The sequence below is a fragment of the Aquarana catesbeiana genome, linkage group LG05 (assembly GCF_042186555.1).
Source record: "Aquarana catesbeiana isolate 2022-GZ linkage group LG05, ASM4218655v1, whole genome shotgun sequence".
Lineage (NCBI taxonomy): Eukaryota > Metazoa > Chordata > Amphibia > Anura > Ranidae > Aquarana > Aquarana catesbeiana.
Window position 1 is genome coordinate 162,767,729 of NC_133328.1, and position 144,179 is coordinate 162,911,907.

The window sequence follows — 144,179 nt, forward strand, 5'->3', positions numbered from 1 at the left end:
ATCCCCGTTCTGGCTCTTGTGCCCACGATCGCAAGTGGCCAACAGACATCGGGTCCACCGGCCACGCACATCGGGACCCCCACTGTGCAGTGGGCGCGAGCGCCTGCTATGGCTCTCAAAGGAGCCGCCATACAGGCAATTCACGGGAAGAAGCCACGTTGCCGATGTAAATGTGTGTGAGCTGGTTGGCAAGTGATTAATGCTATATTGTAAACAAACAGAAAGAAAATAAACCCTGCGCTTACTCAACAATATAGCAACTCACCCAACAAATAGGATATTTGTTCAAAGTAACAGGTGCATATAAAGTGTAGCGCTTATTATATCAAATGAGCAAATAATTGTAATATTGTATACACAAGAAAAGAAGGTGGACAGATAACTCTAACATTTCATATAGTACATAGTATAGTCTCTGATGGTCTTCAAATATCACTTGAGTGCAAAGAACTGTTCATAGTCCAATATTTGAATACAGCAATTCTATTCACCACGTAGATAACTAGTACAAAAAACGTGAATGTGATGGGCCATCCACACAGAAGTAGTGCAGGCTTACCAAAGAAGTTGGACTCATAAGAACGTACGCTCAATGAGTCAAAAAGGCTTATATTACCACCGGTAATAGAGGAGGATCTTTTAACCAAATGGTGGTGAAATCCCAAGAGCATCCAGAACTTTAAAGGAAACCTCTTCTAGGTAGTAGCCTGTCTCAGGAGAAAGGCCCAAAAAGAATAAAAAAGGGGCCACATAGCATAATTCCATTTTATAAAGCAAATTTATTAAAAAAGGTAAAACACTTAAGCGCTTAATGTAAAATTATGGGAGGCATCGGAGTCATCCGACGCGTTTCATCTCAATAGACTTCATTTGGGGTGTTAATGTACAAAAAAGATGAAGAAAGTTCAACTTAGCCTTTAAATACAAGTACAGACTATTGGGATTTGAGCACAGGTATTCTCTTTTCTCTGTTGTAACACAGGTCAGTGACCAAACCTGAACCTAGTAGCCCTCCCAACCTTGTGTCTCTATGCCCCAGGTTGGCATGGTGTCCACCGTAGCATTTGCAGTGGCAAAGCAGTGTAGGACTGGCCATAAGAGGGATTACTTTGGCACAGTTGGCCGGCTTTAACATGTATTGCAATATACAGTATCTCACAAAAGTGGGTACACCCCTCACATTTTTGTAAATATTTTATTATATCTTTTCATGTGACAACACTGAAGAAATTATACTTTGCTACAATGTAAATTAGTGAGTGTACAGCTTGTATAACAGTGTAAATTTGCTGTCCCCTCAAAATAACTCAACACACAGCCATTAATGTCTAAACTGCTGGCAACAAAAGTGAGTACACCCCTAAGTGAAAATGTCCAAATTGGGTCCAATTAGCCATTTTCCCTCCCCATTGTCATTTGCCTCGTTAATGTTACAAGGTCTCAAGTGTGAATGGGGAGAAGGTGTGTTAAATTTGGTGTTATCGCTCTCACTCTCTCATACTGGTCATTGGAAGTTCAACTTGGCACCTCATGGCAAAGAACTCTCTGTGGATCTGAAAAAAAGAATTGTTGCTCTACATAAAGATTGCCTAGGCTATAAGAAGATTGTCAAGACCCTGAAACTGATGTGCAGTAATGTGATGCACTGTGATGCACTGATATGTATTGTCTTTTGCACGAACCTCCATATGTGAATTTCACATTGGAAAGCGTTTTTCATATTGTTGGGCTATTCCCATTATAAAGGTTGCCGTTTCAGATTTATAAATGCAAAACCATCACATAACAATTAGTAATGTTACTGACTAGCGCAATTTATACTGTACATATTTCTGAATGAACTCTCTGAATGGAATTATGTATTTTTCCATCTATCTTTATTTTCCACCACCAAATTTCATTTATCATGAAAAATGTAATACTTAAAATTCCAAACAAATCAAGCAGATCAATTATGTGTACGTTTCTTCATTTCTTCACTTTGTACCAGTAAAACATCTAATGAATATTCACTTCTAATTGCTGGACCTAATCAATAAGGAAGACAGCAGTAAATTCCAGGCTTTGTTATGTGGAAGCAGACCATCCAACCACATTTTTAATAAATACTGGGCTATATACTGTCATTATTGCATTAACTATCTTTCTCTAAATGTTTCCAATATATACTTAAAAATGTCAGGAATTGATCTTCTTCACATTAAAACTGTAAATGTGTTTTAGTATTTTGTTCACTAGAGTTATAAAGAGAAAGCATGAAACTAGATAAATGTAGTGGATCTTCAAAACAGTTTTGTAGACATTTTTCTTCTCCATGTCATAGAAATGTGTGCTAATTGTTTAGACAAAGCTTGTGGTGTACCAGTAAAGCTGGCCATACATAGATAAAAAATTGTTCGAAAAAGCGCTTGATAAGCCAGATTGTTCGACTTTAGAAACGTTAGTGGGTGCATTTTGATTCTCAAAATGCAACGTTTTAATGGCAAAAGAAAGATCTGTCATGTTAGAATTTTGTTGCATAATCAAACGATTTTCTAATGAAATTGATCGTAAATAGTTGAAAAAAAAAACCATACAGCGCATTGATCAACAAAAAATGTACCATTCATGTCATTAATGATCGATAATATGTCGACAATATGGAAAACAATTTGATACAATAATGGTGTTAACACACAGTCATTTAACAGATCTTTGTCAAAAAACGAAAGTTTTTTTGAACGATTTTCTATCTATTTGTAGCTTAAGTCTATGGGGGTTATTTATGAAAGGCAAATCCACTTTGCACTACAAGTGCATTTGAAAGTGCACTTGGAAGTGCAGTCGCTGTAAATCTGAGAGGTAGATCTGAAACGAGGGGAAGCTCTGCTGATTTTATCTCCATTCATGTGCAAGCTAAAATGCTGTTTTGTATTTTTTTCCTTGCATTTCCCCCTTGGATTTACAGCGACTGCACTGCAAGTGCAGTGCAAAGTGGATTTGCCTTTAGTAAATAACCCCCTATGTCTCTTTGTGACCATTATCTAGCTTGCCTCAAAAAAAGTGTGGTTCACTCCAAACAGTTTTCCGACCTGGGAGTGAGTGCTGTAGTAACAATGGATTGTGCTGTGGCATGTGTATCCAGCAGTCATAAAAATCACCAGCACATGAACTGCTCCTCTTAAAAACATTATTAATCACCAAACATAAGTACAAACTTGGTTTAGTAACTAATAAATCGTCCAGAGGAAACATTTGATGTGTTGGTGATTCCTTTGATTGCTGCATTAACTATATCTCACAACTTTTTGAGATGGGAAAGAGGAACACCTATTATCAATAGCATGTAGACATAGGAAACACCCCCTGCCATGCCCCCCTTAGAGGAAAATTATACAAAAAAAAAAGATTAGTTAAAATGGTGTTCCGCTTAAAAAAAAAATTAAAAGTCAGCAGCTACAAATACTGCAGCTGCTGACTTTTAATAATCGGACACTTACCTGTCTCAGGGTCCAGCGATGCGGGGGATCGAAGCCCTGCTCGGCTCCCCCTCCGATCGGCGGTGCCGGCATTTTAACTGTGGGCGCCCGGCTGTGGCTTCACAGCCGGGCACCCTCTGCGCATGCGCGAGCCACGTCTCCCACCGTGACTGGCCGCGCAATCATCTGGGACCTGTCACGTGTCCCAGATGATTGAAAAGAGGGAGGGGGAGAGGCGATCTCTCTTCCTGCGCCGAGGGAAGTGACGTCAGGAGCCCAGGCACCGAAGGAGGCAGACCACGAGGGACCCCCTAGCAACAGGCATTTAGAGGTGAGTAAAAAAAAAAAATTCTCCAAATGTTTTTTTTTCAATTTTTCTAAGCACATCAATATTTTTTTTTTTTTTTTTGGGGGGGGGTGGAACTCCACTTTAAACCCACACATGCTTTTTTTACCACTACTATTCTTTTATATAGTGGCTTTTGAAATTTACAAATGCAGCAATTTAGAAATTGGATGAAAGGTTTAGCACTGGGAAACACTTTTTGAAAGATAAATAGTGCATTTTTTTTTACAACTATATAGATCAGACCAAAATGAGGGACAAATGAGGAGGAAAGAGGGACAGAGGGACTTTGTTCAAAATCAGGGACAGTCCCTCAAAATCAGGGACAGTTGGGAGCTATGCATTAACTAAGCCTCATGACTGAACAGTTAAGGTAAGTGGCCATCAGTGGTGGCCCCTAATCTACATGCAGGGCGCCGGACGCATGGTTTTCAGTGGGGGATTTTTTATTTTTTGGAAGCACAGGATTAGAGCCTGAGGCTCTAATTGGCTTCAAAAAAGGGTGGGCTCCGGGCACAGAGCACTGCGCCCGGAGCCCACCCAGTTGTGTGACAATAGCAAATTGATATTCGCTATTGTCTTCCTGATTCTCCTCCCAGCCAATCAGGAAGTGAGTCTTAAGACCCGATCGAGAGGAGAAGCAATGGTATTAGTCGCTTATGGGGAGAAGCAGGGGAAGCTGCCGTGAATCTGCCGAGGAGGAGGAGACGCAGGAAGGAGCCAAAGCTAGGGTAAGTGCAGGGCTAGTGAGCGGACAAGCGAGCAATGGGGGGGGTAACAGGTGGTTTGTTTCCCCCACCACCCCCAAAAAATGGAGCACCGGCCTGCCACTGGTGGCCATGTCTAAAAATGGATTGAGGAACGTGAAAAGCTGGGAGTGCCTTAGCTAGACATCTGGTGTTTTTTTTTGGTGGACACTGTTTAGGTATGTTTCTGTATCTTATATGGATTCTTCCATTAATCCAAAGTAAAGCTGAATAAGTACAAAAAAGAGGCTGAGAATACAGTCGAGAGATTCTGTCCCAAGGCTGGCTTGATAATGAATGGAAATGGTCCAAGAAAAATTATGGCCAAGCACAAGAGAGTTTGAGCCATTCTGCTTCCCGTACAGGACTAAGTGGTGGATAAATGAATAAATAAATGCACAAATTGATTTTAAATCAATGAACGAGAGGACTTGCTTCTTCAAATTTAAGGGATTTTGTGTCTAAAAACAAATAATGAGAAATCTGGCCAATAGAAAGCCCCTTGCCCAACAATGTTTCAAAAGGCTGACTTATTTTGCCAAGAGATGTATTTAGATGTGCCCTATTTACTTTTTTTTGCCTCATATCAAATATAATGGTGAAAGAAAATTTGAACGTTCTGTTGTTTTTCTAGTCTCTTTAGTCAAATGGACGTAGATGACAAGGAAGATTTATCTTACCATTAATTGTGCTGCATAAGCTATTAACAAACAAGCATTATTTTATGAATGGAAAAAGGGAAATGAAAAATTAATGATAATGTCTCCCAGATGCTTTATTAAATAGGTTATGTACGTTAGAGGATCGAGAGGAGAGCAGGAAATCTCATCTAGGGTTTTTTTAAAACGGCAAATGTTTAGGGAAAGAACTAGAAACGATTCTGGAAAAGCTTTTGAACATTACTTTCATTTTGCTTGTTAATAGCGGATTACCGTTAGAGATGAGCAAAAATATACAAACTAATAAATATTCACCCAAGATCAAGGAGATCTCTTCAACCTGCAGATCCAGATACCTGTGATTTGAATCTCAACACCCCCAAACACCTGCTGTACCAGCCAATATGAAGAGGTCGTGATTTTATGTTTCCCTATAAGCATGTGAACGGTGATATCCTTTCGTACAAACTTTTCCTTCTTTGTCACCATGACACATAAATATAACTGCAAGATGTACCTTCCTTCTACTATACCATACTATATCATACAATAATGTTCACAAAACTGAGAGATTACACAGATAGAGGAGCTTTCTAAGTGCATGTCTGAGTAGAGGACACATTAAATTTACAGTGGGGACGGAAAGTATTCAGACCCCCTTAAATTTTTCACTCTGTTATATTAAATTGTTGACATTTTTACAGATTTATTAAAACATTTTTTTGGGGGGCGGAAACAAACTGAAACATTCTGAAAAAAAACACCAATTGTGCCCATCAAACGCAGCCACTGTGCCCATCAAATGCAGCCACTGTGCCCATCAAATGCAGCCACTGGGCCCATCAATTGCAGCCTCACTGTGCCCATCAAATGCAGCCACTGTGCCCATCAAATGCAGCCACTGTGCCATCAAATGTGGCCACTATGCCTATCAATTGCAGCTGCTGTGCCATCAAACGCAGCCACTGTGCCCATCAATTGCAGCCACTGTGCCATCAAATGCAGCCACTGTGCCATCAAATGTGGCCACTGTGCCTATCAATTGCAGCCACTGTGCCCATCAAACGCAGCCACTGTGCCCATCAATTGCGCCACTGTGCCATTAAATGCAGCCACTGTGCCATCAAATGCAGCCACTGTGCCATCAAACGCAGCCACTGTGCCCATCAAACGCAGCCATTGTGCCTATCAAATGCAGCCACTGTGCCATGGAACGCAGCCACTGTGCCATCAATGCTGCCACTGTGCCCATCAAACACTGCCACTGTGCCCCATTAAATCCTGCCACTGTGCCCCATCAAATGCTGCCACTGTGCCCATCAAAAAGTGCCACTGAGCCCCATCAAATGCTGCCACTGTGCCCATCAAATGCTGCCACTGTGCCCCATCAAATGCTGCCACTGTGCGCATCAAATAGTGCCACTGTGTCCCATCAAATGCTGTCATTGTAACCATCAAATGCTGCCACTGTGCCCCACCACTGTGACCCCCCCGCCTGCTTGTCGTCTGCCCAGCACTTACCCTGTTTCGGTGGTGAGTCAGGCATGCGGGTGACGGCAGCGAGCTGTGGGACCTTGCAGCAGGTCGGACAGTGACTCCTGTGTCCTCCATGCATCTCCTCCCCTCTTCCTGAAAGGCATCCAATCGCAGCGTCTGGCCTTTCGGCCAATTAGGTGATGGGTAACAGACCTCCTCTTCCTGATTGGCGGAGAAGTTGTTCAGTGTTAGGAAAGCAAATATTCATTTGCTGTTTTAACACACCTGGGTGAACTGCAAATGCAATGCTCTGTGCTCGCAATTCACCTTTTTTGAAGCCTATTAGAGCATATGGCTCTAATCAGGTGCTTCAAAAACACCCCCCGCCACTGTAATTCAGGCGTCTGGTGTCCGAAAAGGGGCTGGACACCTGAATAGAGGGTGGCGCCGATGGCCATGGATAGATTTATGCAATGCATGAATCTATCCATTAGTCATGGGGGGGTGGCTGGAGAGAGGGGGCGGTGCCTGTGCGCCCTTAATGGATGCACCGCCACTGCATACATTACACTGTTAATTACTGTGTTTTTTGTTTACTTTTTAGGACACGTTCACACTACCCACACCCTAAACAGGAGTGGTTTAGAGTGCAGGCAGCTGTGAGAATAGGGCACATAGAAAGCAATTGTTTTCTATGTGCCCTAGTACTGATTGGTGTTCTTCCAGTACAGAAAAACACCATTCACAACATATGTGTGAATGGGCCATAAATCAGTGTAGCGCCACCCCCGAAGGAGCCGCTTGGTAAATTTGGGTTCTCTGATCTCCGCCACAACCCCAAGAATGACCTCAGCCTCTCTGGCACACCTGGTTAAATTAAATTACTGCAACACATTTAAAGACACATGTGGAAAATGCTGCTATCCTGGCTGTGGATTATCACCAAAAACAGACACACACACCTGGTAGTGATAAACAAATTGAATATATTATCACGGTTTGAAGCATATGAAAGCTTACAACACTGTTAAACTTTTCTGTAAAGAACTATTACATTAGAAAAGACAACTTTTAATACTTAGCAACTGTAAATTTAGAAAAGGGCAGTAATCTATATGCCCATAAGACAGATGCTGAGAGGGAGGAGAGAAGATCTATCAACTTCTCAGCTCCTTCTGGGCCACAAACACCATTGAAAGTAACAATACAAAAATAAGAAATGGGTACAGTAAGCACAGTTCTGTAACGTTACAGGTCCTAAGTTGAAGGGTACTAGTGTCTTCTGCTAGCAAACATTAGGGCCCTTTGTAAAGAGAGTAGGTTTAATCAATCAAAAGTGAGAAAGTAATCCTCAAGGAAATCCCGTTAGATAGTGGTTTGTAAGATCAGAATGGCTAAAAGTAGCAGCTCCAAACAAGCATTCTCTGACAGTAGAAAGGGGAATAGGTGTCTGCATGCAGTGTCTGTACTGTGCTAAGAAAGACATTTGGTTTACACCCGCTCACTAATCCTCTAGGTAATGACACAACGGAAGTCCCAAATGGTGGTTCAGGTTTCTGGCAATGTTGTAAGGCACTGGATCACCTCCTGTCGGCCGATCAGGATGGCTGGTAGCTGAACTGGCAGGGTGATGGGACAATGGCCAACAGGACACCTGGATGGGTCTTGTGATCCCTGAAGCTGTGTGTGGATTGTCTCCACTGGGCTAGATGGAGCTGAGTTGCTGAGCAGGGTCCCTGGGCTGAAGGGTGGAGGACCGTGTGGGTGATACTGTTCCTGGCTCCTTTATCCTCAGCCTCTTGGCAGCAGTCATGGGAAAAGCGTGACTCTCTAGCTCTCAGATGCTGGTAGACAGTGTGGCTCTCTCTCTTAGGTGGAGTTCCTCCACACAGTCCCGTCACCTCACCGCTCCTGTCCTCTATCCCCTCTCCTCATGCTAACTCTCCCTGGTAGTCTTAAGAGAAACGTGGCTTTCTCTCCCTCTGTTGGGTCACACAGTCCCTGGTGTCAGCGTGTGTCTCCCCCCTCAATCAGATGCTGGTACCTCAGACCGCTCTCCTCACTCACCTCAGACAGCCCTCCTCAGAACTTCTGTCAGCACTCTCTCTATAGTGCTGTGTGGAAAACCTGTCTCTCTCTCTCTTTTCTCTCACCTCAGCACTCCTATCTCCTCATTTACCTCAGCACTTCCTGAAACTCCCCTTTTTCCCAGTGTGCTTTGTGTCTCTCAGTTTTCTGGAAGGACAAGTCAGCATCTCTCTGTCTCCACCTTGTGGCCAAAAGGAGAAATTGCATTACAACATGCCTGCTACATCAGTTTAATGTGGGACTTCACTCTTCCAATCCTTATTAATCTTCATGCTGCAAGCCTTAGTAAATATATAGGAAAGTAGATCATATCTACTTGTTTTAAACCTTTTTTCTACATTTCCGTATTTACTTCCTAGTTTCTTGCCAAGGCAAATTATGTCATAAAGTCTAGGAGTCTTTAGGAGGGGGGTGGGAGATTATGAGGGGTTTTCTCAGCTAAGCACACTGTCCTGCATGCATGCCTGAGCTAAGGGCAGATGGATCCCAGGAAGTAAATGCTACATATATCCTTTGCTCTTACTCAAGATGGCCATGGCTGGGGGGTGTTTCCCTACATAATAAAGCATGGAGACATGGATGGATGGATGGGTGTTTTGGTGTGTGGTGCTCACATGCAGTGAAGACCCGCTTTAAGTGTAGGTATGGCTAAGTGCATGTCTGAGTGGAGGACAGATTAAATATACATACATTACACTGTTAATTGCTGTGTTTTTTTAGAGCCCGTTCACACTACCTGCACCCTAAACAAGGAGTGGTTTAGAGTGCAGGCAGCTGTGAGGAATAAGGCACAAAGAAAGCAATTGTTTTCTATGTGCCCTGTTTCTGATTGGTGTTCTTCCAGTGCAGAAAAACACCATTCACAACATATGTGTGAATGGGCCCTAAATCAAAACTTCACTCTCCCAATCAACATTGATTATTTTTAAGGAAAAACATAAAAACACTGTGCTAAATTATTGAAATGAAGCAGCTACATATGGTGTGACAAACAACAATGAATAATGTGAATAAAAAATGTAGCGCATAAACGTGATGAAGGTTCTCCACAACACACCTTAATAATAAAAAATGTGTGTGATTTATCAAGACAAAAACATAAATGAAGGAAAGTCCATATAAATGTCCCTGCAAATGTGTATAAACAGACAAAAATGGCCGTGAAAAAGTTCGTGATGTGAATGGAAACTAGGTGGGTTCAACACATGGATGCAACTTCCGTCTAGAATTCCAACAGGGCAAAATAGAAGTAAGCTGGACTCTTACCAGATCTCGTGGACTCCCCTGTCGTATGACATGGAGTCATGGGAGCGTTACACCACACCAGGCCTGTAGATCGATATCCGGATCAACAACGGTCTTGAGTATCGATTCCCCAGGTTCTCAAGGGATCATCAAACGAATCCTTATGGTGACTTAAACGGAATTCTGGCGACTGAAGTGAATGGTGTATAGCCAAGATGGGCTATATTAGTCCTCTCCCAGTCATATGTGGAAAGAAAAAGAGAGCCAAAATTATGGCCCATTTAACTTCAGTGCCCTCTTGCTAGTCTGTTTCAGTCCTATTAGCGGTAACCCCGAGCCACACTCGGGATTACATTGCAGGATCCTGGTGCAGCTTTACTTACCTTGTCCCCAGGATCCTGCGATGTCCCCCGCGGTGTCTGCGGGCTCTGTCTCCTCCGAAGCCTTTCTGTGCCAGGCTCCATTCCCTGCAAGTGGCGCGACGCACGGGAGCGGAGCCTGGCGGCAAATTCAAAAAATGTAAAAATCATAACACATACAGTACTGTAATCTTACAGATTACAGTACTGTATGAAATTATTTCACATCCCTTTTGTCCCCAGTGCTTTGGCCCATGCCCTGCATGCAGTTTTATATGATATATACTGTTCTTTCTGCCTGGAAACTGGAGATTGCCCATAGCAACCAGAAAGTGTCCCTTTATGTCAAAAGTGGCTTTAGATCAGCTAGAAAACAGCAATAGTAAATTAGAGCACTTGCAGAATTGAGTGATAGTGAATCGTGGGGAAATTTATTTTATTATTATTATATTATTATTCTTTTTAATTATTTATATTTATTTATTATATTATAATTTATTTTTTTGTGTTTCAAACTTCATCATACCCGGGATATCTACTAGACTCTTGTTTGGAGATTTAAGTGTGTTATTGTTAAGAATCACAGGCCTACAATATAAAACGCCAAATTTCCATGCAAAATAATTGTACCGCTTTTAGCACCTAAAATCCGAAATAATTATACCGCCAGGGAGGTTAACTGGTCCGACTTTGGAAAAGGTTCCTGCTCTACTTTGGTCCGATTTCTGTTCTGATTTCAGCCCAAAGAATTGAATGGAAGTCACATCCAAGTCAGATCCTCATCTTAATTGATGTGATTTGGATCCAACATTACAGAAAGATTAAACAGGTTTTCCTAAAGTTGCTTCTAAGTCACGTCAAAGTTGTGTGAAGTTGTGCTAAAGTGGATTGGCAAAGATGTGCGACTTTCATGTCGGAGCAGTGTGAACCTGGCCTAAAATGCAGTGCACAGCCTTTGTCCTGGTAAAAGTGTGGATACACAGCAGCCATATTGTCACTGTGTGTTGTATAGGGAGAGATATACATATATATATTTAACTTTTGGCATTGGGACATGTGCCCCATGGCAGTGCCCAGTTTCCCTCTCCTTTTCTCAATTAGTCCTACAAATGTCCAGAATTGAGTAACACGATTCCCCCAATTGGGGTTCACTGCAAAATTGCAAACTTCACATTTTCAACAAGGTTTGCAAACCAAAACAAACAGATTTGCTCATGCCTAGTGTCAGGATTTTCACTGCTATCTAGGAAAACTTTCCTAACAGCAATACAGGAAAACATTTGTAGGGAAAAGGTAAAACCCCTAGATTAGAGCTGCAGGATTCTGGCCAAAACGAGAATCACAATTTTTTTTGCTTAGAATAAAAAGATCATGATTCTCACAACGTAAATTCTTTCACATTATACAAAAAAAAATTGGGCTAACTTTACTGGTTAGTTTATTTTTTAATTCATTAAAGTAATTTTTTCCAAAAAAACTGAATTTGAACGACTGCTGCGCAAATACAGTGTGACATAAAATATTGCAACAACCACTATTTTATTCTCTAGGGTCTCTACTAAAAAAATATATATAATGTTTGGGGGTTCTAAGTAATTTTCTAGCAAAAAAAAAAGATGATTTTAACTTGAAACCAACAAATGTCAGAAAAAGGTTTAGTGTTTAAATGGTTAAACTTTCCTCACTTACACACAAAGTCTATTTCTTTGACAAATTGTTACAATGTTTAGACTTAGTTCCACTGCTAAAGAATGTTGTGATTCTTGGCAGACTGACTGTTTTTTTTTCTTCCTTTCTTTTGATGGCTGTGGCTTCAGAACAGCAGAGAGAATTATTTGCATAGCAAGAATCGTGAAACACTTTTGTCAAGATCGCAACGGGGAAAAAATTGCGATAACGATTCTTGACGATTAATCGTGCAGCTCTACCCTAGATTCAAATTTCTGTATGTGCTGCTGTTATACAATTTCTCTCACTTACTATACGGTGAAACTATTGCCAGTGACATTAAATCTCCCTAATGGAGCTATAGATAGCCGTTACAACCAGGCAGATGTTCAAATCCTTACCCACTATATTCCAAACTAAGACAACGTTTTTAGCTTGACATTCAGTTTAACATGGGAAAAAACCCAAGACCATGTTCTAATGTCCATATATTGTTAGTATTTCTATTGTGTGCAATTGTCTGCTAAGCAATTCTTTTTGTTTTAGATATCATTTGTATGGTTAAGTAATACATGGTAAAAGTACCCCAAGATTTGTTATATGTTGGCTTAGTACCAATGTACAATGTATGAAGGTTTTGTAGACATCAGATGACATTGATGACAGTCAGCCATAGTACCAAAACAGACACCACTGGTGAAAACTTATGAGGTCAAAAAGTGATTTTAGGCAATTGTTATTGCCTCTATCAGATAAACTGACTTCATAATTGTCTTCCGCAACCTTCCCACTCTCTTCATAATGTCTAGGCACATACAATTGCTTGATGTTACTGTTCATGTATGACTGGATGGTACAAATGCCCCTTTGTGTCTTGGACGGGATTAAAGGTCCATTCAAACCAGGTGAAGTGGGACTGGTTTGGGCCACTATTCCAATGCAGGCCCACCGCAAAATGCCTTGTCTCATGTGTGCCCTGTTCACACCACTATATTGCGATGGTAATAAATGTGCCATCATGCATTTGACTACTTTACCAGCTGTGTCACATGCTTCAATTAAAGTCCCAAACCTCTTCTTTTAAAATTCAGTGATGGAGGTGTATGACTTATGCCATGGGCCTCATTTAAAGTCTCAAAACCCCTCACATACCTACTTTGCGGTGCTGTGCAGTGAAACAAAGTCCAGCAGGCCATGTTTTTTTACAGTGCAGCACAGTGTGGTCAACTGAAAGTAATGAAAAGTTTTTTTAACCACTTCAAAACAGGGCACTTCAGTCCCCCGCCCAACCCCCCCCCCCCCTTCCTGCCCAGGCCAATTTTCAGCTTTCAACGCTGTCGCACTTTGAATGACAATTGCGCGGTCATGCAACACTGTACCCATATGACATTTTTATCTTTTCCTACCACAAATAGAGCTTTGTTTTGGTGGTATTTGATCATCACTGGATTTTTATTTTTTGCACTACAAATAAAAAAAGACTGAAAATTAAAAAAAAAAAGTTTTCTTTGTTTCTGTTATAAAATGTTGTAAAAAAGTATGTTTTTTCCTTCACTGATGGGCACTGATGAGGTAGCACTGATGAGGAGGCACTAATATGCAGCACTGATGGGCAGTGATAGGCAGCACTGATATGCAGCACTGATGAGCACTGATATGTGGCACTGATAGGTGGCACTGATGGGTGGCAATGATGCGCACTGATGGGTGGCATAGATGGGCACTGATGGGTGGCACAGATAGATGGCACTGATAGGCAGCACTAATGAGCAGACACTGACAGGCATTATTGATGGACACTGACTGGCATTACTGATAGGCACTGATTGGAATCCCTGATGGCTACTGATTGGCACCACATGTGTGTACAGGTGGGCACTCTTGGCATTATTGGCAGGCACTAGTGGGCATCACTTGTGGGGCACTGATGGGCATCACTGGAGGGCACTGGTGGGCATCACTGATGGGTCTGCACTGATAGTCAATGCGCTGTTTATCAGCTCAGACCCTCCCTGTCAGGAGAGCCGCTGATCGGCTTTCCTCATCCCAGGCCTTGTTAGCACGAATGGAGGAAAGCTGATAAACGGCACTTCCTGGTTACCGTGTGATCAGCTGTGATTGGACACAGCTGATCAGGTGGTAAAGAGCCTACATCATAGGCTCTTTACCTAGATCGCAGATGCGATGTGCCAGACCGACACACCGCACCCCCGATCGCCACATTGCATGCCCCCGAGGGCATGCACGAGTGGCTTATCCTGCTGGATGTCATATGACACCCAGACAGGATGACTGATCCCCACTGCGGCCATCATTCTGATATAGGTCGGGTGGGATGTGGTTATAAAAAATGCAATGTGCTGATGTAGCGGTACCCTCGTAGGAGCTGCTGGTAGTTGTGGTCCATCTGTCACCCTGTCTAGCCAGGCACACAATTTTCAAGCATCCAGAGACATGAAACAGTCCTTGGACTTGTTTTTGTATTTTTATTGAGGGGATTCAACTTGGATGGGGATAGTCCTTCTCGACTGTGTGTCACTCATCAGCCCTCTTGGCTGCGTCCTGTTGTTCCTCCCTGGACACTTTGCCTGGCAGTGCTCTCCTGCTGTCCTCTCCTTGCTCCCATGCCACCTGTCGAGGGCACCTTCGTGTGTCATGAGAAGGGTCCCGTCCCCACCCAAGCCCCAGGCCCATGGTCACCCCCCCAGACTGGGGAGCTCCCTTCAAGGCCACGCCAGCCTAGCACTCCATCTCCTGCTTCCCCCCCGAACAACTCCTCCCCATATGGGCTGACCCAGGGTATTTAAGGGGCCTGCCCCCTGCCAATCCAAGTAAGGGATTGGTCAGGGCTCCTCAGAATACCCCAGGCAGCTCCAACTTTCCTCTACTCCTTCCTTTCCAGAAGGTGCTAGAATATTCTGGAAAGAAGTGGGAGGTCTTGTTGAGGCTGCCTGTGAGTCACCAGCTCTGCCTGTGTCATTCAACCCTGACCCAGAAGAAAAACGCACAGGCTTGGCTGCCAGCCAAACCTGACAATTTACCTACACTAGCAAAAATGCTATCTCCCTCTAGCACACTAACTAGAGGGCGCTACACTGAGATCAGTGCATTGGCACTGCCATGATCCCACACCTGCAACACTTCATGTCACCTGCTGTGTTGTAATTAGGGATGGGCCGAATGGACCCCTGTTCGGTTCGCACCAGAACTTTCGAACACCGCGAAAGTTCAGACCCGAATAACGAACCCCATTAAAGTCAATGGGACTCGAAAGTCAAAAATCAAAAGTGCCCATTTTGAAGCCTTATATGCAAGTAATCGGGTATATAGTGGTTATAGGGGTCTGGGTCATGCCCTGGGGAACATGTATCAATAAAAAAAAGTTTGTGAAAAACGTCATTTTTAAATGAGCAGTGATTTTTTTATTTTTAAAGTGAAAGTATAAAAATTAAAAATTCCTTCCAATATAGTGCCTGGGGGGTCCCCTTAGTCTACCTGTAAAGTGGCAGATCTGTACTATGTCTAGAATCTGCTGCAGCAATAATTGCATTTATAAAGCCAAAAAAATTACATTTTCCCTGCAAGCTGCCTTTATTCTTCTCAGCAACAGCTGGGGAGCCTGCGCGTATGATGAGGCCACAATGTAATGCACTAATAACAAGATTAGAGTTTTTTTAATACATTCTGGTGTCACTTTGAATTTGGATTGAAGTAACGGGTGCGTAAAAGTTGGTCTTTGAGTGTGAGTGGCGCCTTCCCACCGTAACCCTATTGAGGTAATCTTGATGAAAGCAAGAATTGGCCTTGCTGTAAAAAATTGGAATGGTATGCACCTGTCAAACAGGTGCAGAAAAATTACTCTTTGGGCATCGGGGGTGCCTTTCCACCTAACCCTATAGAGGTGCTCCTAATGAAGGCAAAAAAAATTGCAATGATATACGTTCTATGGTCAGTAACAAAACCTCCTGCAGCACTGAATGCCCTTTCAGAAAGCACGCTCAATAGCATACTGGGCAAGTTCTGGCCAGTGGTCTATTCTCATGACCCAGTAAGTCAGTGGATCATTAGCTGGAAAGCTCTCCATCTCTATTTTGGCCCTGAGGTAATCGTCCACCATGTGATGCAGATGCTGCTGATGGGATGTGGAAGCTGATAGCCCTGGGCGGCGAGGACTAAAAAAATTCTGAAATGCCTCACTTAGGAGGACGCCTTCTCCAACTCTCCTCTCTTGACTAACAGATGACTCGAAACTACGTTTTCCACGACACTGTAACCTACTGGAGTCAGGAAAAAACATTCAACAAAATCCTCTTTAATGTGTCCTCAAGAGATTTTATCTTCTGCACCCTCTGAGGGGACAGCATGAGTTCTGAGACCTTCACCTTATAACGGTGGTCAAGGAGGGTTGCCAACAGGTAAACCGTGCAGAGTCTGCTCCAGCAAGAACACAACAGGGTTTGTGTCACTGCTACATGCTCACCATCCTTGTGGCCTCCTCATATGGTGACAATACAGTGCATGCATCCTTAATGATCAGCCATTGGCGTGGGAAAAAAAAGCAGAGGCGGCCTGAGCCTGTTGTCATGCCGTACTCGCAGAGGTACTAGTTGACAGCCCTCTGCTGCATGTATAGCTGCTGCAGCATTGCCAAAGACGAGTTCCACCTGGTGGGCATGTCACAAATCAGGCGGTTTATGGGCAGGTGGAATTCCCGCTGAATTTCAGCCAACCGAGCATTGGCTGTGTATGACCGCCTGAAATGGCTACAGACTCTTCTGGCCAGCTTTAGCACATCTTGCAACCCATGGTATGTATTTAGGAAATGCTGCATCACCAAATTGAGGACATGTGCCAGGCATGGCACATGTGTCAACTTTCCCTGTCTAAGGGCAGACAGGAGGCCATTATCGGATACCACCATTCCTGGCTCCAGCTGGAGTGGTGCAAACCACCTCTGGGCCTATCCCTGCAGAGCTGCAAGAATCTCTGCTCCGGTGTGGTTCCTGTCCTTCAAGCACACCAGCTGAAGCACTGCATGGCACTTTTTAGTCTGACTCATGGAATAGCCCTTTGAACGCTTAGGGGGTACTTGATGTTCATAGGACAATTCTGAAGAGGAGGGCATGGAGGTGGCGGAGGAGGAGGAGGAGGAGGAGGAGGGGGTAGAGCTCACAGGTCTGGCATCATTACCACCAGCTGTATGGAGACGTAGGGGCACAACAAGCTGCAGCACCAAGCCCTGTCCTGCATCATTTCGAGTTGCAAGCAACGTTACCCAGTGTGCTGTGAACGAAATATATCGTCCCTGCCCATGCTTGCTGGACCACATGTCAGCAGTAAGGTGGATTTTACGGCTGACTGTCTTGCCCAATGATGCCAGAACATTCCTTTCCACGTGATGGTAGAGAGATGGAACGGCCTTACGTGAAAAGTAGTAGCGACTAGGAACCTGCCATTGTGGTACAGCACATTATGCGAATTCACGGAAGGGGGCAGAATCCACCAGGATGCAATTAGACTCTGGGCATGTGGGTGGCAGGGTCTGTATTTTTTTTCCGATGCAGCAGATGGGGCAGAGAAATTTGCCGGCTACATTCTACAGCTGGTGGTGTGCTGTTGGCAGATGTACTGCTAGGACCTGGGACACCTTGTGCTATACCATCATCCCTGTCAGTGGAGGCTGCTGAGAGGTAATAACTTGATATAGCATGGGGCAGACTGAAGTGAGTAAGGAGAAGGAGGAGGAGGGACAGATTTGTGTCCCTTTTGTGTGGCTTTTAGGTGCTCCTGCCAATAGGCTGAGTGGTTGGACGTTAAATGCCTTGTTAAGCATGTGGTACCGAAATGGCTGGTGTTTTTGCCACGTTTGATGTGCCTGAGACACAGTTTGCAGATAGCAACAGTGCGATCTGTGGCAGATGTGCTGAAAAAGGTCCAGACAGCTAAGCTTTGGGGAGTGGGCCAGAAGATAACAGCTGCAGAATGTGATGGAATAGGGTGGCTGCTCTCTACTCTTTCTTGATGTCAGCCTCCTTGGGGTTGTGCCGCCTCACCTTCAGTTTCCTCCTCTGCTCTATCTGGCACCCAAATCGCACCGATGCCCTCATTATCATCATCATCTCCATCTCCTCCATCTTCATCATTAACACTGGAGACAACTTGGCAATAGGCTGCGGCTTGGGGAACATGAATGCCAATTTGTCTACCAGCGTTCCTCCCTCACTCTAGGTTCATGTTTCTGTCATTCTCAACCTCAGAACCAACATCTGAATCCAGTAATGGCTGGGCATCATCAAGGAGCAAGTGGCTGATGCTATGGTCAAACAACTCAGCTGACACCTCAATAGCTGATGTTGGGGCTATGGCAGAAACAGGTGTGGACAAGGAGGCAGGTTTATCCACTCTGGCAACTGCAGGGGACTGCACACTTGTCTCTGCTTGCCTGACAGAGGATGAGAAGGATGAGGAAGGTTTAGTAAGCCAGTCCACCACCTCCTCTGCATGCTGTGTCTGGATAGCACGGGCAAACTCACTAAACAGAGGAAATGATGCCCTGCCTGAGGACTGACCACCACGTCCACCTTTGCCTGTGGACACATTTGATGCTGGCCCCCTTACAGTGCCAAGGGAATGTCTGCCTCTCCTTGTTGTCCTCCCAGACATTATTGGGAGGGAGCGTGTTTATAAGAAAATGTAAAGAAGAAGTGGAAATCTGTACATAGATGCACTTTAATCAATGTAAAGTGGTGCTTGGTGCACTTTAATTTTAGTACTCACACTACACAGACACACTCCACGGATACACTATAATATACTGCAATATAATGCTCCAAACATACAGTGATGCACAGAACTATATGGCATTAAACTGGCAGTAACGCACACAGAACTATATGGCGTTAAGCTGGCAGTACCGCACACAGAAGTAAATGGCGTTAAACTGACAGTAAGGCACACAGAAGTAAATGGTGTTAAACTGGCAGTAACGCACACAGAAGTAAATGGCGTTAAACTGGCAGTAACGTAATCAAATAGACAGTGTTCAACCGTCACTACACTCACGCTATCTGAGATGTCCCTACTCTAGCTATACACTAATGTAAAGATTACTGACACAGTCTCACTACACTACACTGAAACTATATGAGCTGTCCCTACTCTACACTAATGTATGTATAAATGGCACGGTCTCACTACACTACAGTGAAACTATCTGAGCTTTCCCTACTCTAGCTGCACACTGTGCAAAGCTGAATGATAGTCCTCCTCACTACACTCGCACTATCCCTAGACTGACACTAAACTAAAATTCTACACTGACATTTGAAGCAAAATAGCACAGTATAGCACACTAACTAACTAATAGCACTGAACAGAGCCCTGTTCTATCTCTCTCCACACCAAAATCACACTAAAAATGGCTGCCATTCAAAGAATACTATGACAGTGCTCTGTGCCCTGATTGGCTGAAGCTTTCACTGCTTCAACCAATCAGGGCTTGCAATGCACTGTTCAGCGCCACAATGCATTGTGGCCGGTTTGGGAGGCCGAACAAACGGTCAAACGACCGGTTTGTTCGGATGTTCACTGAACGCCCGAACAATGAAAGTTTGGCTCAAACTTATGCTCGGGCCAAACCGTTCGCCCATCCCTAGTTGTAATGCAGAGGCTGGTGTGAATATGCCTTAAAGTGGATGTAAACCCTCACATATAACTGAAGTGAATAGCCTCAGATGATTTACAGAGTTGGAACAAATCTCCCTACATACGTTTTACATTGATATCTGCTGTCTTTAGCTTTATATATCCTTTAGAAAGTGCACATTGTGTTACAGATTTTTTCTTCCTGTTTAGCACTGGGAGTGAATTGTTGGCATACAGCCAAGACAACTGATCGGAGGAAAGGCACATACCCCCACTCACATTGGCAAAGGAAGAAAGGAATGTGCAGAGCTCTGCTGTGAGAAGGCAAGCTGTCTGCTAATCTATTTATAGCAACCTCCCAGGACACAAACTTCAGGCTGCTTTTATCTCCCATCTCAGAGAACTTGTCAGAAGTTATCAGGTTGATAACAGAATTACTGGACAAAAGAAAAACATGGGACTTAGTGCTTTGGAGAGAGATAAGAAAACACTACAGATATATGTGCCCAGCTCAAATTTCATGAATCGGGTTTACATCCACTTTTAGACTGCATTTATAGATATAAACAGGTATTTAAATCCTATCTCCCTCTAAAGAACATCTCTACTTATGTGTGCTGTAACAAAAACTACATTCAAAGCCACCTTTTAAGACTCTAATAGGATTGGTAGGTTTACTACAAAATAGATAATCACTTTCATTTTAAAAGTAGAATGAAAATAAATCAGAAAAATAAGTGACCTTACTAAGGAAATGTGTTTATTCTTTTCTTTTTTAATAGACATATTAGAGAAACAAATTAGTGCTTTGTTTGTTGCTTTGTTGTTTCAATGACATCCAGATCATTGTCTACTGTGTCATGATCTTTTTTGTACAGATGTTAGGTTATGTTAATTGATTTACTGCTAATTGTTATTCTGTCATTGACATTGTTGCCTGGAATTCCTACAAAGCCTTTTCACTTTAATTCCTTGTGTCTCTGTGTGTTATGTGATTCTCTGCAGATCAGATATCTGCCTGTACATATTCCAAATTTACAACACTAGAAAGGATAGCATTTGCAGTATTTGCCTGGTTTGTTTATTGATTTGCTAATCTCAAGAAGTCATGGGCTGATAAAACACTGAGGAATATTTCGGCATGACATGTGAAAATCAGGTCAAGCTGTGAGAACTTTATTACACACAGCAATTTTCTAAGAAATGTAGAAATCTCTGCTTCAGAACACCACTAACTTCAATCCACAGAATAAAACATGTGAACCTCTGAACTGGAAAAAAAGATGTTAGTGGGTCTCACTAGTGTGTAGTTTGAGTGATAACTGACACATTTCTCACTGCTTGTTGTTCACATTAAAGCAATCCTGGGAGGATGGAAATGCAGGAGCACCCATTGCTGACTTGGCTTTTAAAGGTGCAGGTTCCAGTAATCCTGATCCTGTCTCAAGACCTTGTATACGACTGACCTTGAAGTAGCATACAGCCGGTAAAATGTGAAATTCTGTCCAGCTTCTCTGTTTCAAGTCTTTTTCCGGTGACCTCAACCAGGTGACCTCCCTGGACAGGCAGGCTTTCCATTGAAGGGGATGGAGGCTTTACTGTGTCTATGGGGAAAGAGTTCTGTAGAATTCTACTCATTCTGGAGTAGCATTGTTGTAGCAGTAGTAAAAGTTATAAACCTACCTAAGCTGTCCGCACATACAGTACCTTCTCTTGTGTTATATGAAAGTGTTGCACTGCCTGGGAGCCCCTCTGCATGGCCTCCATAATCATATAGTTATTGAAATAGCAACCATGATAAAGTCACTCTTAGCAAACTGACTTTGAGTGAGGCTATGAGAAGCTTAGCTATCAAATCTTGCAATAACAGGTATGTAATGACGTTTGCTATAAATAGGGATCTTCTTTTGAAACATGTTATCTTGTTTTAAAGACTGGATATATGAACCATATACTGGATAATTGAATCGTTTGTAGAATATTTGTGTGCTGACATTCCTTTTGCTATTTGGATTAGCACTTTAGATTTATAGATTTTATTGCTAACTGGGTCTCTACTGGGAAGATGCCCCCCCCCCCCATCCACTTACCTACTGATGATCACTGTTGTGCCGCGTACACACGAGCGGAATGTCCGACAGAAAAAGTCAGACGGAAGCTTTTCATCGTCTATTCCGATCGTTTGTATGCCTCATCAGACTTTTTTTAGAAAATTCTGACGGACCTAGAAATAGAACATGTTCTAAATATTTCCGACGGAACCAATTCCTATCGGGAAAACCTCTCGTCTGTATGCTGTTCCGATGGACCAAAAACGACGCATGCTTCTTTTGAAACATGTTATCTTGTTTTAAAGACTGGATATATGAACCATATACTGGATAATTGAATCGTTTGTAGAATATTTATTTTGTGTGCTGACATTCCTTTTGCTATTTGGATTAGCACTTTAGATTTATAGATTTTATTGCTAACTGGGTCTCTACTGGGAAGATGCCCCCCCCCCCATCCACTTACCTACTGATGATCACTGTTGTGCCGCGTACACACGAGCGGAATGTCCGACAGAAAAAGTCAGACGGAAGCTTTTCATCGTCTATTCCGATCGTTTGTATGCCTCATCAGACTCTTTTTAGAAAATTGAAATAGAACATGTTCTAAATATTTCCGACGGAACCAATTCCTATCGGGAAAACCTCTCGTCTGTATGCTGTTCCGACGGACCAAAAACGACGCATGCTCTGAAGCAAGTACGAGACAGAAGCTATTGGCTACTGGCTATTGCACTTCCTTTTTCTAGTCCCGTCGTACGTGTTGTACGTCACCGCGTTCTGGACGGTCGGACTTGGTGTGACTGTGTGTAGGCAAGACCGCTTGAGCGGAATTCCATCGGAGTTCCGTCGGAGAAACCTTTGGAGTTTATTCAGACGGCAAAACCAGTGGTGTGTGCAGGGCATTACAGGGACAGGAAGTGAAGATCTTTGATAAAGTCCCTCTATGATGAAACACGTCTGAATGCAGAGTTTGGCTTGCACATATGCTCTGTATTCCATCAGTGGTTTAATCTGGAGATTTTAATTGCTTCGGTGGCTTTGTTGTGCTGAAGTGGTGGATCTATTTCAGCAAGCAACTGGTACTAGTGCTAGTTGTAGCACTTGGGAATGTGAGTGGTAGTTATTTTGTTTTGAACATGATTTTAAATAAATATCAGTAATACACTATTATGAGACTAAGTTCTTTGGTTATATTGTTTCACGTGAGGTTTGATTGAGTTTGCTGCTGATATCCTAGAGTTGATGATAGATAGTGAAAGTTTGAGCACCCAGCATTTTGGAAACACTACAGCGTCTGTTTTTTTTTGTCTTTTCATGTAATTTCATAGCACCAGGGCAAGAGGAAAAATTGGGGCCATCATGCACTAATTATGGATGATGAATCATAGTGGACTATTCTTTGTTTTATACTCTTTAGTTGTAGTGTTTTTTTTACTGATGTTATATGCACTTTATTTTGGATCTTAAATGTACCTTACATTTAACTTTTTTAACATATTTTTTCTTTAACCTTTTTAACATATTTGTTCACTTATACCAAATTGAAACTAGATGATAAAATATATACAGTGTCAAGGGTGGATAGTGTGGATTCATTGTATCTATTTGCTTTACAAACATTCTAGCATTGACTGTCTGGGGAACAAACTGTAAACAGTTAAACATAACAAAATTGCGGCTAATTTATTCTTCTTTCTAGAAAGCTTGACCATAGGGCATCAAGGAAGGCCTACATATATATTATAATAATTTTCCCAATTTTGCTTTGCTTTTACTGTCTATTTACCCGTTGAAGAGATGCCTGGAGTTTGCATATAAACCCTGTGACTGCGTGGGTTTCCTCTGGGTACTCCAGTTTCCTCCCAGAATCCAAAGACATGCTGGTAGGTAATTGACTCCTGTCTAAATTGGCCCTAGCATGTGTATGTATGAATGTGAGTTATGCCGCGTACACACGACCGGACTTTACGGCATACTTGGTCCGGCGAACCTGAGTCCGTCGGACAATTCAGTCGTGTGTGGGCTCCAGCGGACTTTTTTTTCTCAAAAGTTTGACGGACCTAGAAATGAAACATGTTTCAAATCTGTCGGACGGACTCGAGTCCGGTTGAAAAATCCGCTCATCTGTATGCTAGTCTGACGGACAAAAACCGACGCTAGGGCAGCTATTGGCTACTGGCTATGAACTTCCTTGTTTTAGTCCGGTCGTACGTCATCACGTACGAATCCGTCGGACTTTGATTGATCGTGTGTAGGCAAGTCCGTTCATTCGGAAAGTCCGTCGTAAAGTACGTCGAAAAGTCCGCAGGACAAAGTCTGCCGTAAAGTCCGCCCGTGTGTACGCGGCATTAGGGATCTTAGATTGTAAGCTCCTTGAGCGTAGGGACAGATGTGAATATACAATATATATGTAAAATGCTGCATAAAATTGTCAGTGCTATATAATTACCTGTAATAAATAAAATAAAGGCATAAATCTCCTGTTCTGCTGATAACCATTACTGGGACAGACAGAGAGGCGAAATCTTGTCCAATGGGAACGCAGAAGACAACAAGAACCATACAGAGTTTAACCCTTCTTCTCTATATCCCAAACTAAAAAAAGTTCTTAGATGGAGATCTGCTTTTAGTGGTTAAGGCTTATATTCATAATAGTAGGGGAATGGTTAGGACATTATATGTTATATGTTATTACATCAGCTGTGTCTATAAAGAATGGCAATACAGTGGTACCTTGGATTACGAGCATAATTTGTTTCAGAAGAATGCTTGTGATCCAAAGCACTCGTATATCAAAGCTAGTTTCCCCATAGGAGTCGATGGAAACTCAGATAATTTGTACCACAGTGACTGCTATTGTATACAGTATTGCATGTGGCGGGGGGGGGGGGGGAATTTGCCGGAGACACTCGGAAACACTCGGAGACCGATCGGAGCAGCTCGGATGCACTCGGAGACACTCGGAGAGGCTCAGAGACACTTGGGAACGGAGAGTTTCTGAGTGTCTCCAAGTGGCCCCGAGTGTCACAGGCGCCCCGGCACCTCTGGCCAAATGCGGTACTGCACAACTCAGAGGCTTGAATCCTGCTCGTCTTGCAAGACAATGCTCGCAAACTGTCAGGCTTTTTAAAAGATAATAGCTCATATTGCGAAACGCTCGTAAACCACATTACTCGCAATCCAAGTTATTTCTGTATTGCAGAATAAATTATTATTTGAGCGGCTAGGGTGTGGAATCCTTTTCCACAAGCAGTGGCTTCAGCGGGAAGCATGGATAATCTCAAAAAAACTCTTAGATAGGCACCTCAACGACCACAACATACAGGGTTATACAATGTAATACTGACATAAAATCACACACATAGGTTGGACTTGATGGACTTTTGTCTTTTTTTTTTAGCCTTGACTACTATGTAACTATATGTAACCAGAGCCAATGCAGTAAAGGGTCTAGGGCAGTGACAAGCAACTTGTAGATGGGCGAATGCTGTAAAACACCAAGTGGTTGATTTACCAAAGATGGAGTAATACAAAATCTAGTGCAGTCAAAATCTGGTGCAGTTCTGCATGGAAACCGATCAGCTTCCAGGTTTTATTTTGGTAAAAGCTTAATTGAACAAGCTAAAGTTAGAAGCTGATTGGCTACTATGCAGCTGTATTAGATTTTGCATTCTCCAGTTTTAGTAAATCAACCTCCAAGTCACAATTTTCTCACCTGTCAAACTAATGCTAACTTAACTAACTTAACTTAAATAATGCTCGTTAACAGAGCTCCTTGAGCTTGTCGTTCTGCAATAGCTGGAGATCTTCTTTTGGCCAATCTCTAGCCAAATTTGTGGTAGCTAATCACACATGAATGTCAATCAATGGCTAATACATACAAATAAAGAGGCTCCTATAAGTCTGTTGAGAACATCAAGTATATACAGTCTAGAAAGAAAAATACTCTTTTAATAGATCAGTCCCATAGTCTGTTCTACTTTGACTGGTGACCGACTTTATAATTGAGATTTATTTTACTAGCTATAGCAGGTGTTCCCTTTCCCCCTTCACAAAGATAAAACAGGTACAGCTCTAATTTTCTCTCTCATTAAACATAGTTCTTAAGATGTTAAAGACATCTTCAAATAAACGAGTATAATTGACATATAAATGGACCACTATTTCTATTGCCAGTTAATGAATAGATCATGTTTCTAATTTATAATTTTTGCTGCGTCCTCAATCCATTAGCTGCAATTATACATTGATAACTGTCACCTAATTTCCCTCACTGGAATTTCTTTCATCCAGTACTTGAAAAAAAGTAGGGCATGTGCTTTTCAGGACATTCTTTTACCTGGTAGAAATAAACAACCCGTAAGAAAACATATATAATCGCAATTTATGCAACATAGGCTGTTAAATTTTTTTGTACATAGCAAATGTATTTATCTACAAACATTTCCTCCTTGTAATGTTCAGAGAAATAACCTTGATATAGACATAACCCAACCTACAAAGAATGCGATTATCTGCCTTTGATGGTATCCTATCCACTAACAGGCAACATGAGAGTCAGTGTGCATAATATTGACAAGATGAAATATATGGAGAATCTGATTTCAGCTCTTATGATTCCTTCCTGGCTTTAAAGGAACCTTGTACTGCCAAAATATGTAGGCTGCCATTGGTGACCCTTTATTTTGAAAGCGCTAATTGCTTGGCTGGTGTCATATTTTGTCACGTATTTGGGGTTGTATTTAATATGTGCAAAGAAAGATCACACAAATACTTAGAAGTATAACATTTATTAAAAGTAATGACAGATACAGATAAAGAAAATATGACAAGAATACTTAACTTAACCAGTTGCCGACCGCCGCATGATGATGTACGTCGGCAGAATGGCACGGGCAGGCATAAGGCCTTACCTGTACGTCCTTGCCTGCCCGCGGGCGGGGGGTCCGATTGGACTCCCCCCGGTGCCTGCGGTGGTTGGATTCAGGTCAAGGGCGATCAAAGGTGAGGGGGAGGCCACTCATTTGTGGCTCCCCCTCGCGATCGCTCCTGGAGAATGACAAGCTTCCTCGGCTTCTGTAATGTAAACAGAAGCGGAGGAAGTGATGTCATCTCTCCTTGAGCCGGTCTTTTCGTTCCGGTGCCGAGGAGAGAAGACATCAATGTGAGTTTGCACAACACTACACGTACATTAGAACACGCAGGCACACTTTTCACACCCAGTCACCCCCCGATCACCCCCCGATCCCCCCCCTGTACCCCCTGTCACAGTGACACCAATAGCAGTTTTTTTTTGCATTGGTGTCAGTTTGTGACAGTTATAAGAGTTAGGGCAGTTAGGGTTAGCCCCCTTTAGGTCTAGGGTACCCCCCTTTAGGTCTAGGGTACCCCCCTAACCCCCCTAATAAAGGTTAACCCCTTGATCACCCCCCCGTCGCCAGTGTCACTAAGCAATCGTTTTTCTGATCGCTGTACTAGTGTCACTGGTGACGCTATTTAAGTATATAGGTTCGCCGTCAGTGTTTTATAGCGACAGGAACCCCCATATACTACCTAATAAAGGTTTTAACCCCTTGATTGCCCCCTAGTTAACCCTTTCACCAGCGATCACCATATAAGTGTTACGAATTGGGAGCCCACCACTTCTGCAGCACCCGTACTTCCCCCATTCACTGGCCAACCCGGAATTCAGGTGGAAACAGTTGATTTTACGCCACTGGATTTTTATGCGCTGTTTTTCACCGAAGATCTCTATAGATCTATTGTGGACCAAAGCAATTTATATGCTGGTCAACACATCGCCACTATTCCCCAGTCCTCCCTTGCCAGAGATTGGAGACCAATTACGGTCTCCGAATTTAAGATCTTTCTGGGCCTTTCCCTCAACATGGGCATAACTAAAAAGAGTGAGTTGCAGTCATATTGGTCCACTGACCCAATTCACCATATGCCCTTGTTCTCTGCCTCCATGACCAGGACACGATACGAGCAGATCTTGCGGTTCATGCACTTCAATGGTTTACGAGGGCAAAGATAGTCACGTAGAGCCAACAAACTGCCCTGACTACATAGGAAGCGCTGGCAAGATTGTGTGGGACTTGGTGTCACCCTTATTCGGAAAGGGGTACCACTTGTACGTGGACAATTATTACACGAGCATGCCACTTTTTAGTCACCTTTTTGATCATCAAATTGGAGCATGTGGCACCGTGCGACCTAATCGCCGGGGCTTTCCCCAGCGGCTTGTAGATTCCCGTCTTAGGCTGGGGGAGAGAGCCTGCTTGCGGTGTAATAATTTGCTCGCTATGAAGTGGAGGGACAATAAAAATGTTTTCGTTTTTACCTCCCTTCATGCAGACACGACGGTCCAAATTTTTACGGTGACTGGTGTTGTGGAGAAACCCCTCTGTGTCCACGAATATAACCAAAATATGGGAGGGGTGGACCTCAACGACCAGTTGTTGGCGCCGTACCTAGTTGCCCGTAAGGCCAGACGCTGGTATAAAAAAGTGTCTGTATACTTATTTCAATTGGCTTTGCTGAACGCTCATGTGCTATACAGAGCTTCAGGACAGACTGGATCCTTCCCTAAATTCCAGGAAGAGATCGTCAGAGCCCTTCTGTATCCAGATGGTGCTCCACCTCACCTTCCCCAACCAAATGCAGTAAGCCGGCTGCATGAGAGGCATTTTCCTTATGTCCTCCCGAGTACCCCTACCCAACGAGCCCCCCAAAGAAAATGTCGTGTCTGCAGAAAGCGCGGATATAGGCGTGACACCCGGTATTATTGTCCCTCCTGTCCTGACAATCCTGGTCTATGCATTGGTGAATGTTTTGCGCGCTACCATACACTAGTTGAGTTTTCGCGTAGGGTACAGCATTGCACAGACTAGGACACACTTTCACAGGGTCTCCCAAGATGCCATCGCATTTTGAGAGACCCGAACCTGGTACCAGTTACAGTTAAAAAAGTTACAGTTATAAAAAAAATGTAAAAAAAAAAAAAAAATACACAAAAAAAAATAAAATAAAAAAAACAAAAGTAGTTGTCGTTTTATTGTTCTCTCTCTCTCTCTATTCTCTCTCTATTGTTCTGCTCTTTTTTACTGTATTCTGTTCTGCAATGTTTTATTGTTGTTATGTTTTATCATGTTTGCTTTTCAGGTATGTCATTTTTTTATAGTTTACTGTGTTTTATTGTTAACCATTTTTTTGTTTTCAGGCACGCCATTCAGCTGCAGCGCGGATTTATTTATCTTGACAGCAACAGCGTTTGCTCCCATGATACATAAAGCCGTGACTCCAGCGCTGTCGGAGGTGATTTCACCACCACAGTTACATACTTCAGCATATGTGTCGAAGCATGGGGGCAGCAGTGGGCGGAGGAGCGATTTGCTCCTACCTTTTGCGGGAGGATGCCCCCATGCTTCGGCATTTATATATTTTAGGCACAGGTTGCGTTAAATGTTTTATTTTTTACTTTTTTTTTGTATTTGCTTTGCAGGTATGGTAAGTCTTACTGTTATACTGTAATGTTATTTTGTTTTATTGTTAACCATCATTTGCTTAGCAGGTACGCCATTCAGTTGCAGCGCGGATTTATTTATCTTGACAGCAACAGCGTTTGCTCCCACGATACATAAAGCCATGACTCCAGCGCTGTCGGAGGTGATTTCACCACCACAGTTACATACTTCAGCATATATGCCGAAGCGTGGGGGCAGCAGTGGGTGGAGGAGCAATTTGTTCCTACCTTTTGTGGGAGGATGCCCCCATGCTTCGGCATATATATATTATAGGCACAGGTTGCGTTAAATGTTTTATTTTTTACTATGTTTTTTTTGTATTTGCTTTGCAGGTATGGTAAGTCTTACTGTTATACTGTAATATTACTTTGTTTTATTGTTAACCATCATTTGCTTAGCAGGTACGCCATTCAGTTGCAGCACGGATTTATTTATCTTGACAGCAACAGCGTTTGATCCCACGATACATAAAGCCATGACTCCAGCGCTGTCGGAGGTGATTTCACCACCACAGTTACATACTTCAGCATATATGCCGAAGCGTGGGGACAGCAGTGGGCGGAGGAGCGATTTGCTCCTACCTTTTGCGGGAGGTTGCCCGCCTGCTTCGGCATATATAAACGGTGCATATATGCCCATCATTAGAAGTGGGTGGATGAAGGGAGGTATTCTAATGGTGGGCATACCCTCCGATCAATCTCTTTTTTTCGTTCAGCCCACAGGCTGCATGAAAAAAAAGTTTACAATATATGCCCAACAAGGACCAGCAAAGTACTGGTATGTTGCTGGACTTTAAGTGGTTATACCAGAATGATGCCTGCAGGTTTAGGTATCATCTTGGTATCATTCTTTTCAGCCAGCGGTCGGCTACCATGTAAAAGCAATCCTAGCAGCTAATTAGCCTCTAGACTGCTTTTACAAGCAGTGGGAGGGCATGCCCCCCCACCTTCTTCCATATTTTTCTTTGGCTCTCCTGTCCCAACAGGGAACCTGAGAATGCGGCCAGCTGACCATAGAGCTGATCAGAGACCAGAATGGCTCCAATCATCTCTATGGCCTAAGAAACCTGAAGCTATGAGCATTTTATGACTTAGATTTTGCCAGATGTAAACAGCGCCATTGGGAAATTGGGAAAGCATTTTATCACACCGATCTTGGTGTGGTCAGATGCTTTGAGGGCAGAGGAGAGATCTAGGATCTAATAGACCCCAATTTTTTCAAAAAAGAGTACCTGTCACTAGCTATTGCTACCATAGGGAATATTTACATTCCCTGAGATAACAATAAAAATGCTAAAAAAAAGAAAATGAAAGGAACAGTTTAATGCTAAAAAAAAAAATGAAAGGAACAGTTTAAAAATAAGATAAAAAAGCAAAAAAAAAGCACCCCTGTTCCCCCCCGCTCTCGTGCAAAGGCGAACGCAAGCGTCGGCCAGGCGTCAAATGTAAACAGCAATTGCACCATGCATGTGAGGTATCACCATGAAGGTCAGATCGAGGGCAGTAATTTTAGCAGTAGACCTCCTCTGTAAATCTAAACTGGTAACCTGTAAAGGCTTTTAAAGGCTTTTAAAAATGTATTTAGTTTGTCGCTTGTGCGCAATTTTAAAGCATGTCGTCTTTGGTATCCATGTACTCAGCCTAAGATCATCTTTTTTATTTCATCAAACATTTGGGAAATATAGTGTGTTTTAGTGCATCAAAATTTTAAAAAGTGTGTTTTTTCCCCAAAAAATGCGTTTGAAAAATCGCTGCACAAATACTGTGTGAAAAAAAAAATGAAACACCCACCATTTTAATCTGTAGGGCCTTTGCTTTAAAAAATATATATAATGTTTGGGGGTTCAAAGTAATTTTCTTGCAAAAAAAAAATAATTTTTTCATGTAAATAAAAAGTGTCAGAAAGGGATTTGTCTTCAAGTGGTTAGAAGAGTGGGTGATGTGTGACATAAGCTTCTAAATGTTGTGCATAAAATGCCAAGACAGTTCAACCCCCCCCAAATGACCCCATTTTGGAAAGTAGACACCCCAAGCTATTTGCTGAGAGGTATGTTGAGTCCATGGAATATTTATATTGTGACACAAGTTGCGGGAAAAAGACATTTTTTTTTTTTTGGACAAAGTTGTCACTAAATGATATATTGCTCAAACATGCCATGGGAATATGTGAAATTACACCACAAAATACATTCTGTTGCTTCTCCTGAGTTCGGAGATACCACATGTGTGAGACTTTTTGGGAGCCTAGCTGCGTACGGGACCCCAAAAACCAAGAACCGCCTTCAGGCTTTCTAAGGGTGTAAATTTTTGATTTCACTCTTCACTGCCTATCACAGTTTCGGAGGCCATGGAATGCCCAGATGGCACAAAACCCCCCCAAATGACCCCATTTTGGAAAGTAGACACCCCAAACTATTTGCTGAGAGGTATGGCGAGTATTTTGCAGACCTCACAAAGTTTTGAAAATTGAAAAAAGAAAAAAAAAAAAATTTTTCTTGTCTTTCTTCATTTTCGAAAACAAATGAGAGCTGCAAAATACTCACCATGCCTCTCAGCAAATAGCTAAGGAGTGAAATAAAAAATGTACGCCCTTAGAAATCCTGAAGGCGGTGCTTGGTTTTCGGGGCCCCGTACGCGGCTAGGCTCCCAAAAAGTCCCACACATGTGGTATCCCCGTACTCACGAGAAGCAGCAGAATGTATTTTGGGGTGTAATTGCACATATGCCCATGGCATGTTTGAGCAATATATCATTTAGTGACAACTTTGTGCAAAAAAAAAAAAGTTTGTCATTTTCCTGCAACTTATGTCAAAATACAAAATATTCCATGGACTCAACATGCCTCTCAGGAAATAGCTTGGGGTGTCTACTTTCCAAAATGGGGTCATTTGGGGGGGGGGGGTTGTGCTATCTTGGTATTTTATGGCCTTCAAAACTGTGATAGGTAGTGAGGAGTGTAATCAAAAATTTACGCCCTTCGAAATCCTGAAGGCGGTGCTTGGTTTTCGGGGCCCCGTACGCGGCTAGGCTCCCAAAAAGTCCCACACATGTGGTATCCATGTACTCAGGAGAAGCAGCTAATGGTATTTTGGGGCACAATTCCACATATAACCATGGCATGTGTGAGCAATATATCATTTAGTGACAACTTTTTGTAAAAATGTTTTTAATTTAATTTTTTTATCATTATTCAATCACTTGGGACAAAAAAAATTCATATTCAATGGGCTTAACATGCCTCTCAGCAATTTCCTTGGGGTGTCTACTTTCCAAAATGGGGTCATTTGGGGGGGGGGGGGTTTGTACTGCCCTGCCATTTTAGCACCTCAAGAAATGAGATAGGCAGTCATAAACTAAAAGCTGTGTAAATTCCAGAAAATGTACCCTAGTTTGTAGACGCTATAACTTTTGCGCAAAACAATAAATATACACGTATTGACATTTTTTTTTACCAAGGACATGTGGGCGAATACATTTTGGCCTAAATGTATGACTAAAATTGAGTTTATTGGATTTTTTTTATAACAAAAAGTTGAAAATATCATTTTGTTTCAAAATTTTCGTTCTTTTTCCGTTTATAGCGCAAAAAATAAAAACCGCAGAGGTGATCAAATACCATCAAAAGAAAGCTCTATTTGTGGGAAGAAAAGGACACAAATTTTGTTTGGGTACGGCATTCCATGACCGCGCAATCAGCAGTTAAAGCGACGCAGTGCCAAATTGTAAAAAGTGCTCTGGTCTGGAAGGGGGTAAATCCTTCCGGGGCTGAAGTGGTTAAGATGCTGTTTCTGCCACGGGTTCCTCTGGAGATGGCGTGGCGCAGATGACCACAGACGCATGATTGCAAGCGCTGATTTGAGACACGCATTACAAGCTGTGTGTGTGTTATACAAAGGAATGGACAGCCACATCCTGATCGCTTAACAATACCATTTCTTTGGTGTGAGTCAACTAAGGTAAAACAACACTTACACTATATTGGCAAAAGTATTGGGACACCTGCCTTTACACGCTCATGAACTTTAATGGCATCCCAGTCTTAATCCGTAGGGTTCAATATTGAGTTGGCCCACCCTTTGCAGCTATAACCACTTCAACTCTTCTGGGAAGGCTGTCCTTAAGGTTTAGGAGTGTGTCTATGGGAATGGTTGACAATTCTTCCAGAAGCGCATTTGTGAGGTCAGGCACTGATGTTGGATGAGAAGGTCTGACTCGCAGTCCTGATTCTAATTCATCCCAAAGGTGTTCTATTGGGTTGAGGTCAAGGCTCTGTGCAGGCTAGTCAAGTTCCTCCACCCCAAACTCATTCATCCACACTATATTGCCAAAAGTATTAGGCCAACCCTCCAAATCATTTGGTGGAGGGGGGATTATGGTATGGGGTTGTTTTTCAGGGGTTAGGCTTGGCCCCTTATTTCCAGTGAAGGGAACACTTAAGGTGTCAGCATACCAAGACATTTTGGACAATTCCATGCTCCTAACTTTGTGGGAACAGTTTGGGGATGACCCCTTCCTGTTCCAATATGACTGCGCACCAGTGCACAAAGCAAGGTCCATAGAGACATGGATGAGCGAGTTTGGGGTAGAGGAATTTGACTGGCCTGCATAGAGTCCTGACCTCAACCGATAGAACACCTTTGGGATGAATTAGAGTGGAGACTGCGAGCCAGGCCTTCACATCCAACATTAGTGCCTGCCCTCTCAAATGCGCTTCTGGAAGTATGGTCAAACATTCCCATAGACACACTCTTAAACCTTTTGGACAGCCTTTCCAGAAGAGTTGAAGCTGTTATAGCTGCAAAGGGTGCGCCAACTCAATATTGAACACTGCCATTAAAGTTCTTGTGCATGTAAAGGCAATTGTTCCAATACCTTTGGCAATATAGTGAAAGTCCTTATATGGCTTATTTGTGAGACCACTAGAACACTTCAACTAAGGAAATATGTCATATGTAATATCCCTATCACATCATAGCTGGTAATATGTGCAGTACCATGGCAAGCACAGATCTAAATAGGGGCTAGGATAGCACCATCCCTAGTGGATAGGAGGGTTTAGCTCAACTTTAAGTACCACTCACAGGTATTGCCCCTTTCCCAGCCTGTGACCAAAAAGTGAAAGGGAAATCAGCATACTGAGAGCATACTGAGCTTCTCTCTCTGTCACTCTGATCTATCTTCCTATCCCTATTCCTACTCCATGTGCTGCATCTCTATTATTCAATCTGAGCTCAGCTGTATAGGTGATTGCAAGAGGCTGATACCAAGTTGAATTCAGGTGCTGACACTGCTTGCATTAAAAAAACATGCATTGAGTTATGTATTAGTGCATATAGAGGTATGTTAGTTTCTAACCACCTGGAGTTCAGCTTTAAATATTTTCTGAGCCAGTGACCCACAGTTGTACAGACCAGTTATTATTTTAATTTCAGTTGCTGCATGTTTGTTCAGTATTGAACTTGGAGACTATTAGACAAGGAGACAATTTGAAGGTATTGCAGCAAAAGCTGTGCTTTTTATTGTATCTTTTAATGGGTTGTCCATTATTTTATTGTTGACTGTAGTTGCGCTTTCGGACTGAAAATGCTTTTAATAAGGTACACCAATGTGCAATGCCTGTGGAAGTGGCAGAAACTCATTGCCACCTATCAGATTTCAGTATTCTGTAATTCTGCAGACTAGCTCCATTGGTTGCTGTGGTTTACTGCACTACAAACCCTTGAGTACAGTGTTAGTATTAAAAATACATCACATACTCAGTCAGATATCTTTTGTTCAGTTTAGTTACAGTAAATATTAACAAGTACAAATTACAAGACGGGTTTTTTTTTTGTTCGGAAGCATCTGAAAGGGCTTGTTCACACCAAATGCGATGGGATTGCATTGGACGGCTATTCCAGCGCAGTCCCACTGCAAGACACACCGCATTGTGGTGGTGTGCGGGTGGTGTTTGCTAAAAAAATAGTACGGTAAGCTGTACTTTTTTTTCCAGAAAAGCTTTATGTGTGAACAGAGCTGTGCATTGTGATCGCTATAACACAGTGGCTGGTGTGAACAAGCCCTAAGTGCTGAGACGCAGAAAAAACACAAAGAGGTAATTGTAGGGGTATATATAATTTATTGTTTAATTTGCTTTGTTACTTTTGAAATTGTTGTGTATCATTTTTATTGAGTGCTGAGCAACATTTACAGTCAGTTTAACACACATTTAGCCCGGGTTCACACCTATGCGAATTAGAGGTGCGTTTCCGCACCTCTAATTCGCATAGCAGGAGAATGTGACTGGCTCCCTATGGAGCCAGTTCACATATCTCCGGGGCGGCTGCGGTGCGCACTGCACAAAAACGCTGTGCGTCTTTGGCTGCGTTTCAGGGCCGAATTCAGGCATTGAATCGGCCCTGAAACGGTGAACAGGAACGCACAGCGCTCCTGTGCGATCCGCAGCCCGTTGTGGTGTGAACCCGGGCTTGAACTTTATAGTCCTAAGAATCATTCTGTTTTCTTTCACTTATGGATTTTGATTGATGGATATGCAAATTAATAGTGATTCAGGATGAATAATATCCATATTTTTTATAGATAGAAAGCAAAGCAAACGTGCTTCTGTAAAATTATATGTACATAATGTAATGTACAACAACCCATAGCAACTGATCTGACGTTAACTGTATATTTGAACATTTTAACCTCAGAACCTACTAACTAGGGATGAGCCGAACACCCCCCTGTTCAGTTCGCACCAGAACTTGCAAACAGGCAAAAAATTTGTTTGAACACGCATACACCATTAAAGTCTATGGGACATGAATAATCAAAAGTGCTAATTTTAAAGGCTTATATGCAAGTTATTGTCATAAAAAGTGTTTGGGGACCTGGGTCCTGCCCCAGGGGACATGGATCAATGCAAAAAAAAGTTTTAAAAGGACGTTTTTTCGGGAGCAGTGATTTTAATAATGCTTAAAGTGAAACAATAAAAGTGTAATATTCCTTTAAATTTCGTACCTGGGGGGTGTCTATAGTATGCCTGTAAAGGGGCGCATGTTTCCCGTGTTTAGAACAGTCTGACAGCAAAATGACATTTCAAAGGAAAAAAAGTCATTTAAAACTACTCGCAGCTATTAATGAATTGCCGGTCCAACAATACACATAAAAGTTCATTGATAAAAACGGCACGGGAATTCCCCACAGGGGAACCCCGAACCAAAATTTAAAAAAAAATGACGTGGGGGGGGTCCCCCTAAATTCCATACCAGGCCCTTCAGGTCTGGCATGGATATTAAGGGGAACCCCCGGCCAAAATTAAAAAAAAAAAATGTCGTGGGGTCCCCCTCAAAATCTATACCAGACCCTTCAGGTCTGGTATGGATTTTAAGGGGAACCCTGCACTAAAATTTTAAAAAAATGGCATGGGGTCACCCCAAAAATCCATACCAGACCCTTATATGAGCACGCAACCTGGCAGGCCGCAGGAAAAGAGGGGGGAACGAGAGAGTGCCCCCCCTCCTGAACCGTACCAGGCCACATGCCCTCAACATTGGGAGGGTGCTTTGGGGTAGCCTCCCAAAACACCTTGTCCCCATGTTGATGGAGACAAGGGCCTCATCCCCACAACCCTTGCCCGGTGGTTGTGGGGGTCTGCGGGCAGGGGGCTTATCGGAATCTGGAAGCCCCCTTTAACAAGGGTGGCCCCGCCCCCCGTTATTTAAGAACCGTCAGAAGAGGAGAAGCGTCACACAGCGGGAGCCTCCCTCCATGCCATCATGGATGTGGAGCAGCCCGAGGAGAAGAAGGGAAGAAGACGCCGCGGATGAAGATGCAGGACGAGAACACCAGAGGAAGAACCAGAAGAACCAGAAGAAGATGGAGGAAAAACAAAAGGAAGATAGAAGAAAGAAGAAAGAAGAAGCATTTAAATAAAGGAATTGTCAAAAACTGTCTCTTGTCATTTTTAACATTTTTGACAGTTTTTTTTGTGAAATGGTAGGGGTACTTTTGTACCCCCTTACCATTTCACACAGGGGGGAGGGCCGGGATCCGGGGGTCCCCTTGTTAAAGGGGGCTTCCAGATTCTGATAAGCCCCCTGCCCGCAGACCCCACAACCACCAGGCAAGGGTTGTGGGGATGAGGCCCTTGTCCCCATGTTGATTTTGGAGAGCTACCTCAAAGCACCCTCCCAATGTTGAGGGCATGTGGCCTGGTACGGTTAAGGAGGGGGGCACTCTCTCGTCCCCCCTCTTTTCCTGCGGCCTGCTAGGTTGTGTGCTCGGATAAGGGTCTGGTATGGATTATTGGGGGACCCCACGCCATTTTTTTAAATTTTGGCGCAGGGTTCACCTTAAAATCCATACCAGACCTGAAGGTTCTGGTATAGATTTTGAGGGGGACCCCACGACATTTTTTTTTTTTTTTTTGGCCGGGGTTCCCCTTAATATCCATACCAGACCTGAAGGGCCTGGTATGGAATTTAGGGGGACCCCCCACGTCATTTTTTTTTTAAATTTTGGTTCAGGGTTTCCCTGTGGGGAATTCCCATGCCGTTTCTATCAATTAACTTTTATGTGTATTGTCGGACCGGCAATTCATTAATAGCCCCGAGTAGTTTTAAATGACTTTTTTTCCTTTGAAATGTCATTTTTCTGTCAGACTGTTCTAAACATGGGAAACATGCACCCCTTTACAGGCATACTATAGACACCCCTCAAGTATGAAATTTAAAGGAATATTACACTTTTATTGTTTCACTTTAAGGATTATTAAAATCACTGCTCCCGAAAAAACGGCCGTTTTTAAAACTTTTTTTTGCATTGATCCTTGTCCCCTGGGGCAGGACTCAGGTCCCCAAACACTTTTTATGACAATAACTTGCATATAAGCCTTTAAAATTAGCACTTTTGATTTCTCCCATAGACTATTAAATGGTGTTCCGCGGCTTTCGAATTTGCCGCGAATACCCCAAATTGTTCGCTGTTCGGCGAACAGGCGAACAGCCGATGTTCGAGTCGAACATGAGTTCGACTCGAACTCAAAGCTCATCCTGACTAGTAACCTAGTACACTTGTTAACAATATATATATAGATGTATACATATATATAGATATATCTATGAATACAGCATCTCACAAAAGTGAGTAACCCCTCACATTTATGTAAATATTTTATTATATTTTTTCATGTAACAACACTGAAGAAATTACACTTTGCTACAATGTAAAGTAGTGAGTGTACAGCTTGTATAACAGTGTAAATTTGCTGTCCCATCAAAATAACTCACACACAGCCATTAATGTCTAAACCGCTGGCAACATAAGTGAGTACACCCCTAAGTGAAAATGTCCAAATTGGGCCCAATTATCCATTTTCCCTCCCCGGTGTCATGTGACTCACGGTGTCAGGTCTCAGGTGTAAATGGGGAGCAGGTGTGTTCAATTTGGTGTTATCGCTCTCACTTTATCATACTGGTCACTGGAAGTTCAACATGGCACCTCAGGGCAAAGAACTCTCTGAGGATCTGAAAAAAAGAATTGCTGCTCTACATAAAGATGGCCTAGGCTATAAGAATATTGCCAAGACCCTGAAACTGAACTGCAGCACAGTGGCCAAGACCATACAGCAGTTTAACAGGACAGGTTCCACTCAAAACAGGCCTCGCCATGGTCAACCAAAGAAGTTGAGTGCACATGCTCAGCGTCATATTCAGAGGTTGTCTTTGGGAAATAGACGTATGAGTGCTGCCAGCATTGCTGCAGAGTTTGAAGGGGTGGTAGGTCAGCCTGTCAGTGCTCAGACCATACGCTGCACACTATATCCAATTGGTCTGCAAAGCTGTCATTCCAGAAGGAAGCCTCTTCTACAGATGATGCACAAGAAAGCCTGCAAACAGTTTGCTGAAGACAAGAAGACTAAGAACTTGGATTACTGATACCATGTCCTGTGGTCTGATAAGACCAAGATAAACTTATTTAGTTCAGATGGTGTGGCGGCAACCAGGTGAGGAGTACAAAGACAAAAGTGTGTCTTGCCTACATTCAAGCATGGTGGTGGGAGTGTCATGGTCTGGGGCTGCATGAGTGCTTCCGGCACTGGGGAGCTACAGTTCATTGAGGGAACCATGAATGCCAACATGTACTGTGACATACTGAAGCAGAGCATGATCCCCTCCCTTTGGAGACTGGGCCACAGGGCAGTATTCCAACATGATAACGACCCCAAACACACCTCCAAGACGACCACTGCCTTGCTAAAGAAGCTGAGGGTAAAGGTTATGGACTGGCCAAGCATGTCTCCAGACATAAACCCTATTGAGCAACTGTGGAGCATCCTCAAATGGAAGGTGGAGGAGCGCAAGGTCTCTAACATCCACCAGCACCGTGATGTCGTCATAGAGGAGTGGAAGAGGACTCCAGTGGCAACCTTTGAAGCTCTGGTGAACTCCATGCTCAAGAGGGTTAAGGCAGTGCTGGAAAATAATGGTGGCCACACAAAATATTGACACTTTGGACCCAATTTGGACATTTTCACTTAGCACTCATTTGCACTCACTTTTGTTGCCAGCGGTTTAGACATTAATGTCTGTGTGTTGAGTTATTTTGAGGGGACAGCAAATTTACACTTTTATATAAGCTGTACACCCATTACTTTACATTGTAGCAAAGTGTCATTTCTTCAGTGTTGTCACATGAAAAGATAGAATAAAATATTTTCAAAAATGTGAGGGGTGTACTCACTTTTGTGAGATACTGTATATCTATATCTATACATAGATCTATCTATCTATCTATCTATCTATCTATCTATCTATCTATCTATCTATCTATCTATCTATCTATATATATATATATATATATATATATATATATATATATATATATATATATATATATATATATATACAGCTGTGCTCATAAGTTTACATACCCTGGCAGAATTTATGATTTCTTGGCCATTTTCAGAGAATATGAATGATAGCACACAAACTTTTCTTTCACTCATGGTTAGTGTTTGGCTGAAGCCATTTATTATCAATCAACTGTGTTTACTCTTTTTAAATTATAATGACAACAAAAACTACCCAAATGACCCTGATCAAAAGTTTACATACCCCAGTTCTTAATACCCTTTACCATCAATGACAGCTTGAAGTCTTTTGTGGTATTTGTGGATGAGGCTCTTTATCTTCTTAGATGGTAAAGCTACCCATTCCTCTCGGCAAAAAGCCTCCAGTTCCTGTAAATTCTTGAGCCATCTTGCATGAACTTCACGTTTGAGATCTCCCCAGAGTGGCTCAATGATATTGATGTCAGGAGACTGAGACGGCCACTCCAGAACCTTCACTTTATTCTGCTGTAGCCAATGACATGTCGACCTGGCCTTGTGTTTTGGATCATTGTCATGTTGGAATGTCCAAGTACGTCCCATGCGCAGCTTCCTGGCTGATGAATTCAAATGTTTCTACAATATTTTTAGATAACATACTGCATTCATCTTGCCATTAATTTTGACCAAATGTCCTGTGCCTTTGTAGCTCACACATCCCCAAAACATCAGCGATCCACCTCCGTGTTTCAAGTAGGAATGGTGTACCTTTCCAAATGTAGCGTTTATGGTTGTGGCCAAAAAGATAAATTTTGGTCTCATCACTCTAAATGACTTTGTGCCAGAAGCTTTCAGACTTGTCTCTGTGCTGTTTGGCGTATTGTAAGCGGGATACTTTGTGGCATTTGCGTAGTAATGGCTTTCTTCTGGCGACTCGACCATGCAGCCCATCTTTCTTCAAGTGCCTCCTTATTGTGCATCTTGAAACAGCTACACCACTTGTTTTCAGAGAGTCCTGAAGTTATTTGTGGGTTTTTCTTTGCATCCTAAACTATTTTCCTGGCAGTTGTAGCTGAAATTTTAGTTGGTCTACCTGACTGTGGTTTGGTTTCAACAGAACCCCCCCCCCCCCCCATTTTCCACTTCTTGATTAGAAGATTGCTAATTGGAATTCTCAATTCCTTGGATATCTTTTCATATCCCTTTCCTGTTTTATACAGTTTAACTATCTTTTCTAGCAGATCCTTTGACAGTTCTTTTGCTTTTCCCATGACTCAGAATCCAGAAACGTCCATGCAGCACTGGATGAAAGATGCAAGGGTCTGTCAGGTGTCCAGAAACTTATTGATCTTTTATACACATACACAGTAATTACAAGCAAACAGATCACAGGTGAGGTTGTTTACCTTTAATAGCCATTTAAACCCCTTTGTGTCAACTTGTGTCCATGTTATCAGGTCAAAATCACCAGGGTATGTAAACTTTTGATCAGGGTCATTTGGGTAGTTTCTGTTGCCATTATGATTTAAAAAGAGCAAACACAGTTGATTGATAATAAATGGCTTCAGCCAAACACTAACCATGAGTGAAAGAATCGTTCATTCATATTCTCTGAAAAATGGCCAAGAAATCATAAATTCTGCCAGGGTATGTAAACTTATGAGCACAACTGTATATGTATGTGTATATATATATATATATATATATATATATATATATATATATATATATATATATAGATATATATCTATATAGATATATATAGTGATATATATCTATATAGATATATATCTATATATATACTGTAAATCAATTGATCTAAAATTATATTCATTATGAAATATGCTTCTCCTTATCAGTTTGTGTGTATCTAAAACCAAAATGTATTTTTTAAGTATAAAGTCTGTTTTGGATAGAGTAAAGAAGGTTAGAACCACAATCAGGTCTTTATTGCTGTCTGTGCCTCGAATGGAGAGATTTACCCTATATTTTTCCTGATGACTATTGTCACCGGGATTGAAATTGAGGGAAGAGCAAACATCTTCAGTTTTCACTGGAACAGAAATAGAGAGGATTTTCCCATTGGAACACTTGATCCACTGACAACTGTCTAAGAGAAAAAGATTTTCCTTTTTTGGGAGAGATCTTTTTAAATTTTCCATAGAGTCTTGGGATAGGAAGTGAAGAAAAATTTCTGCAATGGAACACAGACAGAAAAGAAAAAAACGTGATAATCCATTACTACATTAACCACTTCAATACAGGGCACTTTCCCCCTTCCTGCCCAGACCAATTTTCAGCCATCAGCGCTGTCGCACTTTGAATGACAATTGCACAGTCATGCAACACTGTACCCAAACAACATTTTTATCATTTTGTTCCCACAAGTAGATCTTTCTTTTGGTGGTATTTGATCACCACTGGGTTTTTTTTGCTAAACAAATAAAAAAAGACCGAATATGTTGAAAAAAAATGTTGTAAATAAGTAATTTTTCTCCTTCACTGATGGGCGCTGATGAGGCTGCACTGATGGGCACTGATAAGGCGGCACTGATGGGCACTGATGATGAGGAGGCACTAATATGCGACACTGATGGGCACTGATAGGCGGCACTGATGGGCACTGATATGCAGCACTGATGGGCACTCATAGGTGGCACTGATGGGCACTGATAGGCGGCACTGATGGACACTGATAGGTGGCACTGATGGCTGGAACTGATGGGCACTGATAGATGGCTCTGATAGGCAGCACTGATGAGGAGGCACTGGCAGGCATTATTGCTGGGCAGTGATTGGCATCTACAATGGGCACTGATTGGCAACCCTGGTGTCATGGGTGGGAATACCTGGTGGTCCTGGGTGGCATCCCTGGTGGTCCTGAGTATGCATTCCTTGTGGGCATCCCTGGTGGTCCTGGGTGGCATCCCTGGAGGTCCTGGGTGGGCATCCTGGGGGGGCTGCACTGATAATCAATCAGCGTAGACCCCACCTGCCAGGAGAGCAGCCATCCTGCTCTCCTCTACTCGCGTCTGTCAAACGCGATAGAGAAAAAGCTAATACACGCAGGGGCGGAACTACCACCATAGCGACCCACGTGGGCGCTATGGGGCCCGCAGATGAGTGGGGCCCAGTGAGGATGAGCAGGGGCGGGCTGGGCTGATTGACCGTAAAAAGACTGATGTGCTGCAAGCTGCAAACTGCGCATGTGCAGTTCTGCAGTTGGCCGAGTGATACTGCTCGGCCAAATCCAAAAGGAGGCTGACAGGGCTGGATAACGGCCCAGAAGCGTGCAGGAACTTTTGTGCTGTGAGCGGACATCTGTCCTGTCACAGTGCTGTTCCCTGCTTCTGAGCTGACACTCTGTATCCATTCACAGCAAAGCCGAAGAGGGTGGATCCGCTCTGCCTCCTCCAGCCCCCTCTCTCACTGTGCCTGCCACACTCTGAGCAGCCCATGTACTGCGTCTGTGAATAGGTTGTGTGGGCGGGAACATTTAAACTGAGAGCAGACGGTGTTCTGTATGGGATGCTCTGGAAGCTGATGACTGAGCCTCCTGCTGGGTCCTTCCTTCCAAGTGAGTGAGCTGTGACCAGCCTCTCCCCCCTCTCTCCCTTCCTGCTCGCTCCCAAATTCCTCTCCCCCCTCCCTCTCTGCCAATAAGGAGGTTTCTTTCAGCAGGCTGTGCAGTATCTGGTCATGTGTACTATGATTTGGGCTCACACTGGTGTGCTGCAGTGTTGGTGATCTCACTGTCTTCTTGCATGTTACCCCCCCCCCACCAGTCAAATGCAGCCTTACTGTGCCCATGAAAAGCAGCCTCACTGTACCCATGAATAGCAGCCTCACTATGCCCATGAATATCAGCCTCATTGTGCCCATGAATAGCAGCCTCACTGTGCCCATGAATAGCAACTGCCCTCTGTCCATGAATAGCAGCATACAATATACTGCTTTGAATTTTGCATTTTATTTATGATATGGTTATTTAAATCTTTGTTTTGTTGTTCAAAATTAATATAAGCTGTTGCCTGGGTACTGTGCCACATGAGGGTGGTAATCTGTTGTTTAATGGCATTAGTTATTTTTTGTGTGGGGGGGGCTGTTTGCAGGGGGGGGGCATACAACATTTTGCTATGGGGCCCTGTGATTTCTAGTTACGCCCCTGAATACACGGCTTTTCCTGTTTACACCGTGATCAGCTGTGATTGGACACAGCTGATCACATGGTAAAGAGCCTCCGTCAGAGCCTCTTTACACAGATTGGAGATACGGTGTGTCAGGCTGACACACCAACGATCGCTGCGCTCCCCCGCGGGCACACAATCGTGGGTTATCCTGCTTCACGTCATATGATGTTCAGTCAGGATAACTGAACCACTTTGCGCAAGTCATATTGCTATATGGCGGGCAGGAAGTGGTTAATAAACTAAAAAATTGGATTTAGATATACTTTTAAGACCTTAAAGTGTTACTAAACCTAAACCCACAACAGTAAAATCAGTCTGTAAATGCAGCAAAGCATGCTTTTTATACTCACTGTGGAACCTAAGGGGTTAATCCTGTGCATTGTGTAAAAAGGCTATAAGGTCCTATCTTCTTTGATCCTTCCCTTCTTCCACTGTCCCCAATCCATCTCCTGATAAGACAGAGCCTTAGGAGTCACTCTGCACATGTTCAGTTTGGCATGTATTGCTGGAGAGTTTTTTTGGGAGGGTGCATGTGATCGGCACAGGGCCAATTAGCACTGTCCAGACAGAGGGTCAGGGGTCCTGCAGCCTCATAGGACAATCAGAGTAGAAGGAGTACTCCTCCTACAACTTTAACTAGACACTGATAGAAGTCACAAGACTGCTATATACTGCTGATGAGAAAAGGTATAAAATAATTGCATTTCCATTTCCAGTTCTGTGAACTGTTGGAGAATAGATATAGTGAATGCAGGGTCCTGAGTTTAGTAACAATAAAGTGATTGTAAACCTGCACGGTTTAGGAGATATCGCCTGTATCTGCATGTGTCCACATCATCGGGACATGCACACTGAAGCAACAGCATGTTCGTGCCATTGCTTCAGTTAGTGTGCCGTTACCGGTGGCTCCCGCGTGCATTCGCGGGGGTGACGTCATTGCGGCTCCGGCCAATCACAGAGCCAGAGGCCGCAATACCTGGAAGTAACCCTGTGAGCGATGTCGCTGGCCGGAGCAGTGCACGGGGCCGCTACGGGGGTTTCGATCTAAGGTGAGTAATTCATAATGAGCTAGTATGCTATGCTTTGTCTTGCAGAGTTTTTTTTGTGGGTTTACAACCACTTTAACAAGTTATTCATGAAAGACAGAGAAACACATCTTGTTATTTTGTTTGTGAATAGGTAAAACATGAAAATTAGGCTTTAAAGTGAACCTTTGCTTTTTCCATGTAGGTTAATAGGTATGCTTTGTTGTCCAATACTCATCTTCCGCTCAGTTATGTTCTGTTTAGCTCAGTAACAGCCCGTCCATACGGGGCGCATGGATTTCAATGGGGGTTTTTTTTTAAGTGGCCCTGGCTCTCCCATGGAGCAAGGAACAGCTTTGGCCTCCTAAGATAAGGCCACTGATTCCCACCATCTGTCTCCCATGGGAGGAGGGGGACTAATCGCCACTGTCCGTCTGCTGGGGGGGGGACTGATCACCGCCGTCCGTTTCCCAGTGGGAGGGGGCGACTGATTGTCTCTGTCCATCTGTCTGGGGGCAGGTTTGTTTGTTGTTTGCCGCCCCCCCCCCCAAAATAGTTTAGCTGGTTTAGCTGCTGGAAGAAAAGCATTTGACTTTCTCTCCTCCTTCCCACCAGTGTTTACAATTAATGCCAGCTCAGACATGCAGTGTGCCACATGGGGAAGGGCAGCATGTTCACAGGCCTGTGCAAAATCTATGATGTGGTTTGGAACATGCTCACTTTGCAAAATAAATTTTAATTTACCCTAATGAATAAAGTGACTATAATGCAAACATGAGCTAGCAAAAATCCATTTTATTTTAAACTTTTCTTGAACATCAATGGGCATTGTTAGCAAAGAGAATTTCACAGTATTGCAAAGTGCACATGCTGTACTCCTTTAGTAAATTAACCTCCAAGACACAAAGGTCAATCTGTCACTCCCTTATAAACGTTCCACATCAGGTTTGGGCCTATTTGACCTGCTAATTCAGTTCTTCATCCTCACACAGGAAATTGTATTAGTATGCTAAGCCTGTAGACACAGCATTGCGTTGGCCCCAAACTTGTCTTGCATACAAACGGCACACAATTGTCGGCCAGCAAGCACAAACGTAGTGGCGTACTACGTGGTTCTTCAGCTCATTATCGCCACCGTTCTTTTCTGAACGGCCGTTCGTCAACCAGCCAAGTTGCGGAATCTGAGGAGATAACGTGTTATTTATTATTGGCTTTATTAATCGTGACCAATTATGTCATATGCCTTTTGCTGTGTGAGCTCCAGGAGAATAATCCAGATGGTTTTCGGAATTATTTCCGGATGACGGACCCCTGTTTTCACCAACTTTTAGAATTGTTGACCCCCTATATTAAGAAGCAGGACATTGCATTGAGGCTTTTATTTTATTTTTTGGTTGAATAATGATTTGATTTAATATATTTTCTATATTTTTGGATGCATAGAATGCACTTGGTTAAGTTCTATTGGCAGATAGCATGTCTAATTTTATTTGTTTTCTTTTTTTAATGCACAATAAAAAATTGTGGAGAATAATACTTGGCTATGTGTTTTACTTCAAATGACAGTTTGGGAGTAGGCAGTTACATTTTAAAAAATACAATGTAGAATTAACAAGGGACACCAACATAGTTGTATCTTTGATCTTAAAAACTACAGGATAATGGTGTTGTGGCAACTTGCACCAGAAAAAAATAACAAGCATAATAATATTATTCTTGATATCACTAGAAAAAAAAGCCCTTGAAAATTAGTTCATTGTTATCCCATTAACCACTTAAGCCCCTGACCATTTGGCTGGCCAAAGACCAGAGCACTTTTTGCGATTCGGCACTGCGTCACTTTAACTGACAATTGCGCGGTCGTGCGACGTGGCTCCCAAACAAAATTGATGTCCTTTTTTTCCCACAAATAGAGCTTTCTTTTGGTGGTATTTGATCATCTCTGCGGTTTTTATTTTTTGCGCTATAAACAAGAAAAGAGCGACAATTTTGAAAAAAAAAGCAATATTTTTTACTTTTTGCTAAGATAAATATCCCCAAAAAATATATAAAAAAAACATTTTTTTTCCCTCAGTTTAGGCTGATACGTATTCTTCTACATATTTTTGGTACAAAAAATCGCAATAAGCGTTTATTAGTTGGATTGCGCAAAAGTTATAGCATCTACAAAATAGGGGATAGTTTTATGGCATTTTTATTCATAATTTTTTTTTTTACTAGTAATGGCAGCGATCAGCAATTTTTATCATGATTGCAACATTATGGCGGACAGATCGGACACTTTTGGTGCTATTTTGGGACCATTCTCATTAATACAGCGATCAGTGCGATTAAAAATGCATTGATTACTGTGTAAATGTCACTGGCAGTGAAGGCGTTAAACAGGAGGGGGCGCTGCAGGGGTTAAGTGTGTCCTAGGGATGTCTTCTAACTGTGGGGGCCAACGCCACGCCAACATTCTTTTTAAAAACACTGTGGGGTCCCCCCAAAATCCATGGCAGGCTCTTTGGGTCTGGCATAGGTTTTAAGGGGAACTCCACAGCAATAAAAAAAAAAAAATTGGCGTGGGGTCCCCCCCAAAATCCATACCAGACCCTTATCCGAGCAAGCAGCATGGCAGGCCAGGATAGGGGGGATGAGCAAGCGCCCCCCCTCCTGAACCATACCAGGCCACTTGCCTTCAACATGGGGAGTGTGCTTTGGGGACCCCCCCAAGGCACCTTGTCCCCATGTTGATGGGGCAAGGGCCTCATCCCCACAACCCTTGCGGGGCTTATCGGAATCTGGAAGCCCCCTTTAACAAGGGGGCCCCCACATCCCACCCCCCCATGTGAATGGGTATATTGTCAAAAAGTAAAAACCACAATACACAGTTTTTGACAATTCCTTTATTAAAAAAGTTAGTGTCCCGCAATGTCCATCCATCATCAATCATGGCGCCGATGGATTCGAAAAATAGAAAAAAAAAAGATAATACGCCGACTCCATGGGAGGCGTCCCACCGACCGCTGTCTTTTCGTTGTGACAGCTGTTATATAGGCAAGGGCGGGGCCACCCAGTTATGTAACCGAGTGACCCCGCCCCTTCTGACATCATGTGCCATCAGATAAGGCAGGGTCATCCGGTCACGTCAACGGGTGGCCCCGTCCTTGCCTATATAACAGCTGTCACCGTGAAATGACAGCAGTCGGCGGGACTCCTCCAAAGGAGGCGGAGGTTGTTTTTTTTTTTGGGGTGCCGTGATTGAAGGAGGATGGACATTGCAGGACACTTTTTTCTTTTCTAATAAAGGAATTGTCAGAAACTGTGTATTGTGTACTTTTTGACACTTGTATGTGACACTTGTATTGATGTACCCCATACCCATTCACATGGGGGGGCAGTATCTGGGGGCTTCCAGATTACGATAAGTCCCCCATTTGCAGACCCCCACAACCAATGGCTAGGGTTGTTGGGATGAGGCCCTTGTCCCCATCAACATTGGGACAAGGTGCTTTGGGGGGGATCCCAATGCACCCTCCCCATGTTGAGAGCAAGCAGCCTGGTATGGTTCAGGAGGGGGGCGCTCGCTCATCCTCCCTTTCCTGGCCTGCCAGGCTGCTTGCTTGGATAAGGGTCTTGTATAGATTTTGGGGGGGACCCCATGCCATTTTTTTTTTTCATTTTGGCATCGAGTTCCCCTTAATATCCATACCAGACCCGAAAAGCCTGGTATGGACTGGGGGAGGGGGGCCCACACCGATTTTTTCCTCAATTTTTTATCTATATTGCCGGGATCCGGCAATACATTACAGCCGCGAGCAATTTCAAATGACATTTTTTCCTTTAGAAATGTCATTTTGTTGCGGCACAGTAAAATACATGAGACAGATGCGCTACTTTACAGGCAGACTAAGGGGACCCCCCAGACATGGTATTTAAAGGAATATTTCACTTTTATTGTTTCACTTTAAGCATTATTAAAATTACTGCTCCTGAAAAAACTGGCGTTTTAAAAACTTTTTTTGCATTGATACATGTCCCCTGGGGCAGTACCTGGGTCCCCAAACACTTTTCATGGCAATGACCTGCATATAAGCCTTTAAAATGAACACTTTTGATTTTTGTGTCCCATAGACTTTAACGGTGTTTGCATGTTCGCACAAATTTTTTGTCTGTTCGCATGTTCGGGTGTGAACCGAACCGGGGGATGTTCAGCTCATCCCTAGTCGTCAGCCAGCATAGAGGTGGTGAGACTGTAGGGGATCGCTTGATTATGTCATGAGCTATACAAGATGCTTTACATGTGAGTGGACTGGGTATTGTTTTTATATTAAAGATTGAGCTTTACAATATTACACTAGTGGAGCCTTTCTTTTTCATGTGCCCATGGATATGCACCCTTTCTACAAAAAAACTGTGGTGAAGTGGATTGGTCTATAAGGGAATCTTTGAACAACTGATTCTTATGGCTTACTAGCCTAACCATGAGAGTGGTAGGCAAATAAACTTGGTGAGTTTCCACCTGATGGGAGCGAGTCTGATGCAACCCATACAGTACTTACAGTGTTTTTTCTTAATTAGGACATCACTGGGAATATCATCACATTTTTTTTGTTGTTTAAAGAGGACTGCTATTGGACTCTTGTTTTGTTTTTCTTCTTATGACATTTTAATTGTATTATCTTTTATATATTTATTTATATTTTCTTTGCACACGGAATCTTATATATATTCAATCATTACATTTTCATATTGAACACTGAATTAATTAGGTGTTATTGTTGCGCTACTGTGAATTTTGCTATATATGTACGTTGGTATATAAACTTAATTTTCACTGGTTTTGATTCCATACTTATAGTCTTGTTATATATGGAAGAGGGCTGCCTGTGATCAGATGTGAATTTGTATGACTTTTATTTTTTATCTCCATGGCTCTTACAACATTTAGCATTTCCTAGACGAATATAGTGACTCAGCTTGATATTACACATCATTATCTGTATCTTCTTGGAAGTCAGGCATCCAAGACAAATGGCCTTGAAGCTGACATATTTTCCAGATACCTCCTACTTGTATTTAACTTAGAAATCAACATACTGTATATTGGATACACTATGCTAAAAAGAAAATACTTTGTGAAAATTTTGCTTGTGTAGAATACAGTAAAATATATTCAAGTTACCATATACATTTATCTCTCCTGGAATTTACATATTATTGCCCTAATGTTTATCAAGTTGCCTAGTTCCCAGGTTTTAATGGACCTTTTTCTCATTAAAATGTACAGTATACATATGAAAAAAGATATATTTATTATACTATGTGCAGGCTTTTTAATGCAGTTTTTCAGACATTAGCCTTAGTGAGTACATTTTAGAGCATTTGTATTCAAAATTATCTAAATAACAATTTTCTATCAGAACCTTATACAAATATATTTCAGTTTTCTCTGAAATATGGTGGATTGACTCATCAACCGTTTTCTTATTTCTTTTAGTTAATCCTGTGAAAAGATTTATCAGTCAGACTTAGGGCACCTGTCAGCAGTCATTATTGTTAAACACTACATTTTCTATTCAAATGCAATGTACTGTATGCATTGGAATGGCAAACACAGCATTCGATAAGAAAAAAGTTGCACTTAGCCTGCTTTGCCTGCAATTCAAATGCACCTCAATAAAACATGCTGCTTCCAAAGAAAAATGCTCAAAGGAGGCCAAATGCAACCTTAGAACAGCCATTTGTACTGCTCAAATAAAGGCAATGGGATTTTGCTGAGCTGCATTTGATGTACATTCTAAACTTCCATTGGGCCCTTGCTATTCCCACTGTGGCTAGGGTCAATACAAAGGCAAAAAAAGGGGTTTTGCTATTCCTTCCGTGTTCTCAAATTAATGTCCATAGTTAAGGTACAACTATGGCTTCCATAAAAAAAATGTGCTACATATGTTAGGCTCCCTGCAAGTCCCACAAATACATATGGACCTTGCCGGTAAGCCAACCTAATGCAGCTTCCCATGAAGATGTGACAACAATGCTGCACTGCTTCTGAATTCAGAGCCGAGTTGCCACTCTCATGTAGGCTGTGCCTGTGTGCACTACTGTGGAATGAAAAAATATTCCAGGGGGTGTGACTATCAGCATTGTCGCTGCGGCTTTACAAGCCTGTAGCTTGTCAATTAAAGTGATACTAAAGTCTTGTTTTTTTTCTTTTGTTAAAAATAACAAACATGTTATACTTACAGTATCTCACAAAAGTGAGTACACCCCTCACATATCATTTCATGTGACAACACTGAAGAAATTATACTTTGCTACAATGTAAAGTAGTGAGTGTACAGCTTGTATAACAGTGTACATTTGCTGTCCCCTCAAAATAACTCAACACACAGCCATTAATGTCTAAACCGCTGGCAACAAAAGTGAGTACACCCTTACGTGAAAATGTCCAAATTGGGCCCAAAGTGTCAATATTTTGTGTGGCCACCATTATTTTTCAGCACTGCCTTAACCCTCTTGGGCATGGAGTTCACCAGAGCTTCACAGGTTGCCCCTGGAGTCCTCTTCCACTCCTTCATGATGACATCATGGAGCTGGTGGATGTGAGAGATTTTGCGCTCCTCCACCTTCCATTTGAGGATGCCCCCACAGATGCTCAATAGGGTTTAGGTCTGGAGACATGCTTGCCCAGTCCATCACCTTTACCCTCAGCTTCTTTAGCAAGGCAGTGGTTGTCTTGGAGGTGTGTTTGGGGCCATTATCATGTTGAAATACTGCCCAGTCTCCGAAGGGAGGGGATCATGCTCTACTTCAGTATGTCACAGTGCATGTTGGCATTCATGGCTCCCTCAATGAACTGTAGCTCCTCAGTGCCGGCAGCACTCATGCAGCCCCAGACCATGACACACCCACCACCATGCTTGACTGTAGGCACTTGTCTTTGTACTCCTCACCTGGTTGCCGCCACACAGGCTTGACACCATCTGAACCAAATAAGTTTATCTTGGGATCAGACCATAGGACATGGTTCCAGTAATCCATGTCCTTAGTCTGCTTGTCTTCAGCAAACTCTTTGCGTCTTTCTTGTGCATCATCTTTAGAAGAGGCTTCCTTCTGGGATGACAGCCATGCAGACCAATTTGATGCAGTGTGCGTCGTATGGTCTGAGCACTGACAGGCTGACCCCCCACCCCTTCAACCTCTGCAGCAATGCTGGCAGCACTCAAGACAACCTCTGGATATGATGCTGAGCACGTGCACTTAACTACTTTGGTCAATCATGGCGAGGCCTGTCTTGAGTGGAACCTGTCCTGTTAAACCGCTGTATGGTCTTGGCCACGATGCTGCAGCTCAGTTTCAGGGTCTTTGCAATCTTCTTATAGCCTAGGCCATCTTTATGTAGAGCAACAATTCTTTTTTTTAGATCCTCAGAGAGTTCTTTGCCCTGAGATGCCACGTTGAACTTCCAATGACCAGTTTGAGAAAGTGAGATTGATAACACCAAATTGAACACACCTGCTCCCCATTCACACTTGAGACCTGACACCGTGAGTCACATGACACCGGGGAGGGAAAATGGATAATTGGGCCTAATTTGGACATTTTCACTTAGGGGTGTACTCACTTTTGTTGCCAGCGGTTTAGACATTAATGGCTGTGTGTTGAGTTATTTTGAGGGGACAGCAAATTTAAACTGTTATACAAGCTGTACACTCACTACTTTACATTGTAGCAAAGTGTCATTTCTTCAGTGTTGTCACATGAAAAGATATAAGAAAATATTTACAAAAATGTAGGGGTGTACTTACTTTTGTGAGATACTGTACCTGCTCTGTGCAGTGGCTTTGCACAGAGCAGCCAGGTCCTCCTCTTGTCGGGTCCCTCATTGGTGCTCCTGGCCCCTCCCTCTTGTTAATTGCCCCCACAGCAAGCAGCTTGCTATGGAGGCACCTGCATCAAACCGCAGCTTTATGTGTCCATTTAGACATGGAGCCACTACCTGGCCCCGCCACCTCTCTCTCCTTATTGGCTCACTGACTTTGATTGACAGCAGCAGGAGTCAATGGCGCTTCGCTGCTGTCTCAACCAATGAGGAAGGAGAGTCCTGGGCAGCCGAGTCTCTCATGCAACATTGCTGAATCGAGATGGGGTTCACGTAAATATTATGGGGGCTGCTGCACACAGAAGGTTTTTTATCTTAATGCATAGGATGCATTAAGATAGAACATCTTCTGCCTTCTTTACAACCACTTTAACTCTGGGCCACACTTAGTCAAGCCCACTTCCTTCTGGATTAACAGCACTACCTCTGTTGCTTTGGGGTGGAGAATTCCACTGAGGTTCTCTGATACTGCTGTGACTTTGCTATTGGTCATGAAAGCCAGATGGACTAACCAATCGACAAGAACATGTCAGTGAAGTGTTACGATTGCTTACTCGCTACCTCCGTGATTGAGACTGGTGGACACAGGTCACAGGAAGTGACCTTCCGCTGCTCTTACTACATATAAGGGATGAAAAGGAACAAACAGGTTCATGAGCAAAAAAGTGTTTTCTGCAGATCTGCTACAGTTAGTTTTATTCTTGTTCTGTATAGAGCATTGCTGCTGCCAGGGAAACAGCAAGTATGTCATTTATACAAACCTGTGTTCATGCACTTTATATCTGTTGGAACAATTAAGCAATGCACTGACATTTTATAACTGTAATAATTGAACTAATACTATGCTGGACAGATTTAGTTGTTAGGTATTTTAATATTTTCTCACTACCTAATTTCCATATATAATATTCCCATATATTCTCATATTGCACTTATAAAAGCTTCTTATTCTTTTTCTTCTTATTATTTATTATTATTATTTTAATATTGAAATACAAATAGCCACTTGGCCCCTCCTTGGCATATTTATCTATTTCTGCATCTTTATTAAGTACCCCTTTAAACAAAGGTCACAAAACATGCACAGGAAGAAATGGGGAATTGAAAGTCCACTCATGAAAAAAAAAAGATTTATTATTAGTTATAAAGTGAATGATTCAATATCAATAATATATAACATTAATTCCATAAGTAAACTATTACATTACTGTTATACCTATCTAGGTGCCAGCCCTGTCTGAATCCCAAGGCCCACTACCTATAAACTGGCTAAACACCCCTATGCTTCTGTGTAGAAAAGAGTCTATAAGAGTCCATAAAAGAAAACGAATGATATTTGTGTTATTTTTTATTAAATTTGCTAATGCACTTTATGGCAGCTAATAAAATATTCTCAATCATGAGTGCAATTTAAGTATCTCTTTTCCCCTTGTACATATTTTCTATGTATTATACATTATGTGAAATATTGTTTATTATTCTGCATGTTTTGAACAAAAATGAACAGTAGAAAAAAAACATCAAATTATCTAAACATGAAAATAGTCAAATCGAATTCAGTCTTCAGGTTATCTTTATTAAAAATTATGGATTAAGGGAACATATATACAGCCAGGACCAAAAGTTGAATTTATTGTGGCTTACATTTACTTAGATGTGGTGGATGAATGTGTTTTTTTTTCCCACAGATGTATTTTGTTCTCTTTATTTTCACCTGGTAATCCTGTTGGGAACACACTTCCTGTCCATAATGTAGTGTGTGTTGTTTTGTAGTCAACAGAGATAGCTGGGAAAAAGCTATTATGTATATAATATAAATTAAGGGACAAATAAGAAAAATGTATTGTTACAATTTGCATAATCTTTAATGACAGTAAAGATATAAACTAAAAACAAAACTTTTTTTTAATATTTGAATAGAGTAGTCAGGTCAGGCTTTTATTGCTGTCTGTATCCCATTAGGGAGATTTGCTTTTGCTTGTCCTGATCGTCAATGCCACCAGGAAAGAAAGTAAGGGTAAATATTTGATTTGGCACCAGGGCAGAAATAGAGGGGGAATTTTCCCTTGAGGACACTTGTGTTTTTATGGCATCTAAGAGGGGATTTCCCTCTGGAAAGATGTTTTCTTATTTCCTGTTATGCCTACAGTGCAGGAAGTAAAGGGACAGTAGATTATTAGTATTATGCAGGATTTATATAGCGCCAACAGTTTGCGCAGCACTTTACAACATGGGGGTAGACAGTTACAATACAATTCAATACAGGTAGGATCAGAGGGCCCTGCTCGTTAGAACTTACAATCTAGAAGGATGGACAGTAGATTTAGATGTACTTTGATGTGTATCTATAAACAAGAAAAAAATTGCAATAGAATGCAGGTTACACACTCCCAGTCCTAGAGTGAAAACCCTCATTCACTGTACTGTATGCAGCTGCTTGCCCCTGATTTGGACTACAGTTCACCCCCACCTCACCTCCTTTGCATGCCATGGAGGTGGGGAGAAGTACAGGTAGTTAGAGCATTTTAGGAGATAATAGTCTGTACTTTTTTACCTTCTATTTTTAAAGTTGATGTAAACCCGATTCATGAAATTTGAGCTGGGCACAAATATCTGTAGTGTTTTCTTATCTCTCTTTAAAGCACTAAGTCCCATGGCTTTCTCCCTCTCTGTTCTTCTGTTATCAGCATGATATCTTCTGACAAGTTTTTCTGAGTTTTCTGTGATAAAAGCAGCCTGAAATTTATGTCAGGGCGGGTGCATAAATTTGGCCTTAATAAAGACCCAAAAGGACTGATTGTAATTTTCAAATCTATCCTTATCCTATAATGTATAGTTTTTAATAATGGTTTCATAGCAGACTGCGTGTTGATCTCACCTGTGTGCAATATTGTGGTTGTTTGATGACAGATATTCCAAGCAATGGCTTAAACCACTGAGCACATATTTAGTCAGCTGGACAAGATCAAGGTAAATGTCCACTTAATTTTTAACCAATCAAAAAACAAAAAAACAAAACAAAAAAAAAAACACCTTACATCCTCAGAACCCCTCAGTTCATGCAGAAGATAAAAACCTTCCCATATGCTTTAACAGGGAAACACAATTCCTTCTTGATGCCCAAAAGTGCTGGGTCATTCAGTAGTGTTATTTCTTATAAATATTAGTAGCCATCTACATTTTGTGCATTTAAAAACACATTAAGCTCTTTTACAAAACAATCACCTGAACCTTGCTGAACTGACCTTGATGTGAATGCATTTAGTTCAGTTAATCTTTCTTCAAAACTAGTAGCTTTTTAAGCACACAAAATAAACTGACAATATTTTTGGTTAGTTTCCTGATTCCTGATTTGCTGATCCTGCAGAAATTAACACCAGCCTCTGGGGAGATTGCCCAATATATACTGATCTGTGGGTATACATGTCATAGGAATAATCATTTCTTCTGAGGGACTAATCTTTTAAAAACAGATGCTTTTTGTATGGTCAATTTAAACCCTGCCTGTCATCAAATATATAATGGTGAATGATGTAAATATCAAAGTACTAGCTTATAATGTGCATTAAAATGTACAAACATTACAAATATATTCCCTTAATGCAGAAAAACGCCTTATGCAAGGTGGCCAATTGACATATAGGGGTCATATAGGTTCTTCAAACATAATTTGCTTCATCAGATGAATATGTAAGCATACAGATAAAGTACAGCTTAAGTGCAGTCTGTCTGCCTCTGCCAAGACCAGTTAATTTACAGTGAATATAAGCCAAGAGTGCAGCAGAGGCGTAGGTGGGGAGAGTAGCAAGCAGAGTATTCCTTAGACTGCATTGTGGCACCAACCCAAATTTGCTGTTTTCTGGAGACAGAGAGCCATGCCAGAACTTCATCATGGACCACTTTACAACTAAAATAACAAAGTGTAATATGTATTTGTCACCATAACATAAGGAGAGGAACAATCTTTCATGCTTTCCTATAGCTCTATTCCGGTCATATGTAGTACACCGTAAAACTATGAGTAATGGTCAATTTAAAGTTGTTGTAAACCCTTTTGTATGACATTTACCTATAGGTAAGCCTAGAATAAGGCTTACCTATAGGTAGTGGAAATATCTCCTAAACGTGCGCCGTTTAGGAGATATTTCACTTGTAGTGCGGAGATGTCGTCATTGGCGCATGTGCTGTGAAGAAACGGACCACTGTGCCGTTTCTTCCCCCAGCGTGTCCTGTGACTGATGGCTCCCGCGCGCATGCGGCTCTGGCCAGTCACAGAGCCGGAGTCCACGGCCTTGGAAGGCAGAGGGGCAAAGATGGACACAGTGATGCATACAAGCCCATTATGCTTTTAATTTGCAGGCCTTGCGGGGAGCAAAAGAGTAAAGTAAAGTAAAAGTAAAACCCTTGGGGGTTCATTTCCTCTTTAACCGCTTGGCTCTTGTTCTGGATGGGCGTCATATGACGTCCGTCCATTTAAACAGTGCATGCATGCAATCGTGTGTGCACAGCCCTGTACCTTCAGTGGCGGCGTGTCATGGAGACACCGCTCACCATCGAGGGGGGTGAACAGCCGTTGGGCATGGCGGTTTACCAAGTGATCGGCCGTGATGAAGTCACGGACAATCACAGATGGTACTGCCCCACCCTGCATGGCGCATGCGCGCGATCGCAATCGCGATGCGCGTGCCAGTCGGTGGCGGCGTGTTCCCAGGAACACTGCTCATCACCGATGCTGATAAACAGCCATTGGCCGGCGGCTGTTTACCACGTGATCAGCTCTAATCCTTTCACAACCGATCACTAAATGTAAACATAGAGCGGTAATGAGATGTTACCGGGTTCTCCTCCTCACACACCGATTGTGTGTGAGAAGGAGATTGCGGTAACATTTTGTTACCACTTACAGTGTACATCAACACACACTAATTGCCCCCCCAATAAAGAGGACCTGTCACCAGCCATCAAAGTACCTGTCACCAACCATAAAGTACCTGTCACAGTTCTTCTGAGTACCCAAGTAACTGTCACAGTTCATCTGAGTACCTGTCACAGTCCATATGAGTACCTGAGTACCTGTCACAGTCCATCTGAGTACCCGAGTACCTGTCACAGTTCATCTGAGTACCCGAGTACCTGAGTAACTGTCACAGTTAATCTGAGTACCTGTCACAGTTCATCTGAGTACCCGAGTACCTGTCACAGTCCATCTGAGTACCCGAGTACCTGAGTACCTGTCACAGTCCATATAAGTACCTGTCACAGTCCATATAAGTACCAGAGTACCTGAGTACCTGTCACAGTCCATCTGAGTACCTGAATACCTGTCACAGTCCATCTGAGTACCCTTGCACCTGTCACAGTTCATCTGAGTACCTGAGTACCTGTCACAGTTCATCTGAGTACCCGAGTACCTGTCACAGTCCATCTTAGAACCTGAGCACCTGTCACAGTTCATATGAGTACCTAAGTACCTGTCACCGCCCTTCAGAGTACCCGAATACCAGTCACCAGCCCATCAGAGTACCCAAGTGCCTCTCTGTAGCCCATCAGAGTAGCCGAGTACCTGTCACCAGCCCATCAGAGTACCCGAGTACCTTTCACCAACCCATCAGAGTAACCAATTACCTGTCACCAGCCCATCAGAGTACCCGAGTACCTGTCTGCAGCTCATCAAGTTACCTGAGTACCTGTCTCCAGCCCATCAGAGTACCCGAGTATCTATCTGCAGCCCATGCCTCATAGAATATATGTTGGGGTGTTTGCTTTCCAAAATGGGGTCATTCTGTGGTTAATTCCACTGTCCTGGTGCTCAAGGACCTTCAAAAGTGTGATAGGTAGGAATGAAATGAGATATGTAATTTATGCTCCTAGAACACCTGAAGGTACTACTTCAATGTTGGGCCTCTGTATGTGGCCAGGCTGTGTAAAAGTCACACACGTATGGTATTGCCATACTCAGGAAGAGTAGCAGAATGTATTTTGGGGTGTAATTTTTGCTATATACATGCTCTGTGTTAGAAATATATTATAAATTGACAACTTTGTGTAAAAAAAAATGCGTTTTCATTTTTTTTACACATTTTCCAAAAACTTCTGGAAAAAAATGAACCGATCAAAAGACTCATTATGCCTCATAGATTATATGTTGGGGTGTTTGCTTTCCAAAATGGGGTCATTTTGTGGGCGTTTCCATTGTCCTGGTGCTCCAGAGCCTTCAAAATTGTAATAGGTGGTTGAGAAATGAGATGTGTCATTTATGCTCGTAGAACGTCTGAAGGTGCTACTTCAATGTTGAGCCTTTGTATGTGGCCAGACTGTGTAAAAGTCCCACACATGTGGTATCGCCATACTCAGGAAGAGTAGCAGAATGTATTTTGTGGTGTAATTTGTTGTATGCATATGCTGTGTGTGAGAACTAACCTGATAATATGACAATTTTGTAAAAAAAAAAAAAAAAAAAAATCTTCATTTTGCAAAGAATTGTGGTAAAAAAATGACAACTTAAAAAAACTCACCATGCTACTTACTTAATACCTTGGAATGTCTACTTTCTAAAAAGGGGTCATTTGGGGGGTATTTGTACTTTCCTGACTTGTTAGTGTCTCAAGAAATGAGATACACCTAATGTATTGAAGGCCTGATCAGATGTGATCAATTTTCAGTGATTGGCACTATAGTTTGTAGACGCAATAACTTTCACAAAGACCAAATAATATACACTAATTTGGGTTATTTTTACCAAAGCTATGTAGCAGTATAAATTTTGGCCAAAATTTATGAAGAAAAATTACTAATTTGCTAAATTTTATGACAGAAACAAAAAAAAAGCATTTTTTCACAAAATGTACGGTCTTTTTTTATTTATAGCACAAAAAATAAAAAAACCACTAGTGATTAAATACCGCCAAAAGAAAGCTCTATTTGTGTGAAAAAAGGATGCAAATTTCATATGGGTACAGTGTTGCATAACTGAGTAATTGTAATTCAAAGTATGAGAGCGCTGAAAGCTGGAAATTGGTCTGGGCAGTAAGGGGGTGCAAGTGCCCTGTATTGAGGTAGTTAAAGTGACTTTGTAACAAACCTGGTAATTGAAACAATGCACATGATGTAAAAATGCACAACCTTAATGGATATATCAGGGACAATATAAAAATATGCAGTAACCTCTGCAGTACATTCATATTTCCCCATGTTTTTCCTTTTAAAGACCCTGCAAGTAGTAAAAAAAAATACCTGCCCAGTTGTCTATTGCTAAACTATTTAATAGGGATGAACTTGATGTTCAAGTCAAATATAAGTTCGACTCGAACAATGGGTGTTCGCTCGTTCGCGGAACAGCGAACATTATGGGGTGTTCGTGGAAAAGTCGAGCGCCGCGGAGCGCCCCATAATGCACTGCGAGATCGCAGTGCATTGCTGTATGATGATTGGCCAAAGCATTCACCCGACCTGCATGCTTTGGCCAATCACAGCGCGCTCTGCTGAGAGAGCCTCGGGGGAACTAAGTCCACACCCCACACTATAGAAGGCTGCTTATAGAGGGACCGTGTGTAGTGTTGTTGGCGTGGACAGAGAGATAGCTTAGGTTAGATTAAGCAAGCAGATTATTCAGTTATTGGCAGTGTATTTAAGATATATATATATATATATATATATATATATATATATAATCTGAATTTAGCATAGACTATATATTCAGTGTTTACTCTATATTCAGTCAGTACAGGCAGTGTATTAATGTATACATATACAGTCTAATATATATATATATATATATACATATTCTGCATTCAGTGTAGCCATCTACAGTGCATTCGGCGGTGTAGTGTTTCTAATACACGTCGGGCAGTGTATATATATATAGATATATATATATATATATCTATATATATATATATATATATATATGAAGGAAAGTATTCAGATTAAATTTTTCACTCTTTATTATATTGCAGCCATTTAAAATAATTTCATTTCATTTTTTTTCCTCAATAATGTACACGCAGCACCCTATATTGACAGAAAAACACAGAATTGTTGACATTTTTGCAAATTTATTAAAAAAGAAAAACTGAAATATCACATGGTCCTAAGTATTCAGACTCTTTGCTCGGTATTTAGTAGAAGCACCCTTTTGATCTAATACAGCCATGAGTCTTTTTGGGAAAGATGCAACAAGTTTTTCACACCTGGATTTGGGGATCCTCTGCCATTCCTCCTTGCAGATCCTCTCCAGTTCTGTCAGGTTGGATGGTAAACATTGGTGGACAGCCATTTTTAGGTCTCTCCAGAGATGCTCAATTGGGTTTAAGTCAGGGCTCTGGCTGGGCCATTCAAGAACAGTCACGGAGTTGTTGTGAAGCCACTCCTTCGTTATTTTAGCTGTGTGCTTAGGGTCATTGTCTTGTTGGAAGGTAAACCTTTGGCCCAGTCTGAGGTCTTGAGCACTCTGGAGAAGGTTTTCGTCCAGGATATCCCTGTACTTGGCCGCATTCATCTTTCCCTCGATTGCAACCAGTCGTCCTGTCCCTGCAGCTGAAAAACACCCCCACAGCTGCCACCACCATGCTTCACTGTTGGGACTGTATTGGACAGGTGATGAGCAGTGCCTGGTTTTCTCTACACATACCGCTTAGAATTAAGGCCAAAAAGTTATATCTTGGTCTCATCAGACCAAAGAATCTTATTTATCACCATCTTGGAGTCCTTCAGGTGTTTTTTTAGCAAACTCCATACGGGCTTTCATGTGTCTTGCACTGAGGAGAGGCTTCCGTCGGGCCACTCTGCCATAAAGCCCCGACTGGTGGAGGGCTGCAGTGATGGTTGACTCTCTACAACTTTTTCCCATCTCCCGACTGCATCTCAGGAGCTCAGCCACAGTGATCTTTGGGTTCTTTTTTTACTTCTCTCACCAAGGCTCTTCTCCCCCGATAGCTCAGTTTGGCCAGCTCTAGGAAGGGTTCTGGTCATCCCAAACATCTTCCATTTAAGGATTATGGAGGCCACTGTGCTCTTAGGAACCTTAAGTGCAGCAGACATTTTTGTAACCTTGGCCAGATCTGTGCCTTGCCACAATTCTGTCTCTGAGCTATTCAGGCAGTTCCTTTAACCTCATGATTCTCATTTGCTCTGACATGCACTGTGAGCTGTAAGGTCTTATATAGACAGGTGTGTGGCTTTCCTAATCAAGTCCAATCAGTATAATCAAACACAGCTGGACTCTAATGAAGGTGTAGAATCATCTCAAGGATGATCAGAAGAAATGGACAGCACCTGAGTTAAATATATGAGTGTCACAGCAAAGGGTCTGAATACTTAGGACCATGTGATATTTCAGTTTTTATTTTTTAATAAATCTGAAAAAATGTCAACAATTCTGTGTTTTTCTGTCAATATGGGGTGCTGTGTGTACATTAATGAGGAAAAAAATTAACTTAAATGATTTTAGCAAATGGCTGCAATATAACAAAGAGTGAAAAATTTAAGGGGGTCTGAATACTTTCCGTCCCCACTGTATATACTCTGCATTCCATGTAGCCTATATCTACAGTGCATTCGGTGGTATACTGTTTCTAATACACTTCAGGCGGTGTACACAGTATCTAATACAGTGTGTACAGTTTCTACTACACTTCTGGTGGTGTACACAGTATAAAATACAGTGCAGCCGTTTTACAGTTTCTAATACAGTGCAGGTGGTGTACACAGTATCTAATACATTGTGTACAGTTTCTAATACACTTCTGGTGGTGTACACGGTATATAATACAGTGCAGCTGTTGTACAGTGGCTTATACAGTGCAGGCAGAGTACACAATATCTAATACAGTGTGTACAGTTTCTACTACACTTCTGGTAGTGTACACAGTATACAATACAGTGCAGCCGTTGTACACTTTCTAATACACTTCAGGCGGAGAGGAGAGGCAGATACTCACAGGCCACTAAAAGAGGACAAGCAGTCTCTGTGTCTACAGTCAACAGTGGTGGTCATGGACATGGTGCATCTTCTGCAGGTGGCCGTGGGGCACGCTGGTCCTTTCTTGCTGCTGCTGGCCGTGTTATTGAGCCACAACATGCAGAAGAGTTGGTGGAGTGGATAACAAAGCTGTCCTCATCCTCCTCAACCTCATGCACGGAGGAGTCCCCAGAATTATTCAACCACAGTGTCAGTTATATGCCGCAGGAGGATGCACAGTGATTTGAAGGCTCCAATATAGGTTCCCAGGTTGTGGAAGGGATTAACGTAAGACTAGAAAGAGGGGGTGCCACAGAAGGTCAAGAAACTGGCAGTCATGTTCCCCCAGCTGCAGCATACTGCCAAGTTTGCTCCAGTGACGGGGACGGAGGGGATGATGAGGTCACTGACTGTACTTGGGTGCCTGAGAGAAAAGAGAAGGAAAGTGAGGAGGAGGAGGAAGCACAACTCCAGTGAGGCAGGATATCCTCTAGGGAGCAGCTTAAGGGCAGCCACCCTATTGCATCACAACGCAGAGTTCCGCAGGTGCAGGGCGCTGCTGACTCCCTGCTGACTTTTGAAAGTTCCTTGGTGTGGGCCTTTTTTGACACATGTGTAGCAGATCGCACCATTGTTGTTTGCAACCTATGTCTGAAGCAGATCAAGCGTGGCCAGAACAGCTCCCGCTTGGGCACCACATGCCTGACCAGACATATGACGACCTGCCATGCAGTCTGTTGACAACAGCACTTGAAAGACCCACATCAAAGAAAAAGGCAGACTTCTTCCTGCTCCTCATCTGGGATTTCCAACCCTACTATACCTTCAGTCCTCTCAAAAACCTGCACTAAGAGGAATGAAGGTGTAGCAATAGGTGTCCCAAGTACTTGCACCCAATCTGCTAGCAGTACACCACCAATTGATTTTAGCAGGCAAATTTCCCTACTCCAGTTGCTGAACTGTAAAAAGAAATTTGGTCCCAGCCATACACATGCTCAGCGTCTAAATGCTAGCTTGGCCAAATTGCTAGCACTGCAACTGCTGCCTTTTCAGCTGGTAGACTCTGCCCCCTTTCGTGAATTTGTGGAATGTGCTGTACCTCAGTGGCAGGTTCCAAAATGTTATTTCTTTTTCACGAAAGGCCATTACGGCTCTCTACCGGCATGTGGAAGGCAATGTTTTGGCCTCGTTGGACAGGGCGGTCAGCAGTAAGGTTCGTATTACCGCTGACTCATGGTCCAGCAAGTATGGGCAGGAATGTTACCTTTCCTTCACGGCGCACTGGGTAACTCTGCTGGCAGCTGGGAAGGATGCCACCACGCCTCCAAAATGCTAGTGGTGATTCTGCCACAGCTCTCTCCTCCACCCCCTCCTCTTCTTCTTCCTCTATGGCCTCTTCTGCAGATTTGTCCTCTGAACCAGCGGTGCTCTGTAAGCGTTCAAGGGGCTATGCAAGCAGTCAGGCTAAAAGATGCCATGCAGTGCTTAAGTTGGTCTGCCTAGGGGACAGGAACCACACTGGGGCAGAGATTCTGTCAGCTTTGCAGGGGCAGGCACAGAGGTGGTTGACGCCATGCCAGCTTCAGCCAGGAATGGTTGAATGTGACAATGGCACCAACCTTCTCTCCAACAGGGACACTTGACCCATGTTCCATGTTTGGCACACGTCCTGAATTTGGTGGTGCAGTGGTTCTTGTGTAGGTACCCAGGCTTACTGTCAGAAACCATGAAATCAGATCGAGACAGAAGTACAGTTAAATCACACTTGTTTAATAATAAAAGTGAATAGAACAAATGTAGTCATAACATAGCCAGAGTTCAGGAACCGGAACGGATAGTCAGACAAGCCAAACGAGATGAGCGTAGTAAAACAGCAAGCAGGATATCGAGCTAGAAGGGATGTCATCCAAGCAAGTCTTTTAACAGGAATGCAGGAGAGCGTCTCTGTGATGTTGACTAAGGTGAAGGCAGAGATCCTCTGGGCTGGACGGCTTAAGTAGGCAGGACTGACGAGAAGGATAGCATCAACAGCTGAGTACCTGTGGAGAGATAGGAGCTGGCAATTAGCCGACAGCTGAGCTCAAAGAAGGAAGGGCTGAGCCCAGCCCTGACACTTACAAGATCTCCTGAGGCAGGCCAGAAAAGTCTGTGGTCATTTCTGCCAGCCATACAATGACAGCACTCAGCTGGCTGACATTCAAAAGCCCACCAACCGCCTCATTTGTGACATGCCCACCAGGTGGAACTCAACGTTGGCAATGCTGCAGCAGCTGCACACACAGCAGAGGGCCATCAATGAGTACCTGTTCGAGTATGGCACCAGGACAGGGTCAGGGGAGCTTGGCTTATTTTTGCCACGCCAAATACTGATCAAGGATGCATGCACTGTCCTGTCACCATTTGAGGAGGTCAAAGGGAGGGTGAGCAGCGACAATGCATGCATCAGTGACACTGTCCCTCTAGTCTTCCTGCTGGAGCACACGCTTCTTGAAATCATGGACAGAGCACTTGAGGCAGAACAGCGGGAGGAAAAGGAGGACTTCCTTTCCTCTCAAGGCCCCCTTTATCCAGATAGCATTCCTGCGGGCCCGCCAAACACACAGGAAGAAGAGGAGGAGGAGGATGATTGTTTCAGTATGGATGTAGAGGATAACACTTAGCGGCAGTCTTCAAGGGATGGTTTTCAGTCCCCAGAAACCCAAGGAGTTTACGTGGCTGGGAGGAGGTAGTTATGGATAATGTGATCTTTAGTGACCCAGAGGACTCAGAATCGAATGCCTCTGCAAACTTATGCTGCATGGTCTCCCTGATTCTGCAAAGCCTGCGAAAGGACCCTAGGATTCGTGGTATCAAGGAGAGGGATCATTACTGGCTGGCAACCCTTCTTGATCCACATTACAAGGGTAAAGTTTCAGAACTCATCCTGCCTTCGCAGAGGTAGCAGAGGATGAAACATCTTCAGGAGGTCTTGAAGAAAGGTTTGTGCAATGCATTTCCAGACCCTGGAAGGTTACCATTTCCTGAGGCTTCATTCAGTCAGAGGAAGAGTGGTGGATAAGGTGGCTGGCTGACCGATGCCTTTAAACAATTTTTCAGTCCTCCGCGCCAAAGTCTGATCAGTTCAAGCAACCATCGCCAGCGTCTGCATTATATGGTGCAGGGATATCTAGGGGCAAGAGCAGACTTGGACACCTTTCCAACAGAGCATCAACTGGGTTACTGGGTCTTGAGCATGGACCACTGGCCAGAACTTGCTCAGTATGCAATTGAGCTACTGGCCTGTCCTGCATCCAGCATGCCTTCTGAATGCATATTCAGTGCTGCTGGAGGGTTTGTAATGGATCAGGCTCTGTTGATTGTCTCACATTCATAAAAATGAATCAGTCTTGGATCAGCAGCTATCAAGCACCTGATGCTGATGTAACTGATTTAATTTGCTATGGATCTGGAATCCCTTGATGACTGCCTATGCTGACTATCCTATTCCTCCTTAATCTTGATGATGCTAGCACCCAAGGCCCTATGTTTAACAGGGGCATGTAATTACAGTTTTTGATATAATATTTCACACCAGGGCTCGTTCCTGTGCCCAACAAGAGTATCTGTGAGGGGTTACAGTGTTGTAGCACCACAACCACCATTCAAGGCCCAATTTTTCTGCCCCTGTTTAACAGGGCCATGTAATTACAATTTTTTATATAATATTTCACAGCAAGACCCGTTCCTGCCCCCAACAAGAGTAACTGTGAGGGCTTACAGTGTTCTGGTACCACCAACACCCAAGGCTCAGTTTTTCTGCAGAGTATATGGGGCAGGCCGTATAGTATATATACTGCTTTTCAGAGTATATAGTGCCTGGGGGCCTGGGGGACCCCCACAGCATTTTTAAAAAAATGTTGGTGCGGGGCTCCCCTTAAAATCCATATCAGACCTGAAGGGCCTGGTATGAATTTTGGGGAGGACATCCACGCCATTTTTTTTTGGTATTCTTGGTATTTTTATCTATATTGCCGGGATCCGACAATACATTACAGCCACAAGCAGTTTTAAATGACATTTTTTCCTTTAGAAATTTCATTTTGCTGTGGTACTGTTATAAACACGAGAAAGATGTGCCACTTTACAGGCAGACTAAGGAGACACCCCCCCCCCCCCCCCCCCAGGCACGATATTTAAAATTAAAATCACTGCTCTCAAAAAACCTGCAGTTTTTTAAACTTTTTTTTCATCGATACATGTTCCAAGGGGCAGGACCCGGATCCCCAAACACTTTTAATGTCAATAACTTGCATATAAGTCTTTAAAATGAGCACTTTTGATTTTTCACATATGCGTCCCATAGACTTTAACGGTGTTCGGGGGGGGGGAATGTTAGGCTCATCCCTACTATTTAAACCCACCCAATCTGTTATCTCTACAACATAGACACTAAGGCCCCTATCACATGGGCTTTCCGATCAGCGATGAAACCTGCTGCTATCTTGGATTGGACGGGATCGTATGAAAACTGACAGGCGGTCTGTTTTCATCCGATCTCCCCATAGAGGAGAGCAGGGCTCTGACAGGTTCGTCACAGCACAGTGAGCAGAGACGGACCTGTCATCTGCTTGCTCAGCGGGGATCAACGGAGCGATCCCCTGCTGAGCAAAGTGGAGTCCGCCAGGTGAATCGCCTGTGTGAAAGGACCCTAATTATTCTCTAGTCCTGGATAAGAACTAGGAGGGCTTATTAGAGAAGTGAGAAGAGGGTACAGGGCAACTGTGAGTTTCTAACATGATCAACAGGTATTTTTTGCACTTTTAAAAGAGATACAACAAATCACTTTCAGTGTTATATTTAACAGATAAAAAGGTAGCAAAGAATAGAAGTCCATTGTTAGGGTTTATATACACTATAAGTGAAATCTAAATCCTAGTACACCCAATGAGATTATCGGAGGAATGATTGTCTGTTTTTTTTTTTTTTTTTTTTGCATGCTAGTCAAAAACGAAGAGGTTACTAAAGTATGAAAATTGTCATATGACAGAATAAAATTCTGGAAGTGATGAAATGTATTGTATTGTATTGTATTGTATTGTATTTGTATTGTCTTTTCGGACAAAAACGGTACTGATTCATTAAAAATCATACCATCTGTTATAGTACGAGAAATATTTTTGTGTTTGTCCCTTCGGATAATTTCGAATGAAAGCTGTGTACTAACAATCAGATTATCGTACGATCACTTCGAAAGCGGTATTTTTTGTATGATTTTATGATTGTGTGAATGGGCCATAAATGTCAAAATACTTAACAATTAATAGACCCAGAGATTACCAAATCAAACTGTATGCAAATCATGACTTGAGAAAGAGCCGTATGTGGCTTGAAATGTCTGTTTTCCATTTGGCTATTTTGCACTCTTTGCTGCCATTTGATGGATTCCAAAGGATTTGCTCTTGAAACTAGTTAATAGAAGTTCTTGGTGCACATTATCTTGCTAAAATATAGTTATCTAAAATTGAAAAACTGTTTTGTTGGCAGTTATGATTTAAACGACTAACAATTCTTTACTTGTTCATAATATACATTAAGGTTTTTAAAGGTCTTTTTAATAAGGTAATATTGCATACAATAAGTAAAATCTTTGAAAATGCACTGCAGATCTCCTTTAAGACATGAATTCATAGCACCATTTTATTTTGCTCATCCAGCTCACAGATATGTCAGCTTCTACATACATGTTGACCTTCAAGAGTATCTTCAATCTAAATGTCTATCACAACTAAAAACAAGACCTTTTGGCAAAAACATCAAGCTCATTATCAGTTAAAGTCCTCTGGGACAGATTAATGACATTATTTACAGAGGTTTTACTTGTTTCCGATCCCGAATTGGATACCATATTGATCTGTCACTATCCCCTTCCTGCTCTTCGCTGCCTGTAGTCTCTTTGGATGTGATCATATGTTTCTGCCTTGGCATTTTTCTAAAACAGCTAGAAAATCTATGAAGTTATATTTACAGCTTGTGCACTACTTTCTTTATACATTATTTAGGTAGTACACATATATAATCATGATCCATATAGTTCTGTCCTTTAAAATATATTTCAACCCGAATTATTAAATCAATGTTAGGTGAACGGTGGTTAGGGAGTTTGATATACAACCATACTGTATATCATACGTTATAGGCACACATTAGTTCATACATTTTTCTCCTGTAACATTTCTTGATTGATCTTCTCTTTTTGTTGCTACAGCTGTCACCAAATTTTAATTATGTATAAATGAAAAAAAAAGGAGGGAAAGCACAGCTAACTAAGTGTAGTACTTAATAAAACATTTTAAAATACCAAAACAATAATTATGCACTTACATGTACAAGGTATTAATAAGCATAGAAATAATTCTCCAGCAGGTGGCAATCTTTCAGGTAGTCAATGGTGAGCAAGCCCCTCTGGATGGATGTGATGTAATGTGCTTGGAACCAGGAAGTTAAACATGGGAACACCAGGAAGAGCCAACAGAAGCAGCAGACTGTATGTGTAAAGCACATGGATGAGAACCACTGTGGTTGGCAAGGAAGTGCTGCAGGCCAACCAGATGGCCGTGATTATGTCATATGTGACATTAATGAGCGTGGATACATGTTTTGGGGTGTGGCTCCCTTTGACATCAAGGCTGTCTGACTAAGGGCAGCAGAACTATCCTGAAAAAAAGGCAAAGTTTCATGCTGGATTTGGTTGAAATATACAAAGCACACTAAGATTCAAGTAAGAATAGACATTCTTATACACAATTGTGTAGCCAGGTGCTGGACTACAGAAACATAGAGGAGACATTGCACTCTTTACAGTCAGTTTTCTTTCACTTTTCACTTTTTACTGTTATGTTGGACATTGTGTTGCACTATCCCCTCCAGCCAGCATGTGGAAAGCTATACCTGGGGAAGCCCATGGACTTCTATACAGAATTGAAGTTCAGGGTAGCAGTCATAGAGTGGGACTCATGGACCCTTTACACTACAGTTCCCATAGGCAGTGGTGATATCATTTTTACTGGACTTATCTAAGAACTTCTTCTTGGTGCACTGGGGAATCCATGAGGGCAAATTTTCCTGTATGCCCACATACAGCGGGAGGCCAAACCAGTGGGGACTGGATCCAGAAGGCAGTGACACCAGGGAAAGAGCAGCGGGGACTGCAGAAATCACATCAGTACTGCTTTTGCTGTAGGGAGATTGGAGAATGCTCTCACCACCCTCTTTCACACTCCTGACTATCAGAAACATCTGTATAACAAGGGGCTCTTTTCTACAGCGGGAAATTTTCAGTCGCACCCCAAGAACCAGTGAAAGGGTGAACTGCCCATCATTTGCATAATGACTGCATCATTTGCACCCATACCGCACCTGGACTGCACCTTTGCTGCATCTATACTGCACTTAGACTGCACCTGTACCACACCTATACTCCACCTATACTGCATACTGGTTTATCAAGACTGTCATTAAGTGCAACAACACCTCTTAAAAGCGCCCCAACTATAGCTGGCAGAAGAACTTCATAAAGAACTGCCCCTATGAAGCCATTCTACTAGCCCCTACTTATTATTCATTTAACGGGTACCTCTGCCCAATGAGCCTAGGCCTAGCATAGCCACCAGTAAGACACCTTGGCAGGGAACACAGTTAATTAAGCTTCATTACTAACCATTGCTGCACTTCAGTGGCCTTGTTACTGTTTACACTGGTTTAGCACTTGCTACTGAGTGCTTGCTAGAGATCAAACTGTATGCCAAATTGTGTTATTATTACTGCCAACTTATCTTTATGCTTTCTTTTGTTACTGTCACATACCTGGTGGTGGAGCCTGATGTGAAGAGGACAGCCTCCCTTACAGCTCCAGTTCAAAGACCCCTGGTAGTGACAGAAGGAACAAGAGCATGGAGAGGTATGAGTGCCTGTAGATTGTCTAGCAGTCTGTGCACTCAGGTAGCTGGTGCTTCTCCAGAGATGAGTCAGAAGGTGGAAACAGTAGGTAGCAGCAGGGGCTTGACAGGCTGACGGATGGATGGCAGAGAAGGAAGGACCACTGACTAGTGGCAGGTAGGTATCAGCAGACCCTGGACTGGAAGGCAGCGGACTAGTAGACATCTGGTAGGCAGATGACAGGTTGTCAGTGCTGAGCAGGCTGGCAAGAACCAGGTAAGTAGAGAACTAGTCAGCAGGCACTTAGCTGGCAGGATAAAGCAGGACGCGGAGTCGTAATGCATTGCACGAATGCAAATACAAAGTGTAGCACAGCACCACCGTGCCTCTTAGTGTGTCTTACTATGTGATCATAATTTCACTACACAATTAAATAAAAATATGATCAATAAAGATCCTTATATAGTATTGCCACAAATTATATAAAAAAAATAAAAACATATCACACTATTGCACATAGTAGAAGTACTATTATTGTACCCTCTCATATAATCATAAACCACAAAGAAAACTTGTTAATGACACCGCATCAAAGAGTGTAAATCATGCAAAAATATCCGCTGGTTGAATCTCTTCAATAGTGCCTTATCCAAACAATGGGAATATGCTGTCTTTCTTAGTCCTTTGCATACACCAGTTCTCAAGTTCCATCACCATTAATAATGTGCTCTCACCTGAACATATGGACCTATTGTTGCAATCAATAGGTCAACTGCGCCTTCCCCTGTAAGGGGTCTATGTCTAGTGCTCCTCCAATCTCTCCCTTCTGGATATCTTACCACTGGTTTCCGGTATGAATCACCACCAATATCAATCTTTATTGGCTCCTCCACTCAAAGAGAAGAACTGGCATAGAGCTTTACAATGCAACACAAATCCCTTTATTCAAAGTAATAAAGATGTACACTCACATGGTAGCAGATGGTCACGGTAGCATTAGGCATAAGTGGCAGGATGAAAAGTAGTCAGAGTGCTGGCCAAGGTCGGCAATGGTGGAGCAGATCAGGTTAAGCAGAAGACAGAGGCGGATTCCAGAGACAAGTCGGGTCAGGTCAGGAGGCATTTAAGCGTAGTTAGAGGCAAGCCTGGTCAGCAACAATGGATCAAGAACAGGAATGGATAACAGGTTACACGGAAACATTGTAGATCAGACAGCAATGGGCCAGTGCAGCAGACCAGTTTAAATAGACCATTTGGCACCGGTGTAAGTAAGGGATGTGTGCACCCAGGCATGCATGTGTGCATATGCGCAAACCTGAGCATACCTACACAGCTACCCACTGGCCTGTGCCTGCGCCTCTGTATGGGTACTGGAGCACCATAGTAACTTTAGGCAAGCCTTACTTGACAGTTACTATCCACAGTTTCTTGATAGAGTACCATTACTGGGTGTCAGCTATTGCCATCATTGATGTTCTGTGATATTGCATGCTTTGTTTATTTAACCTAGTGTGTCAGAGGGGCTTAAGTTCTTGGGGAGGTCAAAGCAAGGAACAGAGGATCCATTCTAGTCAGTGGACCCTGCGGGGGTAGAGCTACACTTGTAGTTAAACAATGTTAATTTATCCTGGAGTTCATCTTTAAAAAAGTAAAAGAAAGAATCATATCAATCAATTACAGCCCCTCACATCTCCTGTAGCTTTGGTCCAGAGGAAGTAAAAATAAACGACCTTGACAGCTTTTGCTGATTTTTCCACTCTAGAAGAAAAAAAATGTCTTCATAACATCCAATGGGAAGTCAGATTACTTCCCAGAATTAAAAAATTGCCCTCTTCGCCTCTAGTAATAGAGAACTATGAGTATTATGTATTGCAAGAACAGTATACATTTGTTTTTAAAATCCAACTCTGGACAGAACTTCTTTTGGTTTTAAATAGAGTAGAGAGGGGTTAGAACCTCTGTAAGGTTTAATTGGCCTCAGTGACTCCATTGGGGTAATTTCCCCTTATTGTGTGTTTCAGTTAAACCCTTGTGATACCAGGACTGGGAATCTGGAAGAATGATGGCCACCAGGACAGGAAGGTATAGACAGCATAAAAACCTCACGAGGTCCAACCTTTCCTCACTGTACTAAAAATGTGTTTTTGTTGCTGCTTATGTTTCCCTTGTAAATTTTTTTCGTCCTGTCCCTCCGATTCCCTCTCACTGGGACAGTGGTAATCTTACCTCATGGGGTCACAGACTTCAAGACAAATCTGAAAGCGGTTCTAACCCTAAACCATTCCTTTGCTCATTCGCTTTACTTACTGTAGAACTCACACTGATGAGAAATATTCTTCCTTTTGTATGCAAGTGATGTGTCTTTGTCCTTTGCACAGTCCTTGGGATTAAAAGCTTGTTTGCCAAATTTTTGTATGCCTTGGATATATTAAAATATGCTAATTACACTATTAGCAATATATATATATATATTTTTCATACTTGCCATTAACAAGGTTTGTAGGACAGCCGTCTATGCACTCTTCAACCTTCAGCATTTATGACATGAGGCTGTGTTGGAATTTGTAAAACCGTCTGAGCACAGGACACATTTCAAAGGAAGCATCTTGTGGTGTTCTAATCTTCATTTGGGCTATATAAATAATTAAACAAATTATTGTATGAGTTGTGCAGACAGCAGCTAACCCAGACTTCAATTCTTTAGGTTAAAGCCGACTTCTAGACAAAAATAACAATATAAAACAAATAATAGATTACCAGCTTTTGCTGCAATATTCGCCTTCAGTCCAGAGGTTTTCCCACAGTCTTTTCTTTCACTAGATCTCCTCATTCTAATGAAGAGCATCCTGCAAACTACTTTCTTTGAGCCCAGGTTGCCCTGGACCCATCCCAGCCTGTCACTGGACAGTCAAAGGATAAACTGCACAGCAATGATTTCATCCTTCATTTTCATTATCCTTTTTGTTCCAATCAGCATGCTTGTTGCCTGCACATGATTTACTTGTCTCCTTGTACTGCTTCTTCCTCTCACACTCCAGCCCTGCTGTACAGATGAGGATACAGGATCAAATGCAGGTGCTTAGACTGATTGCATTTTAAAACTACATTTAATAATTAAGTACTATTGATCAGTATTAAAGATTACCAGGTTGTAATAATTTATGTCTTTCAATGCATAGGTTTCAGTTCAGCTTTAATTTAGTTGATGAGATGAACAGATTATACAATACATGATTATCATGCTAGAGAAAGAAAAGGTTTCATATATGCCAGAATATTTTCCTGTACCATGAGGTCTGAGCAGCTTTTGTGCCATTGAAGATTCTCATTAGGCTAGCAGTTGTTCAGGAGAAGTCATACCTTATTTCAGATTCTTATCTATTGTGGCTGCCTGAGAATCACATGGAGAAACAGTGCGAAACAGAATGACTTGACAGAATAGTGATCTTTCTTTTTATACACAATTTCTCCTCTGACCCATTTTAGTTTAGTCATTTGAAGTATTTGTTTCAAGAACAACCATATCATATTTGCCTACACATCCATGATATTATATGTTAATACCTTTTAATGCTTCATCATCTCCTCCTAATGCTTTATCAGATTTTTTCTGGTTTATTTTAAGCATTTTAACCATAACGTAGTCTGCACTTAATAATACGTATTACTCTGAAGACAGCCTAGGTGGGCACCAATTGGAATTTTACACCTCTTACAGATAACTATATCAAAAGATAAGGTAGTAGTAAGGAGTTTTTTGTGCAGAGGGTGGATTTACTTTGCAAGTGAAGTTGCACTCTTTTTCCCAAGAGCTTCTGAACCTTCACCACATTCACTAAACCACCATAGACGATTCTAATCTCAGGCGGTTCAAAAGGGACTGGCTGATATCCGATGCATGTATGGGCAGGCTGATTGTATCCAAGTCGATCAACTTGTGTACAACCAGCATGTTGGATTTTCAGTATGCGATTATTGCCAACACCAAACCCCTCCACGCCGGGAGAATACAATTGAGTGATTTTCTATTCTGCAACTCGCGGTTGCAGGAAAGAAAATCGTATAATCTATGGCCTGCCTACGCTCCAGGGAAAATTAGTGGAACTGCACTTGCAAAGTACACAGTCTATTTGCCTTTAGTAAATCTTCAGTACTTGTTTATAATTTACATTAAAGTTGAACTCTAACCTTACCTTCAACCTTTCCCAGTTGTACAGGTTTCTATTCTGTAGAGAAATGCCTTCATCTTTCTACTGTGATCTCAACCCAGTTTACATTAGAAGCTGAAACAAGCCAGATAGAGCCCCCCCCCCCCCCCGCATGTCCTGGCTGCAGGAACCCCAGTATTGTCTAGTCATTTATTTCTTATCATTACTGCCCCTGGCCCGCCCCCATTCATTTATCAGATTTCATTTTTTTCAGTCATGGAGACTCATCATCACATAGACCTAGGTCTGCATGCAAATACAGCCTGCCTCAGAGTACTCTCAAACTGCGGCCTGGGGGCCGGATGTGAACCTTTGCTTGCCTCTATCCGGCACTCGGGGCACTATTCCTCCCACTGACACCATTAAAAGGGCACAATTCCTCCCACTGACACCAACAATAGGGCACTATTTCTTCAACTGATGCCAAAGATAGGGCATTGTTTACTCCCACTGGACGCAAGGACATTTTCTACTTCCCCTGGTCACAGTCTGGCCCCCCTAAAGTCTGAAGGACAGTAAACTGGCTCTTTGTTGTCCCTGCTCTAGACTGATATCCAATCATCAAGGCATTTTGATTTTTGCAAAACTCTTCCCAAAAGCCAGACCACTACTTGCAGCAGACGTTAAGGCCCCTTTCACACGAGGCGGGCTCCGTTTCTACGGAGCCCGCCTCGGTCCGCCGGCTCAGCGGGAGATCAGTCCGTTGATCTCCGCTGAGCCAGTGGATGACAGGTCCCTCTCTGCTCACTGAGCGGGGAGGGGCTTGTCAGGCGCCGCTGCCGCCTATGGAGGGATCGGACGAAAACGGACAGCGTGTCCGTTTTCGTCAGATCTCACCCGATCCGATCCGCCAGCGACGGATCTGGACGTAGAGCCATACGTCTGCTTTTAGCGGATCGGACGGGGTCGGATGTCAGCGGACATGTCTCCACTGACATCCGACGCTCCATAGGCTAACATGGATCGCCCGTTCAGGTCCGCCGTCAAAACTGACAGGCGGACCTGAACGGTCCGATCGTGTGAAAGGGGCCTAAGTTTTGCAAAAATTAAATTCAGGACAGTGAATAAAAGTTAATACAACTTTTAAACATGTACATTTGAAAGGGTTTCTGTAAATGTAATTGCACAATACAATTTTTGATGAATTAAACAGTCTGTAAAAAGTAAAACATAACATATGTTACATTCAATTGTTTGGACAAACTGTTGATCAGTACTTAGTATCAACTCCTTTGGCAAAGATTGCAGCCTCCAAATATCTCTTGTAGCTGGCCAGCTAACATTTTTCCTATTTTTGCTTTACACATTTTTCTGCTCTTTTTGTTGTCAACTTTTAGTTAAAATATTATCTGTTATTTTGCATGGTTTAGATCGACCTACAGATATTTTATTAGATTTAAGTACTTAATATTTTGTTCTTAAAGTAGTTCAGGGTTGATTTCATCTCTTTTGGATTATAGTGTTTTAACCACTTCAGCCCCGTAAGATTTTACCCCCTTAATGACCAGAGCATTTTTTGCAATACGGCACTGCGTAGCTTTAACTGACCCTTGCGCAGCCGTGCGATGCTGTACCCAAACAAAATTGGGTCCTTTTTTGTCCCCCACAAATAGAACTTTCTTTTGGTGGTATTTGATCACCTCTGCAGTTTTTATTTTTTGTGCTATAAACTATAAAAGACTGACAAGTTTGGAAAGAATGCAATATTTTTAACTTTTTGCTATAATAAATATCCCCAAAAATATATCTCCTGAATGTCTAATCTTTGAGCTCTGTGAACTTAGCAAAGTAGATGAGGTCCCTCCTTCGCCCCCCCCCCCCCCCGCTTTATCAGAGCTGGTAGTTATCATTATTATTAGATCCCACTTACTTTCTCTGAGAGACCTGTGGCATCACCTTGAGCTTGATATATTTTATCAGGCTCCAGAGTTGTCCTTACCTGACTTAGACTTAGTAATTTTTTTAGAACTTACAATAGAAAACACCACTGGATGATCTTGAACGGTGCCCAAGTGTTTTAGTCCATTAAATCCAGAAAATAAGCAATAATTGTGCATTAACGCTTGCAGAAATATGCTTTGCTTCAGTTTGTTCCCTGTAGAGGTTGTGATAACTTCATTTCATGGAGAAAATCAACAAAACATAGATTTTGACCAGAGGTGCATAAACTCTTTCATCTGCACTTCTAAAACCTCGAAAAACCAATAGAACTACTAGTAATAAAGTGTTCTAAAAATCTAAAGTGTCCTAAATACAGTGAGGGAAAAAAATATTAGATCCCCTGCTGATTTTGTACGTTTGCGCACTGACAAAGAAATGATCAGTCTATAATTTTTAGTGGTAGGTTTATTTTAACAGTGAGAGCCAGAATAACAACAAAAATATCCACAAAAACGCATTTCAAAAAAGTTATAAATTGATTTGCATTTTAAAGAGTGAAATAAGTATTTGATCCCCTATCAAACAGCAAGGTTTCTGGCTCCCAGGTGTCTTCTATACAGGTATCGAGCTGAGGTTAGGAGCACTATCTTAAAGGGATTGCTCTTAATCTCAGCTTGTTACCTATATAAAAGACATCTGTCCACAGAAGCAATCAATCAAATAATCAATCAGATTCCAATCTATTCACCATGGCCAAAACCAAAGAGCTGTCCAAGGATGTCAGGGACAAGATTGTAGACCTACTCAAGGCTGGAATAGGCTACAAGACCATCGCCAAGCAGCTTGGTGAAAGGGTGACAACAGTTGGTGCGATTATTCGCAAATGGAAGAAACACAAAATAACTGTCAATCTCCCTCAGTCTGGGGATCCATGCAAGATCTCACCTTGTGGAGTTTCGATGATCATGAGCACAGTGAGGAATCAGCCCAGAACTACACGGGAGAATCTTGTCAATAGGGATGAGACGAACACCCCCCGGTTCGGTTCGCACCAGAACCTGTGAACGGACCGAAAATTTGCACGAACGTTAGAACCCCATTGACGTCTATGGGACTCAAACGTTCTAAATCAAAAGTGCTCATTTTAAAGGCTAATTTGCTTGGTATTGTCCTAAAAAGGGTTTGGGGACCTGCCCCAGGGGACATGTATCAATGCAAAAAAAACCTTTTAAAAACAGCCGTTTTTTCGGGAGCAGTGATTTTAATGATGCTTAACCACTTGCCGACCGCCTAACGTAGATATACGTCGGCAGAGTGGCACGGGCAGGCAGAATCACGTATATATACGTGATCTGCCTCCCGCGGGCGGGGGGTCCGATCGGACCCCCCCCCGGTGCCAGCGGCGGTCGGCATCTGACTGGGAGCGTCGGGAGGCGAGGGGGAGACCATCCGATCGTGGCCCCCCCCTCGCGATCGCTCCCAGCCAATGGGAATCCTCCTCTGCCTGTGTGTAGTTTCACACAGGCAGAGGATGTGATGTCATCTCTCCTCGGTCTGGCAGTTTCCGTCCAGCGCCGAGGAGAGAAGACATGTAAGTGCACACAACACAAACACACACAGTAGAACATGCCAGGCATACCTTACACCCCCGATCCCCCCCCGATCGCCCCCCGATCCCCCCCCAATCACCCCCCCCCCCTGTCACAAACTGACATTAGCAGTATTTTTTTTTTTTTTTTTTTTTTTTTTTTCTGATTACTGCATAGTGTCAGTTTGTGACAGTTACAGTGTTAGGGCAGTGAGTGTTAGGCCCCCTTTAGGTCTAGGATACCCCCCTAACCCCCCCTAATAAAGTTTTAACCCCTTGATCACCCCCTGTCACCAGTGTCACTAAGCGATCATTTTTCTGATCGCTGTATTAGTGTCGCTGGTGACGCTAGTTAGTGAGGTAAATATTTAGGTTCGCCGTCAGCGTTTTATAGCGACAGGGACCCCCATATACTACCTAATAAATGTTTTAACCCCTTGATTGCCCCCTAGTTAACCCTTTCACCACTGATCACCGTATAACTGTTACAGGTGACGCAGGTTAGTTCGTTTATTTTTTATAGTGTCAGGGCACCCGCCGTTTATTACCGAATAAAAGTTTAGCCCCCTGATCGCCCGGCGGTGATATGCGTCGCCCCAGGCAGCGTCAGATTAGCGCCAGTACCGCTAACACCCACGCACGCAGCATACGCCTCCCTTAGTGGTATAGTATCTGTACAGATCAATATCTGATCCGATCAGATCTATACTAGTGTCCCCAGCAGTTTAGGGTTCCCAAAAACGCAGTGTTAGCGGGATCAGCCCAGATACCCGCTAGCACCTGCGTTTTGCCCCTCTGCCCGGCCCACCCAAGTGCAGTATCGATCGATCACTGTCACTTACAAAACACTAAACGCATAACTGCAGCGTTCGCAGAGTCAGGCCTGATCCCTGCGATCGCTAACAGTTTTTTTGGTAGCGTTTTGGTGAACTGGCAAGCACCAGCCCCAAGCAGTGTCAGGTTAGCGCCAGTACCGCTAACACCCACGCACGCAGCATACGCCTCCCTTAGTGGTATAGTATCTGATCGGATCAATATCTGATCCGATCAGATCTATACTAGCGTCCCCAGCAGTTTAGGGTTCCCACAAACGCAGTGTTAGCGGGATCAGCCCAGATACCTGCTAGCACCTGCGTTTTGCCCCTCCGCCCGGCCCAGCCCAGCCCACCCAAGTGCAGTATCGATCGATCACTGACACTTACAAAACACTAAACGCATAACTGCAGCGTTCGCAGAGTCAGGCCTGATCCTTGCGATCGCTAACAGTTTTTTTGGTAGCGTTTTGGTGAACTGGCAAGCACCAGCGGCCTAGTACACCCCGGTCGTAGTCAAACCAGCACTGCAGTAACACTTGGTGACGTGGCGAGTCCCATAAGTGCAGTTCAAGCTGGTGAGGTGGCAAGCACAAGTAGTGTCCCGCTGCCACCAAGAAGACAAACACAGGCCCGTCATGCCCATAGTGCCCTTCCTGCTGCATTCGCCAATCCTAATTGGGAACCCACCGCTTCTGCAGCGCCCGTACTTCCCCCATTCACATCCCCAACCAAATGCAGTCGGCTGCATGAGAGGCATTTTCTTTATGTCCTCCCGAGTACCCCTACCCAACGAACCCCCAAAAAAGATGTCGTGTCTGCAGCAAGCGCGGATATAGGCGTGACACCCGCTATTATTGTCCCTCCTGTCCTGACAATCCTGGTCTTTGCATTGGTGAATGTTTTGAACGCTACCATTCACTAGTTGAGTATTAGCGTAGGGTACAGCATTGCACAGACTAGGCACACTTTCACAGGGTCTCCCAAGATGCCATCGCATTTTGAGAGACCCGAACCTGGAACCGGTTACAGTTATAAAAGTTAGTTACAAAAAAAAGTGTAAAAAAAAAAAAAAAAAAAAAAAAAACACATACAAAAATATAAAATAAAAAAAAATAGTTGTCGTTTTATTGTTCTCTCTCTCTCTATTCTCTCTCTATTGTTCTGCTCTTTTTTACTGTATTCTATTCTGCAATGTTTTATTGTTATTATGTTTTATCATGTTTGCTTTTCAGGTATGCAATTTTTTATACCTTACCGTTTACTGTGCTTTATTGTTAACCATTTTTTTGTCTTCAGGTACGCCATTCACGACTTTGAGTGGTTATACCAGAATGATGCCTGCAGGTTTAGGTATCATCTTGGTATCATTCTTTTCAGCCAGCGGTCGGCTTTCATGTAAAAGCAATCCTAGCGGCTAATTAGCCTCTAGACTGCTTTTACAAGCAGTGGGAGGGAATGCCCCTCCCCCCCAACGTCTTCCGTGTTTTTCTCTGGCTCTCCTGTCTCAACAGGGAACCTGAAAATGCAGCCGGTGATTCAGCCAGCTGACCATAGAGCTGATCAGAGACCAGAGTGGCTCCAAACATCTCTATGGCCTAAGAAACCGGAAGCTACGAGCATTTTATGACTTAGATTTCGCCGGATGTAAACAGCGCCATTGGGAAATTGGGAAAGCATTTTATCACACCGATCTTGGTGTGGTCAGATGCTTTGAGGGCAGAGGAGAAATCTAGGGTCTAATAGACCCCGATTTTTGCAAAAAAGAGTACCTGTCACTACCTATTGCTATGATAGGGGATATTTACATTCCCTGAGATAACAATAAAAATGATTAAAAAAAAAAAAATGAAAGGAACAGTTTAAAAATAAGATAAAAAAATAATAATAATAAAGAAAAAAAAAAAAAAAAAAAAAAAAAGCACCCCTGTCCCCCCTGCTCTCGCGCTAAGGCGAACGCAAGCATCGGTCTGGCGTCAAATGTAAACAGCAATTGCACCATGCATGTGAGGTATCGCCGCGAAGGTCAGATCGAGGGCAGTAAGTTTAGCAGTAGACCTCCTCTGTAAATCTAAAGTGGTAACCTGTAAAGGCTTTTAAAGGCTTTTAAAAATGTATTTAGTTTGTCGCCACTGCACGTTTGTGCGCAATTTTAAAGCATGTCATGTTTGGTATCCATGTACTCGGCCCAAGATCATCTTTTTTATTTCATCAAACATTTGGGCAATATAGTGTGTTTTAGTGCATTAAAATGTAAAAAAGTGTGTTTTTTCCCCAAAAAATGCGTTTGAAAAATCGCTGCGCAAATACTGTGTGAAAAAAAAAAATGAAACACCCACCATTTTAATCTGTAGGGCATTTGCTTTAAAAAATATATATAATGTTTGGGGGTTCAAAGTAATTTTCTTGCAAAAAAAAATTATTTTTTTATGTAAACAATAAGTGTCAGAAAGGGCTTTGTCTTCAAGTGGTTAGAAGTGTGGGTGATGTGTGACATAAGCTTCTAGATGTTGTGCATAAAATGCCAGGACAGTTCAAAACCCCCCCAAATGACCCCATTTTGGAAAGTAGACACCCCAAGCTATTTGCTGAGAGTCATGTTGAGTCCATGGAATAATTTATATTGTGACACAAGTTGCGGGAAAGAGACAATTTTTTATTTTTTTTATTTTTTTTTGCGCAAAGTTGTCACTAAATGATATATTGCTCAAACATGCCATGGGAATATGTGAAATTACACCCCAAAATACATTCTGCTGCTTCTCCTGAGTATGGGGATACCACATGTGTGAGACTTTTTGGGAGCCTAGCCGCGTACGGGACCCCGAAAACCAAGCACCGCCTTCAGGCTTTCTAAGGCCGTAAATTTTTGATTTCACTCTTCACTGCCTATCACAGTTTCAGAGGCCATGGAATGCCCAGGTGGCAAAAAAACCCCCCAAATGACCCCATTTTGGAAAGTAGACACCCCAAGCTATTTGATGAGAGGTATAGTGAGTATTTTGCAGACCTCACTTTTTGTCACAAAGTTTTGAAAATTGAAAAAAGAAAAAAAAAAAATTTTTTTTCTCGTCTTTCTTTATTTTCAAAAACAAATGAGAGCTGCAAAATACTCACCATGCCTCTCAGCAAATAGCTTGGGGTGTCTACTTTCCAAAATGGGGTCATTTGGGGGGGGTTTGTGCCACCTGGGCATTCCATGGCCTCCGAAACTGTGATAGGCAGTGAGGAGTAAAATCAAAAATGTACGCCCTTAGAAATCCTGAAGGCAGTGCTTGGTTTTCGGGGCCCCGTACGCGGCTAGGCTCCCAAAAAGTCCCACACATGTGGTATCCCCATACTCAGGAGAAGCAGCTAAATGTATTTTGGGGTGCAATTCCACATATGCCCATGGCCTGTGTGAGCAATATATCATTTAGTGACAACTTTGTGCAAAAAAAAAAAAAAAAAATTTGTCACTTTCCCGCAACTTGTGTCAAAATATAAAACATTCCATGGACTCAACATGCCTCAAAGCAAATAGCTTGGGGTGTCTACTTTCCAAAATGGGGTCATTTGGGGGGGTTTTATGTCATCTGGGCATTTTATGGCCTTCAAAACTGTGATAGGTAGTGAGGAGTAAAATCAAAAATGTACGCCCTTAGAAATCCTGAAGGCAGTGATTGGTTTTCGGGGCCCCGTACGCGGCTAGGCTCCCAAAAAGTCCCACACATGTGGTATCCCCATACTCAGGAGAAGCAGCTAAATGTATTTTGGGGTGCAATTCCACATATGCCCATGGCCTGTGTGAGCAATATATCATTTAGTGACAACTTTTTGTAATTTTTTTTTTTTTTTTTTGTCATTGTTCAATCACTTGGGACAAAAAAAATGAATATTCAATGGGCTCAACATGCCTCTCAGCAAATTCCTTGGGGTGTCTACTTTCCAAAATGGGGTCATTTGTGGGGGTTTTGTACTGCCCTGCCATTTTAGCACCTCAAGAAACGACATAGGCAGTCATAAATTAAAGGCTGTGTAAATTCCAGAAAATGTACCCTAGTTTGTAGACGCTATAACTTTTGCGCAAACCAATAAATATACACTTATTGACATTTTTTTTACCAAAGACATGTGGCCGAATACATTTTGGCCTAAATGTATGACTAAAATTGAGTTTATTGGATTTTTTTTAGAACAAAAAGTAGAAAATATCATTTTTTTTCAAAATTTTCGGTCTTTTTCCGTGTATAGCGCAAAAAATAAAAACGGCAGAGGTGATCAAATACTATCAAAAGAAAGCTCTATTTGTGGGAAGAAAAGGACGCAAATTTCGTTTGGGTACAGCATTGCATGACCGCGCAATTAGCAGTTAAAGCGACGCAGTGCCGAATTGTAAAAAGTGCTCTGGTCAGGAAGGGGGTAAAACCTTCCGGGGCTGAAGTGGTTAAAGTAAAAAAAAAAAAAAAAAGTGAAATATTTCTTTAAATATCGTACCTGGGGGGTGTCTATAGTATGCCTGTAAAGTGGCGCGTGTTTCCCGTGCTTAGAACAGTCCCTGCACAAAATGTCATTTTTAAAGGAAAAAAAGTCATTTAAAACTGCTTGCGGCTTTAATGTAATGTCGGGTCCTGGCAATGTGGATGGAAATCAGTGAGACAAACGGCATGGGTACCCCCCCAGTCCATTACCAGGCCCTTTGGGTCTTGTATGGATATTAAGGGGAACCCCGCACCCAAATTAAAAAAGGAAACAGCAGTATACAGGCTCTGTACTCTGAACAGCAGTATACAGGCGTTGCAAACAAGACAGGGACTGTAGGTTTGTTGTTAAGTAGAATCTGTTTGTAATTTTGAACTGGTACATTTTTAACATGTTTAGCTCCAGGCAAAAAATCTATTTTAAGCTTTTTGGAAAACATGGGGAAGGGTTATCGCCCCTGTGACATTTGTTTTGCTGTCTGTGCTCCTCTTCAGAAGATTTCACCTCACTTTTTGTCCCAATGACAAATGTTTTTTGAAAATTTTGGTTTTTTTGTGAAACAAGGATTGGTGATAAAGCATCAGTGGAAAGGAGAAATGTTTTTCCCATATTAACTCTTACAGGAGAGAATTTCCCTTCCTAGGGGTAGATTTCATCTCACTTCCTGTTGTCTCCTTCCATTTGCAAGTAGGAATCGTTTGTAAGTTGGATGTTTGAAAGTAGGGGCCTGCCCTATATACTCAGCAGAAATTTTGGCCTGAGGTGTTGTTGTGGCCACAACACTGTAAGCCCTCACAGGGCCCTGCTGTGAAATATTAGATCAAAAATTGTAATTACATGCCCCTGTTGAACAGGGGCAGAAAAATTGAGCCTTTGGTGGTGGTGGTGGTGCTGGTGCCACAACACTGTAAGTCCTCACTCGCTCTTGGTGGGCGCAGAAACGGGCCCTGCTGTGAAATATTAGATCAAGAATTGTAATTACATGCCCCTGGTGAACAGGGGCTGAAAAATTGGGCCTTAGGCACTGGTGCTGGTGCCACAACACTGCAACCCCTCACAGATACTCTAGTTGGAATGCAGGAACGAGCTCTGCTGCAAAGTATTGCCTCAAAAATTGTAATTACACGCCCCTGTTAAACAGGGGCTGAAAAATTGGGCCTTAGGCACTGGTGCCACAACACTGCAACCCCTCACAGATACTCTAGTTGGAACGCAGGAACGAGCCCTGCTGCAAAATATTGCATCAAAAATTGTAATTACATGCCCCTGTTAAACAGGGGCTGAAAAATTGAGCCTTAGGCACTGGTGGCGGCGCCCAGAACCAAAAATGTTCTTACAAGCTATCAGCGTGATCATTGAGGAGGAAGAGGATAATTACTCAGGATAGTCACTCAGCATCAGCATGGGCAGTCTTTGAAGGGATCTGACATTTCAAAAAGAATTATTCGGTTACATCAGCATCAGGTGCTTGGTAGCTGGTGGTGATCCAAGACTGATTCATTTTTATGAAGGTCAGTCAATCGACGGAGTCTGTGGACAGACGCACCCTGTGATCGGTTACAAAGCCTCCAGCAGCACTGAATGTGCGTTCCGAAAGAATGCTGGATGCAGGACAGGCCAGTAGCTCAGTTGCATACTGTGCAAGCTCTGGTCAGTGATCCATCCTCAAGACCCAGTAACCCAGAGGATTTTCGGTGGGAAAGGTGTCCAAATCAGATCTTGCCCCTAGGTATTCCTGCACCATGTAAAACAGACGCTGGCGATGGTTGCTGGAACCGATCATAAATTGGGGCTGCGGACTAAAAAATTGTCTGAACGCATCAGTCAGGTGGCCACCTTCTCCACCGCTCCTTCTTTGACTGACTAAAGCCTCAGCAACACGTTGTCCAGAAACAGGAGTTTGTAACCTCCCAGTCTCTGGGAACGCGCTGCACAGACCTTTCTGCAAGGCCTCCCGAAGATGTTTCATCCTCTGCTCCCTCTGCAATGGCAAGATAAAGTCCGCAACCTTACCCTTGTAGCGTGGATCAAGGAGGGTTCCCAGCCAGTATTGGTCCTTCTCCTTGATACCACGAATACGAGGATCCTTACGCAGGCTTTGCAGGATCAGGGAGGCCATGCAGCGTAGGTTTGCTGAGGCATTCGGTCCGGAGTCCTCTGGGTCACTAAGGACGACATGGTCCGCAGCCACCTCCTCCCAGCCACGCACAAGTCCATGTGTTTCTTGGGACTGATCCCTTAGAGACTGCTGCTGATGCTGAGTGCCAGGCTCCACCTCCATACTGACACAATCCTCCTCCTCCTCGTCCTCTGCCTGTGTGATCGGTGGGCACGCAGGAACACTGTCTGGATAAAGGGGGCCTTGAGAGCTAAGGAAGTCCTCCTCTTCCTGCTTCTGTTCTGCCTCAAGTGCCCTGTCTATTATTCCATGCAGCGTGTGCTCCAACAGGTGGACAAGGGGGACAGTGTCACTGATGCATGCACTGTCACTGCTCACCATCCTCGTGGCCTCCTCAAATGGTGACAGGACAGTGCATGCATCCCTGATCATGGCCCACTGGCGTGGGGAAAAAAAACAAGCTCCCCTGACCCTGTCCTGGTGCCATAGTTGCACAGGTACTCATTGATGGCCCTCTGCTGCGTGTGCAGCTGCTGCAGCATGGCCAACGTTGAGTTCCACCTGGTGGGCATGTCACAGATTAGGCGGTTCTTGGGCAGGTTAAACTCCTTTTGGAGGTCTGCCAGCCGACCACTGGCATTATATGACCGGCGGAAATGCACACAGACTTTCCTGGCCTGCCTCAGGACATCCTGTAAGCCCAGGTACCTGCCCAAGAACTCCTGAACCAGCAAGTTAAGGACGTGAGCCAAACAGGGCACATGGGTCATTTGTCCCTGTCAGAGGGCAGAGAGGAGGTTGGTGCCATTGTCGCAAACCACCATTCCTGCCTTAAGTTGGCATGGCGTCAACCACCTCTGAACCTGCCCCTGCAGAGCTGACAGAACCTCTGCCCCAGTGTGGCTCCTGTCCCCCAAGCACACCAGCTCAAGCACCGCATGGCATCTTTTGGCCTGCATACTTGCATAGCCCCTTGAACGGCTACGGAGCACCGCTGGTTCCGAGGACAAAGCACAGGAAGCGGCCATGGAGGAAGAAGAAGAGGAGGGGGTGGAGGAGAGAGGTGTGTCACAATCATTAGTAGTGGCATTTTGGAGGCGTGGTGGCAGACCAACCTCCAACACTACTGCACCTTGTCCTGCATCCTTCCCAGCTGCCAGCAGAGTCACCCAATGCGCGGTGAAACTTAGGTAACGTCCCTGTCCATGCCTGCTGGACCATGAGTCAGTGATAATATGCACCTTACCGCTGACCGCCCTGTCCAGCGAGGCCAAGACATTGCCTTCCACATGCCGGTAGAGAGCCGGAATTGCCTTCCGTGAGAAAAAGTGGCGTTTGGGTACCTGCCACTGAGGAACCGCACATTCCACAAACTCACGGAAGGGGGCAAAGTCTACCAACTGAAAAGGCAGCAGTTGAACTGCTAGCAATTTTGTCAAGCTAGCATTCAACCACTGGGCATGTTGATGGCTGGGAGCGAACTTCTTTTGGCGGTGCAGCAGCTGGGACAGGGAAATTTGCCTGGTACAATCTGACGTCGGTGTACCGAAAGCAGATTGCCCACAAGTACTTGGCTGTGACACACCTAATTTTACACCTTCATTCTTCTCAGTGCAGGTCTCAGAGAGGACTGAAGGTATAGTGGGGTTGGAGATCTCAGCTGATGAGGAGCAAGGAGAGGTCCTCTTTGTTCTTTGGTGTGGGTCTTTTAGATACGCTTGCCAACAAACTGCATGGCAGGTCAACATATGTCTGGTCAAGCATGTGGTGCCCATGCAGGAGATGTTTTGGCCACGCGAGATATGCTTGAGGCATATGTTTCAAATAGCAGCGGTGCGATCTGATGCACTCATTTCAAAAAAGGCCCACACCAAAGAACTTTTGGAATAATGTGCAGAGACAGCAGCGCCCTGCACATGCGGAGCTTTGGGGTGTGATGCAGTCAGTGTGCTGCCCTTAGGCTGGCCCCTGGAGGGCATCCTGCCTCATTGGTGATGTGCTTCCTCCTCCTCCTCTCTCCTATCAGGCACCCACGTTGAGTCAGTGACCTCATCATCCCCTCCCTCCTCATCACTGGAGCAAACCTGGCAGTATGCTGCAGCAGGGGGAGCATGACTGCCAGATTGCTGTCCTTCTTGGGCACCCCCTCTGTCCGTGCTCACAATACTGCCTTCATCTATCTCAGTATCATCATCAGAGCCTTCTAAACGCTGGGCATCCTCCTGGAGCATGTACCCAACACTGTGGTCAAACAGTTTTAGGGACTCCTCAGGAGGACATGGTGGGGCTAGGGAAGGTGTCACTGATGCCATTGAGCCGAGGGAAGAGGCCATGTTGGCAGCTGCTTTGCCAGACAAAGCATGGGTGAGAGAGGATGAGGGGGATGAGGACGGCTTGGTCATCCACTCCACCAAGTCTTCCGCATGTTGCGGCTCAAACCGGCCAGCTGCCGAAAAAAAGGCCAAGCGTGTCCCATGGCCACGTGCTGATGAGGATGCACCGTCTCCACGACCAGCACTGTTGCCTCTAGACACAGAGCCTGCTTGCCCTCTTTTATTGGCTTGTGACTGTCTGCCTCTCTTTGTTGGCCTTCCAGACATACTAATGGCCTGTAGCTGCACTAAGCTGGGATATATATATATATATATATATACTGATACTGCAGCTAGCAAAATCAACTGTCTGCCTGCAGTATGAGAACACCACCAATCTTCTACAGGTTAGCTTTAGCTGAACACTGTGCAGAGCTCGCAAAAAACTAACTTGTAGTTTTAGCTGAACACTGTGCAGAGCTCACAAAAAACTAACTTGTAGCTTATTTAGCTGCCTGCGGTAGTGATAGGACCAGGAAAACACCACCAACCTTCTACAGGTAGCTTTAGCTGAACACTGTGAAGAGCTCGCACTACACTAACTTGTAGTTTTAGCTGAACACTGTGCAGAGCTTGCAAAAAACGAACTTGTAGCTTATTTAGCTGCCTGCGGTAGTGATAGGATCAGGAAAACACCACCAACCTTCTACAGGTAGCGTTAGGTGAACACTGTGCAGAGCTCCCAAAAAACTAACTTGTAGCTTATTTAGCTGCCTGCGGTAGTGATAAGATCAGGAAAACACCACCAACCTTCTACAGGTAGCTTTAGGTGAACACTGTGCAGAGCTCGCAAAAAACTAACTTGTAGCTTATTTAGCTGCCTGCGGTAGTGATAGGATCAGGAAAACACCAACCTTCTACAGGTAGCTTTAGGTGAACACTGTGCAGAGCTCGCAAAAAACTAACTTGTAGCTTATTTAGCTGCCTGCGGTAGTGATAGGATCAGGAAAACACCACCAACCTTCTACAGGTAGCTTTAGGTGAACACTGCAGAGCTCGCAAAAAACTAACTTGTAGTTTATTTAGCTGCCTGCGGTAGTGATAGGATAAGGAAAACACCACCAACCTTCTACAGGTAGCTTTAGGTGAACACTGCAGAGCTCGCAAAAAACTAACTTGTAGCTTATTTAGCTGCCTGCGGTAGTGATATGATCAGGAAAACACCACCAACCTTCTACAGGTAGCTTTAGCTGAACACTGTGCAGAGCTCGCACTACACTAACTTGTAGTTTTAGCTGAACACTGTGCAGAGCTTGCAAAAAACGAACTTGTAGCCTATTTAGCTGCCTGCGGTAGTGATAGGATCAGGAAAACACCACCAACCTCCTACAGGTAGCTTTAGCTGAACACTGCGCAGAGCTCGCAAAAAAACTAACTTGTAGCTTATTTAGCTGTCTGCGGTAGTGATAGGATCAGGAAAACACCACCAACCTTCTACAGGTAGCTTTAGGTGAACACTGCAGAGCTCGCAAAAAACTAACTTGTAGCTTATTTAGCTGCCTGCGGTAGTGATAGGATAAGGAAAACACCACCAACCTTCTACAGGTAGCTTTAGGTGAACACTGCAGAGCTCGTAAAAAACTAACTTGTAGCTTATTTAGCTGCCTGCGGTAGTGATAGGATCAGGAAAACACCACCAACCTTCTACAGGTAGCTTTAGGTGAACACTGCAGAGCTCGCAAAAAACTAACTTGTAGTTTATTTAGCTGCCTGCGGTAGTGATAGGATAAGGAAAACACCACCAACCTTCTACAGGTAGCTTTAGGTGAACACTGCAGAGCTCGCAAAAAACTAACTTGTAGCTTATTTAGCTGCCTGCGGTAGTGATATGATCAGGAAAACACCACCAACCTTCTACAGGTAGCTTTAGCTGAACACTGTGCAGAGCTCGCACTACACTAACTTGTAGTTTTAGCTGAACACTGTGCAGAGCTTGCAAAAAACGAACTTGTAGCCTATTTAGCTGCCTGCGGTAGTGATAGGATCAGGAAAACACCACCAACCTCCTACAGGTAGCTTTAGCTGAACACTGCGCAGAGCTCGCAAAAAAACTAACTTGTAGCTTATTTAGCTGTCTGCGGTAGTGATAGGATCAGGAAAACACCACCAACCTTCTACAGGTAGCTTTAGGTGAACACTGCAGAGCTCGCAAAAAACGAACTTGTAGCTTATTTAGCTGCCTGCGGTAGTGATAGGATAAGGAAAACACCACCAACCTTCTACAGGTAGCTTTAGGTGAACACTGCAGAGCTCGTAAAAAACTAACTTGTAGCTTATTTAGCTGCCTGCGGTAGTGATAGGATCAGGAAAACACCACTAACCTTCTACAGGTAGCTTTAGCTGAACACTGTGCAGAGCTCGCACTACACTGACTTGTAGTTTTAGCTGAACACTGTGCAGAGCTCGCAAAAAACGAACTTGTAGCTTATTTAGCTGCCTGCGGTAGTGATAGGATCAGGAAAACACCACCAACCTTCTACAGGTAGCTTTAGCTGAACACTGTGCAGAGCTTGCAAAAAAACTAACTTGTAGCTTATTTAGCTGCCTGCGGTAGTGATAGGATCAGGAAAACACCACCAACCTTCTACAGGTTGCTTTAGGTGAACACTGTGCAGAGCTCGCAAAAAAAATAACTTGTAGCTTATTCAGCTGCCTGCGGTAGTGATAGGATCAGGAAAACACCACCAACCTTCTACAGGTAGCTTTAGGTGAACACTGTGCAGAGCTCGCAAAAAACTAACTTGTAGCTTATTTAGCTGTCCTGTTCAGAAGACGCACTACACTAACTTGTAGCTTTAGCTGAACACTGTGCAGAGGTCGCACTACACTAACTTGTAGTTTTAGCTGAACACTGTTCAGGGGACGCACTACACTAACTTGTAGCTTTAGCTGAACACTGTGAGGAGGACACACTACACTAACTTGTAGTTTTAGCTGAACACTGTGCAGAGGTCACACTAAACTAACTTGTAGCTTTAACTGAACACTGTAAGGAGGACGCACTACACTAACTGTAAATAGTCTAGCTGCCTGACTGTGGTACTAATAGGATCAAAAGAACACCAGCAATTTTCTTCAGGTAGCTGTAAATACTGTAACAAGGCAAGCCTGCCTGTCAGTAGGAAGATAACAGGAATGGATCTAGCTAAACTGAATACAGTGTGTATATATATATATATATATATATATATATATATATATATATAGATACAACACCTGGGATGCATATATATACACAATACACTGTAAGTGCAGCTAACTCACTGACTGTCCTGCCTAATCTAGCTAACTCAAATGAAATGACACTGTCTCTCTCTCTCTCTCTCTAAGCACGCTGGAACACACTACACAGGGCCGCCGTGCAGGGGCCTTATATAGTGTGGGGCGTGTTCTAAACCACCTGAGCCATAATTGGCCAAAGCCACCCTTGCTTTGGCCAATGACAGCTCTCTCTACTGACGGCGCTGTGATTGGCCAAGCATGCGGGTCATAGTGCATGCTTGGCCAATCATCAGCCAGCAATGCACTGCGATGCCACAGTGAATTATGGGCTGTGACGCGCCACACGAATTTGGCGCGAACGGCCCATATCATTCGCAATTCGGTGAACGATCGAACAGCCGATGTCAAACATGGGTTTGACTCGAACACGAAGCTCATCCCTACTTGTCAATGATCTCAAGGCAGCTGGGACCATAGTCACCAAGAAAACAATTGCTAACACTCTACGCCGTGAAGGGCTGAAATCCTACAGCACCCGCAAGGTGCCCCTGCTTTAAGAAAGCACATGTACAGGCCCGTCTGAAGTTTGCTAATGAACATCTGAATGATTCGGAGGAGAACTGCGTGAAAGTGTTGTGGTCAGATGAGACCAAAATCAAGCTCTTTGGCATCAACTCAACTCGCCGTGTTTGGAGGAGGAATGCTGCCTATGACCGCAAGAACTCCATCCCCACTGTCAAACATGGAGCTGGAAACATGCTTTTTTTTTTTTGCTAAGGGGACAGGACAACTTCACTGCATCAAAGGGACAATGGACAGGGCCATGTACCATAAAAGTTTGGGTGAGAACCTCCTTCCCTCAGCCAGGGCATTGAAAATGGGTTGTGGATGGGTATTCCAGGATGACGATGACCCAAAACACACGGTCAAGACAACAAAGGTGTGGCTCAAGAGGAAGCTCATTAAGGTCCTGGAGTGGCCTAGCCAGTCTCCAGACCTTAAACCCATAGAAAATATGTGGAGGGAGCTGAAGGTTCGAGTTACCAAACGTCAGCCTCGAAACCTTAATGACTTGGAGAGGATCTGCAAAGAGGAGTGGGACAAAATCCCTCCTGAGATGTGTGCAAACCTGGTGGCCAACTACAAGAAACGTCTGACCTCTGTGATTGCCAACAAGGGTTTTGCCACCTAGTACTAAGTCATGTTTTGCGAAGGGGTCAAACACTTATTTCACTCATTAAAATGCAAATCAATTGATAACTTTTTTGAAATACGTTTTTCTGGATATTTTTGTTTTTATTCTGTCTCACTGTTAAAATAAACAAACCATTAAAATTATAGACTGATCATTTCTTTGTCAGTGGGCAAACCTACAAAATCAGCAGGGGGTCAAATACTTTTTTTCCCTCACTGTCTATATATATATATATATATATATATATATATATATATATATATATATAAATATCTCATCGTGCCTTGAAAAAGTATTCATATCCTTTGCAATTTTCCACATTTTGTCATGTTACAACCAAAAACCTAAATGTATTTTATTGGGATTTTATGTGATAGACCAACACAAGGTGGCACATAATTGTGAAGAGGAAGGAAAATGATAAATGTTTTTTATTTTTTTTTAGAAATAAATATGTGAAAAGTGTGGCATGCATTTGTATTCAGCCCCCCTGAGTCAAAACATTGTAGAACCCCCTTTCACTGCAATTACAGCTGCAAGTCTTTTTGGGTATGTCTCTACCAGCTTTGCACAATTAGAGAATGACATTTTTGCCCATTCTTTTTTGCAAAATAGCTCAAGCTCTTTCAGGTTGATGGAGAGCATCTGTGATTAGCAATTTTCAAGTTTTGCCACAGATGTTCAATTGGATTTAGGTCTGGACTTTGACTAGGCCATTCTAACACATGAATTTGCTTTGATTTAAACCATTCCATTGTAGCTCTGGCTGTATGTTTAGAGTCATTGTCCTGCTCGAAGATAAACCTCTGCCTCAATCCCAAGTCTTTTGCAGACTCTAATTCAGCGTACACACGGGCGGATTTTCCGACCGGACTGGTCTGACGGACCGAATTCGGCAGACAATCCGACCGTGTGTGGGCTGCATCGGACTTCCGACGGACCGCTTCGGTCGGAAATCTGACGGATTTTAGATTTGAAACCTGCTTCAAATCTTTACGTCTTAACTCCGCCGGACTCAGTTCCTAACGGAAAGCCAGTTCGTCTGTATGCTGGTCCGGGTGATGTTGACCACACCCCCTTATAACGTCACAGTCCCTGGGCATGCTGGGACTGTGGCATTATAAGGGGGCGTGGTCAACATCACCCGGACCAGCATACAGACGAACAGGCTTTCCGTTTTAAGGGGGCGGCTTCATCACCTATATAAGTCATTGCGGAGCGCTCACACACCATTACAGCGGGAGAGAGCGTCGTGTCAACATCGAAAGAAGAGAAGAGGGAAGAAGACAACGCAGAAGTCCGGGCCACCGCTACCAAAAGAGCGGCAGAAGATAGCGGAAGAGCCGGCAGAAGAACCGGACACCGGGAGAAGAGGCCGAACATCGGGAGAAGAGGCTGGAGAATGGGAGAAGAACCGGACACGGAAGAAGAGGCCGGAGACAGCGGCGACGTCTGAAGAAGACCCCCGAAGTCGGAAGAAGACCCCCGGAGCTGTCTTATAAATTACTTTAAAAACCTACGTAGTGTGTTTTTTTTATTGACACTTTTTTCCTTAGGGGAATGGGTAGGGGTACGATGTACCCCATACTCATTCACATAGGGTGGGGGGCCGGGATCTGGGGGCCCCCTTATTAAAGGGGGCTCCCGGATTCTGATAAGCCTTCCGCCCGCAGACCCTGACAACCAACGGCCAGGGTTGTCGGGAAGAGACCCTTGTCCTCATCAACATGGGGACAAGGTGCTTTGGGGTGGGGGGGCACAGGGTGCCCCCTCCCCTAAAGCACCCACCCCCCATGTTGAGGGCATGCGGCCTGCTACGGTTCAGAAGGGGGGGCGCTCGCTCATCTCCACCCCCTTTCCTGACCTGCCAGGCTGCGTGCTCGGATAAGAGGCTGGTATGGATTTTGGGGGGAACCCCACGCCGTGTTTTTGGCGTAGGAGGTTCCCCTTAAAATCCATACCAGCCCTAAGGGCTTGGTATGCCCCACAACGGGGCTCACAAGGCGTCAATCTCACCGATAAAAGCGGCGAAATTGACTCCCTTTTCTAGTCCCGTCGTGCCCGAGTCACATTCAAAATGAACGGACTTGTTCATGTGTGGGCAAGTCCGTTCATTTGGAAAGTCCGCCATAACTCTGTCGGGAACTAGGTCCGCTGGAAAGTCCGGTAGTGTGTAGGCAAGTCCGGTCATGTGTAGACAAGTTCATTTGTAAAAAAAGTCTGTCGTAAGTCTGTCAAAAGTCAGTCGGAAAGTCCGTCAGACCAGTCCAGTCGGAAAGTCCACCCGTGTGTACGCTGCATTACAGGTTTTCTTCTAAGATTGCCTTGTATTTGGCTCCATCCATCTTCCCATCAATTCGGACCAGCTTCCCTGTCCCTGCTGAAGAAAAGCATCCCCACAACATGAGCTGTGGATCTCTGCAGCTCCTCCAGAGTTACCATGGACCTCTTGGCTGCTTCTTTAATTAATACTCTCCTTGCCCGGCTTGTCAGTTTAGGTGGACGGCCATGTCTTGGTAGGTTTGCAGTTATGCCATACTTTTTCTGTTTTCAGATGATGGATTAAACAGTGCTCCCTAAGATGTTCAAAGCTTGGGATATTTTTTTTATAACCTAACCCTGCTTTAAAACTTCTCCACAACTTTGTCCCTGACCTGTCTGGTGTGTTCCTTGGCCTTCATGATGCTGTTTGTTCACTAAAGGTCTCTAACAAACCTCTGAGGGCTTCACAGAACAGCTGTATTTATACTGAGATTAAATGACACACAGGTGGACTCTGTTTACTAATTAGGTGACTTCTGAAGGCAATTGGTTCTACTAGATTTTAGTTAAGGCTATCAGAGTAAAGGGGGATGAATACAAATGCACAGCACACTTTGTCATATATTTATTTGTAAACAAAATTGAAAACCATTTATCATTTTCCTTCCATGTCACAACTGCCACGTTGTGTTGGTTTAGCACATAAAATCAACAAAAAAATGCATTTACGTTTTTGATTGTAACATGATAACATGTGGAATATTTCAAGGGGTATGAAAACTTTTTCAAAGCACAATATATATATATATATATATATATATATATATATATATATATATATATATATATATATATATACAGTGGGGACGGAAAGTATTCAGACCCCCTTAAATGTTTCACTCTTTGTTATATTGCAGCCATTTGCTAAAATCATTTAAGTTCATTTTTTTCCTCATTAATGTACACACAGCACCCCATATTGACAGAAAAACACAGAATTGTTGACATTTTTTCAGATTTAGTAAAAAAGAAAAACTGAAATATCACATGGTCCTAAGTATTCAGACCCTTTGCTGTGACACTCATATATTTAACTCAGGTGCTGTCCATTTCTTCTGATCATCCTTGAGATGGTTCTACACCTTCATTTGCGTCCAGCTGTGTTTTGATTATACTGTTTGGACTTAATTAGGAAAGCCACACACCTGTCTATATAACACCTTACAGCTCACAGGGCATGTCAGAGAAAATGAGAATCATGAGGTCAGAGGAACTGCCTGAAGAGCTCAGAGACAGAATTGTGGCAAGGCACAGATCTGGCCAAGGTTACAAAAAAATTTCTGCTGCACTTAAGGTTCCTAAGAGCACAGTGGCCTCCATAATCCTTAAATGGAAGACGTTTGGGACGACCAGAACCCTTCCTAGAGCTGGCCGTCTGGCCAAACTGAGCTATCGGGGGAGAAGAGCCTTGGTGAGAGAGGTAAAGAAGAACCCAAAGATCACTGTGGCTGAGCTCCAGAGATGCAGTCGGGAGATTTGAGAAAGTTGTAGAAAGTCAACCATCACTGCAGCACTCCACCAGTCGGGGCTTTATGGAAGAGTGGCCCGACGGAAGCTTCTCCTTAGTGCAAGACACATGAAAGCCTGCATGGAGTTTGCTAAAAAAACACCTGAAGGACTCCAAGATGGTGAGAAAAAAGATTCTCTGGTCTGATGAGACCAAGATAGAACTTTTTGGCCTTAATTCTAAGCGGTATGTGTGGAGAAAACCAGGTACTGCTCATCACCTGTCCAATACAGTCCCAACAGTGAAGCATGGTGGTGGCAGCATCATGCTGTGGGGGTGTTTTTCAGCTGCAGGGACAGGACGACTGGTTGCAATCAAGGGAAAGATGAATGCTGCCAAGTACAGGTATATCCTGGACGAAAACCTTCTCCAGAGTGCTCAGGACCTCAGACTGGGCCGAAGGTTTACCTTCCAACAAGACAATGACCCTAAGCACACAGCTAAAATAACGAAGGAGAGGCTTCACAACAACTCTGTGACTGTTCTTGAATGGCCCAGCCAGAGCCCTGACTTAAACCCAATTGAGCATCTCTGCAGAGACCTTAAAATGGCTGTCCACCAACGTTTACCATCCAACCTGACAGAACTGGAGAGGATCTGCAAGGAGGAATGGCAGAGGATCCCCAATCCAGGTGTGAAAAACTTGTTGCATCTTTCCCAAAAAGACTCATGGTTGTATTAGATCAAAAGGGTGCTTCTACTAAACACTGAGCAAAGGGTCTGAATACTTGTGATATTTAAGTTTTTCTTTTTTAACAAATCTGCAAAAATGTCAACAATTCTGTGTTTTTCTGTCAATATGGGGTGCTGTGTGTACATTAATGAGGAAAAAAATTAACTTAAATGATTTTAGCAAATGGCTACAATATAACAAAGAGTGAAACATTTAAGGGGGTCTGAATACTTTCCGTCCCCACTGTATATATATATATATATATATATATATATATATATATATTTGTCACACAAATTATTTTTCAGATGGGATGAACGCTGAGCAGGTGGATGACAGATCTGTGTCCGCTCTGCTATACAGAGTGGGCATGGACACAGCCCAGTGTTCTCTATAGGCCAGGTGGATGGAAACGGACCATCTATCTGTTTCCATCCAACTGTCAACTGATCCAACTGGATGGGGAGCAGAGCCCCATCTGTCTGTTTTTAGCGGACCGGATCGGATGTCCGCTCACATCTACCGCTGCATAGAGATCAATAGAAGGTCCGATCGGGTCCATCTGAAAAACCCAATCCGTCTGCCAGTGTGAAAGGGGCCTAAAGATTGGATTTATCTTTGCTGCAGTGTAAACAATAGAACAACAGTTTCCAATATCCCTACCCTGCATCAGGTTTGAACAGGGATGTTAGAAACTCTATGTACTACATTTTTTTACCTATGTTTCAATGTTTGCAGTACAGAAAAAATATTTTGCATTTTGTGAAGCAGTTCTTCCTTTGTTGCCAAATAGGGATGGGCCGAACACCCCCCCCGGTTCAGTTCGCAGCAGAACATGCGAACAGGCAAAAAATTTGTTCGAACACGTGAACACCGTTAAAGTCTATGGGACACAAGCATGAATAATCAAAAGTGCTAATTTTAAGGGTTATTATGCAAGTTATTGTCATAAAAAGTGTTTGGGGACCCGGGTCCTGCCCCAGGGGACATGTATCAATGTAAAAAAAAGTTTTAAAAATGGCCGTTTTTTCGGAAGCAGTGATTTTAATAATGCTTAAAGTGAAACAATAAAAGTGAAATATTCCTTTAAATTTCGTACCTGGGAGGTGTCTATAGTATGCCTGTAAAGTGGCGCATGTTTCCCGTGTTTACAACAGTCCGAGAGCAAAATTAGCACCAGCGGTAGCGCCGGCTGCTATAATGAATTGTCGGGTCTCTGCAATACTCATAAAAATCATTGAAAAAAATGGCCTGGGATTCCCTCACAGTGCATTACCAGGCCCTTTGGGTCTGGTATGAATATTAAGGGGAACCCTGAACCAAAATTTAAAAAAAAATGCGTGGGGGTCCCCCCAAATTCCATACCAGGCCCTTCAGGGAAGAAGAAGCCGGAGGAAGATGCGGACGAGAAGACCGAAGGAAGAAGCAGGGGATCGGAGGAAAAAGCAGAGGAAGAAGCAGGGGAAGAACAAGATGGAGGAAGAAAACCGAGTGAAGAAAAAGCGGGGAAAGAAGAAGACATTAATAAAGGAATTGTCAAAAACCATATCTTGTCTTTTTTAACATTTTTGACACTTTTTTGTGAAATGGTAGGGGTACATTTGTACCCCATTACCATTTCACACGGGGGGGATCTGGGGGTCACCTTGTTAAAGGGGGCTTCCAGATTCTGATAAGCCCCTGCCCGCATACCCCCACAACCACGGGGCAAGGGTTGTGGGGATGAGGCCCTTGACCCCATCAACATGGGGACATCCTCCCCATGTTGAGGGCATGTGGCCTGGTACGGTTTACGCCCCCCTCTTTTCCTGCGACCTGCCAGGTTGCGTGCTTGGATAATAAGCACGGTATGGATTTTTAGGGGGACCCCCATGCCATTTTTTAAAAAATTTTGGAGCGGGGTTCCCCTTAAAATCCATACCAGGATTTTGGATTTTGAGGGGGGGGGTTGGATTTTGGCACGGGGTTACCCTTAATATCCATACCAGACCTGAAGGGCCTGGTATGGAATTTGGGGGGACCCCACAAATTTTTTTTTTTAATTTTGGTTCAGGGTTCCCCTTGATATTCACACCAGACCCAAAGGGCCTGGTAATGCACTGTGGGGAAACCCCATGCCATTTTTTTCAATGACTTTTATGTGTATTGCAGAGACCCCCGACAATTCATTATAGCCGCGAGTACTTTTCAATTACATTTATATATATATATATATATATATATATATATATATATATATATATATATATATATATATATATATATATATATATGTGTATGTTAATACACCGCCTAAAGTGTATTAGAAATAGTACACCATAGAATGCACTGTAGATATAGGCTACACTGGATGCAGAGTATACAGTATTTCAGAAAAGTGAGTACACCCCTCACATTTTTGTAAATATTTTGTTATATCTTTTCATTTGACAACACTGAAGTAATGACACTTTGCTACAATGTAAAGTAGTGAGTGTACAGCTTGTATAACAGTGTCAATTTGCTGTCCCCTCAAAATAACTCAACACACAGCCATTAATGTCTAAACGGCTATAAACAAAAGTGAGTACACCCTAGGTGAAAATGTCCAAATTGGGCCCAAAGTGTCAATATTTTGTGTAGCCACCATTATTTTCCAGCACAGCCTTAACCCTCTTGGGCATGGAGTTCACCAGAGCTTCACAGGTTGCCACTGGAGTCCTCTTCCACTCCTCCAAGATGACATCACGGAGCTGGTGGATGTTAGAGACCTTGTGCTTCTCCACAGGACATGATTCCAGTAATCCATGTACTTAGTAGGCTTGTCTTCAGGAAACTGTTTGCAGGCTTTCTTGTGCATCATCTTTAGAAGAGGCTTCCTTCTGAGATGACAGCCATGCAGACCAATTTGACGCAGTGTGTGTCGTATGGTCTGAACACTGACAGGCTGACCCCCCCACCACTTCAACCTCTGCAGCAATGCTGGCAGCACTCATAAGTCTATTTCCGAAAGACAACCTCTGGATATGACGCAGAGCATGTGCACTCAACTTCTTTGGTCGACCATGGCGAGGTCTGTTCTGAGTGGAACCTGTCCTGTTAAATTGCTGTATGGTCTTGGCCACCATGCTGTAGTTCAGTTTCAGGGTCTTGGCAATCTTCTTATAGCCTAGGCCATCTTTATGTAGAGCAACAATTCTTTTTTTTTTTTTCAGATCCTCAGAGACTTCTTTGCCATGAGGTGCCATGTTGAACTTCCAGTGACCAGTATGAGAGCATTAGAGCTATAACGCCAAATTTAGCACACCTGCTCCCCATTCACATCTGAAACATTGTAACACTAACGAGTCACATGACATTGGGGAGGGAAAATGGCTAATTGGGCCCAATTTAGACATTTTCACTTAGGGGTGTACTCACTCTTGTTACCAGCGGTTTAGACATTAATGGCTGTGTGTTGAGTTATTTTGAGGGGACAGCAAATTACTTTATATTGTAGCAAAGTGTCATTTCTTCAGTGTTGTCACATAAAAATGCATAATAAAATATTTACAAAAATGTGAGGGGTGTACTCACTTTTGTGAGATACTGTGTGTGTGTGTGTGTATATCTGTATATATATATCTATATATAGATATATATACATATGTGTGTTACTTACTTTAGCAGCTGAATAGGACCTGCAGCAGTGTAAACATCCAGCACATACAGGGATTGGCGAGCAAGCTAGCTGGATGTTCACTGCGCAGTTCCGATTAAAGACTTCACCTGACAGAGCCAATATGTGATGTTGGGTATGGGCGGGACTTTTTCTCAGACCCGCCCCTCTATCAAACAACCAGTGTGATGAAAGAGCCGACTTACATGGTACTTCATTACATGTAATGCTCCTCCCCCTCCTCCCTTACACAGAGCACAGCAGCCCCTCGCCTCTAGCTCTAGCAGGTTGTATCTCAGCCCCGCCCCTCTTCCTACGTCCTTTCCAGCATGAGCAGCTTCTGTTATTATACACAGGGAGAACAATGCAGGTGAATGTAAGGTGAGTGTATAGTGAGAAGAGGCTGAGCTCTGATTAGACAGTGGGGTATCAGACATGCACAGGAGGGACTTCAGGTCCCAGCATGTCAGCTGCTTTCTGGGGAGCTTTGTTGTTATGCCATCACTATGTACATTGCTGAGGACATCACTTCCTGGGTACCACATGCTGTGTGATGTTCCATCCACTCACTGTGCTGGTGGGGGGGAATGATGTGTCAGGCTGCCCCCTCCCAGCTCTCTGTATGTTCTGGTGGGATCTCTCGTTGCAGACACTATATCTCTCTGGAAATTGGATCTGTCCAGTGTGTGGGCTCCGGGGCCCCCTACAGGAGTTCTGAGAGGGGGATCAGGCACCTAGTGGTGTCAGGCAGTAAAGAGAACCTGTCATCGTCCATTCAGATCAAAGTAAGACCCCTTTCACACTGTGTCGCCCTGGGCGTCAGCGGTATGGCGCCGCTTTACTGTCGTTTTAGCTGCGCTATTCGGCCACTAGCGGGGCGGTTTTAACCCCCGCTAGTGGCCGAAAAGGGGTTAAATCTGCCCACAAAACGATGTCTGTGTTTTGCCGGTGATATAGCAGATCTGCCCCATTGATTTCAATGGGGAGGAGCGGTTAGTTCACCACTCCTTCACCGCTCCAAAGAAGCTGCTGCCAGTACTTTTTCTGACGCCCTGCCAGCACACCGCTCCAGTGTGAAAGCACTCGGGCTTTCACATTGGAGTGAATGGAGCCGCTTTTTCAGGGCGCTTTGCAGGCACTATTTTTAAAGAAAGCAGAGATTTGTCCATTTAAAAAACATTGTTTTGCAAATTTTGGAATGAACTTCCGCACTATTCCAGCAAAACCAGTCAAGATGATCGAAGATCCAGAACCTGTAAGAGGACCAAGTGAAGATGAAGATGATGGAGCATTTAGTTGTCACATTGCTGGAGGAGAGGTGGGTATAGTTCTGAATTCAAATGATACCAAATCATGAAACGATATCTTCCCATTTAATCTTAAGTATTGTATATTTACTTACTGTTTATAGGCCTCTAATGCCTTACCACCAGCATATGTGATTAACTGGCCCAAGTCCCCTTGAACCAGGATAAGTTACTTTCCTCTGTTCCATTAGTGGCCATTGGAATTTACTCTATACTGAAGAGATCAGCTATACTTACAAAGTTTTCAGGTTCCTTATGTTTGTGTTGTTTAGTGCATAAGGATTTCATTCTGTTGTGTAGGTTGTAAGACCTTAAATATAGAGGTCATTATTTTATTAGCCATAGTCACAATACAGACGTGGCATTATGTTCATTTTTAATTTAGCATTTTCTATTTTCTTTTAGGACTAGCCACTTCTAACATTGTACATATAGCTGACCAAACACAATAAGCTCTATTAAGGTTGGGAAGGTTCTTTGTATTTTTTTTTACATCCTGTTTATTGATTTTCCTATTTGTACAAAAAGTATCAATAAAATGCACCCAGCCAACTGTGCTAGCTACAAATATGTCTGAAAAAGATGAAACATACTAAAAAAATAGGAAATGGGTTTGCAAACAGCTACAGTAAAGAAAGGAAATTGGTTATATTTCTGTTCTGAATCTGCGCTAAGGTGTTTAAAACTGAATTGAATTTACTAAAATGAAAATTATTATCACAAGCTTTTCAAATAATACAATAGTTTTTTTTAAATAAGTCAATAGAAAAACATATTAATTAGGCTACGTATTCAGTAAGGAAAAGTAAGTAAGTAAAATTCAGGTGTGTACAGTATATAAATATGCAGTATCTCACAAAAGTGAGTACACCCCTCACATTTTTGTAAATATTTTATTTTATCTTTTCATGTGATAACACTGAATAAATGACACTTTGCTACAATGTAAAGTAGTGAGTGCACAGCTTGTATAACCGTGTAAATTTGCTGTCCTCTCAAAATAACGCACAGCCATTAATGTCTAAACTGCTGGCAACAAAAGTGAGTACACCCCTAAGTGAAAATGTCCAAATTGGGCCCAAAAGTGTCAATATTTTGTGTGGCCACCATTGTTTTCCAACACTGCCTTAACCCTCTTGGGCATGGAGTTCACCAAAGCTTCACAAGTTGCCACTGGAGTCTTCTTGCACATGACAACATCACAGAGCTGGTGGATGTTAGAGACCTTGCGCTCCTCCACCTTCTTTTTGAGGATACCCAACAGATGCTCAATAGAGTTTAGGTCTGGAGACATGCTTGGCCAGTCCATCACCTTTACCCTCAGCAAGGCAGTGGTCATCTTGGAGGTGTGTTTGGGGTTGTTACCATGTTGGAATACTGCCCTGTGGCCCAGTCTCCGAAGGGAGGGGATCACGCTCTGCTTCAGTATGTCACAGTACATGTTGACATTCATGGTTCCTCAATGAACTCTAGCTCCCCAGTGCAGGCAGCACTCATGCAGCCCCAGACCATGACACTTCCACCACCATGCTTGACTGTAGGCAAGACACACTTGTCTTTGTAATCCTCACCTGGTTTCCACCACACACGCTTGACATTATCTGGACCAAATAAGTTTGTCTTGGTCTCATCAGACCACAGGACATGGTTCCAGTAATCCATGTCCTTAGTGTACTTGTTTTCAGCAAACTGTTTGCAGGCTTTCTTGTGCATCATCTTTAGAGGAGGCTTCCTTTTGGGACGACAGCCATGCAGACCAATTTGATGCAGTGTGCGGTGTATGGTCTGAGCACTGACAGGCTGACCCACCACCCCTTCAACTTCTGCAGCAATGCTGGCAGCACTCCTATGTCTATTTCCCAAAGACAACCTCTGGATTTGACGCTGAGCATGTGCACTCAACATCTTTGGTCGACCATGGCAAGGCCTGTTCTGAGTGGAACCTGTCCTGTTAAACCGCTGTATGGTCTTGGCCACCGTGCTACAGTTCAGTTTCAGGGTCTTGGAAATCTTCCTATAGCCCAGGCCATCTTTATGTAGAGCAACAATTCTTTTTCTTCAGATCGTCAGAGTTCTTTGCCATGAGGTGCCATGTTGCACTTCCAGTGACCAGTATGGGAGAGTGAGAGTGATAACACCAGCTGCTCCCCATTCTCACCTGAGTCCTTGTAACACTAATGAGTCACATGACACCGGGGAGGGAAAATGGCTAATTGGGCCCAATTTGGACATTTTCACTTAAGGGTGTACTCGCTTTTGTTGCCAGCAGTTTAGACATGAATGGCTGTGTGTTGAGTTATTTTGAGGGGACAGCAACTTTACATTGTAGCAAAGTGTCATTTCTTCAGTGTTGTCACATAAAAATATATAATAAAATATTTACAAAAATGTGAGGGGTGTACTCACTTTTGTGAGATACTGTGTGTGTGTATATATAGCTATATCTATAGATAGATATAGATATATATATATATATATATATATATATATATATATATACATATGTGTGTTACTTACTTTAGCAGGTGTCTGAATCTGTTCTAAACTAATACTAGCTGAGCATACTCAACCCCCTCCCCACCTCACATGACAGCATGAGTACTGCACTGTCAGAGGCAGAGGATGTGTTGAGTGTTACCTTGCAGCTGAAAATCCCAGGTATATCTCTGGGCTTTCGTGGAGAATTGTTGCGGTGAGGCAGGGAGTGGTAGATAAGTAAACTCTCAAATGTGCAAGGATCCTTAGAGGAGAAGTATACCCAAAGCTATTTTGGCTGTACTTCTTCTGGGGATCACAGGAGTTCAGTTCATTCTACACTTCTGTGACCTGTTTTCAGTTGACAGCGGGCTAAAGCCCACTGTGGGTTGACAACAGTCAGCCAGTCCAGGCTTGGGAAAGATCCTGACTTCACAGTCGGGTTCCACTCAGATGTGTGGACTGGCAACTAGCTCAGCCTCTCAGTGAGCCTCTGGGAGACTGAGCCAGCTGATTTTATCTACTCCACAATGAGCGCTGAAGGGGCAGAGCAGAGAGCTGGTGACTGGCAGTCCCTGTCTCTCTGCTCACTAAAGACAGAGAAAAGCAATCAGCAGTCTTTGATCACTCAGTTCTCAGTCTTAGATTTGTATTCTCAGTCAGTGATTTGTGCACTAGTCCAAATCATTTGGTGGAGGGGGAATTATGGTGTGGGGTTGTTTTTCAGGGGTTAGGCTTGGACCCTTAGTTCCAGTGAAGGGAACTCTTAAGGCGTTAGCATACCATGACACTTTAGACAATTTTATGCTCCCAATTTTGTGGGAACAGTTTGGGGATGGCCCCTTCTTGTTCCAACATGACTGTGTACCAGTGCACAAAGCAAGGTCCATAAAGACATGGGTAAGCGAGTTTGGGGTGGAGGAGCTTGACTGTTCTGCACAGAGTCTTGACCTCAACCCGAAAGGACCCCTTTGGGATGAATTAGGACAGAGACTGAGAGCCAGCCCTTGTCATCCACATCAGTGCCTGACCTAAAAAATGCGCTTCTGGAAGAATGGTCTAACATTGCCATAGACACACTCCTAAACAGGGGCGTTGCTAGGTGGCAAAAAGACCAGGGGCTTCAGCCCAAAGTCCAAGGCTGGCACGGGGGGGCCTCTAGTGGCGCTGGGTTTTTTGGTTGGGCGGAGGGGTTGTGTGGTTGTGTGGCGGGGGTAGGCTGACTTGCTGGTTGCTGCCTGGCTTACCAGTGCCCATCAATGCTGACCACTAAACTGACCTACCTACCTGACATACACTGACCTACATACACTGACCTACCTGACCCACACTGACCTACCTGACCCACATTCACTTTCCTACCTGACATACACTGACCTACCTGACACACACACTGACCTACCTGACATACACACACTGACCTACCTACCTGACATACACTGACCTACATACACTGACCTACCTGACATACACTGACCTACCTGACACACACACTGACCTACCTGACATACACACACTGACCTACCTACCTGACATACACTGACCTACATACACTGACCTACCTGACATACACTGACCTACATACACTGACCTACCTGACCCACACTGACCTACATACACTGACCTACCTGACCCACACTGACCTACACTGACATACACTGACCTACATGACCCACACTGACCCACCCACACTGACCTACCTGACCTACATACACTGACCCACACTGACCTATATACAATGACCTACCTGACCTACACTGACCTACACTGACATACACCGACCTACCTGACCTACCTGACCCACCCACACTGACCTACATACACTGACCTACCTGACATACACTGACCTACATACACTGACCTACCTGACCCACACTGACCTACATACACTGACCCACCCACACTGACCTACCTGACCCACACTAACCTACATACACTGACCTACCTGACATACACTGACCTACCTGACCTACCTGACCCACCCACACTGACCTACATACACTGACCTACCTGACATATGCTGACCTACATACACTGACCTACCTGACCCACACTGACCTACATACACTGACCCACCCACACTGACCTACCTGACCCACACTGACCTACATACACTGACCTACCTGACATACACTGACCTACCTGACCCACATACACTGACCTACCTACCTGACATACACTGACCTACATACACTGACCTACCTGACATACACTGACCTACCTCACCCACGCTGACCTACCTGACCCACACTGACCTACATACACTGACCTACCTGACATACACTGACCTACCTGACACACACACTGACCTACCTGACATACACACACTGACCTACCTACCTGACATACACTGACCTACATACACTGACCTACCTGACATACACTGACCTACATACACTGACCTACCTGACACACACTGACCTACCTGACACACACTGACCTACCTGACCTACCTGACATACACTGACCTACATACACTGACCTACCTGACCCACACTGACCCACACTGACCCACCCACACTGACCTACCTGACCTACATACACTGACCTACATACAATGACCTACCTGACATACACTGACCTACCTGACATACACTGACCTACATACACTGACCTACCTGACCCACACTGACCTACATACACTGACCTACCTGACATACACTGACCTACCTGACCCACACACACTGACCTACCTGACCCACACACACTGACCTACCTGACCCACACACACTGATCTACCTGACCCACACACACTGAAATACCTGACGTACACTGACCCACCCACACTGATCTACCTGACCCACACTGACCTACCTGACCCACACTGACCTACATACACTGACCTACCTGACATACACTGACCTACCTGACCCACATACACTGACCTACCTACCTGACATACACTGACCTACATACACTGACCTACCTGACATACACTGACCTACACTGACCTACATACACTGACCTACCTGACATACACTGACCTACCTGACACACACACTGACCTACCTGACATACACACACTGACCTACCTGACATACACACACTGACCTACCTACCTGACATACACTGACCTACATACACTGACCTACCTGACATACACTGACCTACCTGACACACACTGACCTACTTGACCCACACTGACCTACATACACTGACCCACCCACACTGACCTACCTGACCCACACGGACCTACATACACTGACCCACACACACTGACCTATACTGACCTACCTGACCCACACACACTGACCTACACTGACCTACCTGACCCACACACACTGACCTGGTACCTGCCATACACACACTGACTGACCTACCTGTGTCCAGGTCCTGCAGCAGCAGCTCAGCCGTGGTGCTGGTGTGTGGGGCAGCCAGAGGAGAGGAGGAGAGCCGCCCGCCCGAGCGCTGATCGATGTCGCACGGCGGCCAAATTGTAATTGCCGCCTCCTTCCTCTTCCTGTCACAGCGCGCTGGGATAGGACTGGGCCGCTCCAGTCCAGAAATGGCATGAACACTAGCGCGGAGGAGGAGGAGTGCAATCCTCCTCCGCTTTGAATGCCGGGCAGTGTGGGCACAGTGGGCAGTGACGTCACTGGTTGCTAGCCGCTAGGCGGCTATAGCAACCAGTGACCAAGAGTAGAGTCGGGGGGCGGGGGCGGAGCTGGAGCCGGAGTCAGCGCTACCACGGCTCAGTCCGCCCCTGTCCCTTGCATTCTAGGCCCGGGACAAGAGACTCGTGGCTATTAGCCCCAGGCTCGGGGCTGTAGCCCCAATAGCCACCCCCTGGTGATGCCTCTGCTCCTAAACCTTGTGGACAGCCTTCCCAGAAGAGTTGAAGCTGTTATAATGACAAAGGGTGGGCCAACTCAATATTGACCCCTACGGACTAAGACTGGGATGCCATTAAAGTTCATGTGCTTGTAAAGGCAGGCGTCCCAATAGTTTTGGTAATATAGTGTATCGGTGGATGTCCTGGGCTCACAGAAAACACAGGTTAGCCCAGGACACATGTGTGTGTGACAGTTTCTAGGTTATTATTATTATTATTATAATACAGGATTTATATAGCGCCGACAGTTTACGCAGTGCTTTACAACATTAGGGCAGACAGTACAAGTACAATACAATTCAATACAGGAGGAATCAGAGGGCCCTGCTCATTAGGGCTTACAATCTAGGAATAGAAGGGTTATAAAACTGAAATAAAAAAAATTTATAGAGACACTTAGTGCATGGTCTCTCAGATCCTTCATTATTTTGCAAATGCCATGTATATTTTTTATTACATTACAAACTCTGTGAATAATTAAATATAAGACATTTTATTTACCAAACATGCATGCTCATATCTAATTTCAACACAATACCATTAAACTTCATTATTTAGGATACTGTAAAGAGTTAAGCCTTCTTGTCAGGTTAAATAGTTACTAGAATCTTTTACTATTAACCTAAAGGTCAGAGTACCTAATAAATTACCAGCCTGAAACCAACTATTGACTTTATTTACTGCTGGAATACTTTCTTAGCAGTAATTAATTCCCTGCATGACAAGTATATGTAAATTGTGGATGGCCAGGCCCTATCATAACAGATTTATGCCCAAGACCCCTATAGGAGCAATGCTATTGCTGCCCCGATGGCAGGTGTGAATGCTACTATTCAGGAAAAATGAGAGGCAAATTGACATGGTTCCAAATGTCCACGAGGTACTGAATATGGTGCGGTGCTCAATATCCATTATAGACACAGATGAACTATAAGTGTATCTCATCTGCTTTAAAAGCTACTATTGAAGCAGAATTAAACCCACAAATTTAAAGTTTCCCAAAAGTTAAATTCAGGGCATGCCTGTTACAGTTACTAGTGAGCTTTCAATGCCCTCAAATGAAATATCAAGCTATAAAATGGCTAGTATTATAGCTAATCACATTTGCATGGCAATTGCAGAACAGAGGCTTAGATGGCAGCTTCCTTGGCTGTAAAGGATAGGAAGGTTTAGATCCACTTTAAACTAAAGTGGTTGTAAAATATAATAAACACACTCCCATTATTGATATCTCTAATGCGGCAATAGTAATGGGAGTATGTGGTTTTTTTTTTGCAAAATCTTCTCTAAGGAGCTCTTCTGTGCTGTCACATGGTTTAGTACGTTCTCACTCCAGAGCAGAGGGACTCCAGTAGAAGGGGCTGTTACTCCTCTCTCACTCTGAGCTTGTGTGAACCAGTTTCAGTTTCTTATCCTCTGTATCATAGAGGAGAGGGAGGAGCAGCTGCCAGGGAATAGTATTACTTAATGAAGGCAGGTGGAGGAGGGGGGATCAGCTTCACACACAGACTACAGAAATAACAGGGAGAGAGGGAGAGGGAAAGATACAGGAGTGCTGAGAGAAGAGCAGGATGATGGAGGCATATAATCTGACCACGCTATCATGGATCAGTAGCCATAAAAAAATGTGATCAGTTTAAACATCGGAACACAAGAACAGGCAGGATCAACCAGGTATTGTACAACATAGAAAGGGACAACCGACATGGCAAGGGCACTGTGCTTTATCTCGTGCCTTTAACAACACAAGAACAGGCAGGATCAACCAGGTATTGTACAACATAGAAAGGGACAACCGACATGGCAAGGGCACTGTGTTTTATCTCGTGCCTTTAAGGGACAGGAGCATTTTTAGGGTTACCACCACTTTAATCTCCTAAAATGGCTGGATAATTAAACCAAAGCTAAATCCTCCTACCCTTTGGAAGCTGCCATTTTAGCCTCCCTTTAGATCTGTAGTTGCCATGGTGCTGCACATGTGATCATCTATGACACCAGCCATTTGAGAACTTGAGGGCTAACATAAATACACTAGCAACACTAACAGCCTTGAATTTAGCATACACTGTACATTCCCTAGTAGGAAGAATAAAAATGAAAAAAACTGCAGAAAACATCATTGATATTCTTAAACATTTTCAACTTTTTTTGGGGGGGGGAAGTAAAACTGGTGGGTTTAGTTCCACTTTATATAAGTAGTAAATTCCTTGATCATATGGAGTTGAGTGCCTGGTCCCACGACCTCCCTCCTCCTAAGAATCATTATTGGCAAATGACCTTGACCAATACTGTTCCTGGCCAATTGTAAAGTCTAATACCGCGCACACACGGTCGGATTTTCCGACGGGAAATGTTGGATGTCAGCTTGTCCAACCGTGTGTATGCTTCATCGAACATTTGTTGTCGGACTTTCCGCCGGCAAATGTTGTCTAGCAGGTTCTCAAATTTTCCACCAACAAAACTTTGTTGTAGGACTTTACGATCGTGTGTACACAAGTCCGTCACACAAAAGTTCACACATTCTCGGAATCAAGTTCGAGCCGGAAACGCTCGGTCTTGTACAACTAGCGTTAATAATGGAGATATCACATTTGTCACGTGGCAAATTATGAAATCTAGAAATGCAGCGCATTCTCTTCTTCTTTATAATGCTATAATATTGAAGTTGCTTTGCTGCTGATATTCACACAGTTCTGACAAACTTATCTTTTATTATTTCTAGTGAACTCCTGAATAATATTCGTTTTTGTTGTTTTTTTTTTCTCGTGATCTCCAGAATACTCTTCTTTTTTTTTTTCTAGTGATCTCCATAATTTTAATTTTCATTTTGTGTGTCAAGTTACCACAACACAAAACTAAAAAAGGTCACTGCCCCCACCTATAACTGGTCTTATGCCCGTACACACGGTCAGATTTTCCGATGGAAAATGTCCGATCGGAGCATGTTGTCGGAAATTCCGACCATGTGTGGGCTCCATCGGACATTTTCCATCGGATTTTCCGACACACAAAGTTTGAGAGCAGGCCATAAAATTTTCCGACAACAAAATCCGATCGCATCAATTCCGAGCGTGTGTGGCCAGTTCCGACGCACAAAGTGCCACGCATGCTCAGAAGAAATTCCGAGACGGAACAGCTCGGTTGGGTAAAATTAGCGATCGGAATGGATACAGCACTTTCGTCACGCTGCAATGTCAAAAATTGTTTAATACAGCACACTCTCTTCTTCTTTATAATGTGAGAAGAATAAAGTAGTTTTGCTGCTCATATTCATACAGACTTCTCACAAACTTATTTCTTTATTATTTATTGGGATTCCCTCAATATATTTAGATTTGTCACATCTGACCAAATTAGTTTTTGGTCGTTTGTAATTTTTTTTGTTTTCTTCCAGGCTGGTTTTGTATTTTTTGGGGGTTTGTTTTGTTTTTCAAGGCTGTGTTTTTATTGTTGTTTTGTTGTGTTTTACTCTATAATATTTTTGTGTGTGTTTTGTGTGTCAAGTTACCACAACACCATTGATATCTTGTATTATTTATAATCTGTAGGAGATTGCTTGGTGTTGGTGCCCCTTGTTAATTTCACATTGTATTTTGAAATGTACCTGCCTCCTCACAAACAAGCTGTCCTTTTTGAATGCAAACACACATAGGAGAGTATAATTGAACAAAAATTTCATTTATTAAGGGCTCACAACTAAACAAAGAGGGAGGCAACACTGGGAGAAACAGCAGAAATGGGTGAAGCCTTGGACCCCCAGGGCACACATCAACGATTTTCCAACAAAATTGGTGGCCTGAGGAGTCCATATATAAGGGAGTGCAGTCTGGTCCAGAAGTCCCAGAGATCCGGAAAGCAGCAGATGACATCTGTGTCCCCAGGCTGTGGTCATACAAGAGACTGCATCTTTTGTCAGACCAGACTGAACCCAGGGCCATCACTCTCTGGTCTTCCTTCCACGCTTCCTTCCATGCTGTGGCTCTAGTGGTGGAGTTGGGGCAGGAGGAGGAGGAGGGGCCAACTCACTCAGGTGGGTATTGGGTGTTAGTTCACCACTCACCCCCTTACTTAGGACTTTATAAAGAAGGTCCTCACATAGTTTGCGTTGACCCTCCTGCATGCCCTGCAGTTTGGTGGCAGCCATGCAGGCAAAGGCCTCTTCAGGAGTGGGTAAGGCTCTGAGGGACGCAGAAGCCTCCTGAATGAGCCTGAGCGCTGAATCCTGCATGTGAGTCGCCTTCCTCGCTCTTTTGTATGGAAGGCGGAGGGGAGGAACCTGCGATTCTGTCAGGCTTCGACTTGTCCCAGGCTTCTCCTGGCTGACACTTAGCCCCGCCTCCCCCTGGCTGCTACATTCCACAGCCTCCTCCTGGCTGAGGTCTTCCTGTGTATGAAAAAGGGACATAGTTTTAGTTTTTTATTCATCAATCACACACAATTTTCACCTCCTGACTGTTGCAAATTGAATGTTAACAAATATAACAGACTATCCTTCTGAGCCCAGCATTTTTCATTCTTGTCCCAATTTTTTGTGCCCACTACTGTCTATTGATATGTAAAACACTTTTTTCAGCAATTAGTGATCAATAATGACATCTAGTAAACATCATTTCTTTATTGACCAGAAATCTGTAGAAGAATGCTATACCTGACTCAATCTGGGCTCCTCCACTTCTTCCTGGCTGGAAGGCCCAGGTTGGACATCGGAAGCCTCAGCTGGGGTGGAAGGAAGAGTGGAAGGAAGAGTAGAGAGGGATTCCCTGACTTCAGCGTGGTCTGACAGAAATCGCAGTCTTTCATAGTACCACAGCCTGGGGACATAAATGTCATCTGCTCCAGCTCCGGATCTCTGGGGATCCGTGACCTTCTTGCGCTCCCTAAGATAAGTGCTCCTCAGGCCACCAATTTTGGTTTTTAAATAGGGGATGGTTGCCGTGGGGACCACTGGCGTCACCAACTCCAGCAGTTTCTCCAGCGCTGCCTTCCTCTTTTGTTTATTGTTGTAATGGGGGTGTCTCACCTGCCACAGACAGGGCAGCTCCCTGTATTTGTCTATGAACAGGGGGAGGAAATTATGGTCGTTGAAGCCATCCATTTTCTCTGCAAGACACAACACAAGACAAACCCTAATGTCAGGCCAAACTCTCCTAATCTTGTTACAATATAGGCTTCAATTTAGAAGCAGTATAGGCCCAAGTTTAGATCTTACCTTCGTTCTCACGATCGGCGCCTCCGATGCTCCTTCCTCCGCTCACAGATCGTACTTACTACGCACGCGTGTTACACTTTAAACACACTGCGCATGCGTGTAACTTCACCCGCCCCTGATGTTCTTTCTAGTCTATTCCCCGCCCCTTTTTGTTCGGCGCAGTGGGGGAAGAGCAAATGGCGGAGACACAGCAGGTGCGTGCTAATTATAGCAACGAGGAGGAAGAGGAGGAAAGCCGGATCCGGAAACGTCCCGAGCCAGAGGGAGAAGATTTAAGGCCTCAAATATGTCCTTTGGGGAGAAGTTGGAGATGGTTGACATCCTGAAGAAGGCCGACTATGACGGGAAGTATGGACCTTACCCCAACCCCAATGTCCGAAAGGCCAAGATCATGGCGAAAGTGGTCAAAAGTCTGCACCGGAATTTCGGGGTACGTCGATCGAAAGATCAGCTCAGGAAGCGGTGGTCGGACCTGAAATTTCATGTTCATGGGCACATTATTAGTTCGTATCAAACATTTTTCTTTTGGCCTATAAAACACCATTGTTTTGGCCATATGCATTTGCCCACATTTTTTAGGGCCTACTTGTATGAAAATAATTTGGTTGTGTAGATGTGTTTGTTACTAGAATGAAATGCAAACTAGATTCTGTGTAAGGAGAGGACAATCAGCAGCAGTTTTCACATCTGGACGCTGGAGCACTAGTGTGGGACACAAGAACACTCCATCTGAACGCAATATCAAACACAGTTCCTAAATACTCATGTCTGATATTGCCTTCAAGTTCTACCTAATGTGAACTTTGTAAGTTCAAGATTTGTGTCCTTCTTGTTGTTTTGAAACATGCCTGTTATATCGCTAAAAAATGAGAAAGAGAATATTGCTATACCACATATAATAGCAAAATGAATTGTGAAAAGATAGTGTTTTGTATACTTTGTGAACATTCATACATATAGAACACTTATGTTATAAAGCCTTAGGGTCACCAAAAGTGATAACAGGATGTAAAAATGGCAATAAAGTCCAAAACTGAATGTGCAGATACGATGAACATAAATTTTGCAATGGTGATAAATTCCAAAACATATACTCATGAGAGATTTCTGTATATAATCCAACATGTGCTGACAGACACTTGTGCGAAACCGCCACCTAGGATGACTGGAGGCTTACCAGAAAGTTGGGACCCACCTAGCATACGCTATATGGGTCAAACAGGCTTGGATTGCTCACTGGCAATGAAGGTAGGGAACCAAGGGCTGGTGAATGGTGAAGTTGTAACGTTGCTATCCCAAAGAGGTCTTCTTCATATGGAAGAAAAAAATGTGGACTCGCGCTTAGCAAATAAATAAGTATACCCAGCAGGACGGGCTACCTGTGGCCATCCGGCCGGTGCCACGGGTTGTTCCTTTATTGATGACGATTTTATACCTACATGTGAGTGTTATATGTTTTTTTACTTTAATAAACCCCCTTTGATTTTACACTATGGGAGCCCTCCCTTTTTCTTTTCCTATGATGACTACATAATGCTGAGAGCTGAGTCTCCTGGGATTCGTCCATTTCCATCACAGTCTTTGACGCCCTTCCAAGTTCCATTTGAAAGTATACAGGCAGGCCCTTGCACTACATGCTTTGGGGAATTCATCCATACATCAGAGCACAAAAGAGATGGGTATAGTGTGTATGGGTTTGGCAAAGTCACCAGATATATGATTGAGGATAGATAGAGAATTGGTATCAGCTAACTTAGCAGTTGGGGGGAGGGAGGGTTAAAAGTGATTTGGGGACACCCCAACAAAAAAGCCTCTGGCACTCTGCCTGAATTTAAAGCACCAATCACATTTTAAAACATTTTAGGGGGTGTTTAGGGTAAAGCACTACTATGGAGCTGACAAAATACATTGTTAAGTGACTACATGAGGTGAATATAGGGCCTGTAGACCATGCTGGGGAGGTAAGTGAAGGCAAATATGTATGAAGGACAAAAAAAAATTTGATAAAAATCCAGCATGAATGAGGACAAAGGGGACATTCACAGCATATTCCAGTCATGGTAATTAGGGAATGAGGTAAGAAATACAATACATTATCAAACAATAAATACAATAAAATGTGATATTAAAGGATAAAAATCTTACCTTCATATACTCCTTCTGCAGGACCTGTATGATGGCAGAACAGGTCTCTGGGATAATGATCCACAGAGCCTGGGGGGAGATGCCTGTCGAGAACTTCAAGTCCTGCAGGCTTCTCCCCGTCGCCAAGTACCGCAGGGTGGCAATGAGCCTCTGCTCCGGAGTGATGGCTTGCCTCATGCAGGTATCCTGCCTGCTGATATAGGGGGTCAGCAAAGCCAACAAACGGTGAAATACGGGGTCCGTCATCCGGAGAAAGTTCCTGAAATCATCAGGATTATTCTCACGGATCTCACGGAGCAAAGGCATATGAGAGAACTGGTCACGCTGAAGCAACCAATTCTTGGTCCACGAACTCCTCCCCACCCTGTTCATGGACTGGACTTGTGTCAAGGTCAGGACCCCAACACCAAGCCCCCACACAGCACGAACTCTACGAGGAGTACGTATACGCAACATGGCTAGAAAACAGTTGGCTGCTCAGAACGAAGTAACAGAACACACTGAAGAACAGCAAGGCCTGTGAAGAGCGATCTGAAAAACAGCAACGAACAAACAAGAACACAATGACTAATGAAAGTCACGCGTAGCTTGCTTGCACGCACTGAAGAGCAGATACAAACCCACAAGCACAAACTGAACTGCAGAAAACGATCTGAAAGCCACGAGTCTGAAAAAGCGCGAATCGTCTCTCACCAAACTTTTACTAACACGAGATTAGCAAAAGAAGCCCAAAGGGTTGCGCGCTTGGTTCTGAAATGGCCTTTTCTAGTCTTGTCGTACGTGGTGTACGTCACCGCGTTCTTGGCGATCGGAAATTCCGACAACTTTGTGCGACCGTGTGTATGCAAAACAAGTTTGAGCCAACATCCGACGGAAAAAATCCTAGGATTTTGTTGTCGGAATGTCCGATCAATGTCCGACCGTGTGTACGGGGCATTAGAGTTAGGGTCTGCAGGATACAGGGTGCCTTGCCATGGCCTGCAGCTTATGCATTTATTTGCAAATGTGTGCAACTAAACCCCTGTTTTTAATGCATACCGTTAGACAGGTTCATTCGGTTGGTCGCAGGCTGGTAAGTTGAGGTTGAAAATTCTTTGGTTTTATTTGACATGCGTTTGCCCTTCAAGTGATCCTTGCTGTGAAGACCAGTTATACGTGGGGGCAGTGACCTTTTTTTGTATTGTTGACATGCTGGTCAGGCAACACGCTGACACCTTTGCTGCCATTGTGCAAAGTGCTGGGTGTTCATGTACATGTACATGTTTATGCATGTATTTGCAAATGTGTGCAACTAAACCCCTGTTTTTAACACATACTGTTATGCCTGTACACACGATCGGACATTCCGACAACAAAATCCATGTTTTTTTTCCGACGGATGTTGGCTCAAACTTGTCTTGCATACACACGGTCACACAAATCTTGTCAGAAATTCCGATTGCCAAGAACGCGGTGACGTACAACAACGTACGATAAGCCGAGAAAAATGAAGTTCAATAGCCAGTGCGGCTCTTTTGCTTGATTCCGAGCATGCATGAAACTTTGTGCGTCGGAATTGTGTACACAGGATCGGAATTTCCGACAACGGATTTTGTTGTCGGAAAATTTGAGATCCAGATCTCAAATTTTGTGTGACGGAAATTCCGATGGAAAATGTCCGATGGAGTCTACGCACGGTCGGAATTTCTGACAACAAGCTCCCATCGAACATTTTCCTTCGGAAAATCCAACTGTGTGTACAGGGCATTAGACAGGTTAATTCAGTTGGTCGCAGGCTGGTTGGTAAGTTGAGCTTGGAAATTCTTTGATTTTATTTGACATGCGTTTGCCCTTCCAGTGCTCCTTGCTGTGAAGAACAGTTATACGTGGGGGCAGTGACCTTTTTTTTGTATTGCTGCAATATTGGTCAGGCAACGCACTGACACCTTTGCTGCCATTGTGCAATGTGCTGGGTGTTCAGTGTGTTCCTGCGCCTTTAAGGAGGGTTGGGCTCCCTCCAGTCATCTGCCCTTCATCTATCCATTAGAATACATGTGCTCCCACTGTGGAGACTCTTAAAAGTTAGAGTTAGGGTCTGCAGGATACAGGGTGCCTTGCAGTGGCCTGCAACTTATGCATGTATTTGCAAATGTGTGCAACTAAACCCCTGTTTTTAACATATACTGTTATGCCCCGTACACACAATCGGACATTCCGACAACAAAATCCATGTTTTTTTTCTGACGGATGTTGGCTCAAACTTGTCTTGCATACACACGGTCACATATATCTTGTTGGAAATTCCGATTGCCAAGTACGTGGTGTCGTACAACACGCCTTTAAGGAGGGTTGGGCTCCCTCCAGTCATCTGCCCTTCATCTATCCATTAGAATACATGTGCTCCTACTGTGGAGACTCTTCAAAGTTAGAGTTAGGATCTGCAGGATACAGCAACACCACCAACACCACAGCCACCCAACCCACCACAGCAGCATGGAAGGAAGCGTGGAAGAAAGTGTTGAGAGTGATGGCCTGGGTTTGGTGTGGTCTGGCAAAAAACACAGGCTGTTGTAAGACCACAGCCTCGGGACATATGGCGGAGACACAGCAGGTGCCTTCAGAGAGCAGCAACGACGAGGAAAGCCCGGAGCAAGGCAGTTCCAGATATAGGAGGAGATATAAGGCCTCAAATATGTCCTTTGAAGAGATGGTGGAGATGGTGGACATCTTGAAGAGGACAGACTATGATGGGAATCATGGATCGTACAGAAACCCTAATGTGAGAAAGGCCAAGATCATGAGAAGTCTGCACAGGACTTTTGGGGTACGACGATCCAAGGAGCAATTGAGGAAACGCTGGTCAGACCTGAAACTGAGGGAGCAGGATCAGTATAGAAGGATCAGGAAAGTGCTGCAAAAAAGTATTTGTTGTATGTTCCTATTATTATTAGTACTTTCATGCTGGTACATGTGCTTTTCTTTACTGTCGTACATTTTAAAATGCCAAGTTTGAGGTTCGTGGGCACAGTAATCGTTCGTATTTAAACATTGTTCGTTCGACCACTAATACAACGTTTTTGGCAGATGCAGGTTAACTACATTTGTTCATGCCTATTTTGATTAAAATAAGTTTATTACATTGTTGTCTAGATGTGTTTGAAACTATAATGAAATGGCAACTTGATTCAGTGTAAAGAAAAGGACACTCAGCAGCTGTTTACACATCTGGACGCAGGAGCACTAGTGCGGGACACCATAACAACCTTTTTAGGGTGTCCCACGCAGGTGCTCCAGTGGATACTAGGGGTCTCTCCATGTGTGAAACTTGCACAAAACAGGTAAGTACTCCAGCTTTTGAAAGGGAAAAATGTCATGTCTTCAGCTTGGAACTCTGCCAAAACACACAATTGGACGACACTTTCAAGCAGGGGCTTTGATAGGTCTGCAAAAGATCTGGGGCTAGAGCCCATAGCAGAGGTCAACAACCTTTTTGCAGGCCCGTGGGGGGAGGGGGGCAGGGGGGCACACTGGTGGTAAGCAAGTGGGGGGCGGCATCTGGGGGTCCCCTTGAATCCCCCCAGATTCCGATAAGCCCCTCGCCCGCAGACCCCCCACAACCACCGGCCAAGGGCGAGGGGCCGCTACCCCAAAGCACCCTCCCAATGTTGAGGGCATGTGGCCTGGTATGGTTCAGGAGGGGGGCCACTCTCTTGTCCCCCCTCTTTTCCTTCTGCCTGCCAGGTTGTGTGCTCAGATATGGTATGGATTTTTGGGGGGGACCCCACGCCATTTTTTAAAAAATTTTGGCGCGGGGTTCCCCTTAAAATCTATACCAGACCTGAAGGGCCTGGTATGGAATTTAGGGGGACCCCCACACCATTTTTTTTTAAATTTTGGTTCAGGGTACCCCTGTGGGGAAATCCCATGCCATTTTTATCAATGAACTTTTATGTGTATTGTCGGACCGACAATTCATTAATAGCCGCAAGTAGTTTTAAATGACTTTTTTTCCTATGAAATGTCATTTTGCTGTCAGACTGTTCTAAACACGGGAAACATTCGCCCCTTTACAAACATACTATAGACACCCCCCAGGTACGAAATTTAAAGGAATATTACACTTTTATTGTTTCACTTTAAGCATTATTAAAATCACTGCTCCCGAAAAAACAGCCGTTTTTAAAACTTTTTTGCATTGATACATGTCCCCTGGGGCAGGACCCAGGTCCCCAAACATTTTTTATGACAATACCATGCATATAAGCCTTTAAAATTTGCACTTTTGATTTCTCCCATAGACTTTTAAAGGGTGTTCCGCGGCTTTTAAACTTGCAGCGAACACCCCAAATTGTTCGCTGTTTGGCGAACTGGCGAACAGCCGATGTTCGAGTCAAACATGAGTTCGACTCGAACTCGAAGCTCATCCCTAGCTGTGAGGGCGGAAGAGCACTGATGTGTGGCAGGCAGTGAGAGATGATGTCATCTCTCTGCACCTCGCTCTCACATTGAAGAGACCTGGCTATGAAGAGTGCTGATGTGGAGCGGTCGGAGGGAGATGATGTCATCTCTGCTCGTCCGCCCGCTCACTTCTCTCCTCCACCTCTCTTATGCAGCCAGCCTGCCCGCCGCGACCGTGGCCTGCTGGTTAGGTAGGGACCCTGTGGCAAGAGACTCAGGGCTATGGGCCCGATTCCACCCCCTAGCGATGCCTCTGCTTCAAAGCAATGTTTCATATTACTATTTCCAGCCTCAAATATTTGTCTGCTGAATATACTTTTTTGTATTCACTTAGGGGAGAAAAAAATCGTGATATCTGAGGACACTAGTAATTCCACACCTCCTAAAGAAGGGGAACTCAGCACACAACCTGAGGATGTGGATGCAGAACCTGAGGATGTGGATGCAGAACCTAAGGATGTGGATGCAGAGGTTCAGGAATTGGTCGAAATGGTGTCGAAAACAGGTCAGTGTCTGAGACCACAGCTTCAGGTAATAGATGGATGCCTGCATATTTATAATACATGGTGTGTTTTTTTTTTTAGGTGATGTGGATGTTGTGGAAGAAGAAACTCACTTCAACAGTGCAAGTGCACAAGTACTCATCAGTGAGATCATGGTGTGCAATCAGGATTTAGAGAAGGTCAAGCAAAATATCAATGATGTTTAAAAAAGACTAAGCAACATCATTGATGTTTTAGGAAAAATCTAAACCCAAAAAGAAATGTGAATTTTGTCATTATTGTTGTACATTTTTTAAAATCTTTAAAGTCATTTCTAAGCCAAATTTTGAAGATGCACACAGTGTGCCAACATGTGCTATCTGCCATCATGGGATATCAATGTACATGTTTTGTGGGTGCAACCCCTTCCTCCAAACTAAAGTAGATGAGAGGAAGGAGTAGCACCCCCAAAACACATCCATTGATCCCCCATGATGGTAGCTAGCACATGTTGACACACTGTGGCTTATTTAAAAATAGCAAAACCACTTTGCACTACAAGTGCAATGCAAGTGCACTTGAAAGTGCACTTGTAGGGCAAAGTGTATTGTCCTTTCTGTATTAAGGCCCAGTGTGTAAACATGTACTAGCTCTCATCATGGGTGATCAATGGACGTGTTTCGGGGATGCAACCCCTTCCTCTCACCTACTTTATTTTGGAGGAAGGGGTTGCATCCACAAAACGCGTGTATTGATATCCCATGATGGCAGATAGCACATGTTGACACACTGTGTGTTTTGTGGCTTTCCAAAAATAGATGTAGGGAGAATACACACATTTTAGGCATGGGATCATGAGGGAAATCCTCTGTCAAACTGTCAAACATACATCTTATACACCAAAGATGTTGCTTTGTTAAAAAACCCTTTTATAACGCACATGTGAATGTGTTTGGAGTAAAATATTTTATACTCAAGAACGTGTGGCTTCTTCTTTCAAAGCTCAATACCAGTTTTTTTTTTAGTAAGTTGGTGTAGTTACAGTGACAATGGGGGGTATTTACGAAAGGCATATCCACTTTGCACTACAAGTGCACTTTCAGTGCACTTGTAGTGCAAAGTGGATTTGCCTTTAGTAAATAACCCCCACTGTGCTGTAAAATTTTCCAAAATCTGGACATTTTAGGGACTACAAGCAATTAATTCATGGAGTTGAAAGGATGATTATATTTATCATTAATGCATTACATACATTAACAACAAAAACATTATGTGTGTGTAGCAGACCCACAGCACAACATAATAGTTAGCTAAAGAAGACATTGTCACCTCATGTATCAAATAGGTTACATTTGCACTATTGAAGAAAATGGACGAAAATAAAAGGCCATTGGAGATCCTAGGAGACAGATAAAAAAACACAAGCAGTATATGAAATGAAATATGAGTTTAGTTTTTAAAAAAAATTTTTAAAGAGCTTCCAGATTCTCTGGTAAATCAATTGCCCCCCTACCCACAAACTACTCCACATAGCTTTGTCGTACTTTGTGGGTGCATTAGGGGGGCAAGCCAGGACGACCACTTTCAAGCACCGTCATTTGATGTGGTGAAAAGTTGGCCTCAGTCGCAACTGAGGCCAGACAGTTGGCTGCATTCTTCCGTAGGAAGTTATGAAGAATGCAGCAGCTCATAATGATGTGGTTGAGTTTTTATTCGCCCATGTTTATGGCCGTTTGGAAAAGCCGTATCTGGCTGGCCATTATGCCAAAGGCATTCTTGACCACTCTTCTGGCACGGGCCGGCCAGTAATTAGAAACCCTCTGCTCCGGAGTCAGGGTCGTCATGGGGAATGGCCTTATCAGATGGTCCCCCAGCGCAAAGGCCTCATCTGCCACAAAAACAAACTGGAGGCCCGCCACATTATCCGCCTGGGGTGGCAACCCCAAGGTGCCATTCTGGAGACGCCTGTAAAATTCCGTCTGTGCGATCACTCCTCCATCTGACATACGGCCATTCTTCCTGACGTCCAGATATAAGAACTCATAATTCGCCGTCACCACTGCCAACATCACAATACTACTGTACCCCTTGTAATTAAAGTAGTATGCCCCCGAGTTGGGGGGTGGGACGATCTGCACGTGCTTCCCATCTATCACACCACCGCAGTTGGGAAAGTCCCACTGCTGGTGGAATTGGGAGGCCACAGTCTGCCATTCCTGTGGGTTGGAAGGAAACTGTGGAGTCAAAATTTGTACTTTTGCACATAACATTGCAAGCAGATTAGACACAAACAATCTTGGCCAACATAAGTATAACACTTATTGAAATTAGTATTTAAAGACAAAAGTATAAGGTCCACTTATCAAATTCCTCACCCCCTCTGATGGCCCATTGTAAAAATTTTAGGGTGGGGAGAGATGTTTTGGTCAGGTAACCCTCTTCACTTCATTGAGAGCTGAATGCATAAATAATGTGTGTTACTTTGGCCAGCCCCTCCTTACTTACACTATTGGCAGCTCACTGGACAGGTAAGAAGTGTCATAATCCAAAAATATGAATACACACTGTCCAAATTGAAGCACATTTTGACATTCTGCAATTACCTATCAAGATAATAGGAGAACAAAACTTTAAACAGTACCATTGGAAAGTATTCAGGCAGGCACTTGCACTACATGCTTTGGTGAATTTATCCAAAATCTGACCACAAAAGAGGTAGTTATAGTGTGTATGGGTTTGGCAAAGTCAGCAGATAGAGCATTGGTATCGGTTGACTTAGCGGTTGGGGGGAGGGTTCCAAATTAGTTTTGCCCCCCCCAAAAAAAGCCTCTTGCCTGAATTTAAGGACAACAATAACACTTGGCCACATTTTAGGGGGTGTTTAGGGTAAGCACTACAATAGAGCTAACAAAATACATTGTTAAGTGACTAGGCTAGGTTTGTATGGGCCCAGGATAGCATGCTGAGGAGGTTAGTGAAGGCAAATATGCATGATGGACAAAAAAGGAGCATTAAAAGCTTACAGCATGCATGAGGACACAGAGGACATTCACAGCATATTACAATCATGGTAATTATGGAATGATGAAATCAATAAAATACATTAGCAAACATTAAATACATAGAATGTGATGTTAAAGGATAAAACTTACCTTAATATAGTCCTTCTGCAGGACCTGAATGATGGCAGAACAGGTCTCTGAAATAATGATTCCCAGAGCCTGGGGGGAGATTCCAGTCTTGAACTTGATATCCTGGAGACTTCTCCCCGTCGCCAAGTACCGCAAGGTGGTGACGACCCTTTGTTCGGGAGTGATGGCTTGCCGCATGCAGGTGCCCTGCTTCGTAATATAAGGGGACAGCAAAGCCAACAGACGGTGAAAGACGGGGTCCATCATCCGGAAATAATTCCTGAAATCATCAGTATTATTCTCCTGGAGCTCCCGCAAAAAAAGGCATATGAGAGAATTGGTCATGATTAAGCAACCAATTCATGGTCCAAGAACTCCTCCTCCCCCTGTTCATGGACTGTACTTGGGTCAAAGCAATAACTCCAACACCAAGCCCAACAACAGCACGAACTCTACGACGAGTACGTAACCACAACATGGCTAGAAAACGAACGGCTGCTCAGAATGAACTGACAGAATGCACTGAAAATCAGAAAGGACCTGAGAAGAACGAGCTGAAAATCAGAAGTGAGCGGACAAGAACGCACTGAAAATCAGAAGCGAACTATAAGTAGCACGCACTGAAAGACAGGAATGAACTGACAACACGCACTGAAGAACAGATACGAACCGACAAGCACAAACTGAAAAGCAGAAACAAACTGAAAAGCACGAGGCTGAAAAGCACGAGGCTGAAAAGCGCGAATCGTCTCTCACCAAACTTCTACTAACACGAGATAAACACGAGATTAGCAGAAGGAGCCCAAAGGGTGGTGCACTGGCTATTGAATTTAAGGACAATAATAACACTTGGCCACATTTTAGGGGGTGTTTAGGGTAAGCACCACAATAGAGCTGACAAAATACATTGTTAAGTGACTAGGCTAGGTGTGCATGAGCCCAGGATAGCATGCTGGGGAGGTTAGTGAAGACAAATATGCATGATGGATAAAAAAGGAGCATTAAAAGCTTACAGAATACATGAGAACACAGAGGACAGTCACAGCATATTACAATCATGGTAATTATGGAATGATGAAATCAATAAAATATATTAGCAAACATTAAATACATAGAATGTGATGTTAAAGGATAAAACTTACCTTAATATAGTCCTTCTGCAGGACCTGAATGATGGCAGAACAGGTCTCTGAAATAATGATTCCCAGAGCCTGGGGGGAGAGTCCAGTCTTGAACTTGATATCCTGGAGACTTCTCCCCGTCGCCAAGTACCGCAAGGTGGTGAGGAGCCTTTGTTCGGGAGTGATGGCTTGCCGCATGCAGGTGCCCTGCTTCTTAATATAAGGGGACAGCAAAGCCAACAGACGGTGAAAGACGGGGTCCGTCATCCGGAGATAATTCCTGAAATCAACAGGATTATTCACCTGGAGCTCCCACAACACAGGCATATGAGAGAATTGGTCATGAATCAGCAACCAATTCTTGGTCCAAGAACTCCTCCTCCCCCTGTTCATGGACTGGACTTGGGTCAAAGCAATAATTCCAACACCAAGCCCAACAACAGCACGAACTCTATGACGAGTACATAACCACAACATGGCTAGAAAACGAACGGTGCTCAGAACGAACTGACAAAACGCACTGAAAATCAGAAAGGACCTGAGAAGAACGAGCTGAAAATCATAAGTGAGTGGACAAGAACGCACTGAAAAATCAGAAGCGAACTATAAGTAAAACAAACTGAAAGACAGGAATGAACTGACAACACGCACTGAAGAACAGATACGAACCGACAAGCACAAACTGAAAAGCAGAAACAAACTGAAAAGCACGAGGCTGAAAAGCGCAAATCGTCTCTCACCAAACTTCTACTAACACGAGATAAACACGAGATTAGCAGAAGGAGCCCAAAGGGTGGCGCACTGGCTATTGAACTTCCTTTTCATCGGCTCATCGCACGTGTTGTACGTCACCACGTTCACACGTTCGTAATTGTTGGCCAACATTTGTGTGACCGTGTGTATGCAAGACAAGTTGGAGCCAACATCCTTCGAACAAAAATCCACGGTTTAGTTGTCGGAAAGTCCGATCATGTGTACGGGGCATAAGACCTCATGCACACTGGACGTTTTTGGACATTTTTACAGCAGCTGTTTTTGGCTTCAGACGTTTTTTCTACAGTCAGTAAACTCCCCATCGTGTTATCCTATGTGTCCATGCATACATAGGCTGTTATCAGCAGTTTTTGGCTGGGGCGTTTTTTGGCTTTAAAAAAAAAAACACAAAGTAGTGGGTTCTGAGAGGAGTTTTTCAGCTGTTTTCAGCTGTAAAAATGCACTAACGTCAAAAAACGTATTTTTGCATAACGTTTTTGATCCATTGAAAAAAAAAAATTTGAAAAAAAGGACGCTAAAAAATGCTGTTGCAAAAACTTTAAAAAACTTTGAAAACTCACTGCAAAGTTACTGCCGTTTTTATAATGTGATTTTAACGTTGAGTGTGCATGAGACCTAAGAGGTATGAGGTGGCCAGGCTAGGCACTCAACCAACTTGACCAATACACTTGTTACATCAGAGAACCCAGGCATTCCAGGTAAAGGTGGTACTTAAAGTGGAAAAGGACTTGACATGCAGCAATCTGAAGGTGCCTACTATGTGATAACAGTGATGGAATAAGAAAGTATATTCAACATAAGTGTTGCCTAAGGTTTCTCTAACACATACTATATACTGTATATGATGCATTTGTGCATGTATCAAAACATCAGTGTTGTGGTATGTTGCAATTCATTGTGAATGGCACCCTAACACACACAGACAATGAAAAGCAGTACACCTATCCTTCAGCTCACCATATTGCACAGATATACTGTAATGCCATGTACAAACAAGCAGAATTTCCGTCAGAAAAAACTTGGATGGTTTTTCCGACGGAATTCCGCTCAAGCTTGCCTTGCATACACACGGTCACACAAAAGTTCTCTGAACTTTCAAACGTCAAGAACGCAGTGACGTACAACACTACGACGAGCCAAAAAAATGAAGTTCAATGCTTCCGAGCATGGGTCGAATTGTTTCCGAGCATGCATGATTTTTTGCGCGTCCGAATTGCATACAAACGCATTTTCGGATAGGAACTTTTTCCGACCGAAAAAAAGAGAACCTGCTCTCAATCTTTTGCTGGCTGGAATTCCGCCAGAAAAAGTCTGATGGAGCATGCACACGGTCGCATTTTCTGACCAAAACCTCTCATCGGAGTTTTGCTGGCGGCATTTCCGATCGTGTGTACGAGGCATAAGGATCCATGCAAACTGAAGCTCAAAAAACTGCCGTTTTTGGGAGTTTGGCCGTTTTTTTTTCACAGCCCATAAACTCCCCTCTATGTTATCCTATGTGTCCATGCACACATGGACGTTTTTGGAGGTTTATCAGCAGTGGAGTTTATGGACTGTTGTCTGAACGCCCTAAAATCTCATTCAGGAGCTGTTTTTCTGACCACAAAAAATGCTTAAAAACATTAAACGCGCATAAACTTGGTTACAAAAAGCTGATAAAAGCACGTTTTTAAGCAGCATTTTCCTGCCAGCAATCCGACGTCCAGAAAGAGTTTTTGGAGCGTTTAGTGTGCATGGAGCCTAAATGTACTATGCAATGCAGTGTGCTGTTTTGCCCAAAAGAAGTGCAGTTAAAAGAGATGCATTTTTTTTTTTTTTTAAGAATCATACTTACCTAGGTGGATGCAGCATTGGTCCAATGCTGCATCTGTCCCCAATCACCTCTAACACTGAGAACCAAGCGATCGAACAACCCTGATTGCTTGGTTTTCACAACTCCCTGAGCAGAGAGCTGGTGATTGTCAGTCACCTGCTCTCTGCTCTGCCCCCCCCCCCCCCCCACGCATGCGTCCACTGCTACCAGGTTTGCTAATGTGACAGAACATCTGCAGTCAGAAGAAGGCGGAAGCGGGCGGCTTGCTACACCCAGCTACGTCTTGAATTTAAGAGTAATTTTGGCAATAAAGTGAGTGTATATAAATATAGTATATTGACATCTGTGATGCTGTTTGGATGTTACATTTTGAAAGAAGCTGGACACCAGCAGTAGAAAGGTGGAAAGGGCCATGTTGGTACACTACGCATGGTTCAGCACTAAACCTTTAGAGCCCTTTCACACTGGCAGCGCCCGGGTGTAGGCGATGATGCACCACTAGTTTTAGGGGAAGGAGGAGGGAGATAAGCGGCAACGTCAATGGCCGCAGCTGAGACTCCCGGAAGTGGGGACAAGATACCCGTCAAAGACAAGTATCCGCTCCCCCCGAATGGTGACAAATGTGGCACCAGAAGGGGGAAGGAGATAATTGAGCAGAAGTTCCACTTTTGGGTGGAACTCCGCTTTAAGTGTGAATAGAACCTTTAGGAAAACACTGCTTGCAGCAAACTGTTTTGCCATATTTGCCATTTAGCTCAATCAACTGTGTTTCAGCAAAAATGTAATAATCCTTGCTAGGAATGCACTGTAGTCTGTGAGTCAGTCTTGACGTATAGTTTTCGGTACTATTAATTTAATGCATTCAAAGGATAAGGAGAATCCTGATAAAATGATCCAATAAATAGGTAGTATTACTACTATACAAGATGTTGTTTTTTTTTTTAGCAAAATCCTTGAAATGATCCCTGGCCCTCAAACTTCAGGTAATTCCCTTAACAAACAAATATTATTCTAAAAAATAACACTGCAGCATAATAATTATCACTGCTATCAAATAGATGTTCCCTAAATGATTTGCTATTAGTGCAGATATGCAATACGGAGACAGGATAGATAGCTAATTCTGCACGGCTTGCTCTGAGGACACATAAAAGAGACTGGAGTAATTGTATGGTGCTCTATCAGGCACTGTATGGCTGCCTTTCCTGTATCTCTTTATGAATGATGCTGACAGTGTTTACAAGTTGCAGACCTTAATAATCCATCTTATTGTTTCCTCTGCGCCTAATATGTCTGGTGAAAGTATTGAAGTGCACTTGTAGTCATTGCTCCTGCTAATATCTATGGCAAGATAATCTGTTAAAAAATGTGACAATTACTTAATCAATAAACGCTATGAACCTTTTGGCTGCATCCCTCAAAAAGGATTTTTTTTGTTTTTTTTGTGCTAAAGCCGAGCTGTTGGCTCTAAGAAGCTATAACAGATTAAAAGCAAAATTTGCTTAAATAATACAACATTCCAATAAATATCTACTCTCGAGTCCTGCTGTAAAAAAATCTTTCGGCATTACAATTATGAGCTGGATCAAACATTGAATTGAAGAATTGAAGTCAAAGTAGATGCACGCAAATGATGAGTCTAAGCCCCCCCTTGCCACACTGTCTACTCTCCAGGAGGAATAGAGGATGTTCTGCAGGGAGAGGATGTGAGTTACAACACTCACACATAGTCCCACTGCAATAACAGGTCAAACCAGGACATTGTTTTTCCTCTATAATATCAAGTCTATTAAATCTAAATCTTTATTGATAGTTGTTCAAGAGATCTACGTAGCGGTAATTGTTGTTCATATTTTTCACTGCATAATTCACTTTAGTTTGACCTCCGGAAGTCTTACCCCCTTCATGACCAGGCCATTTTTTGCAGCACTGCGTTACTTTACCTGACACATGCGCGGTCTTGTGACACTGTACCCAAAAAAATACCACCCAAATAAAGCTTTCTTTTGGTGGTATTTAATCATCACTGCGTTTTTATTTTTTGTGCTAAAAAAACAAAAAAAGAAAAAATCTCAATACGCGTATATCGATTGGTTTGCACAAACGTTATAGCGTCTACAAACTATTGGATATATTTCTAGAATTTTGATTTATTGTTATACCAGTAATGGCGGGGATCAGTGACTTATAGCAGGACTGCGATATTGAGGTGGACAATCGGACACTAATTGACACTTTTAACCAGGGGTCTCAAACTGGCGGCCCTCCAGCTGTCCCATGAGGCATTGCAAGGCTGACAGTTACAAGCAGGATTCCCACAGGTAGAGGCATGATGGGACTTGTAGTTTCGCAACAGCTGAAGGGCCGCCAGTTTGAGACCCCTGCTTTTGACACTTTGTGGGAGCCAGTGACACTAATACAGTGATCAGTACTAAAAATATGCACTGTCACTGTACTAATGACACTGGCAGGGATGGGGTTAAAAATGTAAGGCAGTGGTTCTCAACCCCCACTAACAGGCCAGGTTTGCAATACTGAAATACATTACAGGTGATATAATTTGCTGCTCAATGATTGCAGTGTTCTAGCCTGCATCTCCCCAAGGTAATACTTAAAATCTGGCCTGTAATGCCCTGTACACACAGTCGGACATTGATCGGACATTCTGACAACAAAATCCTAGGATTTTTTCCGACGGATGTTGGCTCAAACTTGTCTTGCATACACACGGTCACACAAAGTTGTCGGAAAATCCGATCGTTCTGAACGTGGTGACGTAAAACACGTACATCGGGACTATAAACGGGGCAGCAGCCAATAGCTTTTGTCTCTTAATTTATTCTGAGCATGCGTGGCACTTTGTGTGTCGGATTTGTGCACACACGATCGGAATTTCCGACAACGGATTTTGTTGTCGGAAAATTTTATAGCAAGCTCTCAAACTTTGTGTGTTGGAAATTCCTATGGAAAATGTGTGATGGAGCCTACACACGGTCGGAATTTCCGACAACAAGGTCCTATCACACATTTTCCATCGGAAAATCCTATCGTGTGTACAGGGCATTAGTGTGTCCTAAAGACAGGAGTTGAGAACCACTGATCTAGGGCGATCAAAAGGTTAACTGTGTAGCCAGTGTTTTTGTGTACTGTGTTAGGTGCGTTTACTAAGGCAAGAGATAGATTGTGTTCCCTGCTTTGCAGGAACACAAAATCCATTCCTTCCCCCCGTCAGAACTTAGATCTGCCTTGTTTACATAGGCAGATCTGAGTTTTGTGTGTATTACCGACGATCGACGGGTGCCGGCGAACATCCAGTGCCCGGCACCCACAGATCGGATTCTGCAGTGAATAATCACAGCAGAAGTGGCCCGGCGTGTGCGTGCCCCCTGCAGGTGGAAGTGCAGAATCACACACATATATATATATATATATATGTGTGTGATCCTGCATAGGAAAGCCGCCCTGTAGCAGTAAAACTGGTTAAGCATTATACACTGTGTTTTTGTTTTCTCCAGGAAGGACTACACACTGTCCTTATCAAGAATCCTTTTTAAAATTCTGATTACAAATGTTAAAGTCAGTCTCTTATTTTACAGTATCTTATTGACTTATCAGGTCCTGTAAAGGCATTTGACCCAAATAGGTACTTTAAAAAAAAGTTGCTTTAAAGTGATTGTATGACCTTTTCTATGTTTTTTTTTTTTTTTTTTAGATATGCATATAAAAGAGATGGAATATCTCTTACTTGATGTAAGTAATCTTATCAGTGTGTGATAACAGGTGAAAACCTTGTTTATGTGTATACTATGTAATTATATATACTGTATAATGGGGCAGCCACATTTGCTTGTTACATATGCATTTTCTGCTTCCTGTTCTGTCAGCAATTACAGTAGTTTAGATCTATTGTCCCCTCTTGCAATACAAGTCTATCAATCAGTCGACCGATTTGAGACAATGAACTTCCTGTAAGGCTGATAGGCAATCCCAACAGATATTTTAGTGAAAAAAAAAAATTATTGGCATAGCAAATCTACCTGCTTCTACTGGCTAATCTAGGTAATCTCTACCTTAAAGCGGAGTTCCACACATAAATAAATAAATAAATAAATAAATAACTTTAAAAGAGCACGTATGTAAAAAGGTGAAACTCACATGAAAGATTACATTAACATAATGTATTGTAATAATAATAATGAATGGCATAGGGTGAAAATACACTTTTCTTTTAAAACCCCATTCATTAATGTTTTTTCTAATTTAATTAAACTAAAGTGTAATCCTGATGGAGATAACTATTGCTGGTCGCGATCCATTTCTGGATTTTCATCGTTGGAGCTTGTAAGCAAGGTTTGGCTGTAACATCAATTATTCATGCAGTGTGCTTCACCTTTCAAACAACTCAGTACACCACTCCTAGATTTGCCCTCTCTGTCACCATAAAGTACTAAATGAATAACCATTAACAATACAATACATAGTAGTAATGCCTCCAGCTTTATTCACATTGGCAGTGACATACATATGTTTATCTACATTATTTCTAAATGCATACCAATGCATATAATGATTTTTTATTGGTATAATTCATATTTTGCTTTCAGTTTAGCTGCATTTAGAGAAAATAGAATTCTGTGCATCCAGGGGCACATTTTATACTCTGAATGCACATAAGCATGTAAATGCACACAAAGGCAAGCACATTTATATGCAGGAGAATTGATCTGGAACATTTATACTGTATATATGTCCCAGATAATTTCTTCTGCACATAAATAAACTGTATGCAGGAGGCTTGTGTGAATGTAGCCTAAAGCTGGCCATATACTGTTACATTTGTGCATTCAGCCTTCATTTAACACAGGGTATTTTAACCCCTAGGCACCTGCGGTATGCAAATATGTGGCCTCTCGGTGGGTGGGCCTTGGCACTGAGAGGCCGCATGTTTGCATACATGTTTGCATACCAATTTGCAGACACAGCTGTGCCGAGAGTTTGCGTCCTGCATGCTCCCGACACAGTTACCGGCGGCTAATGGAAACTTTCTTGTCATGTGACCGCCGTGACAGCCAATCACGGCGGTAACATGATCATAAACCCTGCCCCGCCTCTCAGCATCTGAAACCCATTAAAGGGCCGGGAGGCGCAAAGGAGTTAAGGATATTAGATGCAGTGCATTCAGTGGCTGCATTCGTTTTGCTTTTTATGTCAAGAACATTTTCAGCAAGTACAGAAAATATCTGCTGATGTTGTCAGAAATTCATTGTCACTTGCTGTGGGATGAACTGAAAGCACAAGCAATGTTATTCTACTTCGGGTAAAATACTAATGACTTTACCCACAAAGTAACAAAGATGAACTAGGGCAGACATGTTTGAAGTTCAGCCTGGGTGGCAACTATGGCTCCCTCCACTGATTCAGTGAAGTGAGTGAGCATAGTCACACTAGGACAGGAAGTGTGTTAATCTTCATATGCATAATATTGATCTTCTTTGATTGTTGGTCAATGCAGTATGCTTTATTGCTGTGTACACAGTTTGGTTTGAGTGCTCAACTGTACTTGAGATATTCTGTTCTGTGATTGTATACCTTTATCTTTCATTAGATAAAGAATTAAGAAAAAAAAAAAAACAAGTCCAATAACGAATGTTGCTGGTGGGACTCGTATTGCAGCTTCTCTATACTAACTGGCACACATCTATAAGTCCTGTTAAATATTTGTAAACTGATTTAGTAAACAGAGCCAGAATTTCTACAACAGGACTTCACCTAAAAAAGGAAATTTGCTTTTCCTCCTCCTCCCCTCCTACTATACCACTTTTCATGTCCCAGGAGCCTGCAAGTCTGTTCGGAAATCCAGCACAGTGGGGAGCCGGCTGTGAAGCCATAGGAAGTAGTATTGGGTGAATGGTTCGGGTCGAGCATAAGTTCAGCCCAAACATTGGCCCATTCACCTGTTCGACAGGCACCCGAATTGTCGGGGCGTGCTCTGTTTTTTTAGCCCGGCAAAAGCACCACAAGCAATGAAGGCTTTGCCCAATCAGCACACAGAACACTGTCAGAGCCGTGATTGGAGAATGTAATGATGACTGTGCCCAATCATGCCTCATTGCTCATAGACCCACCCCACACTATAAAAAGTTCCTTCCCAGAGCAGCCATTTGCAGTGTAATATTGGAGTGGAGATAACTACAGTGTATGGAAGTGTGTCAGTGTAGAGTGTCAGGGCAGTTTTACTGCAGTATATGGTAGTGCATCATTGCACTTTTACTGCAGTATATTGAAGTGTGTCAGCGCAGTTTTATTGAAGTATATTGTAGTGCAGCCCTCAAAAATTGCACTTGCCTGCCCGCATTTTGCGAGTGCATTTTGAGGGCTGGCGAGGAAGGGCTGCCTGGAGTGGGGGGGGGGGCAAGCACCGCCGGCTGCCTGGGTGGAATGGGAGTCCTTCTCCCAGCGATCACGGATGGGAAGAGAGAGAGAGCCGCCCAGATGTTCAGAGCGCAGCCACAGCTTTCATTTCACATTGCAGTGTTCCTCGCCGCTCGCTGTCAGATACAGCCCGCCGCCTGGTCCCGGGACTTTGATAGACAGATCACACATCCAATCCCGGGACGGGTGATCTGTCAATCAAAGTTCCCCGGCCAGGGGCTGTATATGATGTTGAGCGGCGGGAACAGGCAATTGAAATGAAAGCTGTTATCGCTGTGTTCCCTGTGCTGCGCTCTGAACATCTGGGCGTCTCTCCTGTTCCTCTCCTTCCCTGCACAGGTAGGCTGCATGGTGGACACAGGCTGCATGGTGGATGGTGGACACAGGCTGCATGGTGGATGGTGGATACAGGCTGCATGGTGGATGGTGGGCACAGACTGCATGGTGGGCACAGGCTGCATGGTGGATGGTGGGCACAGGCTGCATGGTGGATGGTGAGCACAGGCTGCATGGTGGATGGTGGACACAGGCTGCATGGTGGACACAGGCTGCATGGTGGGCACAGGTGGCATGGTGGATGGTGGACACAGACTGCATTGTGGATGGTGGACACAGGCTGCATGGTGGTTGGTGGGCACAGGCTGCATGGTGGATGGTGGGCACAGGCTGCATGGTGACACAGGCTACATGGTGGGCACAGGCTCCATGGTGGATGGTGGACACAGGCTGCATGGTGGGCACAGGCTGCATGGTGGGCACAGGCTGGCTGCATTGGTGGGCACAGGCAGCTTGCATTGTGGGGCATAGGCAGCTTGAATTGGGGGGCACAGGCAGCTTGAATTGGGGGGCACAGGCTGGCTGCATTGTTGGGCACAGGCAGCTTGCATTGATGGGCACAGGCAGTTTGCATTGGTGGGCACAGGCAGGCTGCATTGGTGGGCACAGGCAGCTTGCATTGGTGGGCACGGATAAAGTTGTTGTTGTTAATATTTATTTTTATAACTTAATTCTGCATAAAACTTTTGGGTGTCATTCAATGAGTTAATGTATGAGGGCGTGTTTAGGGGCGGATCGGGGCATGTTGTGGGGCGGGGTTGGGTGGGGCAACTGGTGGCGTGTAACCCTTGAAGCCTGGCTAGTAGCTCAGGACTTGAAATTTTGAGCCTTGTTGTAGTGTGTCTGTGTAGTGAGTACTCAAGTTAAAGTGCACCAAACACCACTTTCCATTGATTAAATTGCATCCAAGTACATTTCCCCGTCCATTACATTTCAGTAATAAGCCCCCCATCATGTCTAGGAGGCCGAAAAGGAGAGGCAGACGTTCCCATGGCACTGTGATAGGACCAGCAGCTTCTGTGTCCACAGGCAAAGATGGACATGGTCCATCCTCAGGCAGGGCACCATTTGTTTTTCGAGTGCACTAAATTGTGGTCCCATCATACAGATTGGCTCCCCAAGCCATGTTTACAAAATAAAGCTTGCAGGGAAAATCAATTTAAATGTAATTTTTTTTCTTTATATATGTCTGTTTTGCTGCAGCAGGTTCTATACACGGTACAGATGTGCCACTTTACAGGCAGCCTAAGGGGACCCCCAGGCACTATATTTAACCACTTCAGCCCCAGATTAATTTACCCCCTTCCTGACCGGGCCATTTTTTGCGATATGGCACTGCGTTGCTTTAACTGACAATTGCGCGGTCGTGCGACGCTGTACCCAAACAAAATTGATGTCCTTTTGTTCCCAAAAGCTTTCTTTTGGTGGCATTTGATCACCTCTGCGTTTTTTATTTTTTGCACTATAAACAAAAAAAGAGCAACAATATTGAAAAAAACACAATATATTTTACTTTTTGCTATAATAAATATCCCAGATTTGGAAAAAAAAATGTCCTCAGTTTAGGCCGATATGTATTCTTCTACATATTTTTGGTAAAAAAAAGCGTATATTGCTTGCTTTGCGCAAATGTTGTAGTGCCTACAAAATAGGTTATTGATTTATGGCATTTTTATTTATTTATTTTTTTTTTACTAGTAATGGCGGCGATCTGCAATTTTTATCAGGACTGTGACATTGTGGAAGACAGACCGGACACTTTTGACACAATTTGAAACCATTCACATTTATACTGTGATCAGTGCTATAAATAGGGGTTAACACTAGGGGGCGATCAAGGGGTTAAATGTGTTCCCTCACTGTGTGTTCTAACTGTGGGGGGATGGGACTGACTGAGGGAGGAGACCGATCGTGTTCCTATATACTAGGAACACATGATCTGCCTCCTCTTCTCTGACAGAACGTGGATTTGTGTGTTTACACGCACAGATCCACGTTCCTGCTCTATCAGGAGCAATCGCTCCTCAGTGCATCGGCTCCTCAGTGATGCGGCAGGTACGCGTGTGCCCCCTATACTGGCGGAAAGCGGAAGACCTCATATGACGCCCACCCAGGATGGGAGATCCCATCAGCAGACGTCATTTGACTATATACCGGGAATGAAGGGGTAAAAGGAATTTTTCATCTTTATTGTTTCACGTTAAGCATTAGTAAATCACTGCTCATTTAAAAATGACCTTTTTTACAAACTTTATTTCATTGATGCATGTCCCAATAACTTGCATATAAGCCTTCAAAATGGGCACTTTTGAATTTTCTAGTTCAGGTCCCATATACTTCAATGGGGTTCATTGTTTGGCTCTGAACTTTTGTGATGTTCGAAAGTTCTGGCATGAACCGAACTGGGGGGGGGGTGTTCGGGTCATCTCTAGTAGGAAGTCACAGCCAGCTTCCCACAAGACAGGTGGCAGTGCCATGTACCTGAATAATGGTGAGGACCCACCCTGGATGATGATAGTGCTTGATCCCTGGACTGGTAAGTGTGTGTTTATTGAAAGTTAGCCGCCACAACATTTGTAAAATAAAAAAAATATATACTTTATTACTTCCTTTGTTGCTATTGATCTTCTGCAGCCTGTTTGCAGTCACTTACTCTCTATATGCGCCCCATTAATGGTCGCTTTGAATATCTCAGGGAGGGTTTCCTGATGAAGATCACAGTAGACCATTCTTGTGTGATATGTGCTAAAACAGCCACCTCTAGTCTTCATCTTAAGTGTTTATAACAGGTTGAAAATGCAGTTGGCATACAGGGGTACCCTATAACAAAAAGGGCATTAACGAGGAACTTCAGAGCAGGATCACCTGGCATTTTGTTTGATAAAAGTTGTAATTTTAAAGTATTGAAAATGACTTTCTCATTTACATAGTAACACATATATGACATTATAGTTATTAGGCTTATGTGTACCTTACACTGCTTTATTTGTTTTTGTGCATTCCTATTGAGAATGCAAAACGTGCTGCTGGGCTATTATGCTAAAGCACCAGCTTCAGTTCCTTCAGTCACTGACCCACAACTAGTATGCAGATTAGTAAATTCAGAATTCCTTATTTCTCACCCTTGTTCTTGTCAGGGGCTCAAAGAATTGAAGGAAGAGAGTCCACGTGACAGGTGGACCATTTTCAGAAAAAAAAAGGCAGGAATGGCAATCATCATATTTATCACAGGAAAGGTTTCCTAAAAATATTTTTGTTTTCCATTATTTTGACTGCTTCCTTAATGTATTTTTTTACCAGTTTCTGGGGCTATGCTTAAATGTGTTAAAATTTTACATTTCAGGTTTTGAAAGGAAAAAAATAATTTTACTGAGCATGGAGCATTTCAAAGAAATAATAGTTTTAAAATTTGCTGCAAAATGTCAACCATTTTTTATAATGTTTTATTATAACTTTGAAACAAAATTAGTCACTTTTATTCCCATTGTGTATAATGGTTGTTGAATGAAGCCAGAATATGATTATACTAAATCATTAAATATAGGTTTGAGCAACATGTTACTGGTAACATTATAAGAACTGAAGCTGTCAAATAGATGTTTTACACTGCATTGCTACTTTATAATAATGAAATAGAACAAAATATTTACTGGTTTATATTAATGGCAGGTAGATAAGTGATTTGATCCTTCCCAAATTGTTACAATTCTATTGGTCATTGATCAAGAACAAACAGATTTGGATAAAATAAAAAACATTTTCTATAAATATTTTTATAGAAAATATAATAGTACTAAGGGACTATTTAGTACTGAGGGACTATTATAGGCAGGGTGTTAATCTGAAATTTTAGGGACTATTATAAATTATAGGTTAAGGGACTATTATAGGCAGACATTTTTGTTGACTATAGTAAAAACAAAAACAAAAAAAAAACAACAAATCACACTATTAAAACAGCTTTGCAAATATCAGAATCAGAATACTTTATTAATCCCAAAGCGAAATTATTGTGACACTCAACAAAGACAAGACAAGATCACAACAATGAACAGAAGAAGACACAATGACACAACAAAATTACCAATAACAGCAATTAGCACCCATAAAACAAATAAAAACTATACTCTAATAAACCATGCATATGAATAAAATACAGCATAGAATAAATTAAACAGATTAAAAAATAACAAAAAATCAAGGTACCAAAATGTAAATAATACACACTAAAGCCCCCTTCACACGGGACGGATTCGTGATGATCCGCCCGTGAACATCCGATCGCCCTGTCAGATCTCTGCTCTCCCCTATGGGGGATCAGATGAACACACCGTCTGTCCGTGTTCATCCAATCCACTCTGCAGACGGATAGAAAAATAGGATTTTCCTCCGTCTGCAGAATCGGACGATAGCGGGGACGGATGATATCGGGTGTCAGTGATTGTTCATCCGCTGACACCCGCTATCCCATAGGGACGTATGTATGTCCGTATTTCATCCGAAAATGGATGGATGAAATACGGACATACTGTCCGCACAAGTGAAAGGGCCCTTTCTTCTTTCTCTAGCATTACCCCAAAATATAATTAACATAATACCAACATAATATAAAAAACTACTTAGAAAATCCTGATCATAAACCAGATTTAAATCTTTACCTCCAGGGAGGTGTTCTCCAAGATTGAACGTACCTTGAATAACTTTCTCCTCCACAACACTGTTGTTAACCACTTCAGCCCCGGAAGGATTTACCCCCTTCCTGACCAGAGCACTTTTTACAATTTGGCACTGCGTCGCTTTAACTGCTAATTGCATGGTCATGCAATGCTGTACCCAAACGAAATTTGCGTCCTTTTCTTCCCACAAATAGAGCTTTCTTTTGATGGTATTTGATCACCTCTGCCGTTTTTATTTTTTGCCCTATAAACGGAAAAAGACCGAAAATTTTGAAAACAAATGATATTTTCTACTTTTTGTTATAAAAAAAGCCAATAAACTCAATTTTAGTCATACATTTAGGCCAAAATGTATTCGACCACATGTCTTTGGTAAAAAAAAGTCAATAAGCGTATATTTATTGGTTTTTGCAAAAGTTATAGCGTCTACAAACTAGGGTACATTTTCTGGAATTTACACAGCTTTTAGTTTAATGCCCTGTACACACGGTCGGACTTTGTTCGGACTTTCCGACAACAAAATCCTAGGATTTTTTCCGACGGATGTTGGCTCAAACTTGTCTTGCATACACACGGTCACACAAAGTTGTCGGAAAATCCGATCGTTCTAAACGCGGTGACGTAAAACACGTACGTCGGGACTATAAACAGGGCAGTGGCCAATAGCTTTCATCTCTTTATTTATTCTGAGCATGCGTGGCACTTTGTCCGTCGGATTTGTGTACACACGATCATAATTTCCGACAACGGATTTTGTTGTTGGAAAATTTTATATCCTGCTCTCAAACTTTGTGTGTCGGAAAATCCGATGGAAAATGTGTGATGGAGCCTACACACGGTCGGAATTTCCGACAACAAGGTCCTATCACATATTTTCCATCGGAAAATCCGACCGTGTGTACGGGGCATATGACTGCCTATGTCATTTCTTGAGGTGCTAAAATGGCAGGGCAGTACAAACCCCCCCCAAATTACCCCATTTTGGAAAGTAGATACCCCAAGGAAATTGCTGAGAGGCATGTTGAGCCCATTGGATATCCATTTTTTTTGTCCCAAGTGACTGAATAAAAAAAAAAAAAAATTACAAAAAGTTGTCACTAAATGATATATTGCTCACACAGGCCATGGGCATATGTGGAATTGCACCCCAAAATACATTTAGCTGCTTCTCCTGAGTATGGGGATACCACATGTGTGGGACTTTTTGGGAGCCTAGCCGCGTCCGGGGCACCCAAAAACCAAGCACTGCCTTCAGGATTCCTAAGGGCGTAAATTTTTGATTTCAGTTCTCACTACCTATCACAGTTTTGAAGGCCATAAAATGCCAAGATGACACAACCCCCCCCCCCCAAATGACCCCATTTTGGAAAGTAGACACCCCAAGCTATTTGCTGAGAGGCATGTTGAGTCCATGGAATATTTTATATTTTGACACAAGTTGCGGGAAAATTACAAACTTTTTTTTTTCTTTTCTTTTGCACAAAGTTGTCACTAAATGATATATTGCTCAAACATGCCATGGGCATATGTGGAATTACACCCCAAAATACATTCTGCTGCTTCTCCTGAGTACAGGGATACCACATGTGTGAGACTTTTTGGGAGCCTAGCCGCGTACGGGACCCCAAAAACCAAGCACCGCCTTCAGGCTTTCTAAGGGTGTAAATTTTTGATTTCACTCTTCACTGCCTATCACAGTTTTGAAGGCCATAAAATGCCAAGATGGCACAAGCCCCCTCCCAAATGACCCCATTTTGGAAAGCAGACACCCCAAGCTATTTGCTGAGAGGCATGTTGAGTCCATGGAATATTTTATATTTTGCCACAAGTTGCAGGAAAATGACAAACTTTTTTTTTTTTTTGCACAAAGTTGTCACTAAATGATATATTGCTTACACAGGCCATGGGCATATGTGGAATTGCACCCCAAAATACATTCTGCTGATTCTCTCGAGTACGGAGATACCACATGTGTGGGACTTTTTGGGAGCCTAGGCGCATACGGAGCCCCGAAAACCAAGCACCGCCTTCAGGATTTCTAAGGGCGTAAATTTTTTTTTTTTTTTACATAACAGTTTTTATTTAGTGAAAAATAAAATGATTCATTACAAATCAGGTTTGCAATATTCACATCAAATTGTCCATATTTAAATAAGCTTCATGTAACTTAGGAACGTATAAACATCCAACATGGTGTTCACTCAAAGATAAATCTACACATACTAGACATCTCTGTCGGGCCATTTCTTTTTCAATTCTCTATAGCTTGTATGTCTCCAAATGTTTATTCTAGATTCCTTGAGATGTTGTGTGATAATATAGTTACCTGACTTATGTGCTATCTTAACAAAGAGAAAAAATCATAAGGAGAAGAAGGAAAACAAAAAAAAACAAAAAACAAAAAAAAAAAACAAAGAAAAAAATTTAAAATATATCAAGCGTGGGGAATAACACTCGACTACATAGACAATCCTTTCTTGACCAATCAGGGTTCATAACTGTTAATTAATTATTCATACAATATCTGTAAAGGCTGACGGGTATTTAAAAATCGTCCATGGTTGCCATGTTTTATGAAATCTTTCTACCTGTTCATTGGACTGTGCTAACGTGTCTTCCATTTCATAAATTTCTGCAACTTTGTGGATCCAATCTGCAATCGAAGGGATCTTAGTGGAGTTCCAGTGAATCAGAATAAGTGATTTCGCAGCATTCAATAAATGTTTTGTAAGAGAGTGCTTGTATTTCTTTAGTGGCCAAGCTGAAATGTGTAACAGGCAACAGGCCGCGTCAAGTGTTAAGGTGGTTGCTGTAATTACTGAAATTAGCTCTTTTACCTTGTCCCAAAAAAGGAGTAATTAGGGGACACTGCCACCAGATATGGAACAAGGAGCCCGTGTCTGACGTGCATCTCCAGCACAAATTCGATATCTGAGGGTTCCACTTACTCAGCTTCACTGGAGTTAAGTACCAATGAGTCATTAACTTGTATGCTGTTTCCTGCATTTTAGTGCTAATTGAACACTTATGTGATAAGATGCATGCATTCTTCCATTGTTTGGAAGAAATATTTACCTGCATTATTTCGGACCATCTCCTCCTGAGTCTGTCATCTGTTGGTCTTTTAGCTTCTTGTAACCAGGCGTAAGTTAGCGAGGTTGTTCTTTCAACCTTCTCTCCAGAGAGACACACCGACTCAAGTTCCGTCAGAGGCCTGGAAAAATTTCCTAGTCTACCTCTGCTGTGAAGATAACTTTGGATTTGAAGGTATGCCCAAAAAGGCATCTGGGGTAAGTTGTTATCTTCCTTAAGGGTGGAAAGGTCTTTAATTCCACCGTTTTTGTAGCAGTCTCTGGCTAAAAGTGGTTTATTGTGACTTTGTGACCTGAGTTGAGGGTTCCTCATCCCCGAGATAAAATCAGGATTATCTAATAGCGGGGTAAGCGGTCCCGGTGTAGAAGAGGTCATCTTCTCTCTATTTAGCTCATGGAACAATTTTAAAGTGGTTCCTGTTAGGGGGTGTTGTTTTAAATCGGATATGCTGACTATGGTATCCAAGGCGCAAATTGCAGCTGGATAGAGTTAAGATCTTTTTCTAAGTTGACCCAATCTTTAGATTCTTGGTGGCAATGCCAATCGATAATCCTCGCGAGATGGGAAGATAAGTAATAGTCTCTAAAGTTGGGCAAACCCATCCCTCCATGCTCTTTTAGTCTTATTAAAGTTGTGTATTTAATTTTTGTTTTTTTATGTGCCCAGATGAATCTCAAGAGCATGGAGCGTAGACTAGCAAACATACTACTTGGTAATTTAATTGGTAAGGTACGCATGAAGTATAAAAGCCTAGGGAGGACAGTCATTTTAACAATGGCTGCTCGGCCAAACCAGGAGAAGGTTCCAGCATGCCATTTGGCTAAGTCCCTTTCAATGTTTTTAATTAATGGAGGGAAATTATGTTCGTAAATTGACTCAATTTTAGGTGTCAATTTAATACCTAGGTATTTCAGGGACTTAGAGTCCCACTGAAAGGGGGAGTTCTCTACTGTGGACCTTAGTGTGTGTTCCGACAGAGTCACGTTCATGGCCTCCGATTTGGAGTGATTTATCTTTAGGTTGGATATATATCCGTAGTGTGTGAACACTCTAGATAGGTTGGGAATAGTAACATGGGGGTTGGTTAGAAAGAATAATAAATAATCCGCGTAGGCAGCTATCTTGAACTCCCTGTCCAATACCCGGAAGCCAGTTATAGAAGGGTCAGCATTGATCGTTCTGATAAAAGACTCCAATGACAATATAAATAGGAGAGGTGAAAGAGAACAACCCTGCCTCAGGCCATTAGTAATGTGGACCTTCTCAGAAAGTGTACCATTTATTTTTAGCTTCGCCGTGGGATTTTGATACAAAGCTGAGATCCACGCCAACATCCTAGAGCCCAGACCAACATGTCCACATGTTGCCAACATGTAATCCCATGCCACGCGATCGAAGGCCTTCTCTGCGTCCGTTGACAGGAGAAGGCCTTCTGTGTCATGAGATCTGGCTGAGTGAATTAGGGGCAGTGACTTGATTACATTATCTTTAGCCTCGCGGCCTGGCATAAAGCCTACCTGTTCAGGTCCAATCAGCTGTTGTAAGTGGGGTCTCAATCTGTTGGCGAGTATCTTTGCAAATATCTTTATATCCAGATTAAGCAATGAGATGGGGCGATAGCTTGCACATTCCGAGGGATCCTTACCAGGTTTCGGTACTACCGTTATGAAGGCAGAGAGCAAGTCTGGGGTCACTTCTCTGGGTTTGGACATGGAGTTCAATGCCCCCACCAACGGGTCTGTCAGTAAGTCTATGAAAGTTTTATAGTAAATGGCTGTGAAACCATCTGGTCCCGGATCTTGCCCAGTTTCAGGTGTTTGATAGCGTTTCTAGTTTCGGTTAAATCTATCGGGCGTTCGAGAGCATTAGCGTCTATTTCGTCGA